General features: G+C 41.5%; 2 protein-coding genes and 1 long non-coding RNA gene across 3 annotated transcripts; all 3 read right to left on the bottom strand.

Annotated features, from left to right (window-relative positions):
• Positions 1-11176: 11176 nt before the first annotated feature.
• LOC140128568 (uncharacterized) lies at positions 11177-32221 on the bottom strand. Its single transcript, XM_072150266.1, has 11 exons — positions 32212-32221; positions 24375-25388; positions 24077-24181; positions 23046-23164; positions 22485-22546; positions 21587-21726; positions 20923-20982; positions 16334-16505; positions 14932-15096; positions 13881-14085; positions 11177-12599 (listed from the first exon to the last, which is right to left on the bottom strand). The coding sequence occupies exons 1-11, from the start codon at positions 32219-32221 to the stop codon at positions 12561-12563; spliced, it is 2091 nt and encodes a 696-aa protein (XP_072006367.1). The 3' UTR covers positions 11177-12560.
• Positions 32222-32926: 705 nt separating this feature from the next.
• Positions 32927-40552, bottom strand: LOC140125777 (uncharacterized). The gene is made up of 3 exons (XR_011854728.1): positions 40450-40552; positions 37863-37961; positions 32927-33012 (listed from the first exon to the last, which is right to left on the bottom strand). It is a non-coding gene; the product is annotated as an uncharacterized lncRNA (long non-coding RNA).
• A 34500-nt stretch (positions 40553-75052) lies between these two features.
• On the bottom strand, positions 75053-125791 carry LOC140125776 (uncharacterized). The gene is made up of 14 exons (XM_072144645.1): positions 125695-125791; positions 104460-104561; positions 100738-100836; positions 94869-98261; positions 92811-92894; positions 89008-89141; positions 88487-88545; positions 88207-88340; positions 87437-87496; positions 86701-86869; positions 84785-84958; positions 81946-82046; positions 76927-76979; positions 75053-75491 (listed from the first exon to the last, which is right to left on the bottom strand). Exons 2-14 carry the CDS (start codon positions 104464-104466, stop codon positions 75459-75461), a joined length of 4500 nt encoding a protein of 1499 aa, XP_072000746.1. The 5' UTR covers positions 104467-104561; positions 125695-125791; the 3' UTR covers positions 75053-75458.
• Between the last annotated feature and the right edge of the window lie 18388 nt (positions 125792-144179).

Below are 144179 nucleotides of genomic sequence, written 5' to 3'. Positions count from 1 at the left end.
TATAAAAAAATTAATAAAAAGTGAACAAAAGGTCGCACAGTCCCAAAAATTATAGCAATGAAAACGGCATCAAAATTCACAAAAAATGACACTACCCACAGCTCCGTTCACCAAAGTTTGAAAAAGTTATTGGCGCCAGAAGATGACAAAATAAAAAAAAAATATTTTGTACAGGAGGTTTTAATTTTTTTAATGTATGAAAACATTATAAAACCTATGCAAATTTGGTATCCATGTGATCGTACTGACCTAAAGAATAAAGTAGACATGTCATTTGGGGCGCTCAATGAAAGCTGTAAAATCCAAGCCCACAAGAAAACTCGCAAATGTGGTTTTTCACCATTTTCACTGCATTTGGAATTTTTTTCCCACTTCCCAGTACATGCCATGGAATATTAAATACGGAAAAATAAAAAAGTTATAGATTTTTTAAGTTGGTGAGGGAAAAATGGAAGTGAAATAACTAAAAACGGCCAAGTCGTTAAGGGGTTAAAATTATCTTTGAATGAGACCTAAAAATCATCACCATTTCAAGAAATATTGTTTATAAATATACATTTCTGCCTTGGCAACATTGTAAACCAATGAAATTTAGCCTAACTTACAGTGCCCTCTAGTGGGAATCTAAAATTATGATATTATGATATCAGGTAGCACACCGATATGTATCCTTCGCAAAAAAAAACTTCCAAAAAGTTGTGAACGCTCAGCATAGACATACTAGGACTGTTGACAGATCTGGTACGATTCGAAAATGCTGAAAGATGTACATTTGGCATTTTCAAATTTTGAAATCATCGCGTTTTCAGGCAGATAAATTTACCACCCAAATAAGTTACATTTCCCATTTGTCTACTTTACATTTTCATAATTTTTGAAATGTCGGGATAATTTATTCTGGTGTCACGCAACTTACAATAGATTATCGATTTTCCATATTTTCAGAATTTACTATTTTGGGGATAAATACAGTTTTTAATGAAATTTTAAATAAATAACATTTAAAAACCCCTATATATCAACCCGTTGTCAAATCTGCACCCCTCAAACTATCAGAAACAGCTTTTAGGAAGATTGTTAACTCCTTGCAATCTTCATAGTTATTTAATCAAAATGGAGGTGAAATTTAGAATGGTCAAATTGTGCCGGTTATACGTTCATTTAGCCCTAAAATGTACACATTTCCAAAAGATAAAAAGAGAAAACCCATCTAAGTTATGCAATCGGGTACAGAGACCCCCCATACATTCTGTACTGGATTTTTTCCTTTTTTTGGGGTGTTCACCGTATAGACTAATAATCATGTTATCTTGGGTACTATGGGTCGATACCACACTTGGATATTTTTTCTTATGCTTTACTAAATTTGCCAAATAAAACACTAATGTGGGAAAAAATCTATCATTTTTGCATCGCCATCTTCCAAGTGGCATAACATTTTATCTTTTTTGGCTCCGGAGCTTGTTGATGGATTGTTTTTTGAGGGACACGTTATAATTTGCAACAGTATCATTCTAGAGTACTGTATATACTCGTGTATAAGCTGAGTTTTTCAGCGCAAAAAAATGTGCAGAAAAATCTCACCTCGGCTTATACACGAGTCAATAAAAAAAAAAAATGACATACTCACCCTCCGGCGTCCTGATGCTCGCCCCGGCTTCCCGATGCTTGTCGCAGGTCCTCTTCTGTCTTCTCTCCGCTGTAACGGCCGGCAGAGCCGTGTCCATGCGCTTTGATGCGGCCGCTGGTGATGTCATAGTATGTGCCGGTCGGCAGATCTCGGACGCGTCTCTGCCGGCTGTTACAGCCAAGAGAAGACAGAAGAGGACCTGCAACGAGCATCAGGAAGCCTCGACGAGCACCGGGGATGCCAGAAGGTGACTATGTAAGTTTATTTTTTTATGTGCTTGGAAAAATGCGGGCAAGGTATATACTAAAGAGGGCTGGCTGGCTGTATACTACAGGGGGCAGGCTGGCTGTATACTACAGTGGGTGCCTGGGTGTTTACTAAAGTGGGCTGGCTGTATACTAAAGGGGACTGTCTGACTGTATACTAAAGGGGGCTGGCTGGCTGTATACTAAAGGGGGCTGGCTGGCTGTGTACTAAAGAGGGTTGGCTGGCTGGCTGTATACTACAGGGGGCTGGCTGGCTGTATACTTAAGGAGCTGGCTGTATACTTAAGGGGGCTGGCTGGCTATATACTACTAGGGGCTGGCTGGCTATATACTGGAAGGCTGTGACCAATGCATTTCCCACCCTCGGCTTATACTCGAGTAAATATGTTTTCCCAGTTTTCGGTGGTAAAATTAGGGGTCCCGGCTTATACTCGGGTTGGCTCGTGTGAGTATATGGTTTTTTATCAGTTTTTATTGCATTTTTTGTGGGATGAAATAGGTAAAAATCATAATTTTTGGTGGGTTTTTTAATGTTTTTTTTTTCCTATGGTCTATAAATCTATGGGTCGTTATGGACGCGGTGATGCTATGTATGTGGGGTTTGTAATTTGGACTTTTTTTGCATTATATGTCTCTTTATATGTTTGTGGGGCTTATGGGCATTTTATTAATTAATTCATTTATTTTTATTTAAGAACAATTTTTTTTTTTACTTTATTACTATTTCCACCATGGGACATGAACAAACAATCATCTGATTGCTTCTTCATGATAATACTCTGCAATACTGATGTATTGCAGGATGTTAGCTGTGTCATCCTATGCACATGCACAGGCTGACACTGTGCCTTTAAGATCCCGTCACAAACAGCATCATACAGGCACTGATAGGACCTGATTGGACCTCAGGGGTGTCATGACAGCGATCGGTGCCCCTCGAAGAAGGCACAGGGGGCGGGTCATGGGGGAAGGACTTGAGGCTCTGGAACCCCCAACATGGCATTGTAGTTCCTCGTTTTCATAGTAACTCCTTACAGAACTTGGTTGAGCAGGACTTCACAGTTTATCAGCTTAGACACTCTGCCACAACAGTAGCCACACCCAAGGCTTGACCAGACTCCAACATGTGTCAAACAAAGAACTTGCATCTTAAGCTGCGTGTTCGGCCAGTTGCACTAAGACCTCATTTTCTAGATCTTCTTTTATGGCTGCAGCTACTCCTGTCACACCCTCTGTTACCTCTTCTCACAGTAACATTTTTTTATAAGTATCTGCAATTCCTTATTTGCCAGTGCTCTATTTTAACCCTTTATTGATCAAAACTTAATTAAAGCTAGTTAATTTCTAGCAATCCTAGAAGTTTTAATATGGCAACTTAAATCCAAGGTGGCGACCTAGGTTGACACTAAAATACTACAGTTGCACTACAATTTGGTAAGTGCAACTCTTACCCTCCAACCTTTGGTTCAGCATACTTGCCTGATCCATACACTGGACATGTGAGGCCTAGATTTCATGGCGAAGTGATGGCACGGCATGCATCATTGGGCGGCTTTCAATCGGTGGTACATATTGTGCCACTTTGGTGTTGCTATTAATATTGCAAGAAAAGACTCCTTCCAAGGATTCCACGTGCCCCAACCATATAATCCAGTCTTTGCATTGTCCATTTTCCATGGATGGTTTTTATGTTTTATGTAAGAAAAATGTAAATACCGGTTTTCCCCCGAAAGTAAGACAGTGCCATACATTCTTTTTACCCCCAAAAGTCCCACTATGTCTTACTTTCGGGGTATGTTGGAAAAAGTTAAGGAAGCTTTACATGGTGAATTTTGTGAATTGCTTACTTGGTACCGATCGGATCAATTCCTGTCCCTGACCACAAGATTGCCTGCTGACTCTGTACCTCAACCTTGGCTGCCACCGCGGACAAGTTGCGCTTGTGGAACGACCTGGTGGTACCACGCCGCAGCAAGACCAACCTGCTTTGCGCCGGGCTCTGGTGAACACCGGGTGCCACTTAGATTCCGGTCCCAGGCATTGGCTTGTGTCATCATCCACGGTTGTCCAGGGGGTCCAATACCCCAGAAGCCTGACAATAAACAATGATATCTTACATGGGAGTCTCTGCTCTGTGGAGCGAACTCCATGTTTTTCATATCTGGAGTGAGTGAGGTACAGAAAAATAACCCCCCAAATCTTTGATTCTATTTTTTTAATGCCTTTTAATTTATTTGCCTTTAAAAATGCTCTTTGATTCTTATCCTGGAGGATTTTAATAAAAAAAAAAATAGGATGTGAGTTTTTTAGATTTTAATTAAAGTGTAACATGTGGAACAAAAGGGGAAAATACATTGGACAGGGTCTATGTCAATTTTTAGAATGCTTACTCATGTTTTGCCCAGCAGGCCTTGGTAATTCTGACCACAAGGTCAAGGAAAAAGTCTTAGAGCCTGTTTTGACACTACAGACTGGGCAGTATTCTTAGATGAGGGCTATGCAAAGTTAAACAACTGCACAGAATGGGGCTCATTTACTTACCGGGTCCTGTCGCGATCCAGCTGCGCGTTGTCTGATGTGGATTTGGCCACTGCCGGGAATCACTAAGGTCGTGCGCCCGATATTCAGTAAGTGTCGCTGCTGCGCCGAGGTCCGCCGGAGTTCACCTTCTTTTCCCTGGTGCATGTAAGTGCGTGATCTTGCAACACATTTAGTTTTTTAAATTCCATGGTTTTTCTGAATCCGTCGGGTTTTTCAACAGCCATGCCCCCCCGATTTCTGTTGCATGAAAGCCGGCGTGATTGCGCCAAAATCCGATCGCGTGCACCAAAATCCTGGTGGAATTTGTTGCAAAACGGAAAAATTTGGGAAACCCGACGAAAGTGCGGCCGTGGAGCCCTTAGTAAATGAGCCCCAATGTGTCTTGCCTTACATTAAGATCTGTGTAGATAAAATTGTTCCAGAGGAATTGGTTAGAATTTATTCAAAGAATTAGTCCAGAGACACTTACTCATAGATCCAGGCACTGTGATATCTTCTTGTATGTGTTATCAGTGGCCTTCTCTCTTCTACAATCAGCTTTCAAAATTATGCTAATGAGTCTGAGGGACTCTGGGAAGTGTTTCCTCTGTGCTGTATGTCCTCTCGGGACTCTCAGGAACTCTCTCCATTCTGGAACTTTCTAGCCACATTTTAGTCCCATCGGTTGACTTGAAAACCATCATGAGGACATTTTAATTATTACTTTTATACTCTTGTATGAATACTTTAATCATTGTTTGTTTTGTTTATAACTAAGTAAATTGATGTCTGGAGTTGAGTCAGTATTTTTCTTTCACATCCGGTGGCCTAGTAGCTTTTATCTCTAGCCACAGAGTCTAATATCATTTTCCTCGGGTGGAGTTAGCCCTCCAATCAGAGACCTTAGGACAAACAGGATTGACATAAATAACACAACAGTTGTAATTGGTTTTTCTATAAACTCTCTCTTCCCAGGCAGATATTATACAGCTGCGTTACCAGTTATAGACAGTAGATGGCCCACAGAGGTGATCAGGATCTATAAAGGAGGTGTTCCTACTGGAGTATTTAAAAAAATATATATAAATACGTCTTTCATTTGAAACTTACTTCAACCTTCAGTTGGGAAACCATGTATTTTATTCCATTAACCCCTTAGCGCTCTGCGCCTTCGCTGTAATGCGCTGAGTCCCGCGAATAGCGCTCAGCGCAGTACAGCTACTGCGCAGAGACGATGCCGGTTCAGCGCTGCACAGCAGCCGAACCGGCATCGTTAGCCGCGGGATTTCAGCCGCAGGTAATTTACCGCTGACATCCCCGGCTAACACCCGCGGTCGGAGTGGGCTCCGATTGCGGGCGTTTAACCCGTTAAATGCCGCGGTCAACACGACCGCTGGATTTAACATGCCTTCCGGGGGTCTTTAACCCACGATCGGCCCCTCCGCACCGTTTTGGGGGGGAGGGGGGCGATCGCTGTTTTGGCACCTCTGGGGTCCGATCGGGACCCCAGAGAAGCCTGAAGGCATTGCCTTTAAGATGGCGTCTGTGACTCATAGGCATAGGCTGGCACTGCTAATACCCTGCAATACATCAGTATTGCAGAGTATTATCATGAACAAGCAATCAGATGATTGCTTGTTCATGTCCCATGGTGGATCAAGTAAAAAAAAAAAAAAAATTTCAATAAAAAATTACTTTATAAATCACTAAAAATGCCCATAAGCCCCAAAACATATAAAGAGACATATAACGCTCATAAAAGTCTAAATCATAACACAAACCCCACATATATAGTATCACCGCGTCCGTAACAATCCATAGAATAAAACTAAATAACTATTGAACCCATATGATGAACGCCGTAAAAAAAATCGTTAAAAACCCGCCCAAAATTATGATTTTTACCTATTATATCCCACTAAAAATGCAGTAAAAAGTGATCAACAAAACATATGTACTCCAGAATGATACTGTTGCAAAGAACAACATGTCCTGCAAAAAAGAAGCCATAAACCAGCTCTGTAGCCAAAAACATAACAATGTTCTGCCACTTGGAAGACGGCGATGCAAAAATGATAGATTTTTCCCCACATTAGGGTTTTATTTGGCAAATTTAGTAAGACATAAGAAAAAATATTCATGTCTGGTCTCCCTGTAATCGTATCGTCCCATAGAATAAAGATAACAGGATTATTAGGATATACGGTGAACACGAAAAAAAAAAAAAAGTAAAAAATCCAGTACAGAATTGATGCTTTTCTACTCATGACCTCAAAAAAAGTTCCTAAATATTCAACAATAGGTGATACCATCCCCAAAATGGTAACACTGGAAAAAGCATCTCATCGCGCAAAAGAAATGCCATCACATGACCCAAATAACGGAAAAGCGAAAATTTTATAGCCTTCAAAAGGGGGCAACGAGAAAACTAAAATCCTGGCAGCTGCAGGGTGCTCCTTCCCTTCTGTGCCTCGCTGTGCCCCCATAACACAAGTAATTTCCACATGTGGGGGGTCGCTGCACTCAGGAGAAATTGTAGAACTAATTTTATGGTGGGTTTTCTCTTTTTATCTTTTGGAAAGGTGTAGATTTTAGGGCTAAATGAACGTATAACCGACAAAATTTGACCATTCTAAATTTCACCGCCATTTTGATTCAATTACTATGAAGATCTCGAGGGGTTAACAATCTTCGTAAATGCTGTTTCTGATAGTTTGAGGGGTGCAGATTTGAAAATGGGTTGGTTATAGGCGGTTTTTTGATGCTATATACGTAAAATTTAATTTCAAACAGTATTTATCCCCAAAATAGTCAATTCTGAAAATACGGAAAATCGCTATTCGATTTGTAGGCCGCGTGACGTCAAAATAAATTATCCAAACATTTCAAAAATTATGAAAATGTAAAGTAGACAAATGGGAAATGTTATTCTGCAAGTCATTTAGGTGGTAAATCGATCTGCCTGAAAAAAACGCGGTGATTTTGAATTTCGAAAATGGCAAATTTTTCTAAAAATTCATCATTTTTTTCTTTTTTTTGTAAATAAACGCAAAACTTATCAGCCAAAATTTACCACTAAAATGAAGTACAACATGTGGGGAAAAAACAGTCTCAGAATCGCTTTGATAAGTAACAGTGTTCAAAAGTTATAACCATATAAAGAGACGCAAGTCAGAATCCAAAAAATGGGACTGAGCCTTAAGCTGTAAAATGGCTGCGTCCTTAAGGGGTTAAACAAGAAGTCCCATCTTATAGGCACCTGACTTCCATATGATTGGTGTACTGCACATCACAGATAACCAGCTAGTTATCTGTTCCATGAATAAGGACTGAATTGTCCGAAACACATCGGGGGAGGCTACCGTCTATCTTTTTGCTAATTTATTACTCAAACCTTGAATTAAAAGTTTTTATATGCCTAATAAATCTTTAACTGAGTATTTTTGGAGCTGGAGCCACATTGCCTTGTGTTCCCGGATCAGGTGTTCTGTGCCTCTATTTTGTCCAATGGCAAAAGGACATAATGGCAGGTGAGCTGAAGTTTCTTTTCTTTTTTACATTGAAGACCATCACTATAAACATTGAAGAAAACCCTCCATTGCCAAGGTTTTTTTGAACATCAGGTTGGACTTTGTCACCAGCGGTTACCAGCAGTGGATTACAATATAGGCAGTTTGGGCGGTGGCCCGAGGCTCAAGCCTTCCAGGAGGCCCAAGGCCACCCACCAAATTCTGTACTTAGAACAAACTTCAACTATGAAATCCTTGTAAAAAAGAAAATATTTTCAGCTCACCAACCGATGATCAATTAATGCCGACTTGAGTGTTCAGCCGGTGCACGGACACGCTGTGCGGGGAACAGTCAGAGATTCCACAGTACCAAAAAGTAGAGGCAAAGAGTAAGATAATATAAAAAATCCACTTTATTAAAAAATTGTTAAAAACATATAGAGACGTCCTATAACATGGTAAATCTGACGCGTTTCGGACTGTTCACGGTCCTTAGTCGTAGCCTACTAAAATGCTATGGTACAAAGGATTTATACATATTATGACTTAACCGGAAACTTGTGACTTTTAATCACATGATCCAGGAACAGGGAGATAGGTAACAATACATCAGTCAATGGGGCAGATTTACTTACCCGGTCCATTCGCGATCCAGCGGCGCGTTCTCTGCACAGGATTCGGGTCCGGGCGGGATTTATGAAGGTAGTTCCTCCGCCGTCCACCAGGTGGCTCTGCTGCGCTGAAAAGCATCTGAACGCGCCGGAATACACCAGCTCGGACCAAGTGAAGGTAAGCGCTTCCCAAGCGACACTTTTTCGGTTTTTAAATGCGTCGTTTTTTCCGAATACGTCGGGTTTTCGTTCGGCCACGCCCCCCGATTTCCGTCGCGCGCATGCCGACGCCGATGCCCCACAATCCGATCGATTGCGCCACAATCCCGGGGCAATTCAGGTACAATCGGCGCAAATCGGAAATATTCGGGTAACACGTCGGGAAAACGCGAATCGGGCCCTTAGTAAATGACCCCCAATATGTCTGTCCTATCAAAGCATTTTGCAGATAAACATGAGGGAAACACTAATAGCTTACAGGTCATAACGATTGAAAGAGTAGCCCAGCCAGCCAGAGGTAGAGACTGGACACGAGCCTTACGATCTTGTGAGGCTTTTTGGATCCTAATGTTACAAACTCGATCCCCGTCTGGTCTCAACTATAGAAATGACCACATGTATATATATTAAGAAAAAACTTACCATTTGTGAGTTTCCCTATGTGTTTCTTTCCTTTTCTTTTTTCTTGTTCATGACTATGCACGGGTTAATTGGATCATGTGATTGAAGGTCTGTTTCCGGTTAAGTCATCATATGTATAAATACTTTGTACCATAGCATTTTAGTAGGCTACGACTAAGGACCGTGAACGGTCTGAAACGCGTCAGATTTACCATGTTATAGGACGTCTCTATATGTTTTTAACAATTTTTGAATAAAGTGGATTTTTTATATTATCTTACTCTTTGCCTGGATGCTGGACCTCTACTTTTTGGTACTATGAAATCCTTGTACATCTGTTCCTGCTCTCAATACTCATGTACACAAGAGCCTTTTTGAGATCATTGAAGGTCCTACAAAGGTTCTGAAACCACAGATTGGAAGCAGCAGAAGGGACACATCCTCCATTGTCCAAGAAGATGATTCTAGTACCAGATGTAGGAAGTGATTCCAGACTTGTAGGGGCTATAATAGTCATACAGTCCAGGACCCACTGCTGCCCCTGGTGGTAACTAAAAAATGCAAAGCCAGTGATCTGGGATATCACTCTCGTCCTTCACTGCATCAACTAACTTTTTTTTCCAAGTATTGTGCCTCCTCCTTATGGATATTTTCCAAGCTGCAGGTAAATTTATCTCCTGGTGTTTTTATTACTCTACATTAGAGATGAGCGAGCATACTCGTCCGAGCTTGATGCTTGTTCGAGCATTAGCGTACTCGTAACTGCTCGTTGCTTGGATGAGTATTTCGCCAGCTCGAGAAAATGTCATCTTGCGGCGTTTAGTTATTTGGCGGCCAGAAACAGAGCCAATCACAAGCCAGGAGACTCTGCACTCCACCCAGCATGACGTGGTACCCTTACACGTCGATAGCAGTGGTTGGCTGTCCAGATCAGGTGACCCTGGGATAGACTAGCCGCTGCCCGCGCTGCTCGGATCATTCTGTGTCTGGATGCCGCTAGGGAGAGAGCTGCTGCTGGTCAGGGAGAGCGTTAGGGTGTTCTATTAGCTTACTGTTAGGCAGGAGTGATTCTACAAGAACCCAACAGCCCTTCTTAGGGCTAGAATAGCGTTTTTCAAAAGTTAAAGTGACACATTCAGTCACAGCACAAAATCCTTTTGTGTGCTGTCAGTGTAGCTTAGAAACTAGCCATAGCAATCATCTTCTGTGGTTGCTGTCTGATTTCTTCTGCACGTTTTGTTCTATTATTATTGGATGTTTTAGATGCTATCTAGCCTCATTCGGTCACTCTGTCATTGCCATGCTGTTGCCCATAATTTTGGCATAAAGGTGCGTTTAAGCAGCCTCAGAGGCATCCATGCATGCTGCCCCTGCTGTTTCCTGTCCATTTCCGTGGTGTTTCCATCCTTTTCTGAGGTTCCCAGGTGTTTGGCCAAGCTTCCCTGTGCAGAGCCTTGGTCCCCTTGAAAAATGCTCGAGTCTCCCATTGACTTCAATGGGGTTCGTTATTCGAGACGAGCACTCGAGCATCGGGAAAAGTTTGACTCGAGTAATGAGCACCCGAGCATTTTAGTGCTCGCTCATCTCTACTCCATCATCAGTGTATGAAAAAATGAAGGTGGTGCCAATAATGATGGACAGCACGTGGCTCTATAAGCGTGTCAGGGATGGTATATTTTGGTAATATAGTGGAGTACTGTATATGGGGGTGGTTTATAAACAAATTAATTTTCAATGGAATTAAGCAATGGGGATTTTCATGTAAATTGTAACTGAGACTAAATATTTGAAAATAAATTAAAAATTAACAAAAACATCTAACACAAACAGATCGTGAGAAACATCATTTTATTCAATGTTTACACGGCTTTGTAGCAATTCAATAATTTACGTTACTGTTCAGAATGGATAGAAGTAAAAAAAAAAAAATCTCACAATTCATAAATAACATAAAAGACGACATATAAGACAGAATATAATATATATTGTTTCATAATAAAAGTGCTAGTGACACCTGCTCTAATACAAAACATGCACATGTATAAATAATAATAATTTATTTTACCTTAATACTCATATAAATAGCAGTAAACAAGAATATTTAATATTTCTGGAAACTCTATATCGCGACCTCGGGATCTTCCCGGTACTGAGATCCTTCATTTTTTGTTTTTCATGCAAATCACAAGTTACAAAAGTGAAAAGTGCCCAGAAAGTGGAGATATGTGTACAATATACACACAATATACCGTATATACAGGCAGTCCCCGGGTTACATACAAGATAGGGTCCGGAGGTTTGTTCTTAAATTGAATTTGTATGTAAGTCGAAACTGTATATTTTATAACTGTAGATCCAGACAAAAAAAAATTGGGCCCCAGTGACAATTGGAGTTTAAACATTTTTTGCTGTAATGGGACCAATGATTATCAATAAAGCTTCATTACAGACACCTTACAGATGATTATTGCAATCTGGGATTATAATAAAGCATCCTGAGAGCTTCACCAGAGGTCACAGGGGTCTGTCTGTAACTATGGGTTGTCTGTAAGTCGGGTGTCCTTAAGTAGGGGACCGCCTGTACTCGAGTATAAGCCGACCCAAGTACAAGCCGAGGCCCCTAATTTTACCACAAAAACCTGGTAAAACCTATATAAGTATAAGCCGAGTTTTGGTTTTCAGCACATTCTTTTTGGTGCTGAAAAACAAGGCTTATACTCGAACATATATGGTAACTACTTCACCAACCCACCTAGGTTGCAAACCATAAGCATCAACATTATTCATTGGATTTCTACTTCAAAGTTCTCCCCTGAAATTATCTTGATTTTTCACTTGGACTTGATATAGAGACCCAAACTTAAAATTATTTTTATGAAATTTTGGAAACTTTACAATGAGTTCTATGTATTTTACTCATAAATAGCTTTTGACTGATCCATATAGTAATGTCCTGTAACACGATTTAACAACACATGTCCATCCAGCTCAGCCTGGTTTTCAACAATGTTACTTCGAAGGAAGACAAAAGCTTCACAAAGTGGATGTAAATTTTCCTCGAAATCTTAATCGTCAATGATTGGGTGTCAGAAATTTTGTAAATTTACTAAATCCTCACTTCTTTAACTCAATAGGGTATAGACCATGACCGGGGGTATAAGCAGTTGCATGTAGACCTTGGTGCCCAAGGGGATCTAAGGACCTTTCTTTCAAGTAAAATGTTTGATTAATTTTTAGGTGCAACAACCTTCTCAGTAAACATTCACCCTTCAACCTACGTAATATAAGTCCATGTAAATGATGATGTTAGATCATCTTGAGGTTGAAGTGTTAGAGGTTTTTGTTTTCTATGCTCGCTATGTTTGTATATCTTGTTCTTCTTTTCTTGTAGATTGTGGTGGACTCAGGGTTGGTTGGCGAAGTTGGATCTGGGTATGGGCATCTGAAAAATAATAAAAACAGATGTTAAAGATCATCAGAAAATATCATTGTCCGTGTTCTATGTCTGCGGTGCTTTATGGTTGGTCATACTCTATGGCCAGATCAATGAGCATTTTGACACTCTGTTACTGGAGAACATAAAGTGACGACATATAAGATGATGGGAGAAGTGAAAATCTACAAAAAATTTAATTTTTATTTAAATCTTTCATACAAAAAGATCAGGTTTAGCATTTGGGTTCGAAAGCCTGACTCAGACATGCTGAAGAGCCAATCCGGCAAGTTCACGCCTCTAGCAACCAGCCATGGCTATGATTGGCCAGGGGGCATCCATTTGCCGGATTGGCTGATTGATTCAGGCGAATAAACCGGAATGCTGAACCCCAAGAAGAACCATTAGGGCTCCTCATCTTTTGTAACTTTTGAATTTTTTAACAATAAAGGTTACAAGGTAACAATATTTGATGATTGTCAACATATACAAAAATCATGTAGCCAGATACCACAATCACTGGGCGGCATATTCATAGCCACATAGCTTGCGCTATCTTGGGGGATGGATGAGGGTTGTGGTGGTGGGGGGGTGAGTAGGTGGGGGAAGAGGTAAATAGAGTAGGTCCATGGAATTTCGAAAGTTTGATTTTAATACTAGTTCTACAATGAAGAGTGTATTAATGCCTAGCAATGATTAGAACCATGCACAGGGGCCTGAGGTATTTATGAAAAGGTGGAATCTTGGGTTGAAGAAAAATAATAATTATTATTAATTAAGTATTAATTCTTAAGTCTTAAGATACAGGGGTTTAAGAGTTCTTGTTTTTTAGCTATTGGAGACCATCTGTAAAGAGCTAATCTTGCTCTCGAAGAATCTGGAATATCACTACAGTCCCTGGGTTACGTAGTACAAGATAGGTTCCGTAGGTTTGTTCTTAAGTTGAATATGTATGTAAGTCGGAACTATATATTTTATTAATGGGACCAAAAAAAAATTGTCTGGAGGTACAGAGACAATTGGTCCATTTGTAACTAGGGGTTGTCTGTAATTTGGTGTCCTTAAGTAGGGGACCACCCGTACATTATTAAACCCAAGACCACATATTTAAGTGTCTCAATTACTTAATTTCTCCTATGGAGGTACAGCAGATTGAAGTTCACTGCAAATTTCTTTAGGTTCCCTAATGAGGACTCTTTGAGACCATTTTATTATCATAGGACCCTTCTGATCCTTTAAAAAATCATGAATTATACAAATGTCCCCATCCTGTCCATCCTAAAAACATACCTTTTGAGTGTTAACCTTTTCCAAGGATACCTGGAAATTTTCTCTCCCCGATGAACCTCTAGGAGTCCCAGAAGATGGAATAGTTATAGATGCAGCATCGCTCTCCGATGATGTCTCCAATACATGACTTGGATTGACAAAGACAGGTTCTTTGGCCGTGTAGCCCCATTCTTCATTTAGAGAACTTCTGTCGGGGTCGATTAACCTTTTGGAAAAGAGCGGACTCATTAATTAAGGAATATTATAAGCTTAGGGGATATTTTATAACTTTACAATTTTTGAACGATTAAAGGGTAGGGAAACATTACAGCCCATTTTATATCAGAACAATATATCTAAAGGGGTTTCCTCTTCAATAGAAAACCAAGGGGCAGCGTATGAAGGAAAATTTAAGGAAACAATCTACCCAACCCCAATGACATCAATTTAATTGCACACGTGACACCGGGGATACTTCAATTTGGCCCAGTAAATGTCATCACAAAGAGCTTGCTGGGAGCAGACGAGCTGGGTAGTGGATGATCATCCGAGGAGCCTGGGGCATCATCTGGAGGGGTAAGTATTGTGTCTCCTTCAATTTACCCCCAAATGCTGCCCCTATCTGGGTTTTTTAGTATAAAGAAAGTCTTGAATACAGTAAATGAACCCCTACTATATATGTTTCCATAGTTACAGACTACAAATCAAATGTAGTCAGATCCAAGAGGCATTTAATGGACAGTAGAAAAAGAGGTAGGAGAGTAAGAGGTAACTAGAAAATATGCAATTATTTTATATAACGATTCCTTTAAAGACCTATGCGTCTTCATGATAACGAACATCAAATTTACCACGTCTGTAGACATTTTATCTAGTAGTAACAATATTTCACCCTCTACCCCAGACATGTCGTCTAGGGGCAAGACGGAGTAAATTAGTAACCTCAGAATAAGAGCGTCTAAAGTTGCTCAACAAACACAATAAAACAATAAACAGATTGTAAAAATTTGAGTAGCCTTCATCTATATAAAATAACAAAACCAAAAAAATTTCCAGAATTTGTTCTTCTTACCTTCGGCTGTCCGTATATTTCCGACGGTACAGAAAAACGGCCAGTAACAAAATAATAATGAGAAGAACTGCAACACCGGCAACCACACCGCCAATGACACCCGGCTTACTGACAGCCACTTGACATTGGGCTCCTGAGTACCAGAACTGGCTAGAAGATTCACAGCTATGATAAAAAGAAAAAAAAACATAAAAATTTTGTTTTTTAAGCAACAGTAAGAGACAAACATCAAAGTATTGTAGAAACAGAAGATATGAGTGAAGAATAAGGAAAATGCGACTGTCCTCAAGTCTACCACTTGGCATTGGTTTGCTTCAAAGGACATCTACTACCAGATTATCAGTGGTAGACTGTCCAATAATTGATGCTCCTTACCTCTAGGGGATGGTGAAAGTGTCTCCAGCCTAGGCTACATGCATATGACTGTGTGGGGTGCTAATGTTCCCCCATAGACTGCAATGGCCGCACGGAGTGATACTGTACTGCTCTATATCTAACATGTCCTATCTTTCCCAGTAGTACGGCCCATACGCCGTGCGTGTCAATGGAGGAGGGAGGGATCACCCCTCCTCCTGTCCATCACAGCGGACGTATGTCTGCCTGGCTGGACATATGCCTGGATAAGTCAGTGACCACTATCCGGCTGTCTGAAAATCTTGCGCATGCGCAAGAACTTCTCCCCGGCTTGTCAGTGTGGCTGCACAAGACATAACTTCTCGAGCGAGCGGACAGAGGGAGTGAATATTAATGAACTGGGGGGCATGCATAATTAAGGGACGGAAGTGCCATGAGGCTAATTTACATATTTTTATAACCTCAGTTTCTCGATAAATGTTCTTGCAATTATTTACTTTCTGTGTACCTCTACTTATGTAAAAAAATTAAATTGCCAGGTAAATGGGTTTAAGTTAATAAGAAAAAATGTGCTAACATAGCTTAAAGGGAACCTACCACCATGAAGCTACCAATAAAGGTAGAACTGGTGGTAGGTGCATGTATAGGACGTGAGGATAGCCCTTTGTAGAGCTAATCCTCACGTCCCCGCAATCTTTATTGCCCTAAAATTGTAAATTTACTAAAGAGGCTACTGGGTCGTGGAGTAGCCGGACATGAGGCTACACGGAACAGCTACTCCACGCCTCAGTAGCCTCTTTGTTCCTCCTACCCTGACATCTTTGTCACGTAGCTGCACGCCCTCATCTGAGAAATAATAATAATAATAATTCTGATCAGTGAGCTCTAAATCAAACAGTTCATATTCTTGGTGTAAGTTGATCTTACATCAAAATTTCCAAGTTTTAGAGAATCACCAAACAAATGTTCATGTTATTCCCAATTAGCGTTAGAAAAGTCCCCAAAATATTCTACCAAATAGTAAGGTGTTAAGTAGGATAGGACTTACTAGCAGTTGGGACCATTGACTGACACCAGACATTGTCCATGATTACAATTCATGAAATTTGGACTATTCCCGCTGCACTTGGAGACACATAGGAACTGATTGGAGGAAGTCATAATCCCGGAGAAATACTGCTGGAACTGTACAGGGATTGTGTCAAGACCCGAGCACAGACCTAGAAAGAGAGAACAAAACAAGGAGGGGAATTAATATGTAGAACTATATACCAATAATGGCAATATGATAGAGATTATATTCCTTTACATAGAGGGCAGTATTATAGTAGTTATATTCTTGTACATAGGGGGCAGTATTATAGTAGTTATATTCTTGTACATAGGGGGCAGTATTATAGTAGTTATATTCCTTTACATAGAGGGCAGTATTATAGTAGTTATATTCTTGTACATAGGGGGCAGTATTATAGTAGTTATATTCTTGTACATAGGGGCAGTATTATAATAGTTATATTCTTGTACATAGGGGACAGTATTATAGTAGTTATATTCCTGTACATAGGGGGCAGTATTATAGTAGTTATATTCTTGTACATAGGGGGCAGTATTATAGTAGTTATATTCCTGTACATAGGGGGCAGTATTATAGTAGTTATATTCTTGTACATAGGGGGCAGTATTATAGTAGTTATATTCTTGTACATAGGGGGCAGTATTATAGTAGTTATATTCTTGTACATAGGGGGCAGTATTATAGTAGTTATATTCCTGTACACAGGGGGCAGTATTATAGTAGTTATATTCCTGTACATAGGGGGCAGTATTATAGTAGTTATATTCCTGTACATAGGGGGCAGTATTATAGTAGTTATATTCCTGTACATAGGGGGTAGTATTATAGTAGTTATATTCCTGTACATAGGGGGCAGTATTATAGTAGTTATATTCTTGTACATAGGGTGCAGTATTATAGCAGTTATATTCCTGTACATAGGGGGCAGTATTATAGTAGTTATATTCCTATACATAGGGGGCAGTATTATAGTAGTAATATTCCTGTACATAGGGGGCAGTATTATAGTAGTTATATTCTTGTACATAGGGGGCAGTATTATAGTAGTTATATTCTTGTACATAGGGGGCAGTATCATAGTAGTTATATTCTTGTATATAGGGGGCAGTATTATAGTAGTTATATTCCTGTACATAGGGGGCAGTATTATAGTAGTTATATTCCTATACATAGGGGGCAGTATTATAGTAGTTATATTCATGTACATAGGGGGCAGTTGTATAGTAGTTATATTCTTGTACATAGGGGACAGTATTATAGTAGTTATATTCTTGTACATAGGGGGCAGTATTATAGTAGTTATATTCCTATACATAGGGGGCAGTATTATAGTAGTTATATTCATGTACATAGGGGGCAGTATTATAGTAGTTATATTCTTGTACATAGGGGACAGTATTATAGTAGTTATATTCTTGTACATAGGGGGCAGTATTATAGTAGTTATATTCCTGTACATAGGGGGAAGTATTATAGTAGTTATATTCTTGTACATAGGGGGCAGTATTATAGTAGTTATATTCTTATACATAGGGGGCAGTATTATAGTAATTATATTCTTGTACATAGGGGGAAGTATTATAGTAGTTATATTCTTGTACATAGGGGGCAGTATTATAGTAGTTATATTCCTGTACATAGGGGGCAGTATTATAGTAGTTATATTCCTGTACATAGGGGACAGTATTATAGTAGTTATATTCCTGTACATAGGTGCAGTATTATAGTAGTTATATTCTTGTATATAGGGGGCAGTATTATAGTAGTTATATTCTTGTACATAGGGAGCAGTATTATAGTAGTTATATTCTTATACATAGGGGGCAGTATTATAGTAATTATATTCTTGTACATAGGGGGAAGTATTATAGTAGTTATATTCTTGTACATAGGGGGCAGTATTATAGTAGTTATATTCCTGTACATAGGGGGCAGTATTATAGTAGTTATATTCCTGTACATAGGGGGCAGTATTATAGTAGTTATATTCTTGTACATAGGGGGTAGAATTATAGTAGTTATATTCCTGTACATAGGGGGCAGTATTATAGTAGTTATATTCTTGTACATAGGGGGCAATATTATAGCAGTTATATTCTTGTACATAGGGGGCAGTATTATAGTAGTTATATTCCTGTACATAGGGGACAGTATTATAGTAGTTATATTCCTGTACATAGGTGCAGTATTATAGTAGTTATACTCTTGTATATAGGGGGCAGTATTATAGTAGTTATATTCTTGTACATAGGGGGCAGTATTATAGTAATTATATTCTTGTACATAAAGAGGCAGTATTATAGTAGTTATATTCCTGTACATAGGGGCAGTATTATAGTAATTATTTTCTTGTACATAGGGGGCAGTATTATAGTAGTTATATTCCTGCACATAGGGCAGTATTATAGTAGTTATATTCTTATACATAGGGGGCAGTATTATAATAATTATATTCTTGTACATAGGGGGCAGTATTATAGTAGTTATATTCTTGTACATAGGGGGCAGTATTATAGTAGTTATATTCCTGTACATAGGGGGCAGTATTATAGTAGTTATATTCTTGTACATAGGGGGCAGTATTATAGTAGTTATATTCTTGTACATAGAGGGAAGTATTATAGCAGTTATATTCTTGTACATAAGGGGCAGTATTATAGTAGTTATATTCCTGTACATAGGGGGCAGTATTATAGTAGTTATATTCTTGTACATAGGGGCAGTATTATACAAGTTATATTCTTGTACATAGGGGGCAGTATTATAGTAGTTATATTCTTGTACATAGGGATCAGTATTATAGTAGTTATATTCTTGTACAGAGTGGGCAGTATTATAGTAGTTATTTTCCTGTACATAGGGGGCAGTATTATAGTTGTTATATTCTTGTACATAGGGGGCAGTATTATAGTAGTTATACTCTTGTACATAGGAGGCAGTATTATAGTAGTTATATTCTTGTACATAGGGGGCAGTATTATAGTAGTTATATTCCCGTACATAGGGGGCAGTATTATAGTAGTTATATTCTTGTACTTAGGGGGCAGTATTATAGTAGTTATATTCTTGTACATAGGGACAGTATTATAGTAGTTATATTCTTGTACATAGGGGCAGTATTATAGTAGTTATATTCTTGTACATAGGGAGCAGTATTATAGTAGTTATATTCTTGTACATAAGAGGCAGTATTATAGTAGTTATGTTCTTGTACATATGGGGCAGTATTATAGTAGTTATATTCCTGTACATAGGGGGCAGTATTATAGTAGTTATATCCTTGTACATAGGGGGCAGTATTATAGCAGTTATATTCCTGTACATAGGGGGCAGTATTATAGTAGTTATATCCTTGTACATAGGGGGCAGTATTATAGTAGTTATATTCTTGTACATAGGGATCAGTATTATAGTAGTTATATTCTTGTACATAGTGGGCAGTATTATAGTAGTTATTTTCCTGTACATAGGGGGCAGTATTATAGTTGTTATATTCTTGTACATAGGGGGCAGTATTATAGTAGTTATACTCTTGTACATAGGGGGCAGTATTATAGTAGTTATATTCTTGTACATAGGGGGCAGTATTATAGTAGTTATATTCCCGTACATAGGGGGCAGTATTATAGTAGTTATATTCTTGTACTTAGGGGGCAGTATTATAGTAGTTATATTCTTGTACATAGGGACAGTATTATAGTAGTTATATTCTTGTACATAGGGGCAGTATTATAGTAGTTATATTCTTGTACATAGGGAGCAGTATTATAGTAGTTATATCCTTGTACATAGGGGGCAGTATTATAGTAGTTATATTCTTGTATATAGGGGGCAGTATAATAGTAGTTATTTTCCTGTAAATAGGGGGCAGTATTATAGCAGATATATTCTTGTACATAGGGGGCAGTATTATAGTAGTTATATCCTTGTACATAGGGGGCAGTATTATAGTAGTTATATTCTTGTATATAGGGGGCAGTATAATAGTAGTTATTTTCCTGTAAATAGGGGGCAGTATTATAGTAGTTATATTCTTGTACATAGGGGCAGTATTATAGTAGTTATATTCCTGTACATAGGGGGCAGTATTATAGTAGTTATATTCTTGTACATAGGGGGCAGTATTATAGTAGTTATATTCTTGTACATAGGGGGCAGTATTATAGTAGTTATATTCCTGTACATAGGGGGCAGTATTATAGTAGTTATATTCTTGTACATAGGGGGCAGTATTATAGTAGTTATATTCCTGTACATAGGGGGCAGTATTATAGTAGTTATATTCTTGTACATAGGGGATAGTATTATAGTAGTTATATTCTTGTACATAGGGGACAGTATTATAGTAGTTCTATTCCTGTACATAGGAGGCAGTATTATAGTAGTTATATTCTTGAACATAGGGGGCAGTATTATAGTAGTTATATTCCTGTACATAGGGGGCAGTATTATAGTAGTTATACTCTTGTACATAAGGGGCAGTATTATAGTAGCTATATTCTTGTACATAGGGGGCAGTATTATAGTAGTTATTTTCCTGTAAATAGGGGGCAGTTTCTTACCTGTAACATCAAATTGTTCATTGACATTTGATCGGCTTGAATTGAAACACAAGATTCCAGCTGGAGAAAATGAAAAAGATTCAGATGTCAAGTTTGTTGCTTATGAGTTTTCTTACACACTATACTATAGGGACCCCTAATAATACCAAGTAGCCACGGATACTCCTGAACCCCCTTTTGCCTTGAGTCTGGATGCCATGAAGCTGAATATAATATTATGGCCCAGTCATACTTATATAAGTCTGTGTTATTATAACTTGTGCTTTATTGTGTCTTTTAATTAAAACAGTTCCCCATAATACACCAGTTGTCTGTGAAATAGCAGTTTAGGGACTATGTGGGGTATTATGGAGACGTCCTGCACTGACTAAATCACATAGTGTGACATAGAATCTTACTATTTAGTGTTTTACAATCTCTGTCCTTGTCTGTCTCCCTCTCCCCCCTCTCCAAATAACTTATATAATCTAATTCTTCTTGAGCCCAGTTCATCTTGGTTTACCAAGATGGATTTAGCACATAGCGATATTTCTCTATGTCAGTGTTGGAGAGAGTGAAGAAAAAGATCTAGATACGTGTAGGAAGAAGAACATCTCATTGATACAATAGTAACCACTTACATAAGTTGACTTAAAATCTGTTGACCCAAATTGATGTCACTTACCTTCAGATGTGGAGTTCATGGTGCAATTTTCCGTCTTTACTGCATCATTAATACTTCTCACAGCGGCTGCGTGTTGTTCCTGGACGTTGTTAGAGTCCACGCTCAGGAGAACCTCATGGTCCACACGGATACTGCCCTGACTAGGAGGAAGAGGGACAGTAATTATGTACATGTCCTGCATGTAGTCCTGGTCTGTGCTGTAACATCCTGTCTACACCTGCTGCCTGCGATGTCTTCTCATATGGTGTCACATTATCTAAGATAACTAACAGGGACAGTGACATCACAAGCTAATTGTCTCTTATCATGACTATCTCCACCACTCATGTTCCTGGTTTTGGTTTGATCTTTATGCTATGGCAAGGTCAACATCCAAATGGTCACCACCTGTACTCTCAGATCAATGGAAGCCAGACAGCTCCCCAAAAGTAGTTGGACCCATAGCAACTGTATAGTTATCCCAGTTCCAATGGATACAATTTGTGCTTCTGCTATTAGTAGGCAGCAAAAACAACCCCAACCACAAACTCTGTTTCCCGCCATTCAGACGTAATAAAGCAAAACATACATTAGGGGGGATTAATTAACACACTTGCACCAAAATGTCAGATTTGCACCAAATATGGTCCAAAATGTCTTAAGCCACATGTCTCGAGGCTTTTAGACCTTTGTTTGTCTATTTACGACTTGTCTGGCTAAGGTGGGCATGGGCTTTGGAAAATGGGAAAGGGGCGTTGCCAACTGAAATTGTCTGGGTGTCAAAAAATTCTGTTGTAGAGTTTAGGCCAATTAAAAATAGGTCTGAAGGAGGAACTGGTACAACAAAAGTCTAATGTTTTCTAGCTGGTGGAACCTAAGACATTGTATTTTACATCTGCTCCATTGTGTGATGTCTCACCTTATAGCGGAGATTCTGACCTCTATGAAGTGGGGAACTCTCAGTCCATAGAAAATATTGATCTGCAAGGGAAGAGTCAGGACATTTTATAACAAATACAAGATGACCTTGCAATTTTCCAAAAACATTTTGTCTTATTTACATGGAGAGTGATTGGGAGTTCCAGCATTTATGACCATGGTGCATTGTGAGAACTGCCAAAGACTTTATGGACAAGGTATCATCCAAAGAAAACCAATGAAGCAGTTTGAATGGATGGGATTGGTTCTGAGCAGCCTCCGGTGGTCAACTTTTTGACTTTTAAAAATGTGAAATTTGGACAAAGTTTCATAGAAATCCTTTCCTCAAGAGCTGCATTCACTTTCCCCCTAAGAATAACTACGTATAGAGTTCTCCATGGTTGGTAATATTACATCCACTAAGCCGGTCTTTCCCAATATTGTGCATGAACTATAGAACTAATTTATATATAGAATGATATTGATATGAAGTTACCCCCTACTCACTATATATCCCATCCTATATCTCTCCCACCTTAGTAACATATGACATTGTACACACCTGTTGGATGAACCTGGCAGTGAAGTTCTTGTATACGGAGGAGCCCTTATTATTCAGATCCTCTGTATAAACCTCGTTCACAATGTAGACTGTGACGATGACCTTGATGATGACTTTAGCTGAAAAAAAGAAAAATTAATAGTCAAAATGATACAAAAAAAATCAAAAATTTTTTTCTAACTCGTTGTTTCCAGATGCAATTGGCTTTTGTTACTATGTATTCAGAGAACATCATGGTTTAGGTTTGGAACCAGAGTTGTGTGTGAGGCTTTAAGAGATTGTGGATTCAGGGAAGTGACCTACAGGAGGAAGATGGGAGACATCTTTCTTATTAAATAGGGGTCAGTGTAGGTCTTCACTCAGTGCTCTACGGCTTGTGCAATTTGTTCATGTATAAAACATGGAGTCTTGAAATGCAGAGTGAGAGAATGGAGGAAGCCTTGCAGATACAATCATCAACTTGGATGCTATTTTATATAAACCTTTAAAATGAAGGGGTTTTCCAAGAATTATGGAAAATCTGATGGGAGCTGGGGCAATGCACTTATATACGCTGCATATACTTAGCTGGTTTCTGCGTTACTCTGGTACCACTTGTCTATGGCAACTCCAACTGGCCATAATTGGCCATGCTTTGGCCAATTGGTGTCCACATCAGACCATTGGACGTCACTACTTACATCCTCTTAGATCTTAAGGGACCCTCCATGGTCTGAAGAGACCTGTGTGTGGCTGAAGCAGGTTCTGTGACCCCTTTGACTTCTGGCCAGTGGGAGGTGCGGAAGACCAGAAGTCCAAGAGCAATGCAAGACTGGAGTTATTTTTTGGCATCTCTGCCCCAGGATTTCTGATAACCCCCTATAATTTTCGGAATTGTGCTTGGAAAGTCTGCCAGTATGATGGAATGGTTGGGTGACACAAGAGGGCCTCTACTAGATGATGAAGGGGGCTGTACAAGACCCAGTTTTAAATTAATAGACTACCTTTAAGTAATATTGTAATGTATACATGCATAGACTTCCGATACTTACCAGGTCTTATCTCATTGGAGATGAAGTTACAATCGTTTCCATAAAAGTTCTCTTTGCAGACACACAATGAGTCATTGTAATATCCACCAACACCACAGGCACCACCTATAGAGAGGAAGAGACAGAACCAGATGTAAATGACGTCTCAACAATGATCAGTTATTAGAAAATTAGAGTTGAACAAGTCTTTAGAGAAAGACCCTGCAGTTATACTAAGTATGCAGCTTTTATGCAGAATTATGTTTTATACAGTTATTTAGTAAATATACTGAAACCCATTAAATCAGAAGATACTCACTCGTAGTGCTGGTGGGAAGAGGTGTACTGGTAGATTGGGGATGTCCAGATGATGTTGACTGTTCAGTAGCTCCTGATGTTTCAGGTTCAGTGTGCAGCTCAGTGGAACCAGAAGAAGAACTACCAGCAGTAGATTTGGATAATGAGGGAGAAGTACCTCCAGGGGTGACAATAGATGAGGTGGAGTTAGGGGTGTATTCCGTAGAAGTAACTGATGCCATGGAGACTGTTGATGGTCCTGGTGTAGAAATGATGGTTGTGTTGGATGTAGTATTAGCATCAGTCACCAAGGATGTTATGTGGTTTGATGTTGGTCCAGCAGTCCCAATAGATGTGGTTAACGTAGTACTATATGTAGTACTCATATTAGATGAAGTAGACTCAGTAGAGTAAGTTGTCTTATCTTCAGTTGTAGAACCAGCAGAAGTAGTAGTAGTAGAGTAAGTAGGGTATGACGTAGTCAAATTTTCTTTAGTAGATTCAGAAGAGTATCCTGTAGTAATATCTTCTGTGGTAGAGTCAGTAGATTGAGTTGTAGTAATATCTTCTGTAGTAGAGTCAGTAGATTGTGTTGTAGTAATATCTTCTGTAGTAGACTCAGTAGATTGTCTTGTAGTAATATCTTCTGTGGTAGAGTCAGTAGATTGTCTTGTAGTAATATCTTCTGTAGTAGAGTCAGTAGATTGCCCCGTAGTAATATCTTTTGTGGTAGAATCAGTAGATTGAGTTGTAGTGACCTCTTCTGTAGTAGAGTCAGTAGATTGTCTTGTAGTAATAGATTTTGTGGTAGAGTCAGTAGATTGTCTTGTAGTAATATCTTCTGTGGTAGAGTCAGTAAGTTGTCTTGTAGTGATATCTTTTGTGGTAGAGTCAGTAGATTGTGTTGTAGTAATATCTTCTGTGGTAGAGTCAGTAGATTGTCTTGTAGTAATATCTTCTGTAGTAGAGTCTGTAGATTGTGTTGTTGTGATATCTTCTGTGGTAGAATCAGTAGATTGTGTTGTAGTAATATCTTCTGTAGTAGAGTCAGTAGATTGAGTTGTAGTAGTATCTTTTGTGGTAGAGTCAGTAGATTGTCTTGTAGTAATATCTTCTGTAGTAGAATCAGTAGATTGAGTTGTAGTAATATCTTCTGTAGTAGAGTCGGTAGATTGTCTTGCAGTTATATATTCTGTAATAGATTCAGTAGATTGTCTTGTAGTAATATCTTCTGTGGTAGAATCAGTAGATTGTGTTGTAGTAACATCTTCTGTAGTAGAGTCAGTAGATTGTGTTGTAGTAATATCTTCTGTAGTAGAGTCGGTAGATTGTCTTGTTGTAATATCTTCTGTGGTAGAATCAGTAGATTGTTTTGTAGTAATATCTTCTGTAGTAGAGTCAGAAGATTGAGTTGTAGTAATATCTTCTGTAGTAGAGTCAATAGATTGTGTTGTAGTAATATCTTCTGTAGTAGAGTCAGTAGATTGTGTTGTAGTAATATCTTCTGTAGTAGAATCAGTAGATTGTGTTGTAGTAATATCTTCTGTAGTAGACTCAGTAGATTGAGTTGTAGTAATATCTTCTGTAGTAGAGTCAGTAGATTGAGTTGTAGTAATATCTTCTGTAGTAGAGTCAGTAGATTGTGTTGTAGTAACATCCTCTGTAGTAGAGTCAGTAGATTGTCTTGTAGTAATATCTTCTGTAGTAGAATCAGTAGATTGTGTTGTAGTAACTTCTTCTGTAGTAGAGTCAGTAGATTGTCTTGTAGTAATATCTTCTGTAGTAGAATCAGTAGATTGAGTTGTAGTAATATCTTCTGTAGTAGAGTCGGTAGATTGTCTTGTAGTAACATCTTCTGTAGTAGAGTCAGAAGATTGAGTTGTAGTAATATCTTCTGTAGTAGAGTCAGTAGATTGTGTTGTAGTAACATCTTCTGTAGTAGAGTCAGTAGATTGAGTTGTAGTAACATCTTCTGTAGTAGAGTCAGTAGATTGTGTTGTAGTAATATCTTCTGTAGTAGAGTCAGTAGATTGAGTTGTAGTAATATCTTCTGTAGTAGAATCAGTAGATTGAGTTGTAGTAATATCTTCTGTAGTAGAATCAGTAGATTGTCTTGTAGTAATATCTTCTGTAGTAGAATCAGTAGATTGTCTTGTAGAAATATCTTCTGTGATAGAATCAGTAGATTGTGTTGTAGTAATATCTTCTGTAGTAGAGTCAGTAGATTGTGTTGTAGTAATATCTTCTGTAGTAGAGTAAGTAGATTGTCTTGTAGTAATATCTTCTGTAGTAGAGTCAGTTGAATGTGTTGTAGTAACATCTTCTTTAGTAGAATCAGTAGATTGAGTTGTATTAATATCTTCTGTATTAGAGTCAGTAGATTGTGTTGTAGTAATATCTTCTGTAGTAAATTCAGTAGATTGTCTTGTAGTAATATCTTCTGTAGTAGAGTCAGTAGATTGTCTTGTAGTAATATCTTCTGTAGTAGAGTCAGTAGATTGTCTTGTAGTAATATCTTCTGTAGTAGAGTCAGTAGATTGTCTTGTAGTAATATCTTCTGTAGTAGAGTCAGTAGATTGTCTTGTAGTAACATCTTCTGTAGTAGAGTCAGTAGATTGTGTTGTAGTAATATCTTCTGTAGTAGAGTCAGTAGATTGAGTTGTAGTAATATCTTCTGTAGTAGAGTCAGTAAATTGTGTTGTAGTAACATCTTCTGTAGTTGAGTCAGTAGATTGTCTTGTAGTAATATCTTCTGTAGTAGAGTCAGTTGAATGTGTTGTAGTAACATCTTCTTTAGTAGAATCAGTAGATTGAGTTGTATTAATATCTTCTGTATTAGAGTCAGTAGATTGTGTTGTAGTAATATCTTCTGTAGTAAATTCAGTAGATTGTCTTGTAGTAATATCTTCTGTAGTAGAGTCAGTAGATTGTCTTGTAGTAATATCTTCTGTAGTAGAGTCAGTAGATTGTCTTGTAGTAATATCTTCTGTAGTAGAGTCAGTAGATTGTCTTGTAGTAATATCTTCTGTAGTAGAGTCAGTAGATTGTCTTGTAGTAACATCTTCTGTAGTAGAGTCAGTAGATTGTGTTGTAGTAATATCTTCTGTAGTAGAGTCAGTAGATTGAGTTGTAGTAATATCTTCTGTAGTAGAGTCAGTAAATTGTGTTGTAGTAACATCTTCTGTAGTAGAGTCAGTAGATTGAGTTGTAGTAACATCTTCTGTAGTAGAGTCAGTAGATTGTCTTGTAGTAACATATTCTGTAGTAGAGTCAGTAGATTGTGTTGTAGTAATATCTTCTGTAGTAGAGTCAGTAGATTGTCTTGTAGTAATATCTTCTGTAGTTGAGTCAGTAGATTGTGTTGTAGTAATATCTTCTGTAGTAGAATCAGTAGATTGTCTTGTAGTAATATCTTCTGTAGTAGAATCAGTAGATTGTTTTGTAGTAATATCTTCTGTAGTAGAGTCAGTAGATTGTGTTGTAGTAATATCTTCTGTAGTAGAATCAGTAGATTGTGTTGTAGTAACATCTTCTGTAGTAGAGTCAGTAGATTGAGTTGTAGTAATATCTTCTGTAGTAGAGTCAGTAGATTGTCTTGTAGTGACATCTTCTGTAGTAGAATCAGTAGATTGTGTTGTAGTAACATCTTCTGTAGTTGAGTCAGTAGATTGTCTTGTAGTAATATCTTCTGTAGTAGAGTCAGTAGATTGTCTTGTAGTAATATCTTCTGTAGTTGAGTCAGTAGATTGTGTTGTAGTAATATCTTCTGTAGTAGAGTCAGTAGATTGTCTTGTAGTAACATCTTCTGTAGTAGAATCAGTAGATTGTTTTGTAGTAATATCTTCTGTAGTAGAGTCAGTAGATTGTGTTGTAGTAATATCTTCTGTAGTAGAATCAGTAGATTGTGTTGTAGTAACATCTTCTGTAGTAGAGTCAGTAGATTGAGTTGTAGTAATATCTTCTGTAGTAGAGTCAGTAGATTGTCTTGTAGTAACATCTTCTGTAGTAGAGTCAGAAGATTGTGTTGTAGTAATATCTTCTGTAGTAGAGTCAGTAGATTGTCTTGTAGTAATATCTTCTGTAGTAGAGTCAGTAGATTGTGTTGTAGTAATATCTTCTGTGGTAGAATCAGTAGATTGTGTTGTAGTAATATCTTCTGTAGTAGAGTCAGTAGATTGTGTTGAAGTAAAATCTTCTGTAGTAGAGTCAGTAGATTGTGTTGTAGTAATATCTTCTGTAGTAGAGTCAGTAGATTTTGTTGTAGTAATGTCTTCTGTAGTAGAGTCACTAGATTGTGTTGTAGTAATATCTTCTGTAGTAGAGTCAGTCGAATGTGTTGTAATAATATCCTCTATAGTAGAGTCAGTAGATTGTGTTGTAGTAACACCTTCTGTAGTAGAGTCAGTCGAATGTGTTGTAATAATATCCTCTATAGTAGAGTCAGTAGATTGTGTTGTAGTAATATCTTCTGTAGTAGAGTCAGTTGAATGTGTTGTAGTAACATCTTCTGTAGTAGAATCAGTAGATTGTGTTGTAGTAATATCTTCTGTAGTAGAGTCAGTAGATTGTCTTGTAGTAATATCTTCTGTAGTAAATTCAGTAGATTGTGTTGTAGTAATATCTTCTGTAGTAGAGTCAGTTGAATGTGTTGTAATAATATCTTCTGTAGTAGAGTCAGTAGATTGTCTTGTAGTAATATCTTCTTTAGTAGAGTCAGTTGAATGTGTTGTAGTTACATCTTCTGTAGTAGAGTCAGTAGATTGTCTTGTAGTAATATCTTCTGTAGTAGAGTCAGTTAAATGTGTTGTAGTAATATCTTCTGTAGTAGAGTCAGTAGATTGTCTTGTAGTAATATCTTCTGTAGTAGAGTCAGTAGATTGTGTTGTAGTAATATCTTCTGTAGTAAAGTCAGTAGATTGTCTTTTAGTAATATCTTCTGTAGTAGAATCAGTAGATTGTGTTGTAGTAACATCTTCTGTAGTAGACTCAGTAGATTGAGTTGTAGTAATATCTTCTGTAGTAGAGTCAGTAGATTGTGTTGTAGTAATATCTTCTGTAGTAGAGTCAGTAGATTGTGTTGTAGTAATATCTTCTGTAGTAGACTCAGTAGATTGAGTTGTAGTAACATCTTCTGTAGTAGAGTCAGTAGATTGTGTTGTAGTAACATCTGCTGTAGTAGAGTCAGTAGATTGTGTTGTAGTAACATCTTCTGTAGTAGAGTCAGTAGATTGAGTTGTAGTAACATCTTCTGTAGTAGAGTCAGTAGATTGTGTTGTAGTAATATCTTCTGTAGTAGAGTCAGTAGATTGTCTTGTAGTAACATATTCTGTAGTAGAGTCAGTAGATTGTGTTGTAGTAACATCTTCTGTAGTAGAGTCAGAAGATTGTCTTGTAGTAAAATCTTCTGTAGTAGAGTCAGTAGATTGTGTTGTAGTAATATCTTCTGTAGTAGAGTCAGTAGATTGTGTTGTAGTAATATCTTCTGTAGTAGAGTCAGTAGATTGTTTTGTAGTAATATCTTCTGTAGTAGAGTCAGAAGATTGTGTTGTAGTAATATCTTCTGTAGTAGAGTCAGTAGATTGAGTTGTAGTAATATCTTCTGTAGTAGAATCAGTAGATTGTGTTGTAGTAATATCTTCTGTAGTAGATTCAGTAGATTGTTTTGTAGTAATATCTTCTGTAGTAGAGTCAGAAGATTGTGTTGTAGTAATATCTTCTGTAGTAGAGTCAGTAGATTGAGTTGTAGTAATATCTTCTGTAGTAGAGTCAGTAGATTGTGTTGTAGTAACATCTTCTGTAGTAGAGTCAGTAGATTGAGTTGTAGTAATATCTTCTGTAGTAGAGTCAGTAGATTGTCTTGTAGTAACATCTTCTGTAGTAGAGTCAATAGATTGAGTTGTAGTAATATCTTCTGTAGTAGAGTCAGTAGATTGAGTTGTAGTAATATCTTCTGTAGTAGAGTCAGTAGATTGAGTTGTAGTAATATCTTCTGTAGTAGAGTCAGTAGATTGTCTTGTAGTAACATCTTCTGTAGTAGAGTCAATAGATTGAGTTGTAGTAATATCTTCTGTAGTAGAGTCAGTAGATTGTGTTGTAGTAACATCTTCTGTAGTAGAGTCAGTAGATTGTCTTGTAGTAATATCTTCTGTAGTAGAGTCAGTAGATTGTTTTGTAGTAATATCTTCTGTGGTAGAGTCAGTAGATTGTCTTGTAGTAATATCTTCTGTAGTAGAGTCAGTAGATTGTGTTGTAGTAATATCTTCTGTGGTAGAGTCAGTAGATTGTCTTGTAGTAATATCTTCTGTAGTAGAGTCAGTAGATTGTGTTGTAGTAATATCTTCTGTGGTAGAGTCAGTAGATTGAGTTGTAGTAATATCTTCTGTAGTAGAACCAGTAGATTGTGTTGTAGTAATATCTTCTGTAGTAGAGTCAGTAGATTGTGTTGTAGTAACATCTTCTGTAGTAGAGTCAGTAGATTGTGTTGTAGTAACATCTTCTGTAGTAGAGTCAGTAGATTGTGTTGTAGTAATATCTTCTGTAGTAGAGTCAGTAGATTGTGTTGTAGTAACATCTTCTGTAGTAGAGTCAGTAGATTGTGTTGTAGTAATATCTTCTGTAGTAGAGTCAGTAGATTGTGTTGTAGTAACATCTTCTGTAGTAGAGTCAGTAGATTGTGTTGTAGTAACATCTTCTGTAGTAGAGTCAGTAGATTGTGTTGTAGTAATATCTTCTGTAGTAGAGTCAGTAGATTGTGTTGTAGTAACATCTTCTGTAGTAGAGTCAGTAGATTGTGTTGTAGTAACATCTTCTGTAGTAGAGTCAGTAGATTGTGTTGTAGTAACATCTTCTGTAGTAGAGTCAGTTGATTGTCTTGTAGTAATATCTTCTGTAGTAGATGCAGTAGAGTATGTTGTAGTAACATCTTCTGTAGTAGAGTCAGTAGATTGTGTTGTAGTAACATCTTCTGTGGTAGAGTCAGTAGATTGTATTGTAGTAACATCTTCTGTAGTAGAGTCAGTAGATTGTGTAGTAATATCTGTAACAGTAGTATCACTAGTATATATTGTAGAAACATCAGGAGTAGTAGAGTCAGTAGTGTATTTGGTAGTAGGTTCCTGGGATTTTGTTGTTGTTCCTGTCAAACAAGAAATTTTTGTTAGTAAAATATTTTATATTTTACAATCTCTGGTACCATTTATACAGGTGTAATTATACCTGCAGACCATTGGGTTAATTCTCTCACTTCAATGCCGAGACATACTACATGATGCGGCACTATATCTTTGTGTATGTACAAAGTGAAAAAAAGGTAAAAAAAAATCTGAATTAACCTTTTTTTTCTGAAGGAGGGACACACCCCTATGATGAAAAACATTCGACTGGCTCATATAACAATAATAATTTTATGATATAGTAAAATGTACAATTAGTGTGTATTACTATCACTAGTATGTGTGATAATCACAGGTTTATCTGAAGTCCCTGGCTGTAAGGGAACCATAAATTATTGATTAATAGCTCAGTTTCTCCTGATCACGCTACACGTCAGTATCTGGTATCATAGTAATTATGGTTAAATCACAGGTGTTGGATCATCAAGTCTCTCCCGATATCATGTCTTCCGATAAACCCTGATATCTTTGCTCTCCGGAAAGGCGTCCAGGCCCCTCTTGCACCATCAGCCATAGCAACAATTTGTGGAAGATAAAATGCAAAATCCAAAATACTGCAAAAATTCTGAGTTTTTCTCTATATAATGCTGGCAGCATCTCACTGCAGGTTTCTGCCTCTCGTTAACGAGATTGGCCAGATTATGTCTCCCCTTTGGTTCCACCTTATTCCAATAATCTAAGACAAACCTCCTGCCATGTGTAATTTTACAACACATCTTATTTGGTATTTATGGTGAACCTTTGGTACGGGTGGCAGAGGTGGTACACAGTGTCCTCTCTCTGGGCACCCAGGTCATCACCCCAGTACCGAGTTCACCAGATAGGACTTGACGCCGTCTCCTTCAGGGAGAGGCAGATCAGAGCGACACATCCTTGGCTCACCAGCAACAAGAAGGTCCAGATGAGGAAGAACAGAGCTTGGATATCATTGGAGCTTCTTCTCCGAGTCCTGCATTTCTTCCTGTTCAGGGGACCCTGAAGGCAAGCTACAATAATAATCCAAATTTCTCCTCCTTCTTCATTCTGTATTGGTGACCTTGTAGTTTGGGCAATTAGACTCTACTACACAGAGCCTGATCCCTTTATCCATTAGTAACCCCAGTACCTCACCTGTCACTGAGTGGCTTGTTATATACTACTTAGTTTTTATACCTTTTATTAAACCCAATTGTGTAATGATTTACCATTATATTCCTTCAGCAGTACTCAAAGAAAGTTATATTTGGTTGGGTCTTATGGGAAAACATAAATTATTGTGTCCCTGCAAATGGAGTACAAATGTATTATCCCATAAAAATACTTGTAAAAAATGCATGTAATATAAATTCAATTATTCTGTGAGAATCCATGAAATATTTACAAGTGTCTTAATAGAATGAATACCTGCAGGTGTGGTTAGTGTGAACTCACACTGGGATCCATAAAATCCTGGTTTACATACACACGCCCCATCAATAAGTGTCCCGCTAATAGGAGGGCATGCTGTGCCTATGGAAAATGTAGATTAAAATCATAACATGGCATTTAACTAATAAGACACTTCCCCCTATGTACAAGAATATAACTACTATAATACTGCCCCCTATGTACAAGAATATAACTACTATAATACTGCCCCCTATGTACCGGAATATAACTACTATAATACTGCCGCCTATGTACAAGAATATAACTACTATAATACTGCCCCCTATGTACAGGAATATAACTACTATAATACTGCCCCTATGTACAAGAATATAACTACTATAATACTGCCCCCTATGTACAAGAATATAACTACTATAATACTGCCCCCTATGTACCGGAATATAACTACTATAATACTGCCCCTATGTACAAGTATATAACTACTATAATACTGCCCCCTATGTACAAGAATATAACTACTATAATACTGCCGCCTATGTACAGGAATATAACTACTATAATACTGCCCTCTATGTACAGTTATATAACTACTATAATACTGCCCCCTATGTACAGGAATATAACTACTATAATACTGCCCTATGTACAAGAATATAACTACTATAATACTGCCCTATGTACAAGAATATAACTACTATAATACTGCCCCCTATGTACAAGAATATAACTACTATAATACTGCCCCCTATGTACAAGAATATAACTACTATAATACTGCCCCCTATGTACCGGAATATAACTACTATAATACTGCCCCCTATGTACAAGAATATAACTATTATAATACTGCCCCCCTATGTACAAGAATATAACTACTATAATACTGCCCCTATGTACAAGACTATAACTACTATAATACTGCCCCCTATGTACAAGAATATAACTACTATAATACTGCCCCCTATGTACAAGACTATAACTACTATAATACTGCCCCCTATGTACAAGAATATAACTATTATAATACTGCCCCCCTATGTACAAGAATATAACTACTATAATACTGCCCCTATGTACAAGACTATAACTACTATAATACTGCCCCCTATGTACAAGAATATAACTACTATAATACTGCCCCCTATGTACAAGAATATAACTACTATAATACTGCCCCCTATGTACAAGAATATAACTACTATAATACTGCCCCCTATGTACAGGAATATAACTACTATAATACTGCCCCCTATGTACAGGAATATAACTACTATAATACTGCCCCCTATGTACAGGAATATAACTACTATAATACTGCCCCCTATGTACAAGAATATAACTACTATAATACTGCCCCCTATGTACAAGAATATAACTACTATAATACTGCCCCCTATGTACAGGAATATAACTACTATAATACTGCCCCCTATGTACAAGAATATAACTACTATAATACTGCCCCTATGTACAAGAATATAACTACTATAATACTGCCCCCTATGTACAAGAATATAACTACTATAATACTGCACCCTATGTACAAGAATATAACTACTATAATACTGCCCCCTATGTACAGGAATATAACTACTAAAATACTGCCCCCTATGTACAAGAATATAACTACTATAATACTGCCCCCTATGTACAGGAATATAACTGCTATAATACTGCCCCCTATGTACAAGAATATAACTACTATAATACTGCCCCCTATGTACAATAATATAACTACAATAATACTGCCCCCTATGTAGAAGAATATAACTACTATAATACTGCCCCCTATGTACAGGAATATAACTACTATAATACTGCCCCCTATGTACAAGAATATAACTACTATAATACTTCCCCCTATGTACAAGAATATAACTACTAAAATACTGCCCCCAATGTACAAGAATATAACTACTATAATACTGCCCCCAATGTACAGGAATATAACTAATATAATACTGCCCCCTATGTACAGGAATATAACTACTATAACACTGCCCCTATGTACAAGAATATAACTACTATAATACTGCCCCCTATGTACAAGAATATAAGTACTATAATACTGACCCCTATGTACAAGAATATTATAACTACTATAATACTGCTCCCTATGTACAAGAATACAACTATTATAATACTGACCCCTATGTACAGGGATATAACTAATATAATACTGCCCCCTATGTACAATAATATAAATACTATAATACTGCTCCCTATGTACAGGAATATAACTTCTATAATACTGTCCCCTATGTACAAGAATATAACTTCTATAATACTGCCCCCTATGTACAAGACTATAACTGCTATAATACTGCCCCTATGTACAAGAATATAACTACTATAATACTGCCTCCTATGTACAAGAATATTACTACTACAGGCGGTCCCCTACTAAAGGACACCCGACTTACAGACGACTCATAGTTACAGACGGACCCCTCTGCCCACTGTGACCTCTGGTGAAGCTCTCTGGAGGCTTTACTATAGTCCCAGACTGCAATGATCAGCTGTAAGGTGTCTGTAATGAAGCTTTATTGATAATCCTTGGTCCAATTACATAAAAATTTTTTTAACTCCAATTGTAACTTGGGCAAAAAAAAAAATTGTCTGGAGCTACAATTATAAAATATACAATTCCGACTTACATACAAATTCAACTTAAGAACAAACCTACAGACCCTATCTTGTACGTAACCCGGGGACTGCCTGTATAATACTGCCCCTATGTACATGAATATAACTACTATAATACTGCCCCCTATGTACAGGAATATAACTACTATAATACTGCCCCCTATGTACAAGATTATAACTACTGTAATACTGCCCCCTATGTACAAGAATATAACTACTATAATACTGCCCCCTATGTACAGGAATATAACTACTATAATACTGCCCCCTATGTACAGGAATATAACTACTATAATACTGCCCCCTATGTACAAGAATATACCTACTATAATACTGCCCCCTATGTACAAGAATAAAACTACTATAATACTGCCCCCTATGTACAAGAATATAACTACTATAATACTGCCCCCTATGTACAAGATTATAACTACTATAATACTGCCCCCTATGTACAAGAATATAACTACTATAATACTGCCCCCTATGTACAAGAATATAACTACTATAATATTGCCCCCTATGTACAGGAATATAACTACTATAATACTGCCCCCTATGTACAGGAATATAACTACTATAATACTGCCCCCTATGTACAAGAAAATACCTACTATAATACTGCCCCCTATGTACAAGAACATAACTACTATAATACTGCCCCCTAGGTACAAGAATATAACTACTATAATACTGCCCCCTATGTACAAGAATATAACTACTATAATATTGCCCCCTATGTACAAGAATATAACTGCTATAATACTGCCTCCTATGTACAAGAATATAACTACTATAATACTGCCCCCTATGTACAGGAATATAACTACTATAATACTGCCCCCTATGTACAAGAATATAAATACTATAATACTGCCCCCTATGTACAGGAATATAACTACTATAATACTGCCCCCTATGTACAAGAATATAACTACTATAATACTGCACCCTATGTACAGGAATATAACTACTATAATACTGCCCCCTATGTACAAGAATATAACTACTATAATACTGCACCCTATGTACAGGAATATAACTACTATAATACTGCCCCCTATGTACAAGAATATAACTACTATAATACTGACCCCCTATGTACAAGAATATAACTACTATAATACTGCCCCCTATGTACAAGAATATAACTACTATAATACTGCCCCCTATGTACAAGAATATAACTACTATAATACTGCCCCCTATGTACAGGAATATAACTACTATAATACTGCCCCCTATGTACAGGAATATAACTGCTATAATACTGCCCCCTATGTACAAGAATATAACTACTATAATACTGCCCCCTATGTACAGGAATATAACTACTATAATACTGCCCCCTATGTACAAGAATATAACTACTATAATACTGCCCCCTATGTACAAGAATATAACTACTATAATACTGCCCCCTATGTACAAGAATATAACTACTATAATACTGCCCCCTATGTACAGGAATATAACTACTATAATACTGCCCCCTATGTACAGGAATATAACTACTATAATACTGCCCCCTATGTACAGGAATATAACTACTATAATACTGCCCCCTATGTACAAGAATATAACTACTATAATACTGTCCCCTATGTACAAGAATATAACTACTATAATACTGCCCCCTATGTACAAGAATATAACTACTATAATACTGCCCCCTATGTACAGGAATATAACTACTATAATACTGCCAACTATGTACAAGAAGATTACTACTATAATACTGCCCCCTATGATGCATGCCCATTTAAAGTATCTATGACAATGTTTTTTGTAATATTTCCGGCATTAACCATCATACAGGCAGTCCCCGGGTTACACACAGGATATGTTCTATAGAGTTGTTGTTGTATGTATGTCCGGACAGATATACTCTGTAAGCGTATCTCCTATTGGTCCCTGTGACTACTGTTTTTTTTTTTTAATTTGGTCGCCATGGGAACATGGAGGAACAATAAAGCATAACTGCGGTAACTTTACAGTTTGCTAATGTGGTCTTGGATTTAAATAAAGTAAATTAACTGCATCCAGATGGTGAAGGCATTATTACAGCTACATGGGGTACCTAAAATGCGTAGACCTAAGGTTTCACATGTCTCCATGTTGTAAACTATGCACCAATAAGGAAACAGAGGCTTTTTTGAACTAAAAGCTGGATGGATCGTACCTGTGCAGCCAGATGAGCTGGACATCTATGTATGGATCCAGAGAGCATCTGTAACTAGGGGTCGTCTGTAAGTTGGGGACTGCCTGGTGTATTTATAGAGATAACATTACACATATAGCAGGGTCTGTATATACTGTACCTGGTCTGACTACGACATCCTCACACTGTGGTCCTATGAATTCATCAGGACATATGCACTTTATTCCAAATGGTGTTCCTCCATTTAGACAGACAAGACCTAAATAATGTACAAGGAGGAGGAGATTATTGGTGATATTCAATGTGTTATACATGCATAGAAACAATGTCTGGAGACAACTACTCGTAACTCCTACTCGTACAGTTGTACCATCAATGTCTATGGATATGTTTCTACAGATTATAGAGGGGGCTCCTCTCCATAGCCCTCATTCTGTGATCAGGGACAAAACTTCATTTTTTTTTCAATAGTCAAGAGTTTTCAGTTTCTGACCTTGACCTATCATGGGAACATCTTCGTTTTAGTGGAATTTTGTGAAGATACAAAACCTTCATTATAAAGAGTTGATGATTGGAAAATATTGTGCAAAAAAAGTTTCTTTGCGGACTTTCCAAATCGAATTTGTCGTGTAAATGAAATTCTATGGGAAGTGACCCTTGTACGGGTTAAATTGGTCATTTTGGGTCAGATCTTTAAAAAAAAATCATTTGCTTATGAAATACTTATTTGTACAGTGACTCCTTGATCTTGTGAGTCCAGGGTTGGGCGGTTTATAGCCTGTGACATCACTGTGATGTGCCGTAACTACAGAGGATTCACCACTGATAAGAAGGAATCACCTCGAGACGAAAGGTCAAGTTTCACAACATCTGATGGAGGGTTTGGGTAGGAAAATTTTTCATACTAACGTGACCACTAATGGTCAAAGGGTCTCATATATCTCTAATATAATAATAATATATCGAAATAAACATTATATGGAATAAATATCATAATTATCATATGTTCCTTTCACGTTTTAAATAAAGCTTGTTTAAAAAGTGTTGCATCATATCATTTTGAAAAGATGGAAAATTCACTCAAATTTTTGGGTTCTTCTCCAAAAAGATTTGATGGGTTTTATAGATCAGTTATAATTTAACATTAAATCACTTGATAATAATCATTAACAATTACATGTAATAAAGCCCTTAAGTTATCGCAAAAATCCACAATAACACCAACACCAGATCTTAACCTCCATGAAGAACCCCGATGACCCCACAATCTCCACCATGAAAGTAAAACTCCTGTTGAAAACTTCTAAGCAGGTTTCATTATTTTTTATCGGAAAACACTACATTTCAATGATAAACCCAAATATATACATAAAAAGAAAAGGATCATATAAAGGTAACATGACAATAACATGACAATATGATGAGTCTATCCAAAAAGTGGATGGGGGTTGTCACTAAAAGGCTAATTTTACTTATTATTTGTCTTCCCATGGATTTTACTTACATAGAAAAGCCATTTAGTCGCAGGAGCGTGGAGAGGTAAGTGAGTACCGGGCATCGCAACCACCACAGAGAGAGGCACGGGTGTGTCTGCGATCCTAGACGTGGATTGCAGGGACACCCGTGACAGTGGGTTTTATAAATCAATTATAAGTTCATATTAAATTATTTGCTAATAATTGTTAACAAACATGTAATGAAGCCCTTTAGTTATCAAAAATCCACAATAACACCGACCCCTACAACACCAAATTATTCTACTAAAGATGAAGACCCCACAATCTCCACCATGAAAAAAAAACCCAATTGAAAATTTCTAAGCTTCTAATTTTTTAACTTTTTTAAATTTTTAAAAAAACACTCAATTTCAATGATAAACCCAAAAATATACATAAAAAGAAAAAGATCCTGTAAAGGTAACATGGAAATATCATGAGTCTATCCAAAAAGTGGATGGGGGTTGTCACTGAAGGCTAATTTTACTTATCATTTGTCTTCCCATGGACTTTGCTCATGTAGAAAACCCATTCAGTTGCTTGGAGCCCCAGAGACTAGGACATCATGGTGGGATTCTTCTAATTCTATTGACTCTCCTCTGGAATATTTTTGGACACAAGCCAAGGATGGACCAAGCCAAGACTCAAAGAACTTCTGGGTGTCCAGGTTTTGAGGTTCGACAGTAAAAGATGTAAATACCCTCAGTGCATCTCACCATGAATGAGATTGCTTTGTGGTGATCTTAAGCCTTCCTTTGTTTCTTTTGTCAACACTGATAAGAAGGAACCTTAATATAGAGTTTTGAATGATGACGGCAACTGGAAACCGAAAGATGGGCAAAGATTTTTCTAAGTGTTCATGTTTTGAGGGTTGACATCCATCTATCTCACCATGAATGAGGCTGTGAGACTGTTGTGTAGTGATCTGTAGGTTTCCTTTGCTTTTGTAACCAACACGGAATAGACAGAACCTTAAAATTTCCACGGTTGGCAGTAACCATTGTTCGGTTATCTCTTAATATCCGCAGGGGGATACATACTCCTCTGAAATGACTAAATGAATTGCCATCGTAGACATCCCCCCTTCTAACATTAACATTGGCCGTGCCACCATACCACAACATCATACCACAACACTTTATCCAATTGGCTTATTAATTTCCACTTCGAGAGAATTGTCTAAAGAAGACCCTCCACCTCCAATATGTATACATCACATAGAGCTCATTGATGCTTAGCAAAAATTCTTACCAGACACTGAAGAGGATAGGAGAAGGATGATGGCAGAAGACCACAATATGGTCCCCATGGTGGAGAGCCTGAGCGTTAGTTTCTGTGTAAAATTCTTCTTTCGGCTCAGATTCACAGACTACTTGCTCCCAGACATGGGAGCAAGTAGCATTTATAGCTGCGGCAGCTGAGGCTGGGATGGTGACTTCAGATGTAAAGTGTGACGCAAGGCCGTGAGTGACACATAGGGAGAGCTATTTTATCTTCAGTGCAAAGTTCATTGGTCATAAAACCTACATAGACGTAATGTTAGAATCAAGCAATAGTTCGTGCTATGATCCTGGCATGAGACTGGTCTTTAGGGCTCATTTACTAAGGGTCCGCAGAGCGCATTTTCATTGGGTTTCCCGACGATTTCCGTTTTGCTCCAAATTGCCCCGGGATTTTGGCGCACAGGATCGGATTTTGGCACATCGGCGCCGGTTTGCACGCGACAGAAATCGGGGGGCCTGGCCGTCAGACAACCCGACGGATTCGGACAACGCGCAGGATTTAACATTTAGAATTGTGTCTCAAGATCAGCACTCACACGCACCAGGAAGAAGCAGGTGAACTCCGGCGGACCGCAGCGCAGAAGCGACAGATGCAGGACCTCGGGCGCACGACCTTAGTGAATCGCGGCAGCTCCGAATCCTCGTCAGACAACCGCGGGATCCCGACAGGACTGGGTAAGTAAATCTGACCCTTTATGTATAACAGGTTCAAGCTAGAAATTCTACCATCTTATTTTGTTTAGCCTGTAGTGGGATCACGACTCAGTCCATGTGAACGGGGCCTCTATGGTACCGTACAGATCCCTATAGTTTTGCATGGATAAAGACCTATTTCTAAAGGATTACTCCTCTTCATAAATGGCCATCTGGGCATGGGACCATTGCTTTATCTAAAAATCTGTGACATACTGTAGAAAGTCCTGTTACACCAAGAACCAAAGGAAGTCTAACCTCAGCTGTGTACGTAAGACCTTATTTGTTAACCATAATTACATAGTTTCAACCCAATTCACCTTAATTGACTTTATAATAAAGAAACCACCAATTACTTTTTGGAGAGAAAGAAATTCTCGAACACTATCAACTCTTCTGACAAAGGTCCGGCTAAATAGAATCTCCATCTGCAGAAGCAATGAATATTGCTGTATCAGATGTTGATTTCACCTTTATATATCTTTCACCTTTTATATCATTAAAAATATGCTAGAAATTTTACACGTATGGAAGTTATAATTAATAATAATTCCGTTATTTATATATCGCACACAGATTATACAGCACTTCACAGAGTTTGCCAAATCAGACCCTGTCCCCATGGGGCTCACAATCTAATCAATCTACCAGTATGTTTTGGAGAAAACTCACAAAAACATGAGGAGAACTTACAAACTCGTTGCAGATGTTGACCTGGATGGGACTTGAACCCAGGACCCCAGTGCTGCAAGGCTGTAGCGCTAACCACTGAGCCACCATGCTGCCCCTAGCCTAATCAATATTCTCAAACTAAACTCCAAACCTGATGACTTATAGCAGCCTGGGATTCTCAGGTGTGGTTACACTTTAATGAGCCTCATAGCCGTGTTGGTGCTGGTTCTTAGAACCTATAAATCTACTGCTTTAAGGTTATGGTAGTAAATGTGACACTCATTCTTCCTAGTTATTTTAGGAGACAACCCTGACCTCACTGTAACCACTACTCCAGGGGTTCCTACTTTCAGCCTATGGCCACCCTAGGACAACTTACTAGATATTCGACAAGTCTATCTGCTTTTGGGCACCAAGGATGAGGCCTAAAGAGATTCTATGTACTACACACCTGACAGTCGTAGCTGAGGTCAATAAAAAGGAAGTCATGGTAAAAAAATATTATTGAAAAATTAAACAAAAATGAAGGTACCAATAATATTTGTACCACTGGTGTCCTACATGTAAGTCTTGAGATCTAAGAGACAATTTTGTTGACCTGGTCAAAGGACTCAATGGAGATGACTGTGGTAGGCACAGCGGGGGACATTTCTAAAGACCATCTTGATGTTCCTTGTTGTCCATCTTGATGTGCCTTCTCATACATGACATGCATGGCTCTGGCTATGTCTTATATGCCCTGACCTTGCTACACTCTCTTTTTAGAAAGTAGTAAGGGTGGGAAAAAAAACTGAAAAAATCAAAAGTCAAAACGACCCTAAAAAATATTTTATATATTACTATTTTGTCAAATACAGGAAATGTAATTTCAGAAGAGATAAAGAAGAAAAAAAGGATGGGGGGGGGGTATTCTTACATTATCTGCTTTCCATGGAATGAGGAATAACTAAAAAGTAACAATGTAATATGGAGTATGTAATGGTATAGTACAGGGGACTGGAAAACGGAGCTGTAATGTTTTATTGCCTGTATTGCTTATTGTGTACTATATGTTTATTATGTATATATTTATTATGTATATGGTTATTATATACTATATATTTATTATGTATATGGTTATTATGTATATATTTATTATGTATATGTTTATTATGCATATGGTTATTATATACTATATGTTTATTATTAGAGATGAGCGAACACTAAAATGCTCGGGTACTCGTTATTCGAGACAAACTTTTCCCGATGCTCGAGTGCTCGTCTCGAATAACGAACCCCATTGAAGTCAATGGGAGACTCGAGCATTTTTCAAGGGGACCAAGGCTCTGCACAGGGAAGCTTGGCCAAACACCTGGGAACCTCAGAAAAGGATGGAAACACCACGGAAATGGACAGGAAACAGCAGGGGCAGCATGCATGGATGCCTCTGAGGCTGCTTAAACGCACCATTATGCCAAAATTATGGGCAACAGCATGGCCATAACAGAGTGACCGAATGAGGCTAGATAGCATCTAAAACATGCAATAATTGACCCTGACACTATAGGGGACGGCATGCAGAGGCAGCGGCAGCAGGCTAGAGAGTGTCATGGCGACATACCCTAAATGGACTCAGGCTTCAAACCAATGGGTGGCAGAGAGGAACCAAAGGAGGTGAGCAAGAAGTGCTCAAATAATATCGGTACATGATAAAAGTTTGCCAGTATATTTTGTGGATTACACAGCAGGGTGGCGACAAAGTTAACATGGAAGCCATGAAAACAACCCAAAATTCTGCCTGACACAGCTCGTTTGATAAGGGGACCATGTATGGAGGCAGTGAACTAGTAGTAGATTAAAGGTGCTGCAGTTAAAACTATGTTAGTTGGATCTTGGCATGGAGCTGGCGCTCCGCTGCCAGGCGAGCTTTCGCCAATCCAAGCCCCTGTCTCTAGGCTACTCCCCAAACAGCACTTTTGTATAAGATCAAGTGTAGTAGCGTTCTTATAAGTTTAGGATATGCCGGGTGAGGGGAATGTAAACAGATACGCAAGAAGCGCATGATGCGCATGGAGCTGGCGCTCCGCTGCCAGGCGAGCTTTCGCCAATCCAAGCCCCTGTCTCTAGGCTACTCCCCAAACAGCACTTTTGTATAAGATCAAGTGTAGTAGCGTTCTTATAAGTTTAGGATATGCCGGGTGAGGGGAATGTAAACAGATGCGCAAGAAGCGCATGATGCGCATGGAGCTGGCGCTCCGCTGCCAGGCGAGCTTTCGCAAATCCAAGCCCCTGTCTCTAGGCTACTCCCCAAACAGCACTTTTGTATAAGATCAAGTGTAGTAGCGTTCTTATAAGTTTAGGATATGCCGGGTGAGGGGAATGTAAACAGATGCGCAAGAAGCGCATGATGCGCATGGAGCTGGCGCTCCGCTGCCAGGCGAGCTTTCGCAAATCCAAGCCCCTGTCTCTAGGCTACTCCCCAAACAGCACTTTTGTATAAGATCAAGTGTAGTAGCGTTCTTATAAGTTTAGGATATGCCGGGTGAGGGGAATGTAAACAGATGCGCAAGAAGCGCATGATGCGCATGGAGCTGGCGCTCCACTGCCAGGCGAGCTTTCGCAAATCCAAGCCCCTGTCTCTAGGCTACTCCCCAAACAGCACTTTTGTATAAGATCAAGTGTAGTAGCGTTCTTATAAGTTTAGGATATGGCGGGTGAGGGGAATGTAAACAGATGCGCAAGAAGCGCTGAAATAATATCCCTAAATGGTAAAAGTTTGCAAGTATATTTTGTGGATTACACAGCAGGGTGGCGACAAAGTTAACAACTTTGATGTGGAATCCATGAAAACAACCCAAATTTCTGCCTGACACACCTCGTTTGATAAAGGGACGATGTATGGAGGCAGCTATATGGACGACTTTTGGAGGTAGCAATGGAGACAACGTGTGGAGGCTGCTATGGAGACAATTTAATTTGGATAGTGCCTGTATGTGGCAGTCCCAAACATTTTTCAAACCAGAGGAGCAGGTAGGTGGCCCTCCAGTAAAATGGGATAGATTGAGTGCCTGTATGTGGCAGTCCCAAAAATTGTTCAAACCAGAGGAGCAGGTAGGTGGCCCTCCAGTAAAATGGAATAGATTTAGTGCCTGTATGTGGCAGTCCCAAAAATTGTTCAAACCAGAGGAGCAGGTAGGTGGCCCTGCAGTAAAATGGAATAGATTGAGTGCCTGTATGTGGCAGTCCCAAAAATGTTTCAAACCAGAGGAGCAGGTAGGTGGCCCTCCAGTAAAATGGGATAGATTGAGTGCCTGTATGTGGCAGTCCCAAAAATGTTTCAAACCAGAGGAGCAGGTAGGTGGCCCTCCAGTAAAATGGAATAGATTGAGTGCCTGTATGTGGCAGTCCCAAAAATTGTTCAAACCAGAGGAGCAGGTAGGTGGCCCTGCAGTAAAATGGAATAGATTGAGTGCCTGTATGTGGCAGTCCCAAAAATTCTTCAAACCAGAGGAGCAGGTAGGTGGCCCTCCAGTAAAATGGAATAGATTGAGTGCCTGTATGTGGCAGTCCCAAAAATTCTTCAAACCAGAGGAGCAGGTAGGTGGCCCTGCAGTAAAATGGAATAGATTGAGTGCCTGTATGTGGCAGTCCCAAAAATGTTTCAAACCAGAGGAGCAGGTAGGTGGCCCTCCAGTAAAATGGGATAGATTGAGTGCCTGTATGTGGCAGTCCCAAAAATGTTTCAAACCAGAGGAGCAGGTAGGTGGCCCTCCAGTAAAATGGAATAGATTGAGTGCCTGTATGTGGCAGTCCCAAAAATTGTTCAAACCAGAGGAGCAGGTAGGTGGCCCTGCAGTAAAATGGAATAGATTGAGTGCCTGTATGTGGCAGTCCCAAAAATTCTTCAAACCAGAGGAGCAGGTAGGTGGCCCTCCAGTAAAATGGAATAGATTGAGTGCCTGTATGTGGCAGTCCCAAAAATTCTTCAAACCAGAGGAGCAGGTAGGTGGCCCTGCAGTAAAATGGAATAGATTGAGTGCCTGTATGTGGCAGTCCCAAAAATTGTTCAAACCAGAGGACCGGGTAGGTGGCCCTCCAGAAAAATGGAATAGATTGAGTGCCTGTATGTGGCACTCACAAAAATTGTTTCAAACAGAGGACCGGGTAGGTGGCCCTCCAGAAAAATTAAATGCATGAAGTATAGCAAGAGCCAGTGGGCCCTGTCAAAAAATAGCCATTTTCCTCTGCTTTACTGTACAAAGAGGAGGAGAAGGAGGAAAATGAGGAGGAGGAGGAGGAGTGGATCAATTATTCAGGTTGAGCTTCCTTCACCTGGTGGAGATTGGAAATTCTGAGAAATCCAGCCTTTATTCATTTTAATAAGCGTCAGCCTGTCAGCGCTGTCAGTCGACAGGCGTGTACGCTTATCGGTGATGATGCCACCAGCTGCACTGAAAACCCGCTCGGACAAGACGCTAGCGGCAGGGCAGGCAAGAACCTCCAAGGCGTACAGCGCCAGTTCGTGCCACATGTCCAGCTTTGAAACCCAGTAGTTGTAGGGAGCTGTGTGATCATTTAGGACGATGGTATGGTCAGCTACGTACTCCCTCACCATCTTTCTGTAAAGATCAGCCCTACTCTGCCGAGACTGGGGACAGGTGACAGTGTCTTGCTGGGGTGACATAAAGCTGGCAAAAGCCTTGTAAAGCGTACCCTTGCCAGTGCTGGACAAGCTGCCTGCTCGCCTACTCTCCCTCGCTACTTGTCCCGCAGAACTACGCACTCTGCCGCTAGCGCTGTCAGAAGGGAAATACTGTTTCAGCTTGTGCACCAGGGCCTGCTGGTATTCATGCATTCTCACACTCCTTTCCTCTGCAGGGATGAGAGTGGCAAGATTTTGCTTGTACCGTGGGTCCAGGAGAGTGAACACCCAGTAATCGGTGCTGGAATAAATTCTTTGAACGCGAGGGTCACGGGATAGGCAGCCTAGCATGAAATCTGCCATATGCGCCAGAGTACCAACGCGTAAGAATTCACTCCCCTCACTGGCCTGACTGTCCATTTCCTCCTCCTCCAACTCCTCCAACTCCTCTTCTTCTGCCCATACACGCTGAACAGTGAAGGACTCAACAATGGTCCCCTCTTGTGTCTCGCCAACATTCTCCTCCTCTTCCTCCTCATCCTCCTCCACCTCCACCTCCTCCGATATGCGCTGAGAAACAGACCTCAGGGTGCTTTGGCTATCAACAAGGGAATATTCTTCCCCCGTCTCTTGTGACGAGCGCAAAGCTTCCGACTTCATGCTGACCAGAGAGTTTTTCAACAGGCCAAGCAGCGGGATGGTGAGGCTGATGATGGCGGCATCGCCACTGACCATCTGTGTTGACTCCTCAAAGTTACTCAGCACCTGACAGATATCAGACATCCACGTCCACTCCTCATTGTAGACTTGAGGAAGCTGACTGACCTGACTACCAGTTCTGGTGGAAGTTGACATCTGGCAGTCTACAATCGCTCTGCGCTGCTGGTAAACTCTGGATAACATGGTCAGTGTTGAATTCCACCTCGTGGGCACGTCGCACAACAGTCGGTGAGCGGGCAGTTGGAGGCGGCGCTGCGCTGCCCTGAGAGTGGCAGCATCTGTGCTGGACTTCCTGAAATGCGCACAGATGCGGCGCACCTTCGTGAGCAAATCAGACAGATTGGGGTATGTCTTGAGGAAACGCTGCACTATCAGATTTAACACATGGGCCAGGCATGGCACATGTGTCAGTCTGCCGAGTTGCAGAGCCGCCACCAGGTTACGGCCGTTGTCACACACAACCATTCCCGGCTTGAGGTTCAGCGGTGCCAGCCACAGATCAGTCTGCGCCGTGATGCCCTGTAATAGCTCTTGGGCGGTGTGCCTTTTGTCGCCTAGGCTCAGCAGTTTGAGCACCGCCTGCTGTCGCTTAGCGACGGCACTGCTGCTGTGCCTAGAGCTACCGACTGATGGCGCCGTGCCCACGGATGGTAGTTCGGAGGAGGAGGTGGAGGAGGGGTGGGAGGAGGAGGAGGCATAGTAGGCCTGAAACACCTGGACCGAGGTAGGCCCCGCAATCCTCGGCGTCGGCAGTATATGAGCAGCCCCAGGGTCAGTCTCGGTCCCAGCCTCCACCAAGTTAACCCAATGTGCCGTCAGCGATATATAGTGGCCCTGCCCGGCAGCACTCGTCCACGTGTCCGTGGTCAGGTGGACCTTGTCAGAAACGGCGTTGGTCAGGGCACGGATGATGTTGTCTGACACGTGCTGGTGCAGGGCTGGGACGGCACATCGGGAAAAGTAGTGGCGGCTGGGGACCGAATACCGAGGGGCGGCCGCCGCCATGAGGTTGCGAAAGGCCTCGGTCTCTACTAGCCTATAGGGCAGCATCTCCAGGCTAAGCAATCTGGAGATGTGCACATTAAGGGCTTGGGCGTGCGGGTGGGTTGCACTATATTTGCGTTTCCGCTCCAGCGTCTGGGGTATGGAGAGCTGAATGCTGGTGGATGCTGTGGAGGATCGTGGAGGCGACGATGGGGTTTTTGGGCCAGGGTCCTGGGCAGGGGGCTGACTAGCAGCTGACACAGGGGAAGGAGCAGTGGTGTGCACGGCCGGAGGTGAACGGGCTTGTTGCCACTGAGTGGGGTGCTTAGCATTCATATGCCTGCGCATACTGGTGGTAGTTAAGCTAGTAGTGGTGGAACCCCTGCTGAGCCTGGTTTGGCAAATGTTGCACACCACAGTCCGTCGGTCATCCGGTGTTTCCTTAAAGAACCTCCACACTTCTGAAGATCTAGCCCTCGCCGCAAGAGCCCTCACCACGGGAGCTTCACTAGTTGACAGTGGCGCTGATGCACCAGCTCTGGCCCTGCCTCTCCGTCTGGCCCCACCACTGCCTCTTCCAACCTGTTCAGGTCGAGGACTCTCCTCCGTCTCAGAAGCACTGTGTTCACCCGGCCTCTCAACCCAGCTTGGGTCTGTCACCTCATCATCCTCCGATCCCTCAGTCTGCTCCCCCCTCGGACTTCCTGCCCTGACAACAACTTCCCCACTGTCTGACAACCGTGTCTCCTCATCGTCGGACACCTCTTTACACACTTCCACTACGTCAAGAAGGTCATCATCACCCACAGACTGTGACTGGTGGAAAACCTGGGCATCGGAAAATTGCTCAGCAGCAACCGGACAAGTGGTTTGTGACTGTGGGAAGGGTCCAGAAAACAGTTCCTCAGAGTATGCCGGTTCAAATGGCAAATTTTCCTGGGAGGGGGCAGACTGGGGGGGAGGAGGCTGAGGTGCAGGAGCTGGAGGAGTGGGGATTTCGGTGACATGGGTGGACTGCGTGGAAGACTGACTGGTGGTGGACAAATTGCTCGAAGCATTGTCAGCAATCCACGACATCACCTGTTCGCACTGTTCTGGCCTCAACAGTGCTCTACCACGAGTCCCAGTAACTTCAGACATGAACCTAGGGAGTGTAGCTCTGCGGCGTTCCCCTGCTCCCTCATCAGCAGGTGGTGTCTCACCCCGCCCAGGACCACGGCCTCTGACCCCTGCAGTAGTTGGACGCCCACGTCCCCGCCCTCGTCCTCTACCCCTAGCCCTGGGGTTAAACATTTTTAAAATGAGAGTTATAACTTTTTTTTTTTTTTTACTTTTTTTTTTTTTTTGTGTGTGTTTTTTTGTGTTTTTTGTTTTTTTTTGTGTTTTTTGTTTTTTTTTGAGTTTTTAGAACCAAACAATCCTATCCTATTGCTATGGCTATTTTCTAGCCAAGTATCAAAGGAAGCACACTACTATGCCAGATGAGATGACACTGAGTTATTGCCTAATAGAAATCCAACCCCTACTGAATTTTGCCACTTCAGCCTTTGCTATGGATATGTGCGCCACTAAGCGCAGAACACAGCGGTCGCAAGTCTCACTACAAATTGCTCAGAATTGGCAAGTACATGCACTGCAGAAACTACAGCCACCAGCAGATCAACCAGAAATCAAATATATAGAACGCTACTGTAGGCTTCAAGAAGCTATTTGTATTCTCCTATGGCTATTTTCTAGCCAAGTATCAAAGGAAGCACACTACTATGCCAGATGAGATGACACTGAGTTATTGCCTAATAGAAATCCAACCCCTACTGAATTTTCCCACTTCAGCCTTTGCTATGGATATGTGCGCCACTAAGCGCAGAACACAGCGGTCGCAAGTCTCACTACAAATTGCTCAGAATTGGCAAGTACATGCACTGCAGAAACTACAGCCACCAGCAGATCAACCAGAAATCAAATATATAGAACGCTACTGTAGGCTTCAAGAAGCTATTTGTATTCTCCTATGGCTATTTTCTAGCCAAGTATCAAAGGAAGCACACTACTATGCCAGATGAGATGACACTGAGTTATTGCCTAATAGAAATCCAACCCCTACTGAATTTTGCCACTTCAGCCTTTGCTATGGATATGTGCGCCACTAAGCGCAGAACACAGCGGTCGCAAGTCTCACTACAAATTGCTCAGAATTGGCAAGTACATGCACTGCAGAAACTACAGCCACCAGCAGATCAACCAGAAATCAAATATATAGAACGCTACTGTAGGCTTCAAGAAGCTATTTGTATTCTCCTATGGCTATTTTCTAGCCAAGTATCAAAGGAAGCACACTACTATGCCAGATGAGATGACACTGAGTTATTGCCTAATAGAAATCCAACCCCTACTGAATTTTGCCACTTCAGCCTTTGCTATGGCTATGTGCGCCACTAAGCGCAGAACACAGCGGTCGCAAGTCTCACTACAAATTGCTCAGAATTGGCAAGTACATGCACTGCAGAAACTACAGCCACCAGCAGATCAACCAGAAATCAAATATATAGAACGCTACTGTAGGCTTCAAGAAGCTATTTGTATTCTCCTATGGCTATTTTCTAGCCAAGTATCAAAGGAAGCACACTACTATGCCAGATGAGATGACACTGAGTTATTGCCTAATAGAAATCCAACCCCTACTGAATTTTGCCACTTCAGCCTTTGCTATGGATATGTGTGCCACTAAGAGCTAAACACAACGGTAGCAAGTCCCCCTGCTAATTCCTCACAAAATGGTAAAAGATGCAAATTAAAATAAAAAAAGTAGAACGTTATTGTAGCCCTAAGAAGGGCTGTTGGGTTCTTGGAGAATCACTCCTGCCTAACAGTAAGCTAATAGAACACCCTAACGCTTTCCCTGACCAGCAGCAGCTCTCTCCCTAGCGGCATCCAGACACAGAATGATCCGAGCAGCGCGGGCAGCGGCTAGTCTATCCCAGGGTCACCTGATCTGGCCAGCCAACCACTGCTATCGACGTGTAAGGGTACCACGTCATGCTGGGTGGAGTGCAGAGTCTCCTGGCTTGTGATTGGCTCTGTTTCTGGCCGCCAAAAAGCAAAACGGCGGGAGCTGCCATTTTCTCGAGCGGGCAAAGTATTCGTCCGAGCAACGAGCAGTTTCGAGTACCCTAATGCTCGACCGAGCATCAAGCTCGGACGAGCATGTTCGCTCATCTCTATTTATTATGTATATGGTTATTATGTATATGGTTATTATATACTATATGTTTATTATGTATATGGTTATTATGTATATGGTTATTATATACTATATATTTATTATGTATATGGCTATTATGTATATGTTTATTATATACTATATATTTATTATGTATATATTTATTATGTATATGTTTATTATATACTATATATTTATTATGTATATGTTTATTATATACTATATATTTATTATGTATATGGTTATTATGTATATGTTTATTATATACTATATATTTATTATGTATATGGTTATTATGTTTATGGTTATTATATACTATATATTTATTATGTATGTGGTTATTATTTATATGGTTATTATGTAGAGCTTCCTCACAGATAACACTGTAATAACAACGATTAGCATAAGGAAATCCGTACATTAATTATTGTGAAATAAAGTAAAGAGGTTAGGGATGACATTTGTGGACTCGTAGATTCAGTACGGATCTAGTAATTTTCAAACATCAAATCAAATCTAATATTCTTTTGTTTCCGACAAATATGTAAATATAATAATAACAGAAGCCTAACATAACCATTAAAATGTACATTTCTATAACCTGATGTGTAGACTTTTAATAGATTCTGTTAGTGTCGGTTTGCACCATGTACCGTATTATCGTTTTATTGTAAACTGAAAATTAAAATATTCTTAAAAAATTAATAAAACGAGATTGGAGCTTTTTTATTTATTTATTTTTTTGAATCGGTGATTTGGAGGACTAGAAGGATTATAGACCAATTACCAGGACAATTACAGCAACATCGGTTTGGACCGATTTGATTTGAAGCTAAATTGAATCTAATGAAAAATTGAATGAAGCTTTGGCTTAGCAAATCTTGAACAATGTCCTCAAATCTATCCTCGATATTTAGGAGTTTTAAGGTGTAGTCTAGGATTGTAACATTGTATTGCAATCCTTCTCCACCTCACACATAATACTGTATATGCTCTAACTTGGCTTATACTCGAGTCTATATAACAAACAAACACTGTACTCAACTTCCCGAGGTCTCCTTCTGCGGGGTGGGGGATGCTCCGGCTCTGTAACCCTGCGTGTTGCCATTGAACAGACTATGAAGTCAGTCGCTTACTGATGTCATGGTGTGTGCAATGGCAGCACACAGGGGCACAGAGCCGGAGCCGGAGTTTCACCGGAGAAGAAGACCTGCGGGGTAAGGTGAGTACAGTGTTTTTTTTTCTTTTTTATAGGCTGGGCATACCTCTGGCAGGGGTTGCTGGCTTTATACTGTGTCTGAATGGCTGTATACTGGGGAAATGGACTGCTGGCTTAATAATAGGGGCAGGGGCTGCTGGCTATATACTGGGGTCAAGGGCTGCTGGCTATATACTAGGGTCAGGGGCTGCTGGCTATATACTGGGGGCAGGGGCTGCTGACTATATACTGGGGCAGGGGCTGCTGACTATATACTGGGGCAGGGGCTGCTGGCTATATACTGGGGGCAGGGGGCTGGCTATATACTAGGGCAAAAGCTGCTGACTATATAATGAGGGCAGGGGGTTGCAGGCTATATACTGAGGGCAGGGACTGCTGGCTATATACTGAAGGTAGGGGTTGCTGGCTATATACTGGGGGCAGGGGCTGCTGGCTATATACTGGGTCGGCAGGGGCTGCTGCCTATATACTGGGGGGACAGGGGGTGCTAGTTATATACTAGGGGGCAGGGGCTGTTGGCTATATACTAGGACAGGAGGCTGGCTAGCTATATACTAGAAGGCATGGGCTAGATGGCTATATACTGGGGGAAGGGGACTAGCTAGTTATATACTGGAGGAAATATAACTGGAGGAAAGGGTACTGTGTATATATATATACACAGTACCCTTTCCTCCAGTATATAACTAGCTAGTCCCCTTCCCCCAGTATATAGCCATCTAGCCCATGCCTTCTAGTATATAGCTAGTATATATATATATATATATACTATATATATATATACTGGCATAAGGCTATGACAAATGATGCATTTCCCACCTTAGGATTATACTCAAGTCAATAGGTTTTCCCAGTTTTTGTTGTGTTGTGCTACCTTGGCTTATACTCAGGTTGGCTTGTACTGGAGTATATACGGTAGTCCCCTTTACTTGAAAAGGTGGGCTTTTTTTAACCCCTTAAATGATTTGTGTTTATGTGGGACGTTTGAGTAAAATTTAATTTAAAAACCTATTGAATCTATTGAACCTATTGTGCCTATTGAACTCCCCAATAAGTTAAACTCCTCAAGTTTCTGATTCTGACCAGTGTGGCTTCTGGAAATAAAAGAGTGTCTTATTGTTATAGGGCTCTGTGAACTCTATGTTTCGTCAAATTTGTAAAAATCTACCTTATTGTGCTATATGTGTCTTTTTTAACTCTGGCCTTTTTTAATTTTACAATCATGGACAATCCCTTAGGAGTAGAAGTTTTTGTTGAGTAACAAACTTTAGGTGGGGGAACCTTTTTGCGTTTACTATTTCAGGACCATTTCTTCTATTTCTCCTATTTTCACACCAGCCCATAAATACGTCTGCTCGTGGTGACCTATAACTCATCTCTGCTGTAATTTAGTTAAGGTGAGATAAGAATAGGTCAGAGGCAGCGTCACAGATACCGGAGTGTAATGCAATGTACCAGTTACTTGCCAAGCGCTGAATACTGGCCGTGGTTATCTAATCTATCTTAATTGTAATAACTGTAGACCGTGATTGTAGAGAGACCTTGAGGATCCAGGTCAGGATTTATTCTGCTTATGTCTTCTGGAGACCAACCCTAGATCCCCATTGGTCACCCAGTCTCTTTGTACATACATATGCAACACCCCTGCCAACGTATAGGCAACGTCTAGTAAGTTTCTAGCACTGGGTCATTATGTAATAGCAGTTGTAGTTAAATGGGTGTAAGATTTTATCCAATTACGTGGCTGTATTGTAAAACTGGAGTGTGATTGGAGAGGTGCTACCACCTGACCAGGGGGAGTGTAATCCCCCTGAGCAGTGGGAGCACAGGCCTCTTTTACCACAAGCTCTTGACCTCATGGTCTTTCCACAGAGCAAAGAGTCTGTCTTTGCCTGTGAGCTTGAGAGCACATGCTCTTTACTACAAGGTCTTTTAGCACATGATCTGAGTGAAGAGAGAGCACACCTTCAGTACTGCCACAGAACCCAATCCCAGGACCAGAGTCAGAAGACTCTAACAGAGAGCTACAGCTTCCACAGTTTGGACACAGCTCTATCTCCATTATCCCAGCCTGCATCTACTACCAGGCTGGTGCATCATGCCTGAGGACCACTCTCCACAACCACTCCAATACCAGAATCTGTTGTTGACTGTTTAGGCCCGTTGCCTGATACCCGTTGTTCAAAAAAGAACTGTAAGTTGATTTGCACAACGTTGCCTCCGTCTGATCCCTGGATACAGCTGTTACCACCACGGGCTTCCCCATCCATTACCCAGAGACTTATCTTACAGATACTCAGGCGTTGCCCCAGGAATATACAGTACATCAGCCTCTCTCTTCATATTTCTTGCACACACCACCTGCTGGAGACATGCCAGGCTGCAGGACAGCCTTCCGGTCCCCATACCAAGCACCGTGACCACAGTGTGCCTAGGCCGCAATAGCCAGCCACTCCTGTATTCTGGGCCCCGGCTGCTTCCAGGCCCCAAGAATAGGCTTGGTTGCACATACAGCACGGAACTACTACAGTCAGTCAGTAAGTCGCCATATTACCGGCCTGTACTATTATACATGTACACAAAAATCTGGAGAACTGAGAACCAAACAGGATCCATGGGTGAACAGTCAGATGATTAGTGTTTTTTTCTTATTCCATGGGTTTTTTATTTCTAGTATGTTAACCAAGTTTAATTCCCTGATAAACTTTTACGAACAAAAAGAACCTGTCATATATTTCTCGATATCTCGTGTACCTTCTCTTTAGTCTGTTTAACCCATCAACAACTTGTGACGTAATACTGCACCACAAGTGGATCATGGAACGGGGAACTCTGGCCCCATCATACGAGGATTTTTCTTCTGTTTATGGCACGTAAAGCAGTGTCTATTAAATGGATGGACTCAAGGTCACCTACCTGCTCACAATGGAAATCGCTTGCAGATGGTCTGGTCCCCTATGAAAAAGTAATATATATTCACAGAAAACATCCAGAGAAATTTGGCAAGGGGTGGAGTAAATGATGCAACTCTCATATAGCAATGTATTCCGTATCCTATCCTGATCACTTGATGTTTTAGGCTAGAAGGTATTGTATTGTATCTCAAATTCTGTTTTGTGTACCTACCTGTGCTTGCCGGGCCACAGGATTTTTGGAGGATGACTGGGGTGTCGTGTATGTACCAAATGTTTTATCTAAATTTTGTTTTGATACTGTGAACGTGCTGTCTTTTTTTCGCCATGACAACCTGAAGACAACATGACAACCTGAAGATCTATAGAAAATTCTCCATATACTGCAATACAGAACAATCAGACTCTGTGAGGGTAAAGTATCCTTGGGTACCTTAAATACCGTAAATAAGTACAAATCACCCCCCCCCCCTTTCATAGAATTGAAATAAAAATAAATAAACCAATAAAAGTACAAACAATTTAGGTATCACCCATACTGGGGGAGCACAGAGGCTCGATGGTTATCATTACAGCCTTGGAGCGCTGGGGACCAGGGTCAACATCTGCAAAGAGTTTGTATGTTCTCTCCATGTTTGCATGGGTTTCCTTCGGGTCCTCTGGTTTCCTCCAAAACATACTGGTAGGTTCATTAGATTGTGGGCCCCATTGGGAACAGGGACCGATTTGGCAACCTCTATGCCATGCTGTGTAATATGTGTACGCTATATAAAAAAAAGAAATATTATTATCCCAAAAGTTCCAATCAATCAAAATGATAAAAATGCTTCTCCCTGTAAAATGGTTGAACCCTGTAACAGAAATTAGCGTCCAAATATCTGAAACTGTACTTTTTTGCCATTTTGCAGCACATAAATGTATATAAAAAATGATAGAAAGGTCTGCGGTCCTGCAGTTACTGGTAGCAATGTAAACGTCATCTCATCTCCCCAAAAATGACACCTTACGCAGGTCTGTGCACTGTAATATGGGAAAGTTATTAGTGCAAGTAAATAGCGAAATTAATTTAAAAAATTTCGTAGCAAAGGTTTTCATTTCTTTAAATGCATTAAGAAACAATGGGGCAGATTTACTTACCCGGTCCATTCGCGATCCAGCGGCGCGTTCTCTGCGGTGGATTCGGGTCCGGCCGGGATTCATTAAGGCAGTTCCTCCGACGTCCACCAGGTGACGCTGCTGCGTTGAAGTTCCCCGGAATGCACTCAAGTACACCGGCCTATTCCTAGTGAAGGTAAGCGCGAGCTCCGCAACACCTTTTTTCTTTTAAATGCGGCGGTTTTTCCGAATCCGTCGGGTTTTAGTTTGGCCACGCCCCCCCCGATTTCCGTCGCATGCAAGCCAGCGCTGATGCACCACAATCCGATCGCGTGCGCCAAAATCCCGGGGCAATACAGGGAAAGTCGGCGCAAATTGGAAATATTCTGGAAAACGCGAAGCGGGCCCTTAGTAAATGACCACCAATGGGGCTCATTTGCACAGTTTTTGGGAATTGCACGACTTGGACAGTTATTTAACAGGTGTCTGCTCTGGGATTGTGTCGCACAAGATCGGATTTTGGCGCAGCTGCGCTGGTTTCGTGCGGCACAAATCAGGGGACGGGCCGTCATACGATCTGACGGATTCGGACCGAGCGCAGGATTTAACTTTCAAATTGTGTAGCAAGACAATGCACTTACATGCATTACTAAAAAGATGGTGAATGCCAGCGGACCTGAGCGGAGAAGCGACAGATGCAGGAAATTGGGCGCACAATGTTAGTGAATTGAGGCAGAGTACATTATTGTCGGACAATTCACTTTAAGTGAACTCCGGCGACGTGTAAGTAAATGTTCCCCAATAAAAGCATTCTCTATTATAGTCTATTAAGTAGCTGATAGGAGTCATAAGTAACCAGGGGTGCACCATCCATGAGTCGAGTTGAGCCTCTTACCTCAGGCAGCACTACCTGCAGCAAAAGGGGGGCAACATCAGTGGCACAGTAAACTACAACAAGCCAGAAGCTGACTCTTAAAAATAGTGTCTGTTCACACAAGATGCCAGTATGGGTGTGAGACCCTGCACGGAGAACCTACCTACTAAAAAATAACCTGCCATATTACTACTGGATGGAGCAGAAGGGGCACCACTCTATAACTCGCCATAGGGAGCAGATAGTTTAGGTTCACTCCTGCATCTACCATCCCCTCCAAGGTGGTTATGCCACTGTCTCCTGATGAACAGACATGTCTAAAAATAAAACAATGTAATAAAATAATAAAGTTAGCGTGATTACTGTAAGGTAACCAACATAAGGTGTGTCCTCAATGACCATCGGGAGGAAAGGCGCATTTCTAGAGAGCTAAATATTAACCGGATTGAGTAAACCCTAGAATATTTCATGGAATCACAATTCTGCATTTGTATCGTACTGTTCCCCTGACACCTCTCGCAGGAGGGTCTGACTTACTTGTCACCTGGGTCAATGTGACCATAACGCAGTCACAGGTGCAGTTTTACAAATGAGCCCCTATATTTCTATACTTCACACAAATGAAATAAAAGATCCAAATCCATCAACTTTTTGTTAATTCCACCAAGTTGATTCATAGGAAACCAAACAAAATCTATTTGGTCATTGCCCAATATTAGGGGAAAAAATTGCAGAATAATTCCTTGGCTCAATCTAGAAATCTAGGACCATCAACTTGTAAACACGGCACAGGACGTACACTGGGTACATTGGGGAACATTTACTAAGGGTCTGCGGACCGCATTTTTGTTGGGTTTCCCGACTTTTTCCGTTTTGCAGCGCATTTATCAGGGGTTCTTGGCACACACGATCAGATTTTCCCGCAATCTTTCATCTTCAAAAATCGCGGGCGTGGCCGTCGGACAACCCGACTGATTAAGTCTAAGCGTAGGATTTAACATTCAAAATTGTGTCGCAATCCAAGCACTTACATGCACCAGGAAGAAGAAGGTGAACTGTGGCAGACCTGAGCGGGAAAGCGACACATGCAGGATATCGGGTGCACAATCTTAGTGAATCGCGGCAGCTCCGAATCCTTGTCGGACAACGCACCTCAGGGATCGCGACGGGACGGGTAAGTAAATGTGCCCCAGTGTCTCCCTGAGCTTCTTGAAGTTAATGGACATCCTTCCATTTTAAGTTACAGTATATTTAATCACATCTAAAGGGCCATACAGCATCTAATGACCATTGGTGGCTTATCCTTGATCAATGGGGCATTGATGTTCCTTTGTGTCCCATTTACACAGCACTGAACGAGCTGAACCGTGTGGGGTCCATCAATGATTTATAAATGATCTATAGTCATTATTGGAAAAATCCTCTTAAGGTGGCCTCTCACCTTTTACCCCATTTTCAGCCGCCTTAAGAAAGGTATGAAATATAATTTCTAGAATTCCCTTTTTTATATAAAATCCCAACCGTTTATCTAGAAAACTTCTCCTCCAAAATCTTGTGAAAATGAGCTGAGATGACTCAAGTTTAAAGTCTGGAGGGAGAGGAGTCCATTCAAACTCCTCTATTTTGAATCATATTGTAAGATATGAACCCCATCTTTCAGATTATATCTGGCTTATGGTTCTGGGATCTACAGAACCGGAGATACAGATATTTTAAGTAAAAAGACGGATCTGGATCTTTATTTTCAGGTGAACTATGATTTAAACTGCCCGAATATTCTGCCCTGTAGCCCACAGAACTACAAACCTACTGCAAACTAAAGGATGAGATTTTCATCTTTTATATGACACTTAAAGCATTTATCTAGGTAATATTAAACCGAAAAGTCAGGAGAGATTTTTTTTTAACAGTAAATGATTTAGAATTTCACATAAAAGGAAGAATTTCATGTCTACCTAAGCAGGCTAGTAGATTCATGGGGTAAGACCCAGTGATACGTTACTTTAAGGGAAATTAACCAGTGTCAAAAAGTATAAAAATACTCCAGATACTCAACTCCGCTACTCTTCACGTTGATCCCAGCACTGTCCGTCCCTAGTTTTGACATGCCGGGACTTATAATTTAGCAGGCCGTAGTTCCAGGATGAGATGTCCGGTGCTCCAGGTTGCTAATTATGCATGCCCTCGCCCTCGTGATGTCACACGAAAGGCATGAATTCACGCATCTTGCGTGAGGTCACCTCCCTCTTCCAGCATGGGAGATGGAGGTGCGGGGATGTTCAGAATTACCAGCCCGGAGCGCCGGATATCTTGTCCCCATGATCTGGCCTGCTAATTGTAAGTCTTTTCTCTAGGTGATCTCGGCGTGTCTAGAATAGCGATTGACAGTGCTGGGATCAAGATGAAGAGGAGCGGAGGTGAATATCCCTAGTGGGTTTTTTTAATTTTATTTTTTATTTACATTTTTTTACAATGTTAACATTTTCAAAACTAAAAGAACACACAAGCTCCATGATGATACTGCCACAGAGAATAAAGGTGATTGTTAATCTGGATTAAAAGCCAATAAGAAAATTTTGTTGTGTCCTGTAAACATTTCTTTTCAAAAATGTAAAATGGGTGGGACCTTTAAAGGGATTGAACCACTGCACAGTTTATACCTGTACAAACAACTAACTGAACTTTCACACTACATAAAAACACTTTATAGACATCAACTAATTGAGTCCAAACCGTCCCGTCCCGTTTTCTATAGTTCTATTTTTACTGCTGTTTTTCTCCTGTGTCTATAAAGACGAGGGCAATTTAAAATGATCACAAACTATCACAAAGTTGGGGGCGTTCAAGGTCAATGTAAGAGTTAACTTTTTTGAAAAAAGGCGTATTACAATATGCATATAACCAGCGCGCTGGGTTCCTGGGATCATTCACATTTGAGTATGCTATTTTTCTTTTATCTTTTTTTTTTCCCAAAGGTTTTATATTTTTATGGACATGGAACCTCATTGGCACTTTTTGACCATGCCTGAAAAGGCTTTAACACCTACCAAATATTTGACATGATAGTAGTACATTTTGGTAAGTGGCTTCCCGCAACATGCAGAACTCAAACATCCCGGTTATGCTGGCATGGAGAGCCAATGTCATAAACCTTTTGGAGGCCGAGTGCCCAAACTACATCCTGAGGACACCAATACAGGAGAAGAAGGATAAAAAGCTTTGGTTATCATTGTAGCTTCCTTCTAGGGTCCTGGGCAGCCTTGGACTGCAAGAGACCTTGAGTCCTGTCTGGCGGAGTCTGCGGTGGGGTGATGGCAAGGGTGTCCATATGAGGGCTCTGAGTGCCACCTCTGGCACCCGTGCCATAGGTTCGCCATCACTGCCCTAAGCTGATGCCATAAGCTGCAGGTGTCACCTATCCCCTCAGAAAATCTTCATATTTGTATACTCATGTGTTTATACATTCTTACACATTTATACACTCATGTGCAAACAGTTAATAAAAAAGTACACCCAAACTTATAAGCCACATAATATTCAACAAAAATGAGAGGATGCAAAAAAACATCATGCCAATATAACATTTGGTGGGATAACCATTTCCCTATAAAGCAGAAAATTTCAAAGTGTGAAAACAGCTATTTTTTCCTAAATTACCATATTTTTCGGACTATAAGGCGCACAAAAAATCCTTTGATTTTCTTATAGTCCAGAGCCCCTTATATATGAACCGTACTTACAGACAACAGCTGCCTTGTACAGTGCACAGGTCTGCCACCTGCTGGTCATTCATCCTTATAATAAGGTGCACCTTATAATCCGGTGTGCCTTATATATAAATCTATATATATGCGACATATATGCGATATATGTGATAAGCAACTGATGTAATTAGGCGATTATTACCAAATAGGTCTAAGACCTCCCTAGCCATATGTGCTGTATGGTTTTTGCTAGTATAAAAGGAATATGCAACACAAAAAAAGACTGCTCCATTCTCTGTATAGTGGGTCCACGACCCCTGGTGCCTGACACTTATATTATCAGCTTCTTGATCGTTATCATAATTTTAACAGTTGATTTTAGATGGTAGGAGGCCATGCATAACAAACCTTAGAAGATTAGCAGTCACAGTGTCTGGATCTATGAGTAAGTGCCTCTGGTTTACCATGATGGATTTTGATGGTAGATTTCCTTTAAGGACTTTCTAGTTAGATGAGTTAAAGGTATTTTTAACCAAGAAAAAACATTTTGAATTATGTCAAAGATTCTCCTTCTGAGCAGTGCACAGTCCCAGGCTCCGGCACTTACTCAGCAGATTGCCACATATAGTAGCTACAATTAGTCTTCACGCTGAACTTTCATATCATCAAAAACCATTTTATTGACGTCAACTCATGAGTCAGATTCTTAACTCCATCCCGAGTGGAGTGGATTTTGTCCTATTCTACCTTTTGTACAGTCATTTTTGACGTGAGTAGAAGCTTCTTCTACAGATAATGACGCGCTCAGAGGTAATTCACATTTGTACATTCAAGGTTGTGCTGGATGAATAATGTGAAGAAATAATAGTAATGTTATATCAAGCACAGAATTCAGTGTTTGCCTTAGTATTGTGTACTATGTTGTTGTGTGATGTATGTATTTTGATCGCATCTCATTTTTTGTTGCTGAAGCATAAGAAATCTCCACTTTGGGGTTTAATAAAGTTTAGATATACAATACTGTGCAACAGTTTTCGACAATTAGGAACTGTATATACTCGAGTATAAGCCGAGACCCCTAATTTTGACACAAAAAACTGGAAAACCCATTGACTCGAGTGTAAGCCGAGGGTAGGAAATGCATTGGTCACAGCCCCCCCAGTATATAGCCTGCCAGCCCCCTGGAGTATACAGCCAGCCAGCCTCCTGGAGTATACAGCCAGCCAGCACCTGTAGTATATAGCCAGCGAGCCCCATCAAGTATATAGCCTGCAAGCCCCCTGGAGTATATAGCCTGCCAGCCCCCTGGATTATATAGGCTGCCTGCCCCCTGGATTATATAGCCTGCCTCCCTGTCCCCTCGAGTATATAGCCTGCCAGTCCCTTCCGGTCCATCGCAGGCACCATGGCGTCAGCCGCAAGCTGACATCATAGTGTGTGCTGATGCGGCTGACGTCACGAAGACTGTGACGGACCAGGACCCTATGTCGGAGCTGTGATGGATGTTGGGGAGCGTCAGAAGGTGAGTTCACTTTTTGTTTTTTTCCTTGACTCGAGTATAAGTCAAATTAGGGTTTTTCAGCTCATATTTTATGCTGAAAAACTAGGCTTATACTCGAGTATATATGGTAAATAAAAAATATTGTGTAGCAAAATTGCTTTAAAAAATCTTTTGTGACCTCATCGGGGACATAAACACACACAAAAAATAAATACTCATAAAAAATCCATTCGCATTTCCCAATTTAATAAAAAAAATTCCCGCTGCACTACAAAAAACACCACCATAGTCGCCCCTTTGCCCAAGACTAAACATATTGGGGCAGATTTACTTACCCGGTCCATTCGCGATCCAGCGGTGCGTTCTCTGCGCTGGATTCGGGTCAGGCCGGGATTTATTAAGGTAGTTCCTCCGCCGTCCACCAGGTGGCGCTGCTGCGCTGAAAAGCATCGGAACGCGCTGGAGTTCACCGAGCTGGGCTGAGTGAAGGTAAGTGCAAGCTCCGCGACAGATTTTTTGTTTTAAATGCGGCGGTTTTTCCGAATCCGTAGGGTTTTCGTTCGACCACGCCCCCCGTTTTCCGTCGCTTGCATGCCGGCGCCGATGCACCACAATCCGATCGCGTGCGCCAAAATCCCGGGGCAATTCAGGGAAAATCGTTGCAAATGGGAACTGAAACAGAATAGGGAATTCATTAATAATGCTCATTTTGAGTTAATTTGAATATAAAAAAAATAATATGTGCTATAAATTACAAGATAAAAAATAAATCTTGAAACTTTTATTATGCTTGAACTTGCTCCATGTGTCCCACAAAAATTTTTTCGGTAGCACGAGAAAAAAAAAGTTATGGCTCCTAAACGGCCAATACGAAAATTTGCTGAAATCCCCAGTCACAAGAGTTTTTTCGGTTAAAACAGTTTCGATACTTCTAGGTACACTTGCCTATTTCTTATGGACCTTGACGGGGCGATTGCTGTAGACATTTTGGAGAACTAAGTAAAGATCTTCTGTGGATGGAGACGGATGATCATGAGATCGGGGCTCTGTGGGGGCCAAGTCATCAAGATCGAGTGTAATTAATATGTAAATATATTCATGTCGTCACATTTGCATTTACATGTGTTATTGTGTGTTGTGTTATAGTGTCATGCACTGATTGTACATGTAATGGCACAGGGTTACTAGTACTCAGCAGCGCCAACATTCCTCGTCATGTCTGTATTATAGTAGATTAGATTAAATAAAGTTGTCGGTCCATGAATTCCGACCTATTATTCTACAGTTTTGATCCAGAGGAACGAAAAAAAAAAAACAACAACAATATTATGCCAGTTATTCATTAGTGGGGGCAAATTCCTGACTCCAAACAGGGACGTAACTACAGCGGTAGCAGCCATAGCAGCCGCTATGGGGCCCGCAGCGTCAGGGGGCCCCAACATCAGACCTGATACTAAAAAAACGGAGGATGTTCACCAATATATACATATTATACTGCACAATATACAGCATAATATGTATATATGTGATGTATATATGCTGTATATATGTGTGTGTATCTGTGTATGTGTATATACTGTTTTTAAGTGGGAGGGGGCCCCATTCGGAAATCTGCTATGGGGCCCTGCCTCTTATAGTTACGCCCCTGACTCCAAATATCACAATGTTCCATTTCGGGAATCAAGTTCCTATAAAATGTGATATTTTTGTATTTACAAAGAGCAACGAGGACCTTCACGAACTTGTGCACAGTATCATCTATCCCAGCATCGTGTGACGAGTTTCATAGTCTCCCTGCTCTATGACACTGATAAGAAACAAGAACGCTGATTTTCCAGCTTCTTTATCAGACGTAGGCCAAGTCCTATTACGTTATGTTGGCGTAGGAATTGTGACATTGAAATGTTTATCATGTTGCTGATAGGTGATGCACAGAGGAGATAATAAATGGGAGCGGGTTTGGTGCCAGCATGTTATAGAGAACCTGTCATGCAAATAAACCCACCCAAAATAAATACGGTATATACTCAAGTATAAGCCGACCCGAGTATAAGCCGAGGTACCTAAATTTAACACAAAAAAATAGGAAAACCAATTGACTCGAGTATAAGCCTAGGGTGTCCCAAGGTAACCCTAACCTCAGGGTTAACCCTAGTAAGCCCTTACTCGTTCCCGGGGAACGAGTAAGGGCTTACTAGGGTTAACCCTGAGGTTAGGGATACATTGGGACTGCCCTTGTAAGGGCAGGAGCTACTTCTGTGGGTACAGGGAGAGACAGCAATAGGGACGTCTAGGTGCAGTGCTGTCATCTGTTCCTGACCTGGGGTCCACCTCTACTTCCCCCTGACCGAGCTCCTGCATCTGTATACGACCCAGCCACTGGTAAGACCGTTTCATACTTTTCCTTTTTTGCTCCAGCTCTAACAAGTAGAGTGGACATGTGGATTGGATGGCCAGTGATTATGGCAAATATTGTATATTCTCCTTTCATGATCCTTAAGTTTGGTTTTTAGGACACATTTTTACTAAGGTTAATAAAGGTTAGGTTTTAAATATTTTTGTTTTCACCCTGTGATTTGTTAGATTATATACCTTTTGGTGATTCACAGTGTACCCTGGATAATCTCTAGGTAGCACGACACATACTACTCTCACAGCAAACATTTGCTGCATAACTTGATTTTGCTCACAGTATAGCCTGCCAGCCCCTGCACCCCTAGTATATAGTAAGACCATACCCCCCAGTATATAGCCAGCCAGCCAATATCCCCCAGTATTTAGCCTACAAGCCCCTGCCCCCCACTATATAGCCTACCAGCCCTTGCCCCCACTATATAGCCTGCAAGCCCCTGTCCCCCCAGTCAATAGCCTGTCACCCCCTGCAGCATATAGCCCACCAGCTCCCCTAGTTTATAGCCTTCCAGTCCCTGCAGTATATAGCCAGCCCATCCCCCCAGTATATATAAACAATTTTTGTGCTGAAAAACTCAGCTCATACTTGGTACACATGGTACTTTATTAAAAACTGTGATTAAAAAACATTGTCTTTATCCCTAAATGGTTCCTTTCTATGGCTGAAATGTTAAAAAATGTAAAAAAAAAACTTATTGGCAACTCACTTGATGTGAGTCCAATGACACTATATCAAATTAAGTCCTGTATATAAAGTGGTTACCTGCACTGCCATGCCTACTCTTTCCTGATTGACAGGTCTCACTGCTAAGTGGAACCTTGAGAGAGAGCTCTGTTACATCATTGGCCACTCCATGTCATGTGACCAAGATGCCATTTAATGTCCTGTTACATTTCCACAGTCTACCCCATGTATGTATCTGATCACATGAAATCACAACAGCCTCCATGGAGGATGAGGAGGAGCAGAACTTCATGAATGCATGCAGTGATCATGCCACGATACCACCATGTGATCATGCCACTTAACTACCATGTGATCATGCCACGATACTACCATGGGATCAAGCCACAATACTACCATGTGATCATGCCACGATACTACCATGGGATCATGCCACTTAACTACCATGTGATCATGCCACGATACTACCATGTGATCATGCCACGATACTACCATGGGATCATGCCACTTAACTACCATGTGATCATGCCACGATACTGCCATGGGATCAAGCCACAATACTACCATGTGATCATGCCACTTAACTACCATGTGATCATGCCACGATACTACCATGTGATCATGCCACGATACTGCCATGGGATCATGCCACGATACTACCATGTGATCATGCCACGATACTACCATGGTATCAAGCCACAATACCACCATGTGATCATGCCACGATACTACCATGGGATCATGCCACTTAACTACCATGTGATCATGCCACGATACTACCATGGGATCAAGCCACAATACCACCATGTGATCATGCCACGATACTACCATGGGATCATGCCACTTAACTACCATGTGATCATGCCACGATACTACCATGGGATCAAGCCACAATACTACCATGTGATCATGCCACTTAACTACCATGTGATCATGCCACGATACTACCATGGGATCAAGCCACAATACCACCATGTGATCATGCCACGATACTACCATGTGATCATGCCACGATACTACCATGTGATCATGCCACGATACTACCATGTGATCATGCCACGATACTGCGCCCCCGCCTGGCATGAAGGTGCTGGATTGAGGAAAATAATCACTTGCTAAAAATTAGCATTTGGGACTTTTTCAGGGCTTCTAAGGTACTGACGTGCAGAAGCCTTGATAAATATCCTCCTCACTTAATATAAACTTACCCTATTATATATATTATTCCAATGTATGAAATGGTCTCGGTTTGCAATCTCCTTCCTCAAAGTGGGATAGCCCCATCTTGTTAATGGGGAGGGGGGGGGGGTACTGGGAGGTCTCTCACTCTCTCAAGGGTCTTACCAGCATCAATGTTACAAGTCATTAATAACATAAGAAAATATTTAGAACCGAGTGACAAAAATAGATTGTTATGTGACTACTGTAGAAACGTCAGTATTTGTTTACATTCCTTGACAATAAGGGAATGAGTTGTGTATTTTTATTATATTTCCGGTGCTTACTGAAGAAACAAAAGCTATAGAGATAAGGCCTCATCCTGTAAATGAATCTTCACATTTTATGGTACAACATAAAGATTTGTGACTGACGAAGCAATGACGTTGTTGTTGATAGAACTGTTGTTGCTTCTATAGTTTAATAAAGTTGCCATTGGTTACAGTGACTATTGACAATATGCATAGTCTGACCTTTTCCCACAGGGGGCCAGTGCCATTGCTGTTTCACTTGAATTTGAAAGAACATCCGTTTTTGACAGGTTTGACCAATTATCTTAATTCAAACTGGTCAAAAACGCATGCGTTTTTTAACGGACTGCTTATAAACGGGCCAAAAATGCGTTCAAAACACCACGTGTGGCATGACCCTCAGTTTGTCGGTGATTGATGATCTGATCAGGAACAAATGGTCCTGGGAATGGTTCTCAAGCATCATCCTACCTGCCATTTGCTGTAAATCGGACCTTAGCAATGATCTTCACCTGCTGGGTTGGCTCCAGGGCCAAGGTTCGGCCATAATGCAGGTGTACACTCGTATCAATATACTGTGAACCGACATTTTTACACAATCTGCTGATTGTATCGCATTAATAAATATCTGTTTATGAGTTGACGTTTTTACAACCCGAAACATGACGCTTGTAAAACGACTTCTATTGTGTGGTTAATTTATTGTACTTTTACCTACTGTTTGGACTGACAGCTGAAGCAGAGCCCAAACCCTTAGGCCCCTTACACATGAACGTGAGGGGGACCGATATCTGGCCCCACGATTTGCAGCTGGATCTCGGTCTCCAGAGACGCCTATGGTACCCAATCACGGTGTGGTGAGCTTACACTGTCTCACCGCACCATGACTCGGCACCAAAAAAATCTAGGACATGTAGGACCTATATTTTCCTGTATTATGGCCCCATCAGTATTCAATGGTAGATGCTCCTCTCTGGAGGCCAAATGGAGGTAAAACAGACGGTAGATATGACTATTCAACAGAATCAAAGGCCAAGGCCGGTCCTTATCCTCAGCCACGACAATTTGGTTGAGGCATTACTGAAGCTTTTTGTTTTGATTCCATAGAAACAACTTGGACCAAGCCTGCAGGTTTTATTGCCCTGCCATGTTTAAAATATGGCTCATATATCCTGTGCTCACCTGAGCCCGTGCTATAAATAGGTTTATAATTCCACAAATGACCTTTAAAACAAGAGAATATTGCATTGTTATTTCATTGGTCTTCAAATCTTTACATTCAGTACCATTGACTCTTTCCGATCCTTGCCCTTTACACCCAGTAGCCAATGTGACTAAAGGACAAGGATCTATTTGCCTGCTATGAAGTTCTAGTTCATTGGTAAAATTAAGACCCTACCATTCCTTATTTAGTTAACTGTAAGATGATGCAGCATATAATATTAATGGCTATTTACATTTCGTATCTAGTCCTCCCCCCAAGGCCCAAAATAAGACTCCCCCAGTCATGAGTATTTGGAGTGGTCACTGCCACTTATAAGAGCACTAGGGACAAGGCAAAGACTCTCTATAAGACTCTCAACTGCAGTTTATTGTGTCACCCAGACTAATGTCAGTAACAACCCCCCCCCCCCACCAACATCCTAACACAGTCAACTGCCTAGTGGTGTCAATTACTAGAGTCTTTCCGACCAGAACTCGATCCCTAACCAGAGAAGCAATGGCTACTTTGGGGACAGGCTTCACAATACGTCTTTGAATTCTGTCTTCCACAATAAGTTTACTGAGCCCCAAGTAAGATAACCATCGAATACTACTCATGGCCAAATAGAATCAGTAATCTCCATTAGAGGTTTGCCCCAGCTCATAACGCAACCACTTAGACAGTCTTTCACAGTCCATTATTTTTTCTTCCCATTGCAGTTAATTCTTCGTCAAGTTTTTAATCAGACCAACAGAACATCCAATAGTGATCAAAGCACATCAATTCATGGCCTCTTCCTATTGACTTTTAACCTTTCCTTTTTATCTGGATCTCATTACCTTTCCCAACTTGATATCACGTTTCCCTAGCTTCGCTGTCCACATCTCATTGAGATCTACCTTCTGGACAATATGAAAGTCAAAAATATGAAAACAACACACATAGTGGATATTACAATAACATCCATACATGACTGACGGAGTGGTCCCTAGCCTACAGAGCTCTGGGTTTGTGAACCACCTAGATGACATCTAATAGTAGAAAAACCACCTCAAGGCACTGACATTTTCACTTCCTAGAAATGTTCATTCCTAGTTATTGGCCTGGGCAATGGTGGCAACAATCGGTTTGGTGCAACAGTTGTTGGTTGATCCCCTAGTTTGTCGGTGATTGATGATTTGATCAGAAACCAATGGTCCTGAAAATGACTCCACTCAATCATCATACTACTTGCCAGTCGTCTAGGGCCAAAGTCCGGCCATAGTGCAAGTGTACACTCATATCAATATACTGTAAACTGACATTTTTACACAATCTGAGGTGAGAACTCTGCTGATTGTATCGTATTAATAAATACCTGTTTATGAGTTGACGTTTTTACAACCCGAAACATGACGATTGTAAAATGACTTCTACTGTATGGTTAATTTATTGTACTTTTACCTACTGTTTGGAATGACAGCTAAAGCAGAGCCCAAACCCTTAGGCCCCTTGCACATGAACGTGAGTGTGACCGATATCTGGCCCCACGATTTGCAGCTGGATCTCGGTCTCCAGAGACGCCTATGGCACCCAGTCACAGTGTTGTGAGCTTACGCTGTCTCACCGCACCATGACTCAGCACCAAAAAAATATAGGATATGTAGGACCTATATTTTCCTGTATTATGGTCCCATCAGCATGCAATGGCAGATGTTCCTCCGAATGGAGGCAAAACAGCTTGCAGATATGACTATTCAAAAAATCAAAGGCCAAGGCCGGTCCTTATCATCAGCCACGACAATTTGGTTGAGGCATTACTGAAGCTTTATGTTTTGATTCCATAGAAACAACTTGGACCAAGCCTGCAGGTTTTATTGCCCTGCCATGTTTAAAATATGGCTCATATATCCTGTGCTCACCTGAGCCTATGCTATAAATAGGCTTTTAATTCCACAAATGACCTTTAGAGAATATTGAAAATGCATTGTTATTTCATTGGTCTTCATATCTTTACATTCCGTACCATTGACTCTTTCATCCAGTAGCCAATGTGACTAATGGACAAGGATATACACTCACCGGCCACTTTATTAGGTACACCATGCTAGTAAAGGGTTGGACCCCCTTTTGCCTTCAGAACTGCCTCAATTCTTTGTGGCATAGATTCAACAAGGTGCTGGAATCATTCCTCAGAGATTTTGGTCCAAATTGACATGATGGCATCACACAGTTGCCGCAGATTTGTCGGCTGCACATCCATGATGCGAATCTTCCGTTCCACCACATCCCAAAGATGCTCTATTGGATTGAGATCTGGTGACTGTGGAGGCCATTTGAGTCCAGTGACCTCATTGTCATGTTCAAGAAACCAGTCTGAGATGATTCCAGCTTTATGACATGGCGCATTATCCTGCTGAAAGTAGCCATCAGATGTTGGGTACATTGTGGTCATAAAGGGATGGACATGGTCAGCAACAATACTCAGATAGGCTGTGGCGTTGCAACGATGCTCAATTGGTACCAAGGGGCCCAAAGAGTGCCAAGAAAATATTCCCCACACCATGACACCACCACCACCAGCCTGAACCGTTGATGCAAGGCAGGATGGATCCATGCTTTCATGGATTCTGACCCTACCATCCGAATGTCGCAGCAGAAATCGAGACTCATCAGACCAGGCAACGTTTTTCCAATCTTCTATTGTCCAATTTCGATGAGCTTGTGCAAATTGTAGCCTCAGTTTCCTGTTCTTAGCTGAAAGGAGTGGCACCCGGTGTGGTCTTCTGCTGCTGTAGCCCATCTGCCTCAAAGTTCGACGTACTGTGCGTTCAGAGATGCTCTTCTGCCTACCTTGGTTGTAACGGGTGGCGATTTGAGTCACTGTTGCCTTTCTATCAGCTCGAACCAGTCTGCCCATTCTCCTCTGACCTCTGGCATCAACACGGCATTTCCGCCCACAGAACTGCCGCTCACTGGATATTTTTTCTTTTTCGGACCATTCTCTGTAAACCCTAGAGATGGTTGTGCGTGAAAATCCCAGTAGATCAGCAGTTTCTGAAATACTCAGACCAGCCCTTCTGGCACCAACAACCATGCCACGTTCAAAGGCCTCAAATCACCTTTCTTCCCCATACTGATGTTCGGTTTGAACTGCAGGAGATTGTCTTGACCATGTCTACATGCCTTAATGCACTAAGTTGCCGCCATGTGATTGGCTGATTAGAAATTAAGTGTTAAAGAGCTGTTGGACAGGTGTACCTAATAAAATGGCCGGTGAGTGTATTTGCTAGCTATGAAGTTCTAGTTCATTGGGAAAAAGTGAGAACCTACCATTCATTATTTAAGTAACTATAAGAAGATGCAGCATATAATATTAATGGCTATTTACATTTCGTATCTAGTCCTCCCCCAAGGCCCAAAATAACACTCCCTCAGTCACGAGTATTTTTAGTGGTCATTGCCACTTATATGAGCACTAGAGACAAGGCAAAGACTCTCTATAAGACTCTCAACTGCAGTTTATTGTGTCACCCAGACTAATGTCAGTAACACAACACCCCCTAACAAAGTCAACTGCCCAGTGGTGTCCATTACGGGAGTCTTTCCGACTAGAACTCAATCCCTAACCAGATTGGGGACAGGCTTCACAATACGTCTTTGACTTCTGTCCTCCGCAGTAAGTTTACTGAGCCCCAAATAAGATAACCATCTAGTACTACTCATGGTCAAATAGTATCAGTATTTCCCCTTAGAGATTTGCCCCAGCTCACCACGCAACCACAGGCCATTATTTTTTCTCCCCATTAAAGTTAATTCTTCGTCAAATTTTCAGACCAATCAAACCAATACAACATCCAATAGTTATCAAAAACAAATCATTCCATGGCCTCTTCCTATTGACTTTTAACCTTTCCTTTTTATCTGGATCTCATTAGCTCTCCCAACTTGATATCACGGTTCCCTAGCTTTCCTGTCCACATCTTTACCCTAAAAGAATATTACTCTACAGCTGGTCCTTGTCACATCACAGAGCATTGATTCTGGACAATATAAAAGTCAAAAATATGAAAGCAACACACATAGCGGATATTACAATAACATCCATACATGACTGATGGAGTGGTCCCTACCCTACAGAGCTCTGGGTTTGTGAACCACCTAGATGACATCTAATAGTAGAAAAACCACCTCAAGGCACTGACATTTTCACTTCCTAGAAATGTTCATTCCCAGTTATTTGCCTAAGCAATGGTGGCAACAATCGGTTTGGTGCAACAGTTCTTGGTTGATCCCCTAGTTTGTCGGTGATTGATGATCTGATCAGAAACCAATGGTCCTGGAAATGACTCCACTCAATCATCATACTACTTGCCAGTTGCTGTAAATCGGACCTTAGCAATGATTTTCACCTGCTGGGTTGGGTCATCTAGGGCCAAAGTTCGGCCATAATGCAGGTGTACACTCATATCAATATACCGTAAACTGACATTTTTACACAATCTGAGGTGAGAACTCTGCTGATCTTATCTGGTTTGACAAATACCTGTTTATGAGTTGAAGCTTTTACGACCCGAAACATGACGCTTGTAAAATGACTTCTACTGTATGGTTAATTTATTGTACTTTTACCTACTGTTCAAACACAACCCTAAAATAGAAATAAAGAAGAAGAAGAAAGTACATCTGGTCACATGACATTCATGACATTGGATTTGAGGGAAAATATCAGTTATGTCTTAATGGGATAAAATGAACATTAATCTAATAGGAAAGCAGCTGAAAATTGTACTTTCCTTGCCCAAGCTCTTCCTTTTTCTTTTCTTGATTGGTCCCGCTCTTCTAAATGTAATTTCAAGCTCCTTTCCACAATCCATATCAGTGCCAAATACATCAAGCTATGGCACAGTAAGGTGAGGAGGGCATCACTGGCTTCATGATCTCAGAGGACATCCTCCGGGGCTTCATGATTTCAGAGGACATGCTCCGGGGCTTCATGATCTCAGAGGACATGCTCCGAGGCTTCATGATTTCAGAGGACATGCTCCAGGGCTCTATTATTTCAGAGGACATGCTCCGGGCTTCATGATTTCAGAGGACATCCTCCGGGGCTTCATGATCTCAGAGAACATCCTCTGGGGCTTCATGATTTCAGAGAACATGCTCTAGGGCTTCATGATTTCAGAGCACATGCTCCGGGGCTTCATGATCTCAGAGGACATCCTCCGGGGCTTCATGATCTCAGAGGACATCCTCTGGGGCTTCATGATTTCAGAGAACATGCTCTAGGGCTTCATGATTTCAGAGGACATGCTCTAGGGCTTCATGATTTCAGAGGACATGCTCCGGGGCTTCATGATCTCAGAGGACATGCTCCGGGGCTTCATGATCTCAGAGGACATGCTCCGGGGCTTCATGATTTTAGAGGACATGCTCCGGGGCTTCATGATTTCAGAGGACATCCTCCGGGGCTTCATGATTTCAGAGGACATCCTCCGGGGCTTCATGATTTCAGAGGACATGCTCCGGGGCTTCATGATCTCAGAGGACATCTTCCGGGGCTTCATGATTTCAGAGGACATGTTCCAGGGCGTCATGATTTCAGAGAACATGCTTCTTTCAACATGCAGTTGAAAAAAGACACTTATTTATCAAATTCAACCAAGGAAGGGAATGAAGCTCTCTGCTGTCCCTACTGTGACCAACGCCTGAGGCAGGCTATTCCACACACATAGTAAAAAAGCCCTGTTGTCTCTGTAATTAAACCTTGTTTTCTCCAGACGGAGATAGAGCCCCCTCATCGTCTAATTTAGTTTCATCTGGAATAACTTCCCACCACATTTTTTGTATGGACCATTCATATATACATATATATTCCATTCAAATCATTTTGTGGCTCTTCGTTGAACCCTCTCCAGCTTAAGGACATCCTTTTTATGCCCAGAACTGGACGGAATTTTCCAGGTGAGGCCGAACCAATACCTCATACAGTGTAATATTACATCCCTATCCAGACCACATGCAAAATGAAGACATGAGAACTTGAGACAGTGGGGCACATTTACTTACCCGGCCCATTCGCGATCCAGCGGCGCGTTCTCTGCACAGGATTCGGGTCCGGCTGGGATTTAAGATGGTAGTTCCTCCGCCGTCCACCAGGTGGCGCTGCAGCGCTGAAAATAATCTTAACGCCCCGGAATGCACCATCCCATAGAAGGTGAAGGTGAGCGCTCCCCAAGCGACACATTTTCGGTTTTTAAATGCGGCGGTTTTTCCGAATACGTCGGGTTTTCGTTCGGCCACGCCCCCCCCGATTTCTGTCGCGCGCATGCCGGCCCCGATGCGACACAATCCGATCGCGTGCGCCAAAAACCCGGGGCAATTCATGTACAAGCGGCGCAAATCGGAAATATTCGGGTAACACGTCGGGAAAACGCGAATCGGGCCCTTAGTAAATGACCCCCAGTAACTCTCACCAACAGGAAAAACTTTTACAATTCATTTTAATAGCAGCTTTTAAAAAATGCTCAATATTTGAATACATGTGACTAATTTATAAGTTAAAATATTTAATTAATAATAAACGATCTAAAATCAGAGTCCTCTGCAGCCAATTGGGATAAAACCCACTTATAATACCATAATAGACCATTACTTTCTAATAAAAAGATTTCATCTTTAATAAATATTACCTGAGTATACAGCAGGATCACACTTCCCTTTACATAAAATACATACAGATGTGTGCAGTATGAACCTAAGTTTATTCCAGTTACTCATTGATACCAGGTCACAATAGGCTACAATTCACACTAACTGGATAAACACATCTACAGCTAAATATCATAAAATCATGTTTTTTCGGTGCCTCACATCTCAGGATACAATGAGCCAGGAAGGAGGGTAAGGAAGGACACACATGTAACTATGTATGAAACTATATTAGTTGTTTCTTCATCAGCGTGCAATATCCTTCCAGACCAGCAGAGGGCAGAACTTCATCCATCTACAGTCTATGTTTTCAGATGAGGTCGTGGTAATGACACCTGGTAAATTTAAAAGGTTAAAGAAATCCAATGTCAGCAATGGTTCTAAAAAGGAACATTTCATCTGAGAAGATTTTAATGTGCAACAAAATTAAAGGGATCACAAAAACATGGCTTCTACCACCAGGATAAAGGATTGTAAAACAAGCACACTGACATACAGGTGTGTGCCCCCGCTGGCACGCTCTTCTCTTCTTTTAGCTTCTTATGCCCTTGTTTAAAAAAAAAAAAATAGCAAATGAGCCTAAGGGGCTCCAGGTTCTATAGGTGTCAATGGAGCCCCTCGGGCTCATTTTCATAATTTTTAAAGCCTTAAAAAAAACAGGAGGTGCACACGAGTATGCCAGTGTAATTTTCTATTAGTAAATGTGGGCCAATGTGTTTTACAATCCCCAGACAACCCATTGGGGGAGATTTATCAACATGTCACTCATTAGATCAGTGCAGAGAGACTGTGCCGGATCTATCACTGTGTCTGATGCTGGATGATAAATTTGGAGTAGATTAAGGTCCCTTTCACACTTGCAGTGGGATTTGTCCAACTCGCATCACTCTCAAAGGGCCAGATGTATGACTTTTCTGCGCTTAAGTGCAGTTGCTGCGCCTATATTCTGGTGCATTGTTGCACCTGAATTATCACAAGTTACAGCCATCTGTGATGAGTTGAGTTCCTGCCTCTTATTAATCACTTTACTTTAGGCGCAATTTAGGAACAATGTTAGGTTCGGGCTCTTATATGTGATCCTTCTACAAGCTCCTCTCTGCTTCTCTCCCAGCATGAGAATGACCCTCACAGCAGCACCCAGGTGTGTGACACCCTGCCCCCGGTGACCTCCTCAGCAGTGGCTTTTCCTGGATCACCTAATCACCTGCTGCACCCCTGTAATTCTGCCCAGTATTCCCCTCAGACACCAGTGTGGCCATCTTGCTACACAGGACACTTATCTCCTCTCCTGCTCTGAGCTGAGGCTTCTGCAGATTGTTTGTAAATAGAAGGTCATGAACTGTAAATAAAGGCTGCTCATAGTGTCTGTGATGTCTGTACTAGTGTCTGCCGGAATCTGCTGCTGGGGATGAGCTGTTCTACACCAGAGCTCAGTGTTGCTTCTCACTTTACGCCACCTTCGGGCTGGAGTGTTTTTGCACCTTTTTTGTGCCTAAACGAAAAGTCGCAAATGATGAATATCATTAGGTGCAGTAAAACATCTGGATTCGTAGGATACAAGAGGGAAATCTGGTTATTTTTGCTGCGTGGCTAGTTTACTGTTGAGTCGCAAAACTGGTTCAAAAGCAGTGTGACACTATGAAAAGGCGCAAAAACAACATTTCTTCTATATTTTAGCTGATGGTTCCCTTTGGCTGCTTGAGCAGATTTTTCTAACTTTCAAACTGTTTTAGGTCTCAGCCCTGGTATCTATATGATGAAGGGTCTTACCGAAGCTTTGGGATTCACCACCTCCAGGTTAGTTTTGAAGTTTCCTCTGGTCCCTGAAAATAAATAAGGACCGTAGATGTCAAATATTTTTTTCTTAACATTGTAAAATTTTTGATTTATAAGAAATCATTACATCTCCAAATGATAATAATCCAAACATAAACGTGCAAAACAGCAACAATAACTAATCATTTACAGCCTATCAAAGATGTCCTGATCTTTTGTTCCCTCAGCGTTGAGTCGTAGGATGCTAGAGAAGAGGAGGAGATAAACAAAAATGCAAGAAAGGAAGGAGAAAACTTAAAGGATAGAAAGTTATTTAACCAATATTGTATCCAGTGTCCCTTTTATAGCGGAAATTGGTAATTTAAAGAAACCTTTTTAAATTTAAAATTTCCTCCTATTTATGGATTTCATTTATTTTATCACTACTTTTAGATTTGCCAATTTTGCGGAGTTCCAGATCTCTTCCTACAACAGCTATTATCTTCATCCAAAACACTCTGTACTTAATGGTATTGCAGATAATTCTGATGATACAGAGCAGATAATTCTGATGATGCAGAGCAGATAATTCTGATGATGCGGAGCTGATAATTCTGATGATGGATTAGCATTAGAGATGAGCGAGTATACTCATCTGAGCTTGATGCTTGTTCGAGAATTAGCATACTCGGAATGGCTCGTTGCTTGGACGAGAATTTCCTCTGCTCGAGATCAAGTATTTCATTAAGAAAAGACAGTGAAGAATACAATTAAAACAGTGAACACAGTGAACACAGGATCATTTAAGTGAAGAACACAGTGAAAGAACACAGTGAAGAACACATTGCAGATGTTCCAAACATCTGCTAACTTAGCGGAAGACACGAGCGCCGAACGGTGGAGGAGCAGAGCGGGGGCTGGAGGGCTGGAGCGAAACGGAGCAGAGGCTGAAGTGGAGCGGAGCGGGGGCTGGAGCGGGCATGGAGGAGCGGAAAGGGGCTGGAGCGGGCATGGAGAAGCGGAGCAGGGCTGGCGTGGGCATGGAGGAGCGGAGCAGGCATCACAGAGCGGAGGCTGAAGTGGAGCGGAGCGGGGCTGGAGCTGCCATGGAGGAGCGGAGCAGGGCTGGAGCGGGCATGGAGGAGCGGAGCGGGCATCACGGAGCGGAGGCTGAAGTTGACCAGGACGGGGGATGGAGCGGGCATGGAGGAGCGGAGTGGGGCTAGAGTGGGCATGGAGGAGCAGGGGCCGGAGTGGGCATGGAGAATTGGAGCGGGCATGGAGGAGTGGGCATGGAGGAGCGAAGCAGGGCTGGAGCGGCATCGAGGAGCGGAGCGGGACTGGAGGGGGCATGGAGGTGCAGAGCGGGCATCACAGAGCGGAGGCTGAATTGGAGCAGAGTGGGGCTGGAACGGCCATGGAGGAGGGCAGCGGGCATCACAGAGGGCAGGCTGAAGTGGAGCGGGGGCTGGAGCGGGCATGGAGGAGCGGGGCTGGAGTGGACATGGAGGAGCGGAGCGGGGGCTGGAGCGGGCATGGAGGAGCGGGGGCTGGAGTGAAACAGAGCGGACATAGAGGAGAGGAGTGGGGGCTGAAGTGGAGACTGGAGCAGGACTAACAGCCCAACCCTGATCACATCACAGCCCAGCCCGAGCACACAGAAAAAACAGTGAAGAACACATTGCAGATGTTCAGAACATCTGCTAACTTATCGGAAGACATGTGCGCCGAATGGTGTTCTTCACAATTGTATGTGAATAACATTATGTGTGAAGAACACATTGCAGATGTATGGAAACATCTGCAATGTGTTCTTCACACATATTGGGGCAGATTTACTTACCCGGACCATTGGCGTTCCAGCGGCGCGTTCTCTGTGGTGGATTCGGGTGTTCGGACGATTCACTAAGGCAGTTCCTCCGACGTCCGCCAGGTGTTGCTGCTGTGCTGAAGTCCGCCGAGGTCCGCCGGAGTTCACGATCCATTGCCGGGTGAAGGTAAGCGCGTGTCCAGCGACACTTTTTTTTAACAATGCGGCGGTTTCTCAGAATCCGTCGGGTTTACATTCGTCCACGCCCCAATTTCCGTTGCGTGCATGCCGGCGCCGATGCTCCACAATCCGTTTGTGTGCGGCAAAAACCCGGGGCAATTCAGGAAAAATCAGCGCAACTCGGAAATATTCGGGTACCACGTCGGGAAAACGCAAATGGGGCCCTTAGTAAATTACCCCCATTGTTCTTCATATACTATTGTGAAGAACACCGTTCAGCGCTTGTGTCTTCGGATAAGTTAGCAGATATACGGAACATCTGCAATGTGTTCTTCACTGTGTTCTTTCAATGTGTTCTTTCAGTGAAAAATGCTCGAGTCTCCCATTGACTTCAATGGGGTTCGTTATTCGATACGAGCTATGTGAGGGTTAGTTTTCTGCGTAGCAAATTGCACTTCATAGTGACGGTATTTAATATTCCATGTTGTGCACTGGGAAGTGGGAAAAGCTTTTGAAATGCAGTAAAATTGGTAAAAAAATGCATTTGCCCCAATTTTTTCCTTGATTTTACAGCTTTCACTGTGCGCCCCAAATGACATGTCTACTTTATTCTTTAAATTGGTATGATCATGGGGATACCAATTTTTTATACAATGTTTTGTATACATTTACAAAAATTAAAACCTCTTGTACAAAAATTACATTTTTCATTTTGGCATCTTCTGGTGCTAACAACATTTTTTATACCGATTATACCGTTTTCTTTTCAGTACCAATCCCAGTTGTTACTGGCGGGTGTTTGCTGCAATATGCAGCAAACACTCACTGGCTATGGAGTTGGATGGAGAGATGGTACAAGCTGTAGGTAGTGAAACATTTATCTGGTCTCTATACAGGTTCAGAGATTTAAGATAGAACTGAGGAAAATGAAGCCAACAGTCTACATTATACACAGAGGTGGCCCCTTTACTGCCCTAGACCATGCGATGTATTAATTATAGACCTAAAAAGAAATTAATTATTCTTTAGTACCCGAGAACCCCAGTGGAATTAGCAATAACCATTAAGCCACAAGGAGTGTAACCAGGAGACATTGGGAAAAATTCTGTATGAGGCCCCACTTCCACTTAAAGGACACCTGTCATCAGGTCACTGTCACTAGTCCTGTCACCTCTACGTGTTGGAGCAGCTCACAAGGATCCATCACAGCCTTTATCTAGTAATTTCATACATTAATCATTATAAAATCATCTATTCTTTATTATGTAAATGAGGCAGGTCACATGGTCAGAGGCAGTGAGGTCACCCCTCCCCTCTCCTCCCCCTGTTCATTTCTGTGTGTAATATATATTAAAGCATTGCTGGGGTCTGTGCTTTATCTGCTGACATGCTCTCCCTCCTAATACACATGTGAGAGACACAGACATCAGCTACACAAGTACCTGACATGTTCTGCTATAACACAGCTGCCTGGAGCTGTTGTATCTCTCCTATACACACACAGGCTGCAGGGGGCGCCAGCCCCAGGAAGCACATGGAGGAGACATTACACTATTATACCTCAAACCTTTATACAGGCTGTCAGTCATGTGTATAGGAGTATCTCATACACACAGGCTGCAGGGGGCGCCAGCACCAGGAAGCACATGGAGGAATCATTACACCATTATACCTCACACCATTATACAGGCTCTCAGTCATGTGTATAGGAGTATCTTATACACACACAGGCTGCAGGGGGCGCCAGCACCAGAAAGCACATGGAGGAGCCATTACACCATTGTACCTCACACCATTATACAGACTGTCAGTCTTGTGTATAGGAGTATCCCACACACACAGGCTGCAGGGGACACCAGCACCAGGAAGTACATGGAGGAGCCATTACACCATTATACCTCACACCATTATACAGGCTGTCAGTCATGCGCATAGGAGTATCTCATACACACACAGGCTGCAGGAGGCACCAGAACCAGGAAGCACAAGGAGGAGACATTACACCATTATACCTCACACCATTATACAGGCTGTCAGTCATGTGAATAGGAGTATCTCATACACACACAGGCTGCAGGGGGCGCCAGAACCAGGAAGCACATGGAGGAGACATTACACCATTATACCTCACACCATTATACAGGCTGTCAGTCATGTGTATTGGAGTATCTCATACACACACATGCTGCAGGAGGCACCAGAACCAGGAAGCACATGGAGGAGACATTACACCATTATACCTCACACCATTATACAGGCTGTCAGTCATGTGTATAGGAGTATCTCATACACACACATGCTGCAGGAGGCACCAGAACCAGGAAGCACATGGAGGAGACATTAAACCATTATACCTCACACCAATATACAGGCTGTCAGTCATGCACTGGGGGTGTGGCTAAACCTCCCATGAATAAGCTGGACAGCTTGAATATGATAATGCCTCAATGGACATCTCGCAGGTCATTTGCATACAGCTTTAGGACCTAATTGCTTAACTTTACAGACATGTAGAGGGACAATGAAGGGATAGAGGCAATACTTTATATGGCAGTTTATGAAAATATATTTAGTTTAGGGGGTTAATTTGCCTGATGGGTTCCCAAAAAAAAACTAAATATACATATCTTTACACTCATAAATGTTTATACAATTACACACATATATACACACATCTATGCACTGAAATATACATGTACACAGTTATACATAAATTATATATATATATATATCAAATACAAACACATATATACATATTATAATTACAGATACACTATATACACATGTATAGAGTTATAAACACATACATACAGTATATGCATACCATGTGTACACACATACAATATTTACAATGTAAATAATGGTACACTTCCACCTCTCTTTAGTATGGCAGGGCCCCCTGATACTGTGGGCCCCATAGTTGCTGCAAAGGCTGTATCTATTTAGGCGAAGGGGTTCTTTTTGTCTGTTACCACTTCATTTAGTGTCATTAAAATGTGACATGGTAATGTAATCTATCTGCTATGTCTTTCATAATTGCTCACCAAGCATTGAGTTTTCGGTCTCTGGTCCCTGCATTCTTCCCTGTACTCTATAATTCCGTTCCGAGTGGAAGTCATGCCACTGAGGACCAGAGTCCACCAACCTACGGACAGATGAGAGATGAAGAAAGAGAAATAAAAGATTGTATACAAGTATTAGATGATAGAACGGGTCCAAATCCAGGATTTACAAGCAAAAATCCAGTCTTCTCTTATATATCGGAATGTCTAACAGGCTAAACTTGGGATGGAGTACAACTCTGCCTTTTACATGGAGGTCATTGTACAGGGAGGGGGAGGAGATAAGCTGTGATATCATCTATTGTCAGTAGTGATGTAATGATGGGTCAGTGTTATCTATATAGAGGTCATTGTACAGGGAGGGGGGAGGAGATAAGCTGTGACATCATCTATTGTCAGTAGTGATGTAATGATGGGTCATTGCTATCTATATAGAGGTCATTGTACAGGGAGGGAGAAGGGGAAAAGCTGTGACCTCATCTATTGTCAGTAGTGATGTAATGATAGGTCAATGTTATCTATATAGAGGTCATTGTACAGGGAGGGGGAGGGAATAAACTGTGACATCATCTATTGTCAGTAGTGATGTAATGATGGGTCAGTGTTATCTATATAGATGTCATTGTACAGGGAGGTGGAGGAGATAAGCTGTGACATCATCTATTGTCAGTAGTGATGTAATGATGGGTCAATGTTATCTATATAGAGGTCATTGTACAGGGAGGGGGAGGGAATAAACTGTGACATCATCTATTGTCAGTAGTGATGTAATGATGGGTCAGTGTTATCTATATAGAGGTCATTGTACAGGGAGGTGGAGGAGATAAGCTGTGACATCATCTATTGTCAGTAGTGATGTAATGATGGGTCAGTGTGATCTATATGGAGGTCATTGTACAAATAGGGGGAGGAGTTAAGCGGTGACATCATCTATTGTCAGTAGTGATGTAATGATGGTCAGTGTTATCTATATAGAGGTCATTGTACAGGGAGGGGGAGGAGATAAGCTGTGACATCATCTATTGTCAGTAGTGATGTAATGATGGGTCAGTGTGATCTATATAGAGGTCATTGTACAGGGAGGAGGAGGAGATAAGCTGTGACATCATCTATTGTCAGTAGTGATGTAATGATGGGTCAGTGTTATATATATAGAGGTCATTGTACAGGGAGGGGGAGGAGATAAGCTGTGACATCATCTATTGTCAGTAGTGATGTAATGATGGGTCAGTGTTATCTATATAGAGGTCAGTGTACAGGTGGGGGAGGAGATAAGCTGTGACATCATGTATTGTCAGTAGTGATGTAATGATGGGTCAGTGTTATCTATATAGAGGTCATTGTACAGGGAGGGGGAGGAGATAAGCTGTGACATCATCTATTGTCAGTAGTGATGTAATGATGGGTCAGTGTTATCTATATAGAGGTCATTGTACGGGGATGGGGAGGAGATAAGCTGTGACATCACCTATTGTCAGTAGTGATGTAATGATGGGTCAGTGTTATCTATATAGAGGTCATTGTACAGGGAGGGGGAGGAGATAAGCTGTGACATCATCTATTGTCAGTAGTGATGTAATGATGGGTCAGTGTTATCTATATAGAGGTCATTGTACAGGGAGGGGGAGGGAATAAACTGTGACATCATCTATTGTCAGTAGTGATGTAATGATGGGTCAGTGTTATCTATATAGATGTCATTGTACAGGGAGGTGGAGGAGATAAGCTGTGACATCATCTATTGTCAGTAGTGATGTAATGATGGGTCAATGTTATCTATATAGAGGTCATTGTACAGGGAGGGGGAGGGAATAAACTGTGACATCATCTATTGTCAGTAGTGATGTAATGATGGGTCAGTGTTATCTATATAGAGGTCATTGTACAGGGAGGTGGAGGAGATAAGCTGTGACATCATCTATTGTCAGTAGTGATGTAATGATGGGTCAGTGTGATCTATATGGAGGTCATTGTACAAATAGGGGGAGGAGTTAAGCGGTGACATCATCTATTGTCAGTAGTGATGTAATGATGGTCAGTGTTATCTATATAGAGGTCATTGTACAGGGAGGGGGAGGAGATAAGCTGTGACATCATCTATTGTCAGTAGTGATGTAATGATGGGTCAGTGTGATCTATATAGAGGTCATTGTACAGGGAGGAGGAGGAGATAAGCTGTGACATCATCTATTGTCAGTAGTGATGTAATGATGGGTCAGTGTTATATATATAGAGGTCATTGTACAGGGAGGGGGAGGAGATAAGCTGTGACATCATCTATTGTCAGTAGTGATGTAATGATGGGTCAGTGTTATCTATATAGAGGTCAGTGTACAGGTGGGGGAGGAGATAAGCTGTGACATCATGTATTGTCAGTAGTGATGTAATGATGGGTCAGTGTTATCTATATAGAGGTCATTGTACAGGGAGGGGGAGGAGATAAGCTGTGACATCATCTATTGTCAGTAGTGATGTAATGATGGGTCAGTGTTATCTATATAGAGGTCATTGTACGGGGATGGGGAGGAGATAAGCTGTGACATCACCTATTGTCAGTAGTGATGTAATGATGGGTCAGTGTTATCTATATAGAGGTCATTGTACAGGGAGGGGGAGGAGATAAGCTGTGACATCATCTATTGTCAGTAGTGATGTAATGGTGGGTCAGTGTTATCTATATAGAGGTCATTGTATAGGGAGGAGGAGGAGATAAGCTGTGACATCATCTACGATATGTAGTGTTCATTTATTTTTTAGATCAAGGTGATAGGATAGATGATAAAATAGATAATATGGTCACATGATAAACAAAGCCACTTACTGATCTTTGTCAGACTCTTTCCGATGTTTGCGTCTACATAGAACAATGATGAGGATGATGATTAAGAGGAGCAGCACAAACAGACCCACGGTGACCCCAGCAATGACTCCCGGTTTACTAATCGGTGTTTGGCATTGGTGTCCTGTGTACCAGAACTGGTCTGATGTGTCACAGCTGTAATGGAAAGACAATGATAGATTATCACAGCAGCCATCCTTACAGAGATAAGAGAGACTGGGAGACGACCTACAGCTGGAGAAGGAGTCATTTGTTATATTTTTCGTTGCTGATGTATCATTATCGGTGAACCTGTACGGTTTGGCCAGGACCATCCAGAGCCATACATAGTAGACCATGTGTACTGATGCTGTCTCCATGTTTGATTGTCACCTGTCTTGCTGTCACATGTCCGCAGCCATTTTGAAGCCTAGACCTAAGTTATGTTAGCGTTATCCATTGCCAATCCACTGATTGGACGGCCATTGAGCAGAGGAAGCTCTACAATTCTCGACCACTGTTCTCCTTGAGGACCTCATGACTCAGAAGCTTAGGCTACCATTGGCTTTTTGTGTTTGAAAAAGACACCAGTCTGGCATAGAAACATGTGACCCTCTGGCTTTGAACTCCAGGTATCCTAACGGTATGAATTCCAAAAATTATTTATCATATATTTATTGATTTATCTCATTATAAAACTGTTATGTTTGATCCCTTATTTTCATTGTCCGGTGTTTGTAGATTTTGTGTCTGTGTTGCTTTGTTCCATCCACAACCGGAAATGATTTAATCTAATTAGTCAAGTGTTTTTTTTTTATCGTATTTATATATTGTATTGTTGTTCTCTGATTTTATTACACCATGAATAAGGCATAGAGTATAGCCGGAACACACCGACGTGTACACTGCAAGGTGTATTTTCATGGATGAAGGACAAAGAATTTAGTTTTTTTCTGGATGGGTTATGAAAATCTTGTTAAAATGATAGCGTAAATTTAGTTTGTTTAGAGAAAAAAAGAAAAAATAGGGGGGTAGAGACAAGCGCACTGATAGTCTAGCAGGGTAAGGTCTTGTATAGACCTCAAAACACGTAGGCTGGAGTCTGTAGTCTGTAGTCTACAGCATGGACGCAGTGCTACGGTTTATGTGATGTTGTATTATACACTTGGGAGTCAATGAAAACTTGGAAGATTTCTGAACTCTATGCGCTGGATCGTTGCCTTTTTGGATTGATCTTTGTGTCTAGACCTGCCTGTATTTCAATTTCAGAAATCATATAGGTGGGTCTTCACCTTTTTTGGGATGTGAAGGAGTCGCAACCACAACTAGAGCTCAGTTTATGGACCATTTGTCCAATATACAGGGTGTAGCCAATGGGGATCCCAATGTCAAACACTATGTGGCGAGATAAGATAATACGGTGATAGGAATTCTTAGCAGGTTTAGAAGTAAGCAGCCACTTCTTGGAGCTCCTCCAGTCGGGGTATGTATAACTCATAAGAGTAAATGAACAAGATACACTAGGAAAGGTAATTCACTATGGTCACATGGAGCATCATACAGATAAGAATCGGGACGTGTTTCGGGGCCAGACTGCACCTGTCATTAGTCGTGTACCTTTTTCAGTGTATTTTGTTAATTTACTGGTTAAAAATTATAGTTACCCCAACTGGAGCAGCGCCAAGAAGTGACTTTTTTCTTCTAAGCCTGCTGAGTAGACCCGTTTCATCGTATCAATATAGTATGAGCGTTCTTCTACATCTCCTCTACTCCTTGGCCAATAACCCATGGCTGCACTCTAGACATGGCCGCAGTGCCGTTACCACTGACAATAAGGATAGTGTCTTGACATACTGGGATATATCAGTAAGAAGCTAAAGACAGACACGCCAAGCATCTATACATGATAAGGGTCTTACTAGCATTGGGGTCCTGCAGCAGTGACCGAGCATTGCCCCCAGTGACAGTCTATAGGAGATGGGTGCCTGGAGCTGCACTGGGTGACACATAGTAGATAATTTGACATTTGCAGAGTTTGAAAGTAAGGCCTCATCTCCGAGGGAATAGACTCTTCCTCCGTGCACAGACCTAGGAATAAAAACACAAACATCACATTGTCAAACATCTAGTCAAATACATTACATGTAGGCCGTGTATCCTGATGATAGAACATGAGGAGCTTATGGTTCTACCAAATGCAAGAGGCCTTAGAGAACCTTTTTTATGGGGTTCTACTTACGGGTTCTACAACTACTTATAGCAATTTCAAGAAAGACAGAACATTGTAGAAGACTATGATATTAGGAATAAGTCACTATTTGTTATATATATATTTTTGGGCAAACTCCTTCCTGGACCAATTGCAATGACTTCATGGCCTTAAGAAGTGGCTACTTCTGTCACTAACTGGCATGGGTATTCTTCCGACATCAATCACTGGCCTCAGCGATCAACTGCAACTCATCATTGGCCTCAACACTTAACTACAGCTAATCACTGGCCCCAGCAATCAACTGCAATCATCAGTCTCATGGTCTCCTGCAGCCAGTCATGGGCCTTGCACTTCTAATAGCAGTTGGCCTTATTCCTTAATACACCCTTTTTTATTAACACTGATCCTGGACTTGTGTATATAGCGCTCTATCTACTTTTTACCTGATTCATTTATGGCTTTTCTTTTGATTTCTGTTTTACTGGTATTGAAGCACAGTCTGTCTGCGGAAGAGAAAAATAGATAATTAATCATCTATTTATATGATTAGGAGAGTGTACCGAAGAATATGCAATAGATGTATGTATGGATAGATAGATAGATAGATAGATATGAGATAGATAGATATGAGATAGATAGATAGATAGATAGATAGATAGATAGATAGATAGAAGATAGATGATACATGTGTGACCTCTGCCTCTATTGGCTGACTCTCGACCTGCTCCACCTGCCTTTTGTCCTTTGCCCGATTTCTGTGTTGACTCTGGTGGCACCATCTGTCCTGAACTCTGCCTTGATTACTTCTACATGTGAACTCTACCTGCCCTTGGCTTGTCCATGTCACCTCCTGTCCCATCAGATTCCTACATCTGCGTGTCTAGACATGTGTGTTATGACTAAGAGCGTTTAACGTGCTCGAAATGTATAGACCTCGAAACGCGTGGGCTGGAGTCTGTAGTCTACAGCATGGACGCAGTGCTATGGTTTATGTGATGTTGTATTATACACTTGGGAGTCAATAAAAACTTGGAAGATTTCCAAACTCTATGCGCTGGATCATTGCCTTTTTGGATTGCTCTGTGTGTCTAGACCTGTCTGTGTTCCCTGCCAGTGAATAGAAACTAGTGCAAAAGGCAGAAATCTGGTGCTTCAGTTACAGGAGTATACACTTCATGTGTTAGATCTGAGATAGATATTTCCAGTTCGTTACCTGTTGCATCAGATGTGCAGTCCGCAACTCTTAAGATGTCCCATAGTTGATTTTCGGCGCGCCGTGCTGCCTCCTGATGGTTTCCATATTCAACCTGCAGCAGAACCTCATGGTCCACTACTATACTGCCTGATCTGGTGGAGACAGAGGGTAACATCTACATCATGCTTGTAAGACATTGGGGTATCACTAGTCCTCCTCTGCCACCACTAGGAGCTTCCATATAGAAAATGCAAGGGGTGGTGTAGGGATAATCCAAACCCAAACATCACAATCTCACCTGAAGGAGACAATTCTTATCTCCCGGAACCCCGGAAGTGTCTTATACAGAGGCTGCATCTGAGGAATAGAAAACAAGGAGGTCATTTTTAGCTTTTATTTCTCCTGTGGTCAACTGGACAATCTGTACTGACGGAAGGAATCCAACAATGAGATGATCCTAATCCTAAATATCCATGCTCCATATAAATGGCAACTCAACCAACATCTGTAAGGGTCCTCAGGTTCAACCACCTTCAACGTGATCTTAGCTATTGATGATGGGCCAATCAGCTGACTAGTTGTAAAGTTCACTGTATATAGCTAAAACTTTAAGGTTGAAAGGTTGGAGCTTATATAAAGGACTCATTGAATGGACATAAAGAACAGCACACTGAAATGATAGCATCTTTTTTCACAGTCGTTCTGCTACTAACAACATACACAAAGGTGTGATCACACATCTCTTCCGTAAAAATGTTCAGCCTTAACATATCCCATAGTATCTATGTTACAATTCCAAAGTCAAGTGAAGAATGATACCTCTTTCACAAAGTTTTTCTTTAAGTTTTGATATTCTGAAGATGAAGGGTTATTCAGGGCGGAGTTAAATTCTGCATCGGTCCTTCCAGTAATAATCACATTGACGGAAATCTCCAGTATAATTATTATAAGATCTATAAAAGAAAAGGAGGGAAATGTAATAGTGACCTAGAACGTACAACTACAACTGGAGACATCTAGATACTTCACAATCCTGTATACGTTACGGACATGTGACTAGAATTTGCAGTTAATAGTCAGTTGCTTTTCAACAAACCTGACAAAAATGTACAAAGAAATAGAAGTTTGATATATATATATATTTCCTTCTGCACTTTGTGGCTCAGAAACTGATAAAGAAGTCTGTGCAGAGGGGGATGAGTGATCTGAGTAAGAGAGGAGACAGAGGGAGGCCGCTGAGATAATATAATGTCTTACTCCATCTCACCCCAAGCTCTTTAAACCCTAGTTCCCCAGTAGTCATCTCACAGTCCTCCCCAATAGTTATCTCACAGTCCTCCCCAGTAGCTATCTCACAGTCCTCCCAATTAGAAAAGTCACAGTGCTTCCCAGAAATCATCTCATAGTCCTTCCCAGTAGCTATTTCACCGTCCTCCCCAATAGCTATTTCACAGTCCTCCCCAGTAGCTATCTCACAGTCCTTCCCAGTAGCTATCTCACAGTCCTTCCCAGTAGCTATCTCACAGTCCTTCCCAGTAGCTATCTCACAGTCCTCCCCAGTAGCTATCTCACAGTCCTCCCCAGTAGCTATCTCACAGTCCTTCCCAGTAGCTATCTCACAGTCCTTCCCAGTAGCTATCTCACAGTCCTTCCCAGTAGCTATCTCACAGCCCTTCCCAGTAGCTATCTCACAGTCCTCCCCAGTAGCTATTTCACAGTCCTCCCCAATAGCTATCTCACAGTCCTTCCCAATAGCTATTTCACAGTCCTTCCCAGTAGCTATCTCACAGTCCTTCCCAGTAGCTATCTCACAGTCCTTCCCAGTAGCTATCTCACAGTCCTTCCCAGTAGCTATCTCACAGTCCTTCCCAGTAGCTATCTCACAGTCCTTCCCAGTAGCTATCTCACAGTCCTCCCCAGTAGCCATCTCACAGTCCTCTCCAGTAGCTATCTCACAGTCCTTCCCAGTAGCCATGTCACAGTGCTCCCCAGTAGCTATCTCACAGTCTTCCTCAATAGCTATTTCACAGTCCTTCCCAGTAGCTATCTCACAGTCCTCCCCAGTAGCCATCTCACAGTCCTTCCCAGTAGCCATATCACAGTTTTCCCCAATAAAAAAGGCACAGTCCTTTCAGTAGAAAAATCACAGTAAACTCCACAGTAGCTACCTCAGAGTCCTTCCCATTAGCCAAGTCACAGTGCTTTCTAGTAGCCATGTCACAGTTCTCCCCAGTAGCCATCTAATAGTCCACCCCAGTAGCCATGTCACAGTGCTCCCGAGTAGCCATGTCGCAGTGCACCTCAGTAGCCATCTCATAGTCCACCCCAGAAGCCATGTCACAGTGCTCCCCAATAGCTATCTCACAGTCCTTCCCAGTAGCTATCTCACAGTCCTTCCCAGTAGCTATCTCACAGTACTCCCCAGTTGCTATCTCACAGTCTTCCCAAGTAGCTATCTCACAGTCCTTCCCAGTAGCTATCTCACAGTCCTTCCCAGTAGCTATCTCACAGTCCTTCCCAGTAGCTATCTCACAGTCCTTCCTAGTAGCCATCTCACAGTCCTCCCCAGTAGCTATGTCACAGTCCTCCCCAGTAGAAAAGTCACAGGCTCCCCAGTAGCCATATCACAGTTTTCCCCAATAAAAAAGGCATAGTCCTTTCAGTAGAAAAGTCACAGTAAACTCCACAGTAGCCACCTCAGAGTCCTTCCCATTAGCCAAGTCACAGTGCTTCCTAGTAGCCATGTCACAGTTCTCCCCAGTAGCCATGTTACAGTGCTCCCGAGTAGCCATGTCACAGTGCACCTCAGTAGCCATCTCATAGTCCACCCCAGTAGCCATGTCACAGTGCTCCTCAGTAGCCATGTCACAGTGCTCCTCAGTAGCCATGTCACAGTGCTCCCCAGGAGCCATGTCACAGTGATCCTCAGTAGCCATGTCACAGTGCTCCCCAGTAGCCATGTCACAGAGCTCCTCAGTAGCATGGTTCACAGTGCTGCACCATAGCCATGTCAATGTGCTCCCCAGTAGCCATGTCAGTGCTCCTCAGTAGCCATGTCTCAGTGCTTCCCAGTAGCCATGTCACAGTGCTCCCCAGTAGCCATGTCACAGTGCTCCCCAGTAGCCATGCCACAGTGCTCCCCAGTAGCCATGCCACAGTGCTCTCCAGTAGCCATGTCACAGTGCTCCCCAGTAGCCATGTCACAGTCCTCCGCAGTAGCCATGTCAGAGTCACAGATTTTTATTTAACAAAATCCCTGTCGAGTTGCGCCCTCCACTTGGAGACTAGACATAAAATACTATATAGGTGGTACTTTACCCCAAGCAAACTAGGGAGGATTTATCCGGCAGTATCAGACATATGTTGGCGTTGCAATATGAACATGGAATCGATCTTACACGTTATTTGGCAATGCCAGAATATTTCGAGCTTTTTGACACAATAGAAACATTTCTCCAAGACATATTGAGCACTCAACTTTCACTGTCACTGACGTTGGCACTGTTGGGTATCGGCCTGGTAGAAGTATCTCCGTGTTAGAGGACAGTGACATAACATATAACCACGACCTATCACCATGATTACAAAAAACTGGAGGATTACACTGATACCCTTGTTTGCAGGGAAAGTGGATGACATCTAGGTACTATAGAGCATCCAAACACTATACCATTGTTTAAGGTGAAAAGTGAACCCTTATGATATGTATACTACTCGAGGTAGTGATGTATACTGAACTGCTGAGTAACTCTATATTATACTTGACCTGTATACCTTCTAGTCTGATAAGAAAGGAGCTTCTAATTGCCCTCTTTAATGTTGAACATTAGATTCTTTTTGTTAAAATGTTTATTGGCCATTAGTTATCATGTACAGGAGACATTTTTCTCTGCCAACCATCAAGCATTGTAAAATGGCTTAGTTTGTAAAACATTGTAAAACTGGGGTTGGTGGATATAATAATGCTTTAATGATTGTAACGCTTGTATTGTATATCTACGATCTCCAATAAAATATGTTTAAAAAAAGAAAATGCCGACTCTCCTCTAGTTTCAGTATGTAGTATAAGGGAGACAGCATTACAACTTGTCTCCAGCCACCAGCTCTGAGACAACTGAGAATTAGAGACATTAGGGCACATTAACTAAGGGTCCATCGGACGCATTTCCGCCGGGTTTCCCGACTATTTCAGATTTGCGCCGCATTTAACAGTCTCGACCACTTTCATGCGACAGGCCGCCTGACAACCCGACTGGTTCAGACTAAGCGTGGGATTTTATATTCAAATTGTATCGCAAGATATGCACTCACATACACCGGGAAGAAGAAGGTGAACTCCGGCGGACCTCATCGGGGAAGCGACACATGCAGGATATCGGGCGCACGATCTTAGTGAATCGCGCCGGACATCCTCGTTGGACAACGCACCTCGGGGATCATGCAAGTAAATGTGCCCAAGTGTCCACAAATGGGGTACTTAGAATTGATAAAAAAAGGAGAATGCAACTCATGTATTCTCTTGAAGTTGTCTTATTACTCTAGTATGAACAGTGGACTACTGATTTATGCAAACCTGTCACCTACAGATACAGAGGTCCAGACAGGACTCTCATCATACCTACCAATTCTGATTTGAATATCCACAAACATGCAGTTTTTCCCATACAAGTGTCCAGGACATGGGCAAATTCCCTGAGGACAAGGCTCTGGAAGAAAGAGGAGATCTGGTAAAGAGTCATCAAACCCTGAAAGATGATATCAGAACATTCACTGCATTATATGGTATATAATCAGAAGTAGAACTTACATAAGTATACATCATTTCTATGCAGGGGCAGAGTAAGACCACCATGGGCCCTGGGCTGTATGAATATTATAGACCTTACAAGTCTGGAATCACTTCCTACATCTGGTGCTAGAATCAGCTTCTTGGGGAATTGAGGATGCGTCCCTTCTGCTGCTTGCATTACCTTTAAAGGTCCTTAAATGGCCCTTGTCTACTTGTGTATAGAGAGCAGGAACAGATGCACAAAGATTTCATGGGTCCCAGGGTCCAAGCCTATTAGGGGGCCGTGGCCACCCAGACCACCTTCCATATTTCATACTTAGAAGGACCTTCCCCCATGAAATCTTTGTACATCTGTTCCTGCTCTCAATACACATGTACACAAGAGCCATGTCATGACTTTTAAAGGTCCTTTAAAGATCCTGAAAACACAAATGTAAAGAAGGCAGAAGGGACAAATCCTCCATTCCCAAGAAACAGATTCTAGTAGGAGATGTAGTAAGTGTTTCCAGACTTGTAGGGGCAATAATATTCATACAGCCCAGGGCCCATGGTGGTCCTTTCTGGAGTTACCTCTCATGTGAAACCTCCTCCAAAGTTCTGTTAAAATGAGTTGAGAAAAGTCTCAGATGAGTCAAGTGTAGAGGTAGATGTTTCTATAATACCTATATTACCTAGAAACAGTTTTTAGGTAATCAGGTGAGATTTCACTTTAAATAAGGAAACTCTAGAAAGGGAATGTCATACCCTACAAGAGGGGGCTGCTAGTTAATAGGGGTAAAATCTGATGACAGTGTCCCTTTAACCCCTTAACAACATGCGATGGCAAACACTTAGTGGTAACACTAGCCGGTGGCTTCTAAAAGAAGGCCCTTGGTGAAGTTTGTCTCTCCCCATGATGTCATTTGTACATTGCAATGAATGAGGAGGAAAATCAGGATCAATCAGACAACGTAGGGTTAAAGTACCCTAGGGGGTCTGAAAAATAGTAAAAGTAAAAATTAAAAAATTCAAAAAATTGAATTACAAAAACCTAAAAATTCAAATCACCCTCCTTTCCTAAAAGTCATATACATAAACAGTAAAAAACATAAACCCATTAGGTATCGCCGCGTCAGAAAATGCCCAATCTATTAAAATATGTGAAAAGGTTTTTCATGGCGTTTAACTCCGTAACGAAAAATAGCGCCCAAAGTCGAAAAATGCCACTTTTTTGCCATTTTAAAACAATATAAAAAAGTGTTCAAAAGGCTGTACAGTCCTAAAAATAGAAGCAACATTATCCCCGTGATCCCAACGACCCAAAGAATAAAGTAGACCTGTCATTTGGGGCTCACAGTGAAATCCGTAAAATCCAAGCCCAAAATGGCGCAAATGCATTTTTTCACCAATTTCACTGCATTTGGAATTTTTTTCCCGCTTCCCAGTACATGGCATGGAATATTTAATACCATCACTATGAAGAACAATTTGTTATGCAGAAAACAAGCCGTCACGGAGCTCTTTATGTGTAAAAATACATTTTTGATGGTGGGGAGTAAAAAATGGAAATGCAAAAACCAAAAAGGGCCTGGTCGTTAAGGGAATAAGGCAACTTTAATTATGGGAGGGTGCCTGAGCAATATTGTACCTAAATTTTAGGATCCTATAGAGATGTTTTATATACATTTTAACGTTTGGCCCATTCTGGGCAGCTGAACGGAGACTAATCTGAGAGGTGATAGTGGTCGCCCGCATCCAAGTCCAGATATCTGAACCAGATATTAAAGGGTAGAATACTGGATACAGTGGAAGATATATTCAGTAGCACAGTAGGTTCACACGTTTAGAATATACATAATAAAAACATAACGGTTAAAAACATTGTGAGTAATCAAGACTCAATATCACATACCCTCAGTGGTCGGAGAGTTAACAACCGTGAACCTGCTCAAAGACGTCAAAGACGTTCCTTCATTGGATGTTATCGCAGAAGAACTTGTTGAATATTCACTTGTTTGACCCTTTGTGGTGACTGTTGTATATGGACTTGATTGTGAAGTAGGTAGGTCAGGGGTTTTCCAAGTAGATGAGTAAGATTGTAATGTAGACGAGTGAGTTATTACTGAAATGGATGGATTAGTAGATTTTGTTGAGGTTAAGACAGTGGATTGTGTGTTAAGTGTGTAATTAGATGTTGATATAGTTGTGTTAGGTGTTTGTGTAGCTGATACATGAGTAGTTTCTGTAGTAGATACGTCAGTAGTCCTTACAGTAGGTAATTTTGTAGTCCCTGCGGTGGGTATATCAGTAGTCCCTGAAGTAGGAATATCAGTAGTATCTGCAGTAGGTTTGTCTACAGTTACTGTGGGAAGTGAGTCAGTAGTTCCTGTAGTAGATGCGTCATTAGTTCCTGTGGTAGGTAATTCAGATGTTACTGTAGTAGGTAATTCTGTAGTTCCAGTTTTAGGTAATTCTGTAGTTCCGGTAGTAGGTGTGTCAGTAGTTCCTGTAGTAGGTATTTCAGTAGTTCGTGTTGTAGGCGATTCTGTTGTTCCTGTAGTAGGTAATTCTGTTGTTCCTGTAGAAGGTGTGTCAGTAGTTCCTGTAGTAGGTAGTTCAGTAGTTCCTGTAGTAGGTAGTTCAGTAGTTCCTTTAGTAGGTAGTTCAGTAGTTCCTTTAGTAGGTAATTCTGTTGTTCCAGTAGTAGGTAATTCTGTAGTTACTATAGTAGGTAATTCTGTAGTTCCATTGGTAGGTAAATCAGTAGTTCCTGTAGTAGGTAGTTCAGTAGTTCCTGTTGTAGTTAATTCAGTAGTTCCAGTAGTAGGTAATTCTGTTGTTCCTTTAGTAGGTAATTCGGTAGTTACTGTAGTAGGTAGTTCAGTAGTTCCTGTAGTAGGTAATTCTGTAGTCACTGTAGTAGGTAATTCTGTAGTTCCAGTAGTAGATGTGTCAGTAGTCATTGTAGTAGGAAGTTCAGTAGTTCCTGAAGTAGGTAATTCCGTAGTTCCGGTAGTGGGTGTTTCATTAGTTAATGCAGTAGGTATTTCAGTAGTTCCAGTAGTAGGTAATTCTGTAGTTCCCGTAGTAGGTAATTCAGTAGTAGGTAATTCAGTAGTTCCTGTGGTAGATAATTCTGTTTTTCCTGTAGCAGGTAGTTCAGTAGTTCCAGTAGTAGGTAATTCAGTAGTTATTGTAGTAGGTAATTCTGTAGTTCCAGTAGTGGGTGTGTCAGTAGTTCCTGTAGTAGGTAATTCTGTAGTCACTGTAGTAGGTAATTCAGTAGTTATTGCAGTAGGTAATTCTGTAGTTCCAGAAGTAGGTAATTCTGTTGTTCCTGTAGTAGATAATTCTGTTGTTCCTGTAGTAGGTAATTCTGTAGTTCCAGTAGTGGGTGTGTCAGTAGTTCCTGTAGTAGGTAATTCTGTTGTTCCTGTAGTAGGTAATTCTGTAGTTCCCATAGTAGGTAATTCTGTAGTTACTGTAGTAGGTAGTTCAGTAGTTCCTGTAGTAGATAATTCTGTTGTTTCTGTAGTAGGTAATTCTGTTGTTCCTGTAGTAGGTAATTCTGTTGTTCCTGTAGTAGGTAATTCTGTTGTTCCTGTAGTAGGTAATTCTGTTGTTCCTGTAGTAGGTGTGTCAGTAGTTCCTGTAGTAGGTGTTTCATTAGTTACTGTGGTAGGTATTTCAATAGTTCCTGTAGTAGGTGTTTCATTAGTTATTGTAGTAGGTAATTCTGTTGTTCCTGTAGTAGGTAATTCAGTAGTTATTGTAGTAGGTAATTCTGTAGTCTCTGTAGTAGGTAATTCTGTAGTTCCAGTTGTAGATGTGTCAGTAGTTACTGCAGTAGGTAATTCAGTAGTTACTGTAGTAGATGTTCCAGTAGTTACTGTAGTAGGTAATTCTGTAGTTCCCGTAGTAGGTAATTCAGTAGTTACTGTAGTAGGTAGTTCAGTAGTTCCTGTAGTAGATAATTCTGTTACTCCTGTAGTAGGTAATTCTGTTGTTCCTGTAGAAGGTGTGTCAGTAGTTACTGTAGTAGGTAGTTCAGTAGTTCCAGTAGTAGGTAATTCAGTAGTTACTGGAGTAGGTAGTTCAGTAGTTCCTGTAGTAGATAATTCTGTTGCTCCTGTAGTAGGTAATTCTGTTGTTCCTGTAGAAGGTGTGTCAGTAGTTACTGTAGTAGGTAATTCTGTTGCTCCTGTAGTAGGTAATTCTGTTGTTCCTGTAGAAGGTGTGTCAGTAGTTACTGTAGTAGGTAGTTCAGTAGTTCCTGTAGTAGGTAATTCTGTTGTTCCTGTAGTCGGTAATTCTGTTGTTCCTGTAGTCGGTAATTCTGTTGTTCCTGTAGAAGGTAATTCTGTTGTTCCTGTAGTAGGTGTGTCAGTAGTTACTGTAGTAGGTAGTTCAGTAGTCACTGTAGTAGGTAATTCTGTTGTTCCTGTAGTCGGTAATTCTGTTATTCCTGTAGAAGGTATGTCAGTAGTTACTGTAGTAGGTAGTTCAGTAGTTCCTGTAGTAGGTAATTCTGTTGTTCCTGTAGTCGGTAATTCTGTTATTCCTGTAGAAGGTATGTCAGTAGTTACTGTAGTAGGTAGTTCAGTAGTTCCTGTAGTAGGTAATTCTGTTGTTCCTGTAGTAGGTAATTCGGTTGTTCCTGTAGAAGGTGTGTCAGTAGTCACTGTAGTAGGTAGTTCAGTAGTTCCTGTAGTAGGCAATTCTGTTGTTCCTGTAGTAGGTAATTCTGTTGTTCCTGTAGAAGGTGTGTCAGTAGTCACTGTAGTAGGTAATTCTGTAGTTCCCGTAGTAGGTAATTCTGTAGTTCCCGTAGTAGGTAGTTCAGAAGTTCCTATAGTAGATAATTCTGTTGTTTCTGTAGTAGGTAGTTCAGTAGTTCCCGTAGTAGGTAATTCTGTAGTCACTGTAGTAGATAATTCTGTTGTTCCTGTAGTATGTAATTCTGTTGTTCCTGTGGTAGATAATTCTGTTGTTCCTGTAGTAGATAATTCTGTTGTTCCTGTAGTAGGTAATTCTGTTGTTACTGTAGTAGGTAATTCTGTTGTTCCTGTAGTAGATAATTCTGTTGTTCCTGTAGTAGATAATTCTGTTGTTACTGTAGTAGGTAATTCTGTTGTTCCTGTAGTAGATAATTCTGTTGTTCCTGTAGTAGGTAATTCTGTTGTTACTGTAGTAGGTAATTCTGTTTTTCCTGTAGTAGGTAATTCTGTTGTTCCTGTAGTAGGTAAGAGTGTAGATACTGATGAAGATGAGACTGATGATTTCTGTGTTGTTATAGAGGTTGTTGCTGCAAAACGAAGCGATAATTAGAAAACAATTATACAGTTTCACATAAATATTTCCGAAAAATCTGCAATACTTCATAAACCCATTGATCATGTATACCTTTCCTAGAAAAGAGTTAATGTTTTCCTTGTCCTGGAAAACATATTTGCATATTTCCTAGAATCCTCTATTAGAGCATCAATGGCTATACAGCTTCACGGGGCTGCAAGGCGGCCTTATTTGGCAAAGTGTCAATAAGTACAACTCTTACTCCCCAACCGTTTGCATTACTTACAGAGTTGGCAGAGTCGTGGAGAGCACTTACCCTCGTAAAATTCAAGCAGTAGGGTGGCAAAAATCAGAGTGTGTTTTTGATTAATATCAGGCATAATTTTCATTCACATCATTCCGTCAATGGGACTGATGTTTCATGCCTTGAACACCAGTTGTCTGTAGTTAAGACATAAAGGGGGTCATTTACTAAGGGCCCAAATCGCTCTTTTTCATTGGGTTTCCCGAAAATTACCGGTTTGCGCCGAATTGCCCCGCGATCAGATTGTGGCGCATAGGCGCCGGCATGGATGCAACGGAAATCCGGGGGCATGGCAGTTGGAAAACCCGACAGATTCGGAAAAAAATGCGGTATTAAAAAAAAAAATGTGTCACTTGACACACACTTACATGCACCCAGGATAGAATGATGAACTCCGGCAAACTCCGGCGGACTTCAGCGCAGCAGCGACACCTGGTGGACATCGGGTGCACTACCTTAGTGAATCTCCGGTAGAACCGAATCCTCGACGGGGAAAGCACAGCTGGATCGCGACAGGACCGGGTAAGTAAATGTGCCCCATAGAAGTTGGAAATTTAGGCCAATGCCATGGAAATTGCAACTTTTTTACCCATTTTCATTCCACTTGCCACAGAGCAGGGCAGAAGTTTGACCAGACAAATGTATTATGCCCCTTGCCAGTAACTGGCATATGTTATAGCCGAAATCTATGTTAGCACTCGGCTGCTGCAGTTTTAACTTCCGGAACCAATGTTAACCTAGACAGAACGTCTCAATGAGGCTATATTCACACTGCCGTATGGGGGATGTATATATAGGGCCAATGTATATACAGCCGAAATACGTCCCTCAAAAACAGCAATGGGCCCACGGCGCCCAACGGAAGCGGTGCAATGCAGCACACGTGCGGTACAGTACTGCTCCGTATCCCATGAAAAGATAGGACATATTGTAACTTTTCTTGCATGTGCCCGCCGTGCTACGGTAGTGCAATGGCAGTGTGAATGCGCCCTAATTCTGGTGCGTCTCTTGAACCAGAACGCTGAGCTGCCCCATTGTGTTCACAGTAAATTACTGGAGATTACATTGATACCAGATATGTTTCATTTCATCACTATTTTGTGGCATCATAAACCATATAACTAGAATGCCAAGACTTCAAGAATTTGTCCAGCGCAATCCAATTTGTCCAGCGGTGGTCCAGAGGGTCCACTGGTCCACAGACTCCTCCCTCCGGACTCTTCCTATAGAGACTTTTAGTTCTATTGTCTGTGTGACCCCTTACAATAACTAGAATGGGGACATTTCTATTTATCTCGCTGGGGCAGATTTACTTACCCGATCCCGCGGTGTGTTGTCCGATGAGGATTCAGGTCTGCCGCGATTCACTAAAATCATGAGCCCGAGTTCCTGCATCCGTCGCTTCTGCGCCGAGGTCCGCCGGAGTTCACCTGCTTCTTCCTGGTGCATGTGAGTGCTTGATCTTGCGACACAATTCCGTTTTTAAATTCCCCGTTTTGTCCGAATCCGTCGGGTTGTCCAACGGCCACCCCTCCCCCCATTTCTGTTTCATGCAAGCCGATGCACCACAATCCGATCGCGTGCGCCAAAAACCCGGGACAATTCAGCGCAGAATGGACCCTTAGTAAATGTGCCCCTCTTTGTTCTATAATTCAGCCTCTTGTGCATAATGTCCTGGGTTTGAGAACTGCGACAGGCAGAATAAAACGTAAATCAAAGATGACTTAGCTCCACTGAAGATGGCAGATGGTTGTGTAAAGGGAGTCAAGAAAATGGGAGAGTAGACCATCATTTGATAACCAGATGAGTTGCCTTGATACTAAATAAGTAAATTAGACTTAGTTATTTTAGTCTGTGTGACCATTATTTGACTTCTTGCACGGGAACATATATGCTGGGCCTATGCGAGTCGCAAAGGGCAGCTAGCGTGTGGCCATAATGCACCCATGTGTCTCCAGAGTGTGTCATCACTGGAAAAAAGTTACAGCTTGTTTTGTATTTGGCCACACGTTGGGCCCGATAGCACGTCTCGATATGGAAAGGGGATGGGTGAGGAGTGCTCACCTCTCCAGCTGAGTGCATGCTACGTATGTTACATGAAACAATGTGTAACCTTATTGGAATTCTCTTCTATATTCATGAATGTAACATTACAGCACATAGAAGGGATCTGTATATACTGTACTTGGTCTGACTGCGGCTTCCTCACACTGCGGTCCCATAAAATCAGCAGGACAGATGCACTTTATTCCATCAGAAGATCCTCCATTGTCACAAAAGATACCTGGGGAATAAGCAATGAGAAGGAGGTTATTGGTTACATTCTAGAAATCGGTGTATAATACATTCGCTGAACCTTGATGCATAGTTGATACATAATTTATCGTAACATTGTCCAGTTTCTAGTCAGTTTTATGGATGGGATGGTCACTAAGGCCATTTCCTCTTCATGTGTCTTCAAATGAACTGTAACTATCTTCGCTTGAACCCTCTCTATTACTCACAGAAAATGGGTGATGGCCATTGATGATATTGTCCATTATGTTAAAATATGATAGTCTGAGGTTTCAAGTACCAACCTTTATCTTTAGAAGAAATAGTTAAGGTGGGACAATAATTAGACATCTACGAGTGCCCAAAATACAGCCAAAAACTCACTCATTTATCACAAATTGCTGACACAGCAATTTAATTAGCAACTTACTTCTCCCTGCTTTGCCATAGCTTTCAATCATATTGGCATCTTGGGGGTACCAATACTGTTGAAGGTAGGAGGAGAAGATTTGGATCATCAATGTAACTTCCCTCCAGGGTCCTTTTAAAATGAAAAATCCAGGAGCCGTAGCTCCAATCAGTACCGCATTTTCCATGAGGCAGGATGATGATCCTACATCAAGTGGCAGAAAGCAGCGCCCTGAAGAGGGCAGCATCACAGCCGATTAGAAGTGGGCGATTCAGGCGCCCATGGCCGCATGAACGTGCTCGTAGTACTGTACCACTGTAGTTCATGACTGTACTGTAATGTATTGTTGTAACTAATTATGTAACTAGTAACTTAAGAAGGCACACAATAGCAACCAAGTTGAGTAACCCAAACGTCTATATGCTATCTTTTTTTTTTCTTTTGTCTGTAACACTGTGCTGGACACAATAATTTCTCTGTGGATCAATAATGTTGTATCGTATCATATTGTGTTATCCAGGTGACATTATACTGTTTTGGACGCAGTGTGGAGATGAAGACATCATGTGACAAACTCAATAAAGTAATCTAACAAAGTCACCCTTATGATGGAGCAGATGGTCACCGGAAAGGTGACCAACAATCCCTGTGTCTAACCTACTAGTATGTGAGACAGTATCAGCATGTGTAGTGTCGGACACAGAGTGTCAATGAGCCAGGCCTTCTGAGCTACCGGTACTGGGTGGGGATCAGGGGCTACTGGTGATGAAGGGGAGGCATTTTAATCTTTGCCTCAGGCGGCAAGAAGGCTACAGTCGACCCTAGCTCCAATCATAATCTAGCCCAGTCTACATGCCTTTGCTCCTTCAGTCCCAAGCACTCAACCTGTCTGGCAAACTCTAGGGTGAAGGCGTGGGTACCCAAATACATGGCTCTGTGTGCCATAGGTTCACCACCACTGCTCTAATGCATTGTCATACTCTTGCCATAGTATTTATGCAAGACTGCTCTGTGATCCTAGTGATCTTCACAATGATATAATAAGTCATTTTATAAATGGCCCATGGCAAATTTACTATATTTTTGAGTATGAAACATTTCAGAACAAGATTCATGGACATGATCCTACATTACGACTCATGAATCTTGGGTTAGGTATTTTCCGGCGCGTATCATGGTCCATCATTTTGCTGTTATGGACATAAACTAAATACACCCAAAGTAAATTGCACATGAACTAAGAGTAGTCAATTTTAGATGGCGGAAAAATATATAAAGACCATAAAATGGATTTTCATCTTTTGCTTGTATTCCCAATGATTTGTTATTAACTGTCTGTATCTCAGGTTCTGTAGCAAACAGAATCACAATCATCACCCAGAGCCATGGTTCTAAGTGATATAGAGCCAAGGATTGGGCATCTTAAGTGAAGGTCCCCCTGCAACCTCTAGAAGTGACTTACCTAAGATTCTTCATAGCTCATTGGACTTTAGAGGTAAATGGTTAAGTTTAACATAAGAGGGGTAATTTGAGGAATCACATTTCATAACTAGTAGTTTAGTACACAGTTAATCTTTACAATATGTAATGCTACAGCATCTAGTGATGTAGAAGTATTGTTTTTAAAGGACTATGTAATTTTAATGAGGACTCTGGACCCCGGAAGGACAGATTGGACAGTGAGCCCTAAACTGAGTCCTTTAAACTGTTACCTGCCTACTTGCCTCAACGTTTCCTAAGGTGAAATGGAACAACTAGGAGCCATTCGCTATGTCACTGTGCAAGTATAAAACAATTCTAATAAACAAAAAATCATAATAACTTTCCACATATTGGAAAGTTTTAGAGCAACAGCCAAAAAATCTGAAAACCAGAAGTACAGCAGTGTAAAAAGATCAGGACACTGAATACTAAGGAGGTCTACTCATGGAAGTCGGGCCGCCAAAATCTGATCACGTGCAACACAATCCCCTTCTAAATATCTTTCCATGCGGCACAAAACCTGAAAATTTCTAAAAACCAATGAAAGTGCGATCCGCGGGACCCTTAGTAAATGAGCCCCTCTATGCCAGATAAGGTGCAAACACTCAAAACTACTAAGTGCAGGACTTTAGCCTGCATCCAAAAAAGTTGCAAATTAGAGACAGATTTAATAACTGCACAAAATTGTGCAAAAAAAATGCAGAAAAATTCTCAAAAATTGTGATCAATGTCCCCGTAAAAGTAATGTTAGGTCAGGAATGTGCATATTAACGCCGTTACCGCATTTCCGTATCAAGAGAAATCAGCATCCTACTGTAAGAAGATTCCCATCATCATTACCTTCCCCATGGTGGAGTCTAACCGGCAAAGTGTTTACAATATTGGAGAATATTGTAAGAGAATTTTTTCGATTTCATTTTTTTCTGACTTAAGAGGGCTTGTGTTTTCCTGGTGCCATTTACAACATTTTTATGGCAAATTTTGAAAAAAGGGGGTGGCAAAACTGCAATATTTGTATTTTATTCAAGGAATATAAATGACTCCATGCCCCAGCATAGTGATCAGTCCATGGCACGGCATTTGTCACGGACCGGTCATGGAGTATAGACGGTCCCCTACTTAAGGACGACCCCTATTTACAGACGGACCCCTCTGCCCACTGTGACCTCTGGTGACCTCTCTGGATGTTACTATAGTCCCAGGCTGCAATGGTCAGCTGTAAGGTGTCTGTAATGAAGATTTATTGATAATCCTTGATCCCATTAAAGCAAAAAATTTTGAAACTCCAATTGTCCCTGGGACAAAAAATTTTTTTGTCTTGATCTGCAATTATAAAATATACAGTTTCCACTTGCATACAAATTCAACTTAAGAACAAACCTATGGAACCTATCTTGTACACAACTGCCGGTATATGTGAAACTTAACTTCATGACATGAGACTGTGTTTGAGAAAGCTTCAGAAAGTGAAACAACTTCATCATAAAACATTTTTAGCCAGTTAAGAGATAAGAGCAGCTTTTAAAGGAATAAACAATAACGTAAAAACATAAAAGGAAAGGGGAACGTAAATAACCTGTAGACATTACAGCTCCTAAGAAGTAGATTTGTAGATACTTGTCATGAAAGCCGCATGTACTCTAAACCTATGAACATCAATGCAAATAACTAGTAATGTGTCTCAAAAAAAATTAAATAGTATTCTGTTAAGAAAAGGAAGAAAATCTGAATAGACGAAATACCTGGCATGGAAGTATTAGTCTTCTCACACTGAGGTCCATAAAATCCGGCTTTGCACGTACAATTCCCACTGATGTTAAAACTACTAAAAGAGGGACATTCTCCTAAACCAAAAGGAAGAACATGGATCCAATAAATAGGACGACAACTGTAGGAATATGTTCAGAGAGAAATATTACTTAATAATAAAATACTTCAATAATATTATCCATTTGTACCTTAAAGGGAACCTGTCACCAGGGACCTTGTTCACTACAGACAGGATGCAAAAGCCCATGACACCAGCAGTGCACATCTGCCTCTCTGCCTTATATAAGCATTTGCATTACAATATAATTGTCTGTTTTAACTTACCTTGCATCCTGACAGAATAATCTGAGTAGTCACAGGGGTTGGGCTTTGGTTTAGATACATTTCAAAAAACAACATGTGACTTGTCTGGTCTGCAGGCTGCCACCATCTTTGTGCTCCTGTACAGCTTGTCCCTTCCCCACTGATGTCATCTCACCAGGCTGTGACCTCTGAGAAGGAGCAGGAAGAGCAGATGTACAGGAGCACAAAGGTGGGGGCTAAGATCTGAGTAGTGAGTAAGACAGACAAGGCATATGTTAATTTCTAAAAAGCATTCAAACGAAAGCCCAACCACTGTGACTACCCCAGGATTTTGTCAGGATGCAATGTAATTTATAACACACAACTATAATGTAATGCAAATGTATATAAAAGGCAAAGAGGCAGATGTGCACTGCAGGTGTAACAGGCTTCTACAACCTGTCTTTAGCAAAAATGGAGACAGGTTCCATTTAAGATACCCAATTAGTAGTACCCCCTATATAAGGACATATCTACTATGATACTGCCCATTTTGAAAAAAAAATGGAACGACTATAATACTGCCCCCTATGTACAAGAATATAACTACTATAATACTGCTCCCTATGTACAAGAATATAACTACTATAATACTGCCCCCTATGTACAAGAATATAACTACTATAATACTGCTCCCTATGTACAAGAATATAACTACTATAATACTGTCCCCTATGTACAGGAATATAACTACTATAATACTGCTCCCTATGTACAGGAATATAACTACTATAATACTGCCCCCTATGTACAGGAATATAACTACTATAATACTGCCCCTATGTACATGAATATAACTACTATAATACTGCCCCCTATGTACAAGAATATGACTACTATAATACTGCCCCCTATGTACAAGAATATAACTACTATAATACTGCCCCCTATGTACAGGAATATAACTACTATAATACTGCCCCCTATGTACAAGAATATAACTACTATAATACTGCCCTCTATGTACAGGAATATAACTACTATAATACTGCCCGCTATGTACAAGAATATAACTACTATAATACTGCCCCCTATGTACAGGAATATAACTACTATAATACTGCCCCCTATGTACAAGAATATAACTACTATAATACTGCCCCCTATGTACAGGAATATAACTACTATAATACTGCCCCCTATGTACAGGAATATAACTACTATAATACTGCCCCCTATGTACAGGAATATAACTACTATAATACTGCCCCCTATGTACAAGAATATAACTACTATAATACTGCCCCCTATGTACAAGAATATAACTACTATAATACTGCCCCCTATGTACAGGAATATAACTACTATAATACTGCCCCCTATGTACAGGAATATAACTACTATAATACTGCCCCCCTGTGTACAAGAATATAACTACTATAATACTGCCCCCTGTGTACAAGAATATAACTACTATAATACTGCCCCCTATGTACAGGAATATAACTACTATAATACTGCCCCATATGTACAGGAATATAACTACTATAATACTGCCCCCTATGTACAGGAGTATAACTACTATAATACTGCCCCCTATGTACAAGAATATAACTACTATAATACTGCCCCATATGTACAGGAGTATAACTACTATAATACTGCCCCCTATGTACAAGAATATAACTACTATAATACTGCCCCATATGTACAGGAATATAACTACTATAATACTGCCCCCTATGTACAAGAATATAACTACTATAATACTGCCCCCTATGTACAGGAATATAACTACTATAATAATACCCGCTATGTACAAGAATATAACTACTATAATACTGCCCCCTATGTACAGGAATATAACTACTATAATACTGCCCCCTATGTACAAGAATATAACTACTATAATACTGCCCCCTATGTACAGGAACATAACTACTATAATACTGCCCCATATGTACAGGAGTATAACTACTATAATACAGCCCCCTATGTACAAGAATATAACTACTATAATACTGCCCCCTATGTACAAGAATATAACTACTATAATACTACCCCTATGTACAAGAATATAACTACTATAATACTGCCCCCTATGTACAGGAACATAACTACTATAATACTGCCCCATATGTACAGGAGTATAACTACTATAATACAGCCCCCTATGTACAAGAATATAACTAGTGTAATACTGTCCCTATGTACAAGAATATAACTACTATAATACTGCCCCCTATGTACAGGAATATAACTACTATAATAATACCCGCTATGTACAAGAATATAACTACTATAATACTGCCCCCTATGTACAAGAATATAACTAATATAATATTGACCCCTATGTACAAGAATATGACTACTATAATACTGCCCCCTATGTACAAGAATACAACTACTATAATACTGCCCCTATGTACAAGATTATAACTACTATAATGCTGCCCCCTATGTACAGGAATATAACTACTATAATACTACCCCCTATGTACAAGAATATAACTACTATAATACTGCCCCCTATGTACAAGAATATAACTACTATAATACTGCCCCCTATGTACAAGAATATAACTACTACAATACTGCTCCCTATGTACAAGAATATAACTACTATAATACTGCCCCCTATGTACAAGAATACAACTACTATAATACTGCCCCTATGTACAAGATTATAACTACTATAATGCTGCCCCCTATGTACAGGAATATAACTACTACAATACTGCTCCCTATGTACAAGAATACAACTACTATAATACTGCCCCCTATGTACAAGAATATAACTACTATAATACTGCCCCCTATGTACAAGAATATAACTACTATAATACTGCCCCTATGTACAAGAATATAACTACTATAATACTGCCCCCTATGTACAAGAATATAACTACTATAATACTGCCCCCTATGTACAGGAATATAACTACTATAATACTGCCCCCTATATACAAGAATATAACTACTATAATACTGGCAGAGAAAACAAATAGAGGATCCAGCACTCTGTACCATATATGGAGACGGTAAGTAGATTAATCAAACTTTCTTTATTTGTAGTTAAAATTCATGCAGACACACGTAGCTGTGCAGCGATCAACGCGTTTCGGCAGAAGCTGCCTTAGTCATGATCTATTTTATGCAAGTGAACACCAGGCTTTTAAAACCCCCCGCTCCATGACGTCATGGGTCAGATGACAAAAAATGGGAGGGGTCAAAAACACATGTAAACGAAGAAAGTCATGTGCTGCCCAAGGAGTCATGTGATGTCGGAAAAATTGTCGGAAAAAGAAACGAGGATCTGGTGGGATTCGGAGACTCTGACCTCCTATATAAACAAGGAAATGATCCCTAGGGGTCTCAGAATCAAAAAGCTTCCCACCACTATTTACTCCGACAAGTTTTTGGAATCGTGGCATAACATTTTGAGCGATTGTTCTACAAAACTTATGAAGTTGATCGTCACACATGAACAAGAAGAATTAACCAAAATAAATGAGGAAATTAATCAGCTTAAAATGACCCTACAGAATACCCTACCATCACCGGTCTTTGAGGAACATATGAATAACATCACTATAAAGGTGAACAACATCGAGAAAGAGATATCAGAAATCAAAAAAAACAAAAAAAGAAAATTTCAAAGGGATGTCATCGACTATAAAAGGAATGAGGTCTACACGTGGAAACGACGTGAATATGATGTTGAGAAAGACACGTCAGGTGAAACACCTAGATCCATCCTCAAAAGGGGCAAGTCCAAGAGACGCTATTATAAATCGCCACGAAAAGTTAACTTCTCTGAAACGGATGATTCAGATGGTAGCACATCATCGATACCCTCCAATGTTAGTGAAACACCAAAAACCAAAACCATAGGAAGAGGTAATGCATCTACTGTTACACAAGGCCAGGTTAACAGCTCACGGCCAAAAAACGGGGTAGACGTGCAGGACGGAAGCACGGAAAAAACAGGAACTACAACTCGACATCAGAGGAAACTTCGGAAATGACGCATGCGGTTATTAATTTATCCAGTTACATTTTGGATGAAAATCAAAATTCCCTTTTGAGCAAAGGCCTCAATTTTTCTCCCACATGCAACTTTGATTTGTTTAAAACGATACTTGATGTTAACAAATTTGCTAGGAACATTACTATTAAGAAACATTTTTTTGTCTTCAATGAAGATGAAGAAGGAGTTCCTTCACAGAGTGTTCCTACAAATGAGTATATAGATGAACTGTCTGTGCTCAATTCGCATAATAATTTTTCGGAACAGTGTGATGTTTTGTGTATGCGGGCTTTGATGTGTGGGGGTACAGAAAACAGTAACCATGTTAATAAAGAATTCCCAATAAAAAACCCCGACTTTTACCCAGTGGGCTCACGCCCAGTTATACTGGATAAATTTCAGGAGATTGTAGAGGGTGAACTTATCAAACTCCATAATGAGGTTACAACAGGACATATACGTTCCCACCATAATATCTCTAAACTGGAATCTCTAGCGTTAAAAGAGTTGAAAACCAATACTGACATTACAGTCAGGAATGCGGACAAAGGTGGGGCGGTTGTTGTCCTCAACTCCTCACTGTATAAAAAATTGAATGTATCCATGTTACAGGACAATGTCACCTACAGGAGTCTTAGTGGAGATCCCACACGTAATAGCCAACTAGAGCTAAAGAAACTCTTAGAAGAGGGGGTACACATGGGTGTCTTATCGAATAAACTGGGTGAACACGTCTATGTGGAGCACCCGTTTACTCCGGTGTTTCATTCTTTGCCTAAGGTGCATAAAAACATATTCCCCCCTCCCATGAGACCGATCGTAGCGGGCATTGGCAGCCTTGGGGAGCGTTTAGGAGAATGGCTGGACATGTACCTTCAACCCCTCACACGTGTAACGCCCAGTTTCATTCAAGACACGAAACATATTATTCACACTATGCATGACTTTGAATGGAGACAGGAATACAGTTGGGCCACATGTGATGTGGCCGCTCTATATTCATCTATCCCCCACACTTTAGGCCTTATGTGTTTGAGAAAACACCTTAACACATACAGTACGTATGACGAACCCTTGAAAACCTTTATTTTAATGGCTACAGAATTTTTATTAAAATATAATTTTTTCATTTTCGATCGGGTTTTCTACTTACAGGCGGAGGGGGCCCCTATGGGGGCTAAATTCTCCCCCTCACTCGCGAACATATTTATGTCTCAATGGGAAGACCAATACATTTTTTCGGATGCCAACCCACACCGAGAGTCTATTGCCTGGATAGGCAGATATATCGATGACCTGGTGTGGGTATGGAACGACTCAGAAGAAAAATTCTCAGAATTTGTTACGTATATGAATAACAATGTCATGAACCTCAGGTTCACCTCGGAGTTTGGAGGAGAGTCTATTAACTTTCTCGATATTACCTTAAGGGGGGTGGGAAACAAAGTTATAGTGAGACCCTTTAGGAAAGAAGTTTCCGGTAATACTACTTTACTTGCTACTTACCCTAAACATGTGACCAAAAATATCCCATATGGGGAAATGATTAGAATTCGCCGCAATTGCACACTAGACTCAGATTTCCTACAGGAGAGACAAAACCTCAGTCAGCGCCTCAGGTCACGTAGGTATAATCATAGAGACATAGCCGTAGCAACCAAAAAAACTGACAATATTACACAGAGAATGCTGTTAGACGTGCAAAAACATAAAACCTCGAACACCAAAGACAAATCTATGGTTCCCTTTGTAACAACTTACAGTAACCAGTATCCTCAGGTAGTAAAATTATAAAAGACATTTTTCCTATGTTGATACAAGATCCCACATTACGTCAGATTATATCTCCTGGTATCAAATGTATTGCTAGAAGAGCTCCTACTCTAGGCAACAGCCTTTCTCCTAGCCTTTTCTTAAGTGAAGAATGTAAAAAACCCACGTGGCTCACATATAAGGGGAATTTTAGGTGTGGACACAAACAGTGCAAGGTGTGTGAGTTTATAAAGATAGGCAGTACAGTTACATCTATGAACACGGGCATGAATTTTAATTTAAATTCGTATATCAACTGTAACACATCTAATGTTATATATGTGGCCTCCTGCTTAACCCCTAGGCGCACCACGACGTTATACTACGTCCCCGGGGCTAGATGCTTAGCGCACCGGGACGTAGTATAACGTCCAGCTTCTGGGACCGACTCACGAACGGAGCCGGTACCAGAAGCAGCGGCTGTCAGCTGTCTATCACAGCTGACACCGCGCTGTAACACCCGCGATCGGAGCCGACTCCGATCGCGGGTGTTAACCCCTTACACGCCGCGGTCAAGCATGACCGCGGCGTGTAAGGGTGTTCCTGCTGTGGATCGGATCCCCCGTGCCGCTTACCGGGGGATCCGATCCTCCTCCGGGCAGCTCCGAGGACTGGCATGTGCCCCGGAGCTGCCCGGTTTCCATGGCAGCCAGACCCCTTCCGGGTCTGACTGTAAACTGTCTGAGCATGCGCAAGCTTGCTCAGACAGTTTACACTGCTCTACAATAAAATAGTATTGTAGAGCAGTGTATTGGACTTAAACCAGTGATCAGAGCATCACTGGTTTAAGTTCAAGTATGTATAAGTAAAAAAAATGCAAAAACACTGAACACTACACATTATAATAAATAAAAAATAAATACATAAAATATAAGCCCCTAAAATGTCACTTTCCCATAAAAAAACTTAATAAAGTATAAAAAACATAAAAACACAAAAAAACCCCGCATATTTGGTATTGCCGCGTCCGTAACAATCTGCATAATAAAACAGATTCGTTACTGGACCCGCACGGTAAACGCCGGAGGAAAAAAACGCAAAAAACGTTCCGAAAAAAGATAATTTTTAATTAACACCCTATAAAAAATGCTCTAAAAAGTGATTTAAAAAATTTTATGCACTCTAAAATAAGCCCACTAAAAAGAACAACTGTTCTCGCAAAAAATAAGCCCCTAACAAGATTTGTCAGCCAAAAAATAAAAAAGTTATGCATATAAAAAGATGGTGATGCTAAAATGAATAAGATTTTCTCCAAATTAGTTTTTATTCAGTACAATTGAATAAAATACACAAAACCCCCACATATTTGGTATCCCTGCGTCCGTAACAATCTGCATAATAAAACAGAATCGTTATTAGATCCGCAAAGTGAACCCCGTAAAAAACAACCTAAAAAAACTCTCTCTGAAAAAGATGATTTTTTATTAATGCCCTTTAAAAATGCTCTAAAAAAAGTGATTTTAAAAAGTTATGCACTCTAAAATAAGACCAGTAAAAAGAGCAATCATTCTCGCATAAAATAAGCCCTTAAACAGATTTGTGAGGTGAAAAATAAAAAAGTTATACATATGAAAGACGGTGATGCTAAAATTAACAACAATTTTGGCAAATTACTTTTTATACAGTAAAAATGGTAAAAAATTAAAAATATATATAAATGAAGTATTTTCATAATCGTGGCGACCGATTGAATAAAAATAATATACTATTTTTATGGTATGGTTAACGGCCAAAAAAAAAACACATAAAAATTTTCCTAAAAATTGATGATTTTCATTTCCTCCACCAACAAAGAGTTAATTAAATCTCACCAATTAGCTATAGAGGCTCCAAAATTATGTATTAGAAAAGTGCATCTCATGTGGCAAAAGAAATAAGCCCCTATAGGTCCACATTAAAAAAAGAAAAAAATTATAGCCTGTACAATGTGACATAGCAAATCTGATGTGGATGGCGCCTCCTTCCTTTCTATGCCCGGCCGTGCGCCCATACAGCAGGTTACCACCACATATGGGGTATCGTTCTACTCGGGAGAAATTGGGTATCAAACTTTGTGGAGCCTTTTTTCATTTAATCCATTTTAAATGTTTAATTTTCCACCCAAAATGAGTGTATTGTGAAAAAATATTACAATTTGCAGACTCCACCTCCGTTTTGTTTTAACCCCTATAAAACACGTAAAGGGTTAACAAACTTCTTAAAAGTGGTTTTTCATACGTTGAGGGGTGTAGTTTCCACAATGGGGTAATTTATGAGTCTCGCTATTATTTAGGCCTCTCAGTGTCAATTAGAAGTTGAGCAGGTCCATCTAAGTACGGGTTTTGGCGATTTGTAAAAAATGTGAAAAATGGCCCCTAAATTCTAAGCCTCATAACATTCTAGTAAAATATGTGGAATCTTAAAAAACCATGCCAACATAAAGCAGACATTTGGGAAATGTAAGTTATGAATTTATTTGGGTGCTTTGACTATCTGCATCAAAAGTAGAGAATTTAGAACGTTGAAAATAAAGAATTTTTCAAAATTTTTGCCAAATTTTGTTTTTTTTTCATAACTAAACGCAAAAGATTTCATCCAAATTTTTAAACTAATTTGAAGTACAATGTGTCACGAGAAAACAATCTCAAAATCCCCTGGATATCTCATAGCGTTCCAAAGCTATAACCACTTATAGTGACACAGGCCAGATTTGAAAAATGGGGCCGCGTCCTTTAGGCCAAAATAGGCCGAGTCCCCTAGGGGTTAAAATGTCAGAAACAATATGTAGGACATACAGCGGGTCCCCTGAAGATTAGAATTCGCAGGCACTTATCTGACATAAGCAATAATTCTATTAATATATCCTCTATTTCTAAACATTTCAGGGATTGCCACAATAAGCAGACGGATGGTTTTTCTTGGACTGGTATAGAGAGAGTCCATCAGCCCATCAGGGGAGGCAATATCAAACAGAAGCTACTCAATAGAGAAACCTTCTGGATGTTTACTCTGGCCAGTCGCCAGCCGGAAGGTTTGAACAAAAGATCAGATATTATTTTGACATACTAAATATCATTTTGTCTCTGCACTGCGTTTTTCTGTTACACCCCTTTTTAGTTACAGTGGCTATATTGTCCTCCAGCGCACAGGTGTTGTAAATGGGCACATACATATATACATACATATATTTTTTGTATACATATGATTGTGGATCCTTATGCTCATGAGGTTTTGTGAATATGCATATGCTTATATATATATTTATAATTTTTGTATTCATATGCTTGCATATCCGCATGCTCATGGGGTTGAAAACATGCATATACATCTATATATATGTTTGTTGTGTGTATATGATCGTGTATCCGTATGCTTATTTCATGTCAGTTTTTGGTTTAACCCATCATGAATTAGGATGTATATATGCCTATCTGATACTCACTCGATAATATATCTTCCATATGAGGTTGAAAGATCTTCTTAGGGACATTCTTGATTCCGATTTTCTATATCTAGGCTTGTCTCCTGTATTTTGTTTATTTTGGAGTCAAGTCAAAACCCTTTCCACATGTTTTTTTAGATATCTATGTATTAATATATGTGTTTTAAAGCTCTACTTTTGTAATCCAAGGTGAGAGGAATTTCAGTTTATGATTTAACATATAACATTTCACATATCTTGTTTCGTGTGAACTGTTCCTCCCACCTTGATCATGTGATCCATTACGTCCTGGACATCACATGACTCCTTGGGCAGCTCATGACTTTCTTCGTTTACATGTGTTTTTGACCCCTCCCATTTTTTGTCATCTGACCCATGACGTCATGGAGCGGGGGGTTTTAAAAGCCTGGTGTTCACTTGCATAAAATAGATCATGACTAAGGCAGCTTCTGCCGAAACGCGTTGATCGCTGCACAGCTACGTGTGTCTGCATGAATTTTAACTACAAATAAAGAAAGTTTGATTCATCTACTTACCGTCTCCATATATGGTAAAGAGTGCTGGATCCTCTATTTGTTTTCTCTGCTCGTTTTGGCCTGTGGACAGAGGCCGGCTTCCTGAGGCACCTGCCGTGGGTTGGAGATTGGACTATCGACACCGAGTACACGGGTGAGCCGGCGTTTTCCATTACTGTTTTCCTGCTAACTACTATAATACTGCCCCCTACGTACAGGAATATAGCTACTATAATACTGCCCCCTATGTACAAGAATATAACTATTATAATACTGCCCCCTATGTACAGGAATATAACTACTATAATACTGCCCCCTATGTACAGGAATATAACTACTATAATACTGCCCCCTATGTACAGGAATATAACTACTATAATACTGCCCCCTATGTACAAGAATATAACTACTATAATACTGCCCCCTATGTACAAGAATATAACTACTATAATACTGCCCCCTATGTACATGAATATAACTACTATAATACTGCCCCCTATGTACAAGAATATAACTGCTATAATACTGCCCCCTATGTACAAGAATATAACTGCTATAATACTGCCCCCTATGTACAGGAATAGAACTACTATCATACTGCCCCATATGTACAAGAATATAACTAATATAATACTGTCCCCTATGTACAAGAATATAACTACTATAATACTGCCCCCTATGTACAGGAATATAACTACTATAATACTGCCCCCTATGTACAGGAATATAACTACTATAATACTGCCCCCTATGTACAAGAATATAACTACTATATTACTGCTCCCTATGTACAAGAATATAACTAGTATAATACTGCCCCGTATGTACAAGAATATAACTACTATAATACTGCCCCTATGTACAAGAATATAACTACTATAATACTGCCCCCTATGTACAAGAATATAACTATTATAATACTGACCCCTATGTACAGGAATATAACTACTATAATACTGCCGCCTATGTACAAGAATATAAGTACTATAATACTGCCCCCTATGTACAAGAATAAAAGTACTATATTACTGCTCCTATGTACAGGAATATAACTACTATAATACTGCCCCCTATGTACAAGAATATAACTATAATAATACTGCCCCCTATGTACAAGGATATAACTACTTTAATACTGCCCCTATGTACAAGAATATAGCTACTATAATACTGCCCCATATGTACAAGAATATAACTACTATAATACTGCTCCCTATGTACAAGAATATAACTACTATAATACTGCCCCCTATGTACAGGAATATAACTACTATAATACTGCCCCCTATGTACAGGCATATAACTACTATAATACTGCCCCCCATGTACAGGAATATAACTACTATAATACTGCCCCCTATGTACAGGAATATAACTACTATAATACTGCCCCCTATGTACAAGAATATAAGTACTATAATACTGCCCCCTATGTACAAGAATATAAGTACTATATTACTGCTCCTATGTACAGGAATATAACTACTATAATACTGCCCCCTATGTACAAGAATATAACTATAATAATACTGCCCCCTATGTACAAGGATATAAATACTTTAATACTGCCCCTATGTACAAGAATATAGCTACGATAATACTGCCCCATATGTACAAGAATATAACTACTATAATACTGCCCCCTATGTACAATAATATAACTTCTATAATACTGCTCCCTATGTACAGGAATATAGCTACTATAATACTGCCCCCTATGTACAAGAATATGACTACTATAATACTGCCCCATATGTACAAGAATATAACTATTATAATACTGACCCGTATGTACAGGAATATAACTACTATAATACTGCCCCCTATGTACAAGAAAATAACTACTATAATACTGCCCCCTACGTACAAGAATATAACTACTATAATACTGCCCCCTATGTACAAGAATATAACTATTATAATACTGCCTCCTATGTACAAGAATACAACTACTATAATACTGCCCCCTATGTACAGGAATATAACTACTATAATACTGCCCCCTATGTACAGGAATATAACTACTATAATACTGCCCCCAATGTACAAGAATATAACTATTATAATACTGCCCCCTATGTACAGGAATATAACTACTATAATACTGCCCCCTATGTACAAGAATATAACTACTATAATACTGCCCCCTATGTACAAGAATATAACTTTATAATACTGCCCCCTATGTACATGAATATAACTACTATAATACTGCCCCCTATGTACAAGAATATAACTGCAATAGTACTGCACCCTAGGTACAAGAATATAACTGCTATATTACTGCCCCCTGGGTACAAGAATATAACTGCTATAATACTGCCCCCTATGTACAGGAATAGAACTACTATAATACTGCCCCCTATGTACAAAAATATAAGTACTCTATTACTGCTCCTATGTACAGGAATATAACTACTATAATACTGCCCCCTATGTACAAGAATATAACTATAATAATACTGTCCCCTATGTACAAGGATATAACTACTTTAATACTGCCCCCTATGTACAACAATTTAACTACTATAATATTGCCCCTATGTACAAGAATATAACGACTATAATACTGCCCCCTATGTACAGGAATATAACTACTATAATACTGCCCCCTATGTACAAGAATATAACTACTATAATACTGCCCCTTATGTACAAGAATATAACTACTATAATACTACCCCCTATGTACAAGAATATAACTACTATAATACTGCCCCTATGTACAAGAATATAACTACTATAATACTGCCCCCTATGTACAAGAATTTAACTACTATTTTACTGCCCCTATGTACAAGAATATAACTACTATAATACTGCCCCCTATGTACAAGAATATAACTACTATAATACTGCCCCCTATGTACAAGAATTTAACTACTATAATACTGCCCCTATGTACAAGAATTTAACTACTATAATACTGCCCCCTATGTACAAGAATATAACTACTATAATACTGCCCCCTATGTACAGGAATATAATTACTATAATACTGCCCCCTATGTACAAGAATATAACTACTATAATACTGCCCCCTATGTACAGGAATATAATTACTATAATACTGCCCCCTATGTACAAGAATATAACTACTATAATACTGCCCCCTATGAACAAGAGTATAACTACTCTAATACTGGCCCCTATGTACAAGAATATAACTACTATAATACTGCCTCCTATGTACAAGAATATAACTACTATAATACTGCCCCCTATGTACAAGAATATAACTACTATAATACTGCCCCCTATGTACAAGAATATAACTACTATAATACTGCCCCCTATGTACAAGAATATAACTACTATAATACTGCCCCCTATGTACAAGAATATAACGACTATAATACTGCCCCCTATGTACAGGAATATAACTACTATAATACTGCCCCCTATGTACAGGAATATAACTAGTATAATACTGCCCCCTATGTACAAGAATATAACTACTATAATACTGCCCCCTATGTACAAGATTATAACTACTATAATACTGCCCCCTATGTACAAGAGTATAACTACTATAATACTGGCCCCTATGTACAAGAATATAACTACTATAATACTGCCCCCTATGTACAGGAATATAACTACTATAATACTGCCCCCTATGTACAAGAATATAACTACTATAATACTGCCCCCTATGTACAAAATTATAACTACTATAATACTGCCCCCTATGTACAAGAGTATAACTACTATAATACTGGCCCCTATGTACAAGAATATAACTACTATAATACTGCCCCCTATGTACAGGAATATAACTACTATAATACTGCCCCCTATGTACAAGAATATAACTACTATAATACTGCCCCCTATGTACAAGAATATAACGACTATAATACTGCCCCCTATGTACAGGAATATAACTACTATAATACTGCCCCCTATGTACAGGAATATAATTACTATAATACTGCCCCCTATGTACAAGAATATAACTACTATAATACTGCCCCCTATGAACAAGAGTATAACTACTCTAATACTGGCCCCTATGTACAAGAATATAACTACTATAATACTGCCTCCTATGTACAAGAATATAACTACTATAATACTGCCCCCTATGTACAAGAATATAACTACTATAATACTGCCCCCTATGTACAAGAATATAACTATTATAATACTGCCCCCTATGTACAAGAATATAACTACTATAATACTGCCCCCTATGTACAAGAATATAACGACTATAATACTGCCCCCTATGTACAGGAATATAACTACTACAATACTGCCCCCTATGTACAGGAATATAACTAGTATAATACTGCCCCCTATGTACAAGAATATAACTACTATAATACTGCCCCCTATGTACAAGAATATAACGACTATAATACTGCCCCCTATGTACAGGAATATAACTACTACAATACTGCCCCCTATGTACAGGAATATAACTAGTATAATACTGCCCCCTATGTACAAGAATATAACTACTATAATACTGCCCCCTATGTACAGGAATATAACTACTATAATACTGCCCCCTATGTACAAGATTATAACTACTATAATACTGCCCCCTATGTACAAGAGTATAACTACTATAATACTGGCCCCTATGTACAAGAATATAACTACTATAATACTGCCCATATGTACAAGAATATAACTACTATAATACTGCCCCCTATGTACAAGAATATAACTACTATAATACTGCCCCCTATGTACAAGAATATAACTACTATAATACTGCCCCCTATGTACAAGAATATAACTACTATAATACTGCCCCCTATGTACAAGAATATAACGACTATAATACTGCCCCCTATGTACAGGAATATAACTACTATAATACTGCCCCCTATGTACAGGAATATAACTACTATAATACTGCCCCCTATGTACAAGAATATAACTACTATAATACTGCCCCCTATGTACAGGAATATAACTACTATAATACTGTCCCCTATGTACAGGAATATAACTACTATAATACTGCCCCCTATGTACAAGAATATAACTATTATAATACTGCCCCCTATGTACAAGAATATAACTACTATAATACTGCCCCCTATGTACAGGAATATAACTACTATAATACTGCCCCCTATGTACAAGATTATAACTACTATAATACTGCCCCCTATGTACAAGAGTATAACTACTATAATACTGCCCCCTATGTACAAGAATATAACTACTATAATACTTCCCCCTATGTACAAGAATATAACTACTATAATACTGCCCCCTATGTACAAGAATATAACTACTATAATACTGCCCCCTATGTACAGGAATATAACTACTATAATACTGCCCCCTATGTACAAGAATATAACTACTATAATACTGCCCCTATGTACAAGAATATAACTACTATAATACTGCCCCCTATGTACAGGAATATAACTACTATAATACTGCCCCCTATGTACAAGAATATAACTACTATAATACTGCTCCCTATGTACAGGAATATAACTACTATAATACTGCCCTCTATGTACAAGGATATAACTACTATAATACTGCCCCCTATGTACAGGAATATAACTACTATAATACTGCCCCCTATGTAGAAGGATATAACTACTATAATACTGCCCCCTATGTACAAGAATATAACTACTATAATACTGCCCCCTATGTACAAGAATATAACTACTATAATACTGCCCCCCTATGTACAGGAATATAACTACTATAATACTGCCCCCTATGTACAAGAATATAACTACTATAATACTGCCCCCTATGTACAAGAATATAACTACTATAATACTGCCCCCTATGTACAAGAATATAACTACTATAATACTGCCCCCTATGCAGGGCCGGATTATAGGCGGGGGTCCCGGGGCTCGAGCCCCGGGGCCCCCACCATCTTGCTTCCCCAGGGGGCCCCCACCAGATCGCGCCCCCCCCGGGCCCTGACTCCTCAGCCGCCACCTCCCTGAGCCGTCCGCCAGAAACCGGCACAGGTGACCGCCTCCCCGAAGACCCCCCTGCATGGCCTGCCCGCCCGTCCGCCCCCGGCACAAGTTACCGCCTTCCCGCCCTTCAGCTGCATGGCCGAGCCGTCCGCCCCCGGCACAGGTTCCCGCCTACCTCCCCGCCTGCTCGCAATACCGCTTGCGCTCCCTCCTCCCCTGCCCGAGCAAGTAGCCGTCCTCCGCAAGCCCCCCCTCCCCCGGACAAGCAGCCGTCCTCCGCAAGCCCCACCTCCCCCGGACAAGCAGCTGTCCTCCGCGAGCCCCCCTCCCCCAGACAAGCAGCCGTCCTCCGCGAGCCCCCCTCCCCCAGACAAGCAGCCGTCCTCTGCGAGCCCCCCCTCCCCCGGACAAGCAGCCGTCCTCCTCAAGCCCTCCCCCGGATAAGCAGCCATCCTCCGCTCCCAGCGCCTCCCTCCCCCTCCCAAACAAGCAGCCGTCCTCCGCTCATCCCAGCCCCCGCACCCCCCACCCGCCGGAATGAGCAGCCGTCCTCCGATCCCCGCCCGCCCGAACAAGCATCCGTCCTCTGCTGCGCCCCCCCTCCCCCGAACGAGCAGCCGTCCTGTCCCAACTCCCCCCCCCTTTGGAACAAGCAACGGTCCTCCGCCACCCCCCCTGTCCGTACACCCCCCCAACCCCTCCGAACAAGCAGCCAACTGACCCTCACACCGAACAGGCACCCCACTGAACGCGACGGCTGGTCAACCGTAAAAAGGGTAAGTATACATTACATATGTATTTATCTGTGTGTATATATGTATATTCCGTGTAAATATGTATATACAGTGTATATGTGTATATATGCATCTACTGTCTATATCTGTATATACTGTGTATATGTGTATATATGCATCTACTGTTTATATATTTATATACTGTGTACATGTGTATATATGCATTTACTGTCTATATATTTATATACTGTGTATATATGCATTTACTGTCTTTATATGTATATACTGTGTATAGATGAATATATTGTATTTATACATGCATATATTTGTATAAGCATATATATGTGCACATTTAAATATATGCATATATATACACATATGTGTATATGATGTATGTTTATGTTTATATGCTGTGTATGTGGTATGTATGTATATGCTCTGTATACTGAATTTGTGTGTGTATTTCCCGTATGTGTGTAAAAATGCTGTATATACTGAATGTGTGTGTATTTGCTGTATGTGTGTATATTCTGTATGTATATGCAGTATGTGTGTATATGGTATTTTTATACTGCATGTATGTGTATATATGGTCAGTGTATACTGTATGTGTATATATATATATATATATATATGTATTTGTATATAATGTGTATGCCGTATGTGTGATGTATATATATTGTATGTGTGTATATACTTTATGAGTTTGTGTATACTCTGTGTATTACTGTATAAATGTATATGGGTACATAAATGTGTGAAGGTGGATATAAAAATGTGTTATTGGGGACGAGGCGGCTGTATGTAGCTGTGTTACTGGGGGTGAGGCGGCTGTATGTAACTGTGTTACTGGGGATGAGGCGGCTGTATGTAGCTGTGTTACTGGGGATGAGGTGGCTGTATGTAGCTGTGTTACTGGGGATGAGGCGGCCGTATGTAGCTGTGTTACTGGGGATGAGGCGGCCGTATGTAGCTGTGTTACTGGGGGGCGAGGTGGCTGTATGTAGCTGTGTTACTGGGGATGAGGCGGATGTATGTAGCTGTGTTACTGGGGATGAGGCGGCTGTATGTAGCTGTGTTACTGGGGATGAGGCGGATGTATGTAGCTGTGTTACTGGGGGTGAGGTGGCTGTATGTAGCTGTGTTACTGGGGGAGAGGCGGCTGTATGTAACTGTGTTACTGGGGGGGAGGCGGCTGTATGTAGATGTGTTACTGGAGGCGAGGCGGCTGTATGTAGATGTGTTACTGGGGATAAGGCGGCTGTATGTAGTGGTGTTACTGGGCATGAGGCAGCTGTATGTAGCTGTGTTACTGGGGGCGAGGCGGCTGTATGTGGCTGCGTTACTGGGGGTGAGGCGGCTGTATGTAACTGTGTTACTGGGGGCGAGGCGGCTGTATGTAGATGTGTTACTGGGGATGAGGCGGCTGTATGTAGTGGTGTTACTGGGCATGAGGCAGCTGTATGTAGCTGTGTTACTGGGGGGGCGAGGGGGCTGTATGTAGCGGTGTTACTGGGAGTAGGGGGCTGTATGTAGCTGTGTTACTGGGGGTGAGGCGGCTGTATGTAGATGTGTTACTGGGGGTGAGGCGGCTGTATGTAGCTGTGTTACTGGGGGCGAGGCGGCTGTATGTAGCTGTGTTACTGAGGATGAGGCGGCTGTATGTAGCTGTGTTACTGAGGATGAGGCGGCTGTATGCAGCAATGTTTTTGGGGGCAAGGTGGCTGTATGTAGCTGTGTTACTGGGGATGAGGCGGCTGTATGTATCTGTGTTACTGTGGATGAGGCGGCTGTATGTAGCTGTGTTACTGGGGGCGAGGCGGCTGTATGTAGCTGTGTTACTGGGGGCAAGGCGGCTGTCTGTAGTGGTGTTACTGAGGATGAGGCGGCTGTATGCAGCAATGTTTTTGGGGGCAAGGTGGCTTTATGTAGCTGTGTTACTGGGGATGAGGCGGCTGTATGTATCTGTGTTACTGTGGATGAGGCGGCTGTATGTAGCTGTGTTACTGGGGGCGAGGCGGCTGTATGTAGCTGTGTTACTGAGGATGAGGCGGCTGTATGTAGCTGTGTTACTGAGGATGAGGCGGTTGTATGTAGCGGTGTTACTGGGGATGAGGCGGCTGTATGTAGCTGTGTTACTGGGGATGAGGCGGATGTATGTAGCTGTGTTACTGGGGATGAGGCGGATGTATGTAGCTGTGTTACTGGGGATGAGGCGGCTGTATGTAGCTCTGTTACTGGGGATGAGGCGGTTGTATGTAGCTGTGTTACTGGGGGTGAGGCGGCTGTATGTAGCTGTGTTACTGGGGGTGAGGCGGCTGTATGTAGCTGTGTTACTGGGGGTGAGGCGGCTGTCTGTAGCTGTGTTACTGAGGATGAGGCGGCTGTATGTAGCTGTGTTACTGAGGATGAGGCGGTTGTATGTAGCGGTGTTACTGGGGATGAGGCGGCTGTATGTAGCTGTGTTACTGGGGATGAGGCGGATGTATGTAGCTGTGTTACTGGGGATGAGGCGGATGTATGTAGCTGTGTTACTGGGGATGAGGCGGCTGTATGTAGCTCTGTTACTGGGGATGAGGCGGTTGTATGCAGCTGTGTTACTGGGGGTGAGGCGGCTGTATGTAGCTGTGTTACTGGGGGTGAGGCGGCTGTATGTAGCTGTGTTACTGGGGGTGAGGCGGCTGTCTGTAGCTGTGTTACTGGGGGTGAGGCGGCTGTGTGTATCTGTGTTACTGGGGATGAGGTGGCTGTATGTAGCTGTGCTACTGGGGGTGAGGCGGCTGAATGTATCTGTGTTACTGGGGATGAGGCGGCTGTATGTAGCTGTGTTACTGGGGGCGAGGCGGCTATATGTAGATGTGTTACTGGGGATGAGGCGGCTGTATGTAGTGGTGTTACTGGGCATGAGGCAGCTGTATGTAGCTGTGTTACTGGGGGGGCGAGGGGGCTGTATGTAGCGGTGTTACTGGGAGTAGGAGGCTGTATGTAGCTGTGTTACTGGGGGTGAGGCGGCTGTATGTAGATGTGTTACTGGGGGTGAGGCGGCTGTATGTAGCTGTGTTACTGGGGGCGAGGCGGCTGTATGTAGCTGTGTTACTGAGGATGAGGCGGCTGTATGTAGCTGTGTTACTGAGGATGAGGCGGCTGTATGCAGCAATGTTTTTGGGGGCAAGGTGGCTGTATGTAGCTGTGTTACTGGGGATGAGGCGGCTGTATGTATCTGTGTTACTGTGGATGAGGCGGCTGTATGTAGCTGTGTTACTGGGGGCGAGGCGGCTGTATGTAGCTGTGTTACTGGGGGCGAGGCGGCTGTCTGTAGTGGTGTTACTGAGGATGAGGCGGCTGTATGCAGCAATGTTTTTGGGGGCAAGGTGGCTGTATGTAGCTGTGTTACTGGGGATGAGGCGGCTGTATGTATCTGTGTTACTGTGGATGAGGCGGCTGTATGTAGCTGTGTTACTGGGGGCGAGGCGGCTGTATGTAGCTGTGTTACTGAGGATGAGGCGGCTGTATGTAGCTGTGTTACTGAGGATGAGGCGGTTGTATGTAGCGGTGTTACTGGGGATGAGGCGGCTGTATGTAGCTGTGTTACTGGGGATGAGGCGGATGTATGTAGCTGTGTTACTGGGGATGAGGCGGATGTATGTAGCTGTGTTACTGGGGATGAGGCGGATGTATGTAGCTCTGTTACTGGGGATGAGGCGGTTGTATGTAGCTGTGTTACTGGGGGTGAGGCGGCTGTATGTAGCTGTGTTACTGGGGGTGAGGCGGCTGTATGTAGCTGTGTTACTGGGGGTGAGGCGGCTGTCTGTAGCTGTGTTACTGGGGGTGAGGCGGCTGTGTGTATCTGTGTTACTGGGGATGAGGTGGCTGTATGTAGCTGTGCTACTGGGGGTGAGGCGGCTGTATGTATCTGTGTTACTGGGGATGAGGCGGCTGTATGTAGCTGTGTTACTGGGGATGAGGCGGCTGTATGTAGCTGTGTTACTGGGGGTGAGGCGGCTGTATGTAGCTGTGTTACTGGGGGTGAGGCGGCTGTATGTAGCTGTGTTACTGGGGATGAGGCGGCTGTATGTAGCTGTGTTACTGGGGATGAGGCGGCTGTATGTAGCTGTGTTACTGGGGATGAGGCGGCTGTATGTAGCTGTGTTACTGGGGGTGAGGCGGCTGTATGTAGCTGTGTTACTGGGGGCGAGGCGGCTGAATGTAGCGGTGTTACTGCTGGGATAGTTGAAAGTGAGCAGGAGGATGTGTATGCACGCTGCATTCAGTGGGGGCCTCCACCAGATTTTGCGCCCAGGGGCCCCCACCAACCTTAATCTGGCCCTGCCCCTATGTACAAGAATATAACTACTATAATACTGCCCCCTTAATATTTTTAAGCCTCTTATTAAGTTTCATTTTTTTACATTCAGTCCTAGCTTTGTGGGGATATAAACTCATAATATTGAAATCAAAATTCATACATTTTTTTGCCACGCACATACTGTACCTGCTCTGACTACAACAGTCTCACACTGTGTTCCATCGACATCCAGAGGACAGTTACATTTTATTCCATCCCATACTCCTCCATTTGCACACGGCAGACCTGAGTAATATACAATAAAGGGCAGATTAGTGGTTTTTCAGTTTCTAAAAATTGATACATGGACAATACTTAAAATGTGGAAATTGTTTCCTGAATGTCCAGGTCAATCCGTGCAATTCTCTTCTATTCATGACAATATCTTTGGAACCGCTTTACATATTATAAAATATTCACATTGTTTTCATGACATATGAAACTTCATCTTGATAGGACAGTTCAATTAATTACTTATTTTTTAATAGAATTAGCAAATATCTAAAAATTTGAAAAAAAATTGTTTATATTGCGTAAAACTTTACAAAATTATGTACACCATCAATCCGTCACCCTTTCCCAGGTGCAGCTACAGACGCAGGGATGCAAGTACTTGTCTCCCTGCAGCTCCTTCTCCATTTTTCCTTCACCTGGAGCAGGGGACACTTCAAATGGTTAAAGCTTCTTACCCACAGCACCCAAAAACACTCTTCTGGTGTCAACTTTAAAATTGTACCAGGATTGCATTTCTAGGTGCCATATAACCGGAGACATTCATTGTTAAAGCTACAGTATGGAGTGGGATTTGTAAAAAATAATTTCATTTCTGACTGTAGGGGTGGGACACAGACAAGGACAGAGTGCTTCAAAGTCCCCAAACTGTCCCTGGCTACTTAAAGGACATCAGCCATGTAAGAAAGCACAAAAAGGCTACAAATACTCACCTACATTCTTCTTCACCTTGATCCTGGTGCTATCGGTCGCAAGGCTTTACACATCAAGGAAAGTTATAAGTAGCAGCACAAGATGTCCGGCGCTACGAGCTGCTAATTATGCACAACCTGCCACTATTTGAAGTGTCCCCTGCTCCAGCCAGTCAGGTGAATGGAGAAGGAACTGCAGGGAGACAAGTACTTGCACCCTCTGCGTCTATAGCTTCATCCGTGAAAGGGTGACAGATGGACGGTGTACATATTTTGGTAAAGATTTACACATAATAAACGCTTATTAAAAAACTTTCATTGGAGGAAGTACCAAAAGGTGACATTTTTTCTAATTTTTAGCTATTTGCTAATTCTATTAAAAAAGTATATAATTCATTGAAAAAATAATGTAAATGTTTTATAAAATTTTTTCAATCATACTTTTTGAATAACATTTTTATAATAAGAGGTTCTAAAGATATCACCATTTATAGAGGAGAGCAGAACAGAACAGCTGGGAGCATAGGAAACGGAGGTAACGTCACGTAATAGGTGTGAATTTACACCCCACGTGTGATGTCATCTTTCTCTCCCATGCTCCAAGCATGGGAGGGGGAGGTGCTGGACCATGCATGATTAGCAGCCCAGAGCGCCGGACATCTTCTTCCTGAGTTCCATGCTGCTAATTATAAGTTTCTTCTCTAGGTTATGTGAGGCGTTGAGGTGTGAATTTATACCCCATGCGTAGCGTAACGTAACCTTGCTCTCCTATGCTCCCAGCATGGGAGGGGTTGGTGCAGGACTGTGCATGATTAGCAGCCCAGAGCGCCGGACATATTGTCCCGGTGCTCCATGCTGCTCATTATAAGTTTCTTTTCTAGTTAATCCCGGTGTGTCGAGCTAAGTGAAGGACAGCACCAGGATCAAGATGAAGAGGAGCGGAGGTGATTATTTGTAGCCTTTTTTTTGTTCTTTTAAGTGATTGATTTCCATTAAAGTGTCCATCCTAAACAGTGACCAATAACTGGTCGTGTCATTTGGGGCACAGAGTAAAGCCTTAAAATACAAGCCCACAAGAAAATGGCGCAAATGTGCTTTTTCACCATTTTCTTTGGATTTGGAATTTTTTTCCCGCTTCCTAGTACACGGCATGGAATATTAAATACCATCACTATGATGTGTAATTTGATATGCTAAGAACAGGCCATCACACGTGTTTTCTGTTATATTCTCTGGTATATTGCATACGCTTTGTATAAAATATAATATAACGTGATTTAATATAAATGTTATTTCTGTAAACATAAAAAATATCTATTCTTTATAAAATTAGTGCAGAATTTCAATAAAAATACATTTTAAAAAAACTATAGGGGAGAAAAAGTAAAAACAAAAATTGAAAAAACAAACAATTCCTTTCCCTGGGAAAAGTATTCAAATAAATGCTTATAAGCATATTAGGATTCCACATAGATAAATCATAGCTCATAAAATTAAAAAATGCAATGATCCTTTGTGACGTTCTTAAAACGGTACAAAAGGAAATGGACTTCTGGAGGAACGTGAGAGGATATAAAAGCGCAAGAGACTCAAGTGCAGGTAAAAGGTAGGGTACGAAATGAAGCGAGGTGGAATGCTCACCTTCCGAGAGGGAAAGACAAGCATGTAGATAGATTCTTTGTTTTCTCGAGGAGGAGGAGCAGCTGGTAGTGGAAAGAGGGTCTCGGGGGGTTAAATGTCCATGTGTTTAACCTGTCCGTAAAGAAATCCTGATAGTTTTCATCAATGGGTGTATAAAACAATGGGGGTCATTTATTAAGGGCCCAAATAGCTATTTGTCATCGCGTTTCCCGAAAATTACTGCTTTGAGTGAATTGCCCCGGGATTTTGGCGCATGCGATCGGATTGTGGCCCATCGGTGCCGGCAAGCACTTGACGAAAATTGGGGGGCGTGGCCGTCGGAAAACCTGCCGTATTTAATAAAAAAATGTGACGCTTGACACACACTTACCTGCACCCAGCAACGGACGGTGAACTCCAGTTAACTCTGATAGACTTCAGCGCAGCAGCGACACCTGGTGGACATCGGGCGCACTACCTTAGTGAATTGCCGGAAGACCCGAATCCTCGACGGAGAACAAGCCGCTGGATCGTGAATGGACCGTGTAAGTAAATATGCCCCAATGTGTTTCAGCACTGGACCAATGCCTTCATCAGGTTTAAACCACATATGTACAGAGAAAAATTTGTACATATGTGGCATTGGTCCAATGCCGAAACGCATTGCTTTATATACCTATCGATTGAAAAAATAAATACTTGAAAACCATGAGGATGCCCTATCGAAGTGGATATCTTTTGCTTGCAAGTAATTAAAACTGTACAAGGTATCAATGAAAACTGTTGCTACTGATGTAAGCTAAACCAACCAAGAAATGACCCCTCGTATATCCCATAAAGTGCACTATAATCAAATTAGAGGATAATAATGGATGGATCTTGGAGAGTGAGAATGGAAAAATGAAATGTAAACAGAAGACCTTCTGAGAACTTCTGCTGACTGATCGAGACATGACCACAAGAAGAGCTCAGCCCAGCGGGGTGAAGGATGACCTGATCCCTTTAGTCATTTTAACATAGTAAAATAGAAATTAAAATATACCCGTAGTTGAAATAAAATATCAAAATGTACCAATTTAGGGTGAAAGCCATTGATATGAGTGCAATGCGGAGACTATGTTTATCATTTTATGATAGGATCAAAAAAAGATTCAAATTGTAATTGAAACTTGGATTGTGAAAGCCCAAAACGCTAAGGGGGGGGGGGGGGGGGGGGGATCAGGATTTCTTAAATGTAGATCAAAATATCTGTGTTTTAACAATGATGGATGTGTATACCATTAATATATCTCCCAACGATAAGACGGTTATAAGTTGGTCTAAGTATTGCAATGTTCAAAACGCGTTGTAAAGCTATGTGTTTTTTTTTTTACTCTACGCTCAATTCTTCCCAAACGGAGTTACTGTGTCTTTAGTGAAAAGTTTTTTTTGATGGAATGTTACAAAAAAATTGCAAATCGTTTAGGAAATAGACATTGGCCTCGAATCCACTCTTTACTTTTTTGTTGCAACAAACCCAATGATCACCTGTACTTTTTGAGTAGACCAATGCGTCCAGGCACAGGACAAGCTCCCTCAGGCTGAATCACAGTTCCAAAAATTCTGCCGTGCCCGGGACGAAGTGCCCAAACATGCAAGAGAGGGGTTCTGGAAGTTGGTCACGGCTTCCACAACCTCCAGGTCTTGGTACTTTGTTACCATAATAAATAATATTAATAATAATAATTCCATGATATGTATAGCACACAGAGCTTACCAACCAGTCTCTGTCCCACATGGGGCTCACAATCTCTCAACTGTACTTTTGAGTAGACCAACGCATCCAGGCAAAGCATGTTCAAGATGGGCAAAGATAGGCAAAGATAGGCGTATAAAGTACTTTTTTTTTGTATTTATTGTGTAGTTGGTCAAAATAATAAACTAATGTGGTGCACAGAGATAGTAAATGAGGCTGAAGGTCTGGATTGTCAGTGTTTACGCCAGAACTGGGTCAGTAAGCCGTATTAAATTCCCCTCTATATCTCATTTGGTCAAAAAAAATTTTTCTTTATTTTTAGTTTCTAATTAACACAGATTCAAGAACCCATAATGCTCGATTGATTGTCCAAACATACAACATAAATAACCCCCTTCTAATACACAGTCATATCCATGGTATAAATTAGTAAATTTTATCAACTATAGGAATTTGCTTCAACTATTTGATTACAAAAGTTTCCAGTTAAGAGACGCCTCACGAGTCTTAATTTCTAGAGATAATTTACATCATTGTATCAAATTTTATCCAATTTTGAATGAAAAAAAAATCCTACCAGACACTGAAGACGTTAGAAGAAGGATGATCACAGAAGACCATATACAGGTCCCCATCCCACCGGACCTAGAAGAGGCCTTCAATGTCAAGTATCAATATCTTCTTTCTCTTTACAGTCACAAATGAGCGCGGAATGACAGTAGGTAACATTTATAGGAGGGGCAGGGATGTTAACTAGAGGTGTAAACTAGTATCTGATGAAAGGCCATGTATGACATAAAGGTAAGATTCTTCAGTGCAAAGGTCTCTGGTTTATCACTTGTATAAATTTAGACTTCAACATTGGTTATCCCTCTAGTCCTTGTATAAGTCTATAAGTATCATTGCTATCAGCTAATCTATACGTATAAAACAACTTAAAGGGAACCTGTCACCAGGAGACCCATTTTTAGCACTCCCCCAGTCCCCACAGAGCATAGTACATACACTGCCAAAGTGTTTTTGTATAAAAAATTGGTTTTACAGAAAAAAAGATATGTTATATTGTACCTTTCATTAGCATCTGCTGTGTGACTAGGCAGTTGCCAAATGGGAGGGGCTGAAAAGTAGCAGCCCCCACCCTTGGGGAACAGCTTCTCCATGTGACCTTTTCAAATATATGAAAACACCCAGCACTGGGCTTAGCGACGCCCCCTGCTCCTCTGCAGCCAATCCCAAGTGAGGGGAGTTATTCATATATTTGAAAAGGTCACATGTTTCCCAAGGGTGGGGGGAAACTGCTCCTTTCCAGCCCCTCCCAGTGGACGAGTGCCTAGTCAGACAGAAAGGTACAATATAACATATCTTTTTTTCTGTAAAACCTATTTTTAATACAAAAACACTTGGGCAGTGTATGTACTATGCTCTGTGGGGACTGGGGGAGTGCTAAAAATGGGTCTCCTGGTGACAAGTTACCTTTAAACTGTGAAATAAAATTATTAGAATTAGTTCCAAATTAGGTGCGGGACTAACACTTGCTGAGTCATGGTACGGGCAGCATGGGGCTCAGTGGCTAGCATAACAGCCATGCAGAATTGGGGACCTGCAAAATGGAGTAAAAACTGAAAAAAACGGGAGAAAGCAGCTAACATGGGGCGCTAATAGGCCAAATCGTATCTACGATAGTGATAAATAGCTGAAAATAATCTGAATTGAAAATCTTTTATTATATAAAATAACAAACAGTGATAAAAATAAATGTCTAGGTAACGCGTTTCGGTTATAAGAACCTTCTTCAGACCAAAATAGAAGAAGGTTCTTATAACCGAAACGCGTTACCTAGACATTTATTTTTATCACTGTTTGTGATCCCAACAGTATTACACGAGGCGCCGGCCTCTCTTGTTGTTTTTTCGTTCTTTCTACAACATCTGCAAAGAGTTTGTATGTTCTCTCCATGTTTGCATGGGTTTCCTCCGGGTCCTCCAGTTTCTTCCCACACTCCAAAATATACTGGTAGGTTGAAAAGATTGTGACAGGGACTAATTTGGTAATCTCTGTGTGTGCTATACATATCATGGAATTATTATTATTATTATTGTTATTATTATTATTATTTATTATGGTAACAAAGTTCCAAGACCTGGAGGTTGTGGTAGCCGTGACCAACTTCCAGAACGCACTGCCTAGTGAATAGACAGTTGAGAATTGTTATTTCTATTTTAATTTGCAGAAATTCTCCCTCAACCAGAATGAAGTCCTAGGCAATGCAAGAAAAGCCAGCATTGCAACCAGCTTTATAGACCTGGAGGTCACATGATCACTGGGTCTGCAAGGGTTAAATAGTGCTGCCGTGAAAATGTCCCTTAGGGATCTTTTTTACAAGAGCACTATAAAGTAAAAAAAAACACATAAAATATGAATAAATATTTTAAAATAAACATGAACATCTACACTATAAAAAAACATTGCCTTAGTCACCCTGTTGGCCAAAGACTATACATATTATATGTCAAAACGGTCGTCACGCACTAGGGAATTATTTTATAATCAGTCATTTTAAGTTAATTTGAGTCCCCAACTTACAGATGACCCAGAGTTACAAACAGACCTCTCTTGTCAATGGGACCACTGCTGAGGCTCTCTGGATGCTGGTCATTTACTGAAATTAATTCCCAGGATGCAATGGTCAACTGTAAGATGTCTGCAAAAAAAGCTTTATTGTTCATCCTTGTCAACCCAATCAAATTTTCACAAAAGACCAAAAAATAATTTGTCTGGAGTTGAAATTATAGAATACAGGCAGTCTGGTTACGTACAAGATTGGTTCTGTAGGCTTGTTCTTAAGTTGAATTTGTATGTAAGTCGGAACTGTATATTTTATAATTCGAACCTCAGCCAGAATTTTTTTGGTCTCTGTGACAAATGGATTTTAAAAATGTTGGGTTGTCATAAGAACCAGAATTAACAACAAATCTTCATTACAGACGCCTGTGATAACTGTTATAGCTGATTATTGTATCCTGAGGCTGAAGTACAGTAAGTTACCAACATCCAGAGGTCTGTTTGTAACTAGGGTCATCTGTAAGTCAGGTGTTCTTAAGTAGGGGACCGCCTGTATACTTGTTCCGTCTTGCATACAAATTCAACTTTAGAACAAACATACAGAAAATATCTGGTACGTAAAACTTAACTGTCTTTACTAAACATTACAAAAATAGACTTTTTGTACCTATGACATCCTAAAAAAATAAAAATTAAAAGGTCCCAACTAGAGATGAGCGAGCACTAAAATGCTCGGGTACTCGTTATTCGAGACGAACTTTTCCCGATGCTCGAGTGCTCGTCTCGAATAACGAACCCCATTGAAGTCAATGGGAGACTCGAGCATTTTTCAAGGGGACCAAGGCTCTGCACAGGGAAGCTTGGCCAAACACCTGGGAACCTCAGAAAAGGATGGAAACACCACGGAAATGGACAGGAAACAGCAGGAGCAGCATGCATGGATGCCTCTGAGGCTGCTTAATCGCACCATTATGCCAAAATTATGGGCAACAGCATGGCCATGACAGAGTGACAGAATGAAGCTAGATAGCATCTAAAACATGCAATAATTGACCCTGACACTATAGGGGACGGCATGCAGAGGCAGCGGCAGCAGGCTAGAGAGTGGCATGGCGACATACCCTAAATGGACTCAGGCTTCAAACCAATGGGTGGCAGAGAGGAACCAAAGGAGGTGAGCAAGAAGCGCTCAAATAATATCGGTACATGATAAAAGTTTGCCAGTATATTTTGTGGATTACACAGCAGGGTGGCGACAAAGTTAACATGGAAGCCATGAAAACAACCCAAAATTCTGCCTGACACAGCTCGTTTGATAAGGGGACCATGTATGGAGGCAGTGAACTAGTAGTAGATTAAAGGTTCTGCAGTTAAAACTATGTTAGTTGGATCTTGGCATGGAGTTGGCGCTCCGCTGCCAGGCGAGCTTTCGCCAATCCAAGCCCCTGTCTCTAGGCTACTCCCCAAACAGCACTTCTAAGAACCTTTTGTATAAGATCAAGTGTAGTAGCGTTCTTATAAGTTTAGGATATGGCGGGTGAGGGGAATGTAAACAGATGCGCAAGAAGCGCTGAAATAATATTGGTAAATGATAAAAGTTTATTAGTATATTTTGTGGATAACACAGCTGGGTGGCGACAAAGTTAACAACTTTGATGTGGAATCCATGAAAACAACCCAAATTTCTGCCTGACACACCTCGTTTGATAAAGGGACGATGTATGGAGGCAGCTATATAGACGACTTTTGGAGGTAGCAATGGAGACAACGTGTGGAGGCTGCTATGGAGACAATTTAATTTGGATAGTGCCTGTATGTGGCAGTCCCAAAAATTTTTCAAACCAGAGGAGCAGGTAGGTGGCCCTCCAGAAAAATAGAATAGATTGAGTGCCTGTATGTGGCAGTCCCAAAAAGTTTTCAAACCAGAGGAGCAGGTAGGTGGCCCTCCAGAAAAATTGAATAGATTGAGTGCCTGTATGTGGCAGTCCCAAAAAGTTTTCAAACCAGAGGAGCAGGTAGGTGGCCCTCCAGAAAAATTGAATAGATTGAGTGCCTGTATGTGGCAGTCCCAAAAAGTTTTCAAACCAGAGGAGCAGGTAGGTGGCCCTCCAGAAAAATTGAATAGATTGAGTGCCTGTATGTGGCAGTCCCAAAAAGTTTTCAAACCAGAGGAGCAGGTAGGTGGCCCTCCAGAAAAATAGAATAGATTGAGTGCCTGTATGTGGCAGTCCCAAAAAGTTTTCAAACCAGAGGAGCAGGTAGGTGGCCCTCCAGAAAAATGGAATCGATTGAGTGCCTGTATGTGGCAGTCCCAAAAAGTTTTCAAACCAGAGGAGCAGGTAGGTGGCCCTCCAGAAAAATAGAATAGATTGAGTGCCTGTATGTGGCACTCCCAAAAATTGTTTAAAACAGAGGAACGGGTCGGTGGCCCTCCAGAAAAATTGAATAGATTGAGTGCCTGTATGTGGCACTCCCAAAAATTGTTTAAAACAGAGGACCGGGTCGGTGGCCCTCCAGAAAAATTAAATGCATAAAGTACTATAGCAAGAGCCAGTGGGCCCTGTCAAAAAATAGCCAGTTTCCTCTGCTTTACTGTACAAAGAGGAGGAGAAGGAGGAAAATGAGGAGGAGGAGGAGTGGATCAATTATTCAGGTTGAGCTTCCTTCACCTGGTGGAGATTGGAAATTATGAGAAATCCAGGCTTTATTCATCTTAATAAGCGTCAGCCTGTCAGCGCTGTCAGTCGACAGGCGTGTACGCTTATCGGTGATGATGCCACCAGCTGCACTGAAAACCCGCTCGGACAAGACGCTAGCGGCAGGGCAGGCAAGAACCTCCAAGGCGTACAGCGCCAGTTCGTGCCACATGTCCAGCTTTGAAACCCAGTAGTTGTAGGGAGCTGTGTGATCATTTAGGACGATGGTATGGTCAGCTACGTACTCCCTCACCATCTTTCTGTAAAGATCAGCCCTACTCTGCCGAGACTGGGGACAGGTGACAGTGTCTTGCTGGGGTGACATAAAGCTGGCAAAAGCCTTGTAAAGCGTACCCTTGCCAGTGCTGGACAAGCTGCCTGCTCGCCTACTCTCCCTCGCTACTTGTCCCACAGAACTACGCACTCTGCCGCTAGCGCTGTCAGAAGGGAAATACTGTTTCAGCTTGTGCACCAGGGCCTGCTGGTATTCATGCATTCTCACACTCCTTTCCTCTGCAGGGATGAGAGTGGAAAGATTTTGCTTGTACCGTGGGTCCAGGAGAGTGAACACCCAGTAATCGGTGCTGGAATAAATTCTTTGAACGCGAGGGTCACGGGATAGGCAGCCTAGCATGAAATCTGCCATATGCGCCAGAGTACCAACGCGTAAGAATTCACTCCCCTCACTGGCCTGACTGTCCATTTCCTCCTCCTCCAACTCCTCTTCTTCTGCCCATACACGCTGAACAGTAAAGGACTCAACAATGGTCCCCTCTTGTGTCTCGCCAACATTCTCCTCCTCTTCCTCCTCATCCTCCTCCACCTCCACCTCCTCCGATATGCGCTGAGAAACAGACCTAAGGGTGCTTTGGCTATCAACAAGGGAATCTTCTTCCCCCATCTCTTGTGACGAGCGCAAAGCTTCCGACTTCATGCTGATCAGAGAGTTTTTCAACAGGCCAAGCAGCGGGATGGTGAGGCTGATGATGGCGGCATCGCCACTGACCATCTGTGTTGACTCCTCAAAGTTACTCAGCACCTGACAGATATCAGACATCCACGTCCACTGCTCATTGTAGACTTGAGGAAGCTGACTGACCTGACTACCAGTTCTGGTGGAAGTTGACATCTGGCAGTCTACAATGGCTCGGCGCTGCTGGTAAACTCTGGATAACATGGTCAGTGTTGAATTCCACCTCGTGGGCACGTCGCACAACAGTCGGTGAGCGGGCAGTTGGAGGCGGCGCTGCGCTGCCCTGAGAGTGGCAGCATCTGTGCTGGACTTCCTGAAATGCGCACAGATGCGGCGCACCTTCGTGAGCAAATCTGACAGATTGGGGTATGTCTTGAGGAAACGCTGAACTATCAGATTTAACACATGGGCCAGGCATGGCACATGTGTCAGTCTGCCGAGTTGCAGAGCCGCCACCAGGTTACGGCCGTTGTCACACACAACCATGCCTGGCTTCAGGTTCAGCGGTGCCAGCCACAGATCAGTCTGCGCCGTGATGCCCTGTAATAGCTCTTGGGCGGTGTGCCTTTTATCGCCTAGGCTCAGCAGTTTGAGCACCGCCTGCTGTCGCTTAGCAACGGCACTGCTGCTGTGCCTAGAGCTACCGACTGATGGCGCCGTGCCCACGGATGGTAGTTCGGAGGAGGAGGTGGAGGAGGGGTGGGAGGAGGAGGAGGCATAGTAGGCCTGAAACACCTGGACCGAGGTAGGCCCCGCAATCCTCGGCGTCGGCAGTATATGACCAGCCCCAGGGTCAGACTCGGTCCCAGCCTCCACCAAGTTAACCCAATGTGCCGTCAGCGATATATAGTGGCCCTGCCCGGCAGCACTCGTCCACGTGTCCGTGGTCAGGTGGACCTTGTCAGAAACGGCGTTGGTCAGGGCACGGGTGATGTTGTCTGACACGTGCTGGTGCAGGGCTGGGACGGCACATCGGGAAAAGTAGTGGCGGCTGGGGACCGAATACCGAGGGGCGGCCGCCGCCATGAGGTTGCGAAAGGCCTCGGTCTCTACTAGCCTATAGGGCAGCATCTCCAGGCTAAGCAATCTGGAGATGTGCACATTAAGGGCTTGGGCGTGCGGGTGGGTTGCACTATATTTGCGTTTCCGCTCCAGCATCTGGGATATGGAGAGCTGAACGCTGGTGGATGCTGTGGAGGATCGTGGAGGCGACGATGGGGTTTTTGTGGCAGGGTCCTGGGCAGGGGGCTGACTATCAGCTGACACAGGGGAAGGAGCAGTGGTGTGCACGGCCGGAGGTGAACGGGCTTGTTGCCACTGAGTGGGGTGTTTAGCATTCATATGCCTGCGCATACTGGTGGTAGTTAAGCTAGTAGTGGTGGAACCCCTGCTGAGCCTGGTTTGGCAAATGTTGCACACCACAGTCCGTCGGTCATCCGGTGTTTCCTTAAAGAACCTCCAGACTTCTGAAGATCTAGCCCTCGCCGCAAGAGCCCTCGCCACGGGAGCTTCACTAGTTGACACATTTGGCGCTGATGCACCAGCTCTGGCCCTGCCTCTCCGTCTGGCCCCACCACTGCCTCTTCCAACCTGTTCTGGTCGAGGACTCTCCTCCGTCTCAGAAGCACTGTGTTCACCCGGCCTCTCAACCCAGCTTGGGTCTGTCACCTCATCATCCTCCGATCCCTCAGTCTGCTCCCCCCTCGGACTTCCTGCCCTGACAACAACTTCCCCACTGTCTGACAACCGTGTCTCCTCATCGTCGGACACCTCTTTACACACTTCCACTACGTCAAGAAGGTCATCATCACCCACAGACTGTGACTGGTGGAAAACCTGGGCATCGGAAAATTGCTCAGCAGCAACCGGACAAGTGGTTTGTGACTGTGGGAAGGGTCCAGAAAACAGTTCCTCAGAGTATGCCGGTTCAAATGCCAAATTTTCCTGGGAGGGGGCAGACTGGGGGGGAGGAGGCTGAGGTGCAGGAGCTGGAGGAGTGGCGATTTCGGTGACATGGGTGGACTGCGTGGAAGACTGACTGGTGGACAAATTGCTCGAAGCATTGTCAGCAATCCACGACATCACCTGTTCGCACTGTTCTGGCCTCAACAGTGCTCTACCACGAGTCCCAGTAACTTCAGACATGAACCTAGGGAGTGTAGCTCTGCGGCGTTCCCCTGCTCCCTCATAAGCAGGTGGTGTCTCACCCCGGCCAGGACCACGGCCTCTGACCCCTGCAGTAGTTGGACGCCCACGTCCCCGCCCTCGTCCTCTACCCCTAGCCCTCGGGTTAAACATTTTTAAAATGAGAGTTATAGCTTTAATTTTTTTTTAACTTTTTTTTGTGTTTTTTTTTTTTTTGTGTGTTTTTGAGTTTTTAAAACCAAACAATGCTATCCTATTGCTATGGCTATTTTCTAGCCAAGTATGAAAGCACACTACTATGCCAGATGAGATGACGCTGAGTTATTAAACAAAATAAACGTAAAATAAAAAAGGACAAATGGCAGACTGTGCCTAATTGAAATCCAACCCCTACTAAATTTTCCCACTTCGGTCTTTGCAATGGATATGTGCGTCACTAAGCGCAAAACACAGCGGTCGCAAGTCTCACTACAAATTGCTCACAATTGGCTAGTAGATGCACTGCAGCAAGTACAGCCACCAGCAGATCAACCAGAAATCAAATATATAATGCTACTGTAGGCGTAAGTAAGCCGTTTGGATTCTCCTATGGCTATTTTCTAGCCAAGTATGAAAGCACACTACTATGCCAGATGAGATGACACTGAGTTATTAAACAAAATAAACGTAAAATAAAAAAGGAAAAATGGCAGACTGTGCCTAATTGAAATCCAACCCCTACTAAATTTTCCCACTTTGGTGTTTGAGGTGGATATGTGTGCCACTAAGAGCTAAACACAACGGTAGCAAGTCCCCCTGCTAATTCCTCACAAAATGGTACTAGATGCAAATAAAAAAAAAAAAAAGTAGAACGTTATTGTAGCCCTAAGAAGGGCTGTTGGGTTCTTGGAGAATCACTCCTGCCTAACAGTAAGCTAATAGAACACCCTAACGCTTTCCCTGACCAGCAGCAGCTCTCTCCCTAGCGGCATCCAGACACAGAATGATCCGAGCAGCGCGGGCAGCGGCTAGTCTATCCCAGGGTCACCTGATCTGGCCAGCCAACCACTGCTATCGACGTGTAAGGGTACCACGTCATGCTGGGTGGAGTGCAGAGTCTCCTGGCTTGTGATTGGCTCTGTTTCTGGCCGCCAAAAAGCAAAACGGCGGGAGCTGCCATTTTCTCGAGCGGGCGAAGTATTCGTCCGAGCAACGAGCAGTTTCGAGTACGCTAATGCTCGAACGAGCATCAAGCTCGGACGAGCATGTTCGCTCATCTCTAGTCCCAACATTTAACATTAACATTTGTTAATTTTTAACTACCTAAATGTGTCATGAAAGTAAACGCCACAAAAATGTTTAAGGTATTAGGCAAAAAAAGTTATGGCCCCTAAACCAATATATTTGCTTAAAATTCCCTGGTGATTAGAGCTTTTTCAGACCTTGTCATTAAGGGGTTAAGACAATCTACCTTTAATTAAAAAAAAACTACATTCTGTTTTCAACACAGAAGTTTGTAATAGAATTATCCCACTATAATGTTAGATGCGGGTCCCAGTTTCAGGGAGGAGACCACATGTACACATGGAGGGATATTATGTTACCAGTGACATAGTTAGAAGACAATCATCTCTGAGAACTACTGCTAAGTAAATTGTAACATTAATTTTTTGGACTTTTTTGGTTGCCTGGAATCCGACAGTAAATCTTTTATGATTGGGCAGGACAGATTCTTCTCATGAATAGCTTCTCCTGTCTGCAGGATGCAGTGTGATCTCTGCCCCTCCCCCTCCCATCACAAGACAAGCTCACACACAAACACTTTCTGCCAACAAGCAGCATCATGTACAGACTTACTCTCCAAGCAACAGGCAAGAGAATATCTTTATAGCAGGGGAAGGAGGCATATAGCAGAGCTGACAGTGTGTATTATATCTGAGTTAGCAGAGTGTCATTGTGTGTTATATCCATCTCATGGATATCATCATCTCTCATCTCTGATCTGTCTCATCTCTCTTTCTATGTGTCAGATACTAGTATAATGTTCAGGAGCTAAATGAAAGGGTAGATAAACCCTGTACCCTGATACTCTAAGCACATTGTAAGCACACAGATCTCACAGCACTAGATGGATCATAATGGGGGTCATTTACTATGGGTCCGAATCGGCCACTTTCGTCGGGTTTCCCGTATTTTTCCGATTTGCGGAAAAACGCGTAATTTAAAAAACGATTTGTTTCTCAAAATCAATTACTCACATGCACCAGGGATTGGATAGTGAATTCCGACGGACTTCGGCGGACCTCGGCGCAGCAGCGACACCTGGTGGACATCGGGCGCACGACCTTAGTAAATCGCCGGAAGACCCGAATCCTCGTCGGAGAACGCGCCGCTGGATTGCGACAGGACCAGGTAAGAAAAGGATCCCCAATGTGTCTGCTTAGAGAGTCCCTGCTCACACTGAAATATTACACTAACCATCACTGAGTTATAGAAGCTAAAACAGCAATTAAACTGTACAATTAGGGGGTTAAAATTATCTAAATTGTGAAAACGTCACTAGGGGGTTATAATTGTAGAACTTTATTTTATGGGCAAAGCCCTTAACACCCAGCATGACTTTCAGGAAAACTATTCGAGAGGTAACAGATTCCCAACTGTAGACAGAGCTGTTTCAATGTGGTTGCGTCTCTTCAGTACAGTGTAGGGAAATGGTTTTGCTGAAAGAGAAACTTTTGACTGTTGTCGGGAAGTAAGAGTTCTCCTTACTGAGATTTTACTTTGTGACCCTAGGGTCTGGTCTGGCTAAATGAAAGGCTATTGACTAGGGTCAGGAAGTAATATGGAAAACATATTTGCATATTTCCCAGAATCCTTCAGTGGAGCATTAATGGCTATTAGTCTCCACACACCTATAATGCGGCCTTTACTTGCAAAATCTCCTTACTTGAAATGTTTTGGTTGTACTGTTTTTTTGCCTGTTCAACCATTCAGTGCTTAGGTCATATTTTAAATCGAAACTTTTTGGTAAGGCCATACCAATGCAACCAACATCCATCTCTAAGAAGCTTTGTGTCAGAATAGTGTCACAACCTGGACCTAAGGGTAAATCATTGTTCATCTAAACTCTATTCTCTTTGAAACCATAAATGTTTTACAGGAAATCCAAGTTGTATTTTTTTTATTGTATGAGCTATGTTATATCACGTAGTATTTCCTCTGACAACATCATATTATAACATAAAGATTGTGGTGAGTAATCCTGTTCACCATGTGCCTTGATGTGGAGTTTAGCTTAAGACATAAGTATCACTACATCTCTTTGAAGGCCCCCCGGCTAAATGTTCTACCTGTGGCCAATGACTGGTTCAGCCATCACTTGCACAATGCATCATGGCTGGTTTGACTGGATTGAAACGTTTGAAGTCCAGAGAGGCAAAGGGAAACTGTCACAGTCTATGGGAATAGTCCCTTGGGACTAAAGTCTGTGGACTCCCTGGACTACTGCGGGAGAGAACTATGCCAGCCGCAACCCGGGTGCGGAGTCTAAGTGGACTCCTGGTCTTCGCCAGAGCCCGCCGGAAAGCGGGAAGGTCTTGCTGCGGCGGGGAGCCACCAGGTCGCTCCACGGGTGTGACTAGGTCCGGGGTGGCAACCAAGGTAGAGACACAGGGCAGGCAGGACCACGGAAAGGCAGGACCACGGAAAGGCAGGACCACGGAAAGGCAGGACCACGGGTAGGCAGGACCACGGGTAGGCAGGACCTCGGAAGGACGGCTAGCGGGACCTCGCCACAGGATAACCAGACCGCCACAGGATAACCGGACTGCCACTGGAACACAGGACCGCCACTGGAACACAGGACCGCCACAGGAGTATGGGAACACCAGAGGAACACGGGAACACCAGAGGAACACTGAGGCGTCTGGAAACGCTCAGGAAGGCTTTCTCTTCAGAAGAACGACCTGAAGATCCGGCAGGGGATGCTGGGAGTAGCCAGGCTATATAGCAGAGCCGGGATGCCAGCGCCAATAAGGAGGACACTGGCTCATTTAAATTCTTGAAGAGTCGGGCGCGCGGCCTGGAGGGAAGAAGGCACGCGGACCACACACCGGGACCCGAGTGGAGCTAGGAGCCTGGAGAGGTGAGTACAGGCGAGGGGGGACAGGCAGCACAGCTGAGCACGGATGCACCCGCGATCCGAGACATGGATCGCGGGGTCCCCGTGACAGAAATGTTATGATTTGAGGTGAGCGTCTAACTATAGAGAGGGTAGAAGTGAGGAGCACTCACTACTACTTCCTCCTCCTCAGGTTACGGCTTGGGTGCATGAGCTCTTAGTTTGAGCTCGGCATTGTTAGCTGCACAGATTTAACCTTGAAGAATGCAAATGTGTATTTATGAAAACACCGCTCTATGCTACAAGATGTCAGATCGGAAATAGTTTGCTATGAGAAACTAAAATAATGGGGCTTATTTACTGTTAAATAATTATATATCAAAAATTCATCAGTATTAGACCATGAAGAGTTAAAGTAATAGCCATACTCATACACAATCTATATCAGCATTAGGGATGGGCTCCTGTACATTGCATCAAGCCTAAATATATATGAATACCATATATAGGGACACAGAGTGTCCAACACTACAAGACACACCTCTACTAGGACTTTATATGACAGACAGACAGTGTCATGGCGGCTGGTACCGAGAGGCTGTGACAACGAGGCTACGACAGATAGGACATCTGGACGCCTCTCACTACTGAAACTCTTGTGCTCTCACATTTCAAACGTCTCTCACAGACACATGGAGAAGACACAACTGGTGGATAAGGACATATGAAGAGCTACTAGAGAAGATGGAAGCCTCCCGGCCATCACCAGAACATATTCTCAATGAAACACTGACTGACATGGACACGTGACTGATAACCTGTGCAAGTATCTTGCATCCTGTATTCTGCAACCTGGATGACGCCAATAAAGGAGACTTTTTATAAGAATTATCCTGAGTCCTTCTGGTGCCATTGGGAATAATCACTTTGACACCAAGTATAGTTATCTGCATCAAACTTCATTTAACAATACATAGAACAATAGAGACAATTTAATAATATTTAACATTTACTAAGGGTCTGCGAATCGCATTTTCGTCGGACTGTTCAGGGTTTCCGGGATTTGTGCCACTGGGACAGGGATTTAGCAGGGGATTGTGTCACACAACTGATTCAGACTGAGGGCGGGATTTAACTTTAAAATTGTGTCGCAACCAATGCACTTAAATACACCGGGAAGAAGAAGGTGAACTCCGCCTGGACCTGAACGGGGAAGCGACAGATGTTGGCGCACGATCTTAGTGAATCGCGGCACAAAGCTATATACACGGACAATGCACTTTTGGGAACTCCGAGGGAGCGGGTAAGTAAATGTGCCACAATAAAACAATATAACACTTACATGCAAGAGATAAGAGAAAGGAAATATTGTCCTGGGCCTAGAGACGCAGAAGCTCTTTATATCCACATTAAGAATGTTTGATATGTGATAAGTAAACTCTGGATCCCCTACCTCAAATAATGGGCCTTAGAAACAGAGTCTAGACATTGACTAAAAAGTCTGGTTGAGAATCTCTGAGCCACAAGAAGACCTAAAATAGGAAAAAGTTGAGAGAAGATATTGAATAGGGTCAAAGCCTTAATCACAATTACAAAAAGCTTTCAGAGACTTCCGGAGCAAAGGCCAAAAGCAAAAGGACTATGTAACATCTGGACTATGATGACCTCCGAGAGTTACCCCATAAGAAAGAGCTCCATGTTATTGGCTCTCAATTCACTTCTAAATGATATTTTGTTAGATTTTTGGGTACATTATTGCATCTGATCCTGGACCCATAGTGGAGCCTTACAATCTTCTAAAGATTATTCTCGTATATTTCTCGTCTTTAATTGCTACTAAGCGTGTTCATGACTTTGTTTTACAATACTGGTATAAATG

This window comes from Engystomops pustulosus, chromosome 4 (genome assembly GCF_040894005.1).
Source record: "Engystomops pustulosus chromosome 4, aEngPut4.maternal, whole genome shotgun sequence".
NCBI lineage: Eukaryota > Metazoa > Chordata > Amphibia > Anura > Leptodactylidae > Engystomops > Engystomops pustulosus.
The sequence above is the reverse complement of the archived record's forward strand: the minus strand, read 5'-3'. Positions and strand labels throughout refer to the sequence as shown.

Excerpts from the sequence above, each read along its gene's own strand:
- LOC140128568 (XM_072150266.1), bottom strand. Across the intron at positions 24,182-24,374 it reads TCTTCCCACCAGCACTACGA|GTGGTGCCTGTGGTGTTGGT; the intron begins GTGAGTATCTTC and ends TCCTCTCTATAG. Across the intron at positions 16,506-20,922 it reads TGAACAATTTGATGTTACAG|GTCTGTGCTCGGGTCTTGAC; the intron begins GTAAGAAACTGC and ends CTCTCTTTCTAG.
- LOC140125776 (XM_072144645.1), bottom strand. Across the intron at positions 98,262-100,737 it reads GGAAGCCGCAGTCAGACCAA|CAACAACCTCTATAACAACA; the intron begins GTACAGTATATA and ends TTCGTTTTGCAG. Across the intron at positions 86,870-87,436 it reads AAAAGCCATAAATGAATCAG|GTCTGTGCACGGAGGAAGAG; the intron begins GTAAAAAGTAGA and ends TTTTATTCCTAG.